At 39.8% G+C, this 126,892-nt stretch overlaps 1 protein-coding gene and 3 long non-coding RNA genes across 19 annotated transcripts; 2 read left to right on the forward strand and 2 right to left on the reverse strand.

Annotated features, from left to right (window-relative positions):
- Positions 1–2,752: 2,752 nt before the first annotated feature.
- Positions 2,753–16,771, reverse strand: LOC146754117 (uncharacterized). Its single transcript, XR_014939752.1, has 3 exons — positions 16,561–16,771; positions 15,457–15,603; positions 2,753–3,473 (listed from the first exon to the last, which is right to left on the reverse strand). It is a non-coding gene; the product is annotated as an uncharacterized LOC146754117 (long non-coding RNA).
- Positions 16,772–16,905: 134 nt separating this feature from the next.
- On the forward strand, positions 16,906–74,997 carry PIK3R1 (phosphoinositide-3-kinase regulatory subunit 1). Of its 6 annotated transcripts, none has more exons than XM_085529900.1 (17): positions 16,906–17,013; positions 17,781–17,866; positions 21,364–22,119; positions 49,404–49,496; positions 51,094–51,168; positions 53,830–53,961; positions 54,844–55,045; positions 55,238–55,317; positions 64,748–64,850; positions 65,538–65,636; positions 65,752–65,932; positions 66,382–66,507; positions 67,543–67,685; positions 67,957–68,133; positions 68,242–68,310; positions 69,825–69,995; positions 70,391–74,997. In XM_085529900.1, exons 3-17 carry the CDS (start codon positions 21,786–21,788, stop codon positions 70,578–70,580), a joined length of 2,175 nt encoding a protein of 724 aa, XP_085386026.1. In that variant the 5' UTR covers positions 16,906–17,013; positions 17,781–17,866; positions 21,364–21,785; the 3' UTR covers positions 70,581–74,997. The 6 variants fall into 6 exon arrangements, with proteins under 6 accessions (XP_085386026.1, XP_085386027.1, XP_015704079.1 ...); XM_085529901.1 differs by having other exon boundaries at positions 17,781–17,848; XM_015848593.3 differs by lacking the exon at positions 17,781–17,866.
- On the reverse strand, positions 74,187–86,193 carry LOC146754118 (uncharacterized). 8 transcript variants are annotated; one of them, XR_014939745.1, is made up of 6 exons: positions 86,094–86,193; positions 85,038–85,151; positions 83,483–83,674; positions 83,055–83,199; positions 78,003–78,193; positions 77,197–77,535 (listed from the first exon to the last, which is right to left on the reverse strand). It is a non-coding gene; the product is annotated as an uncharacterized LOC146754118 (long non-coding RNA). The 8 variants fall into 8 exon arrangements; XR_014939742.1 differs by lacking the exons at positions 83,055–83,199; positions 83,483–83,674; positions 85,038–85,151; positions 86,094–86,193 and adding an exon at positions 74,187–75,832 and having other exon boundaries at positions 77,257–77,535; positions 78,003–78,439; XR_014939746.1 differs by lacking the exons at positions 83,055–83,199; positions 83,483–83,674; positions 86,094–86,193 and having other exon boundaries at positions 85,038–85,150.
- LOC107305939 (uncharacterized) lies at positions 78,972–100,390 on the forward strand. 4 transcript variants are annotated; one of them, XR_014939749.1, is made up of 3 exons: positions 78,972–79,111; positions 79,391–99,524; positions 100,151–100,390. It is a non-coding gene; the product is annotated as an uncharacterized LOC107305939 (long non-coding RNA). The 4 variants fall into 4 exon arrangements; XR_014939750.1 differs by having other exon boundaries at positions 79,391–90,404; positions 90,806–100,390; XR_001551935.3 differs by having other exon boundaries at positions 79,391–85,316; positions 90,806–100,390.
- Positions 100,391–126,892: the final 26,502 nt, after the last annotated feature.

Raw genomic sequence — 126,892 nt, forward strand, 5'->3', positions numbered from 1 at the left:
CTTCTCAAGGGCAAAAGTCTTTTCCAGATAAATTATTGGGACAAATTGTCAAATAGATTCCTTTACATTAAGATCAAGGTAAAGGTAGCTGCTCACAGCCAGTGCTCTGTTTTCAATGAAATATGCTGCCTCTCAATCAGTGGTGTGGGTGGACGAAGCGTGCGGTGGGAGAGGCATGAAGGCCAGGGCCTCAAATGATGAGAACCACATGTGGAATCTATGGGTCATGCACTGTGCGAAATGCTCAGTATGTTAAATCTATCAGGAGACTCTGCAGCGTGCCTAGTTGCAGATATTAAATACGCATGTTGCATGTTAGATTACATCTGACTCAAATAACCTAGGCACAGGTGATAGCCAATGACAGAACCCATCACAGAGTCATGGAAACAACAGTGTGGCAGTTTTCCAAGATATGCTGAAACTGCACACATGCTAGGACAGGTGTTCTCTCCTTCCACACTATGCCTGAAAAATTAATTAGGTAAGTGGAAGAACAACCTTTATGTGCCTTGTGTTAATCTTTGCAAATACTCGTTCCATTTTCTCTTTCTCAGTACTTCAGTATTTTGAATGAGACTGAGGTCATGTGTGCCCGCATGCACACAGATCAGAATTACTGTCAATTTTATATTTTCTTTCAATTTCTTCTGGGAAGAGAAAAAAAAAAAAGAAAAAAAAAAAAAAAAGAAAAAGAAAAAGAAAGAGAAAAAGAAAAAAGAAGGGGAAGGGGTGGGGGTGAGAACCTGTTTCAATATATCTATGTATTTAGGACAAATTTTGCTTGCACTCATATGAGAGCAAAATTGGCATCCATTGAATCAAACAGAATTTTAACCACAAAACTGAATAAAAATTAAAAAAAAAACCACAACAATTCTCCCAAAAAATGTCACTGCAAGACAACATCCTGTCCTCACTTGTAAAGCCTCCGGAGACCCAAGGTGCCCGACAACGTTTATCCTCCTCCTATGAGGAGATATTTTAAAATTGCCTTTTTTTTTTCCCCCAGTGTCCTCTTCTATACAAGAACACTTAATGCAGGACTAAAGTCATCTTGCCTCAGTTTGGTAGTGCTTTATCTTCCCATCCAGTTGTCATAGCATTTTACACTTACATATGCTACAAACAGTGCATTGTTGCATAGGACAAAAGGCAATGACAAACTGTGGTCTACAAGCCAATGGACTTGGGATTTTGTTTTGGATTTGTTTGAAAAATGAATTTCGATGCCCAGAATTCCACGAACAATTGAAACCAGTTAGCAGCACTTTGTTGTTGCTACCAGAAACCTTTCTGAATCACAGAAAAAAAATACATTAGGTAGTTGACGGCTTTTATGAAGTACTTAAAATCATTTCCCTCTCTCACTACTGACGTCCATTTCCATAGAAACAGAGGTGGAAATGGACCATTAACATCCATGAGTCAATTTAAGCTACTAGCAGTCAATTTCTATCACTGAAAAAGATGCTGAATTAGTGAAAATGGAGTTCTAAAATGACCCCTAAAACAATCTTTTCAAGTATTTTTCTGTACTAACCAGGCTCAGACTTCATGGAACAGAGCAACAAAAGCACCTGTAGCCAGCAGGGAAGCAGAGGATGAGGATGAGTATTCCACACCACACGAAACAGACGGAAGAAAAAGGCAGCTGACATTTTGGGGTTCTGAAGCCCCTGAATTGAAGTGGGGATTTTAATTCATTGAAAACTGCTTTTTTTTTTTTTTTTTTTTCCTTTTTTCTCTCTTTTTTTCTTTTTTAAATAGTGGCTGTTTCATAATTTTGTTTATTAAAACAAATTATTGAGTTGTTTTAGCAAGTGCAACAAGTCTCTCCTTCAGGAAGCCACTGTCGTTGGAAGGATGCAGTTTTCGGAGAGAAAATACAGGTCGTGGGGATGTCTTTTTATAATCATCTATACTCTAATATGTTGTTTTACCAGTGCAAGCTATCCCTGATTACATATAAGAAGCAATACCAAAGCATCTCTTGGTATATATGTAATTGCAGAATGCAGAGCTATGAGAATGTTGGACTTGCAGTCTGGAGATTAAGGCTTGCCAGCCTGGTACAGATACTGAACATCAATGCTTTTATTCTTTCTTTTTTTTTTCCTTTTTTTTTTTTTTGGTGCAGCTCCATTGCAATTAATTAACGACATTGCTCCTGCTTTCTAAGCATGAGAAGCTTCCTTTGTGGGAAATCAAAGCAATCAAAACCAGTTTTGCAGTGGTTGCTTTCAAGCCTAAGTGTGCATGTGTTGTGCTCTATTTGCACATTACATCAACCACAACATTCAACTGCCATTTTTGCTCTTCTGTCTCTGTATGCAGTTAACAGTTTATGTGTTCTTCCTAGAGCTGAAAGCCACCTCACAAGGCTTTAAAAGCGTCAACTACGAGTCTCTGCTGTAAAATTATGCTTCTACCTGAAGATAGAACAGCAGCATTTCAGCATAGCAGTTTGGATGCCTGGAGCTTAGTAGCTTTGATCTCTTTCGATGAGTTTCACTCCTCCCCCCCCTCACAGATGGTTAAAGGACGAAAATTACATGCTTAGTTTTTTTCTTCAGGAATTCTGTCTGATTTCTACAGTGCATTGATATAAAGGTCAAATTCCATCAGCTTCTGCCAGAGAATTCTCTGAATTTTGTTTTTTTTTCCCAAGACACATAATAAAGTAGAACACTTGCCTTAAAAATGTTTCAACTTTGGGGGGATCTGACAAACTTTTTTTTTTTTTTTTTTTCCTTACAAAAGAAATTGTCTCTGCATACTACTTGTTAATTTCAGTATTTAGCTCCATTATTTCAGCATTTAGTCTTCAGCATTGGGCCGAGTCCTTTTTTTCTGTCTCCATAGCTCTCAGAAGTGAAAAAGAACATCGTGTTCCTGTGGATTGCCCAGGACACATGCTTCACAGCTGTGCCAAGTTTGCAGCTGACCAATTGGCCTACGTTGCAAGAAGACTCATTTTCAAAATTTACAATCGTTTTTTTTAATGTGTGCCAGATAGGCCAATTCATTCTGAGACTTCTTTGATTTTATTGACGTTTAGAGCCTCATCCAGTTCCCAGTGAAGTCAATGATGTCTTTCCAGTCCTTATAGCATGACTTGGATGAATCCCTAAGTGGGCAGAACCGTTTCCTGTCACCTATTTTGCCCACTGAGACATTCAAAAGATCACTGACCACCCCATTCTGTAAGACTGGATAAAAGCATCTATCCTGGAATTCAAAGGAAATGCGTGGTCATCAAAGGTAACCACCAAATTAAAGGTTGCAAGTCACTTAAACTAGCGCTTTCACCAACATTAGGCTTTCACAGAAGTGGCAATACTTACGGCATTACTTTATTTGATCTGTTAAAAATAATATGTACCTTTTAGAGTTCCAAGGCCTGTCTGCTGGAAATGGAAGCTTGTCCAGGTGAAGGAAATGCATGAACAAGCAAACTTCAGGCATCCAGTCTAAAATTATATTAGTATTTCATCAGTAGAAATTTTATAACAGTGGAAGCAGGCATAATTCAACCATAAAATGTTTTGATTAGAGTTTAATGTCTGAAAGTATTTCAGACTGAACATTTCAGTTTACAGAGCATATAAACAGACTTCTGAAACTCAGCATTTGCAAAGATGAAATCATAAGCTGGAAGACTCCAAACCCAGATGACATTTGAGTTTGTAGCCAACAATAGCATCCACTCTGCAAAGTAAAACCAACAGGGGAGCAGCGATGCTAGTATAGGTACCTTAAGCACAAGAAACTTGTGCACTACACATGCCCTGATGTGACTTCCCTGCTAAGTGCAAAAAGAAACAGAAAAAGTACAAAAAGAACCATGCAGTTTAAGGCTTTCCATTGCATTCACCAAAGTACTGGGAGGAAATGAAAGAAAATGAAGCTGATTAATTCCTTTCCCCATTTGCTGCAAAAATTCTTTCAAGCAGCCTCAAGCATCACCTTATCAGTACAGTGTAAACAGGAAGGGAAGAGAGAGGCAAGATAGTTCACTTGCTAGAAGAATAGGATATTTCTAGCATCCTTTTCTCTCACCTCCTGGATCTCATCTTCTTTTCCCTGTACAGCCATCATAAGGAAACACAAAGAGTCATAAACTGAAAAGATCAATTCTTACAAGAAATGACAAGAATATTTGTCCTTTAAAGAGTTAGTGTATAAAACTGCTGAAAGATCATAAAGCAAAGATGAAGTTATCACTTAGTGGTGTCTGAATTCAGGGCTGCTACAGGCCCTAGATTCCTTAAAATTCAAGATCTTCATGCATGCCAATTTGGCACTGCAGAAGATTTTAAAGAAGCACTGCTGAAGAAAATAACCAAAATCAGAAAGTGGACTATGGTAGGCACAAAGGGACATGAAATTGAGCTAAATGATAGGGTGAGATATTAAGAAACATTCTCAGTAGTATTATCTAAAGGAACATGAAATGCTACTCCCTGTGTAGAGAGAACAAGAAACACAGAATCATGGAATCATAGATTGATTTGGGCTGGAAGGGACATTTAAAGCTATCTAGTTCCAATCCCCTGCTATATGGTGGGACACCTCCCTCTAGACCAGGTTGCTCAAAGCCCCTCCCAGCCTGGTCTTGAGCACCTCCAGGGAGGAGGCATTCACAAGGGCAATCTGTCCCAGTGTTTCACCACCGTCACAGTAAAGAATTTCTTCCTAATATTTAGTCTAAATCTACCCTCTTCCAGTTTAATACCATTTCCCCTCATCCTGTTGCTACATGTCCTTATAAAATGTCCCTCCTTAACTTTCCTGTAGGCCCCCTTCAGGTACTCACAATGCTATTGCTCAAGAGAACATGTCACAGGGAATCATTTTTGAATGGAAAGCATAAATTTATTTCTCATCCATACTTTCTCTACAGTCTAACATAATTGAGAGTATACTGATAGAATGTCTGGCAGGAGGTACAGAAATTATTTTCTACTCTTCAGTAGAAAGAAACTGCTATGGAGTCAATTAAGAGAAGAACTGAAACTAAAAACAAGCAATTAAAGAAGAGAGGAGATTTTGAAAGCAAGACGAAATCTTCCCCCAAAAGACAAGCATAGACAGGATAAAAATCTACGTCACTGCAATTGTTAACATTTTCACTCTAAAATAGTTTTCATTTCCAACTGTATTATTTCCTAAAGAAAACAAAGAGGTCAGTCATAGAAAATTGATGAGAACATGCTGTCTCTAATAAAATGTCAAGTCCAAAGTAAGGGAAAGCAAAAGCCTAAGATACCTGGACATGTTTCTTCCGAGAAAGTTTAGAGTCATACAAGGACATTAAACCTGTTTTCCCCTTCCCATTGCCTTTGCTGTCATGGCTCTTAAGACACCTATCTCCATTCCCATCTTTGCCCTTATGTAGAAAAAGGAAGATGAATACAAAGAGAAGTATCGAGAAGTGACTTTTTGTGAGCCACTACATCTGGGGCTCTGCAGTCTGGATTTTGTCATTAACGCAAGAATGCAAAATATGAAAAGAAAGGAAATCTGCCTCAGCTACTGGAATTAGTCCAGTGGCTAGCTAAGGTAGCAGTCATTGTTTATTTATACTACAGTATCATTCAGCAGGCTTCTCCAGGCTGAAGTTTTGTAACTTAAGGTGCTATCTAAGCACAAAGAATGGCACCCTCTCCCAGGACAGGAACTGTAAGTCAAAATTAGTGCCCTGAGGATTTGGTAACCAGTGAAGTACAAGAGAAAAACGGGAAGGCAGCAGCTAAAACACATGCCAGAGAAAGGGGCTAGCAGGACTCAAGGCACTATTTCTGCCTAAGATAATAATAACTATTTCAGTTTGACAGCTGATACTGTCCATGAGTCTCACAGCATACTCGCATTCAGCCTCCTTGTCTGAACAAAAGAGACTTACACAATGGGTGAATCTGAGCACTAGAGCTGCAGAGTGAAAGCAATGCAGTGCTCAACCTGGGGAATAAGTCAGGTGACAGGAGAGGTTGCGTGTGCATGTGCATGCATGTAAATGTAGTGTGGGAGAAGCTTCTTGCGTTTATTTGCTTTTTCTTCCATTTCTTTACTAACTACTAGCTCATCAACAATTGTACCAGTTGTCTCTGAGGCACAGCACAGTAGTTTAAATTAAGAATAAGATGGGTTCATTGATCTTGTACCAACATGCTTTGCCTACTTTTTGGAAACACATAGGTGGCAGATTATTTCAGAGCTGCACACCTGGATAAGACAGCTAAGACTGCTGGAGCTGACCAGGGCTTCATAACTCTTTTCTTTCTCTTCATCTACAAAAAGGAAGGACACATTAAAATATCCTCAGAACACTGCACCAGGGAGTGCTACTGGTGAGGACAGAGCTTCCATTTGACTGTATAGACACCAGGTCTGCACTTATACCACTGATCTTTAAATGGAAGCATGAACTGCACTGCAGAACACAAGAAAATGTCTCTTTTTAGGAATATTTATGAAAAGACTAGACAAAGTTTCCCACTTAGCTTATTCATAGCAATGGACTTTTGAATACTATAAGCAGATACATGTACAAAGAATAAATAATCATATTTTGGAAATGATACTAGATTTCATAAGGGCGAACAGCTCTCTTGGAAAGTGGCTGATAAAACTCCTAGACACAGGAGAGGAAACTGTAACTAGTTCCATTCTCAATTATTTTTACTTTCAACACTGCCTCAGATAATATTCATACTCTGCCCACTGAACAGTTCCAGCTCTCTTTCTCAAAGATAAGCATACCCGCAGCCAAGATGTTCTCATAAAAGATTAAAATTCCTTCCCATATCAACAACAAATTAGTCATTCATTTTCACAGTATTGCACTCTGGAATCTGAAAAATAATATAAATTATTAAATAGTCTTGTGCTCCATTTACAAAAGCGACTATTTTAGTTAATTGCTAATTTGGGCATGGCTTAAAAACAAATGAGAAAATATATTGTAAATGTTAGCACTCAAGTATATAAAGTACGTTCTACCAGAATTCTGCCAGCTCTACTATCTAAGCTTAGCAAGGAGACCTGGTGGAACGGTCCTTCATAGGAATAATTGCTAATAGAAAAAAGAGAGATTTGCAGACAATGCTTGGTAGTATAAAAATGGATCAAGATACTTAAGATACTATTTAAGTTAAATATGTCTTTTAACAAAGATTGTGTTTTCTTTCCTCCTATAGCAAAGTTATTTTTATTGGCAGACACAGGAATATGGTTACATGCACTTGTGACTATTTCAGAAACCTGTGTTGTAACCCAATGATAAACTCCAGTGAAATCTTATCTATTGACAAGATGAATAATTATGACAAGACACTTGTCAAAGTAACACTTTAACTTCGTAACATTCCTGAAAGGGAATCCTTCAGATAGATCTATCTGCATCACACCCTTTTGCTAGCAATGAACCCACATACATAAATCACCTACTGGCATAAATAAAAGTACATGCTGGTTCACCTCAGGTGAGGACTGACAAGTAGGTTTCATCAGGATTTGAAATAAGGATATCATACAATGTGATTTGGTTCTTTTGTCCAACTCAGTTTTCCAAAGGAAAAAAATGTCTTTTCACACTGAGGATATGTCCTCAAATTGCAAGCAATGTTCAATGGAATGTATCCCATCCAGAGTTATCATCCAAAGCAGTGGACATGGAAAAAAAAACGAAATTAGGCAGCAACTTTGTGGTTTGACATGGGAGGCTCTTAAAACAATCTGTTCTATGAATTAAACAAACATATTCAAACATTAAAGCAATCCTGGACAGTGTGGGCTTTTTTTATGCTACTCTATGCAAACTTATGTTGTATTGAACTGGGCATCTGTCATGGTACCACTGCTCTCTTACAGATGAGAAGGCTCTGGTACACAGGCTATGACTGGGTAGGGTGGGAAGAACAGTCTGCAAGCACCATTCGTTGCACTCCTCCAGAAATATGGAGGCTTCAGAGTGAATACTGGCAAGGGAAGTGAAATCTATTTTCGAAAACCTCCAAAAATTGTCTCCCTTCAGCTTTTTCTTGCCAAGACTCACTGAGATTCCATGCAGTGCTGATACTGCATGAAATACAGCACTGTGCAGGAAATAGGCTTACTTGGTTTACGGGAATGACTTAATTACCACTTTAGCTGTGACATTATTATATGGGACTCAGATATACATACATCTATAGATCAGACATCTATCCAGCCCATTCTTGCTCCCACTACAAGTAATGGAAGAAAATCAACTTTGTATTATACAATCACAGTCCTTAAACAGAAATGACAGAATATGCAGTACTCTCCAGCTCACACTATGGTAGGTCTCCCAACCCACAGTGTGTCTGCGGGCTCCTTGATTTTTCTTTTAAATTTTTCTTCTCAGCTCAGTACTCAACAGTGCAAGAACTGAAACGTTACTTTAAATATTCCCTGAATCATTTTGTAAGCCAAGAGCAAACATGAGGAAAAGAAATAAAGAAGGAAAAATTTAAGAACATGGGGAAAACTTCCAGTGGTTGAAAAGTGGGACAGTGGGCTGTGAATTCCTGAGGCCGTGCCTTCCTGCAGCTCACCTGAGCACAGCAGCATGCACAACACAGCACAAAGCTCACCCATGCCTGCTCTGCCTTTCCTTGTTGAAAGCAGAAACATTAAGAACAACTGCTCGCAGCTTATCTCACAGGTGAATCTACCACACCTGCTACTATAACTATTTTTCCACGTTGCTTACATTAGCTACATTAGCTCTCCAGCTTCTTTCATTTAGCCACTACCAAAAGCAACCGATAGTCAGACGTGTCTATAGCAAGGTATCTAACTGAGGGAAGGCCTGTCCTGGGATCACCCAGCTTGGAGATTCTCTGGGCAACACTGAAGACATGAATATCTGAATTACTGTGGCATGTAAAAACATGTGCCAAGCATACAGATACTAAGAGCCACCCTTGCAGAGACACCATCTCTCTCTGGATCCCCATTTTCTGCCTTATCGCTTGAGGTTGGATGCGGAGACAGTTTTTAAGTGGGTGATCTGAGATGAGAGTTTGCTTCCCACAATCCATTCCCTTTGGCAGTTTTCAGTTACCACATGCAAGACAGATGTAGTTTCTGAATACCTCACAGTGCTCTGGAAGCACTTCCTCCCATGAGCTCCTAAGAAAAGGTTTGCTGTACCAGCAACTCTTATATTCTAATTCTTACCATGATGCCCATTACAGTGCACCTCACCCACACTCTGCTCCTACAGCCTATACGCTTTGGTTTTGATTTCCCATACTCAACCGATCAGCATCTTCTGTTTCTCCTACAATTTTACCTCTAGGAAGATCTGTTGAAGTCAAACAATTTCTTGTGTGTCACATTCATTACTTTTTTTTTAATGTTGACTGCTTTTTAATCCATTTTTGTACTGACTTCAGGCTATTTCATCTGCAAGGCTGTCACAAGATCCCTGTGAGATCTGACACAGCTCACAAACTTCAAGTTCCCCAAATTCCTTCACTTTAAAAAGTGACACTTCATGAAACAGGCCAGAGGGCAGTCCCATCTCTTATGATGCTGGTGACCCTACCACAAGCCACAGTTGCGTCATATCAAAGGATCCCTTTTCAGCAGCAAGTTACATGAATAAACTGCACTTTATAACACAGCTTCTGCTTTGGGGAACAAGCACAGGCAAACAAGGACTGTGATGGAGCAAACTTTATGCCAGACAACTTTATTTTGCCATTCCAACCCATGCCCATGCAACAAAAAAAAAACAACAACTCCAGCAATAAACATTCCCAGAAACTATACAGCTCTGTTATAGGTTCATTTCCCTCTCTCATAAATGTTATTAGCAAGTTCTCCTTTTCCAAAATGCACTGCATTGCCAAACTTGTGTAGAAGAGAAACACTTGCTCTCATACGAAATGTTCAAACACAAAGTGCAGATTGGTGAGTTCAGGGAAGAGACTACCACCCTTACTTTTGAACTTTCATTCTTTTCCTTAGACCCCAAAACTTTAAAACTGTAGCATTCTCTCTCCCCACCCCTTTTCTTTGTGGTTTAACAGATAAAGTCAGAAAGGGAGGAGGTTTTACCACTTTCACTACCTACAAAAACATAACATTATTCTGTTTTTCTGACAGTTGCTGATAGGATGAATATGACAACTGAACTCCAAGGATAGCATTTTTTTTGCACTACTAGTAAAAGAAAGAAAGAGTGCTTCTTTTGTCATGGGCTTTGTTTTTATTGCATTAGGTTTTTTGTTTGTTTGTTTGTTTGTTTGTTTGTTTCAGGTCAGCAAATACCTAATGCAATTTGATAGCAGTTCAATGAATTTTTAGCTCCTAACTTTTCCAAGAATAATATGTTTTCTATCATTTTTGCAAATAAAGTAATTTCTAAACCACTAAGTTTGTACTGAAATATACTAACTCAAGTGCACGTCAAATATTATTCTTATATTACAATGGTGTCTCAATAGCATATACCAAGTAAGTATTCTTATGGAAATATCACATATAGTACACTGACGACTACATTTCAGATGAAAATAAAACCAATTCACCTTTCAGAGAATCACAGACCTGTAGAAGCAACCAGATTGGAAAGGAACTCTGAGGATCCCTCTAGTCCACTCTTTCCAATTTCCTCCAAGCAGGGCTACTTAAGTTAGATCACATAAATAATAAAGAGTTCCAAACACTAACTTGTCAGTAATTGCTTATTGTATACTGACATTCAGTTAACCACAGTTAAAAAGAACCGCCAATTGCATGTGTATGTCTGTTAGTATGCATGCGCACTGGGGACCACCACAATGAATCGTTCTGTCCTGCAGCAGCAAGGTGGGACTCGCACTGTCAGTATCCTTCTGCCAATCCTACCACAGAAGAGATAGGAAGAACAGTAGCAGCAATTAGCCACCATGTATACTCACTTGAAAAAAAGTGAGAAGCAGATGTTCTCAGCCATCTCAATTTTTGGAGAATTAATGAAGCATCCCTTTCTAAGGTGCAACACAGTGTTTACACGATCATTTTGTGATTGCTAGAATGACAGTTGTCATGATCTGATGTTACAAGTGGAAGCTTTGTCACTGCGCAGTCAGTTGACCACAGAATACCATGAAACAACTAATTCATCATATTTCAATTTCACCCCAAAATATAAAAATAACTCTCAGCCATTAGATTAAACAACAAAGATTAATTTGTTCATTGCTGCAATAAAAAAATAAGTACTTTCCTAGCCCAGCAAGCATAAGAAAACTGAATATGCTTTTATTCTGGCCCTAAACTCCTGCTAGCATCACAGGATGAGACCTAGTTTTATATTTGCTTCCCAGTACTGTAATTGTTAGAGATGTCACTCAAGATGTATTTTATGTAGGAGCAACAGCACATGTTCCCGCCTGGCAGAATTTGGATTATTCATGCCCATATTGCAGTGAATTTTGCAGGCTCTACAGAAACACATTGAAATTGGCAAGCTTTTCAAGGCTTGGTCTTACATTTTTTGCTCTTTGCAAAGGAAGGGAAAGTACCCATATTGAGACTTATCGTGAACAGTGACTGTTATGAGTAATTGATGTAATGGTCCAAGATACATCAGATGATTGGTAATAAGAAGTTATCTCCTCTACTTTGATGTTACTGGAAGAAATTAGGACAACTCTTCCTCTATACAAACTGATGCAAAACTACTAGATGATCTCAGCCTAATTTAAACTTCTGCTTCTCAGACTGAGCTCACTACAGCAGGATGCAAATTTCCACGTGACGTCAGTACTGAAACCTGAAAATGGCTTCTTTAGGGAAGCAGTCTCAATAGAATACACATCTACAGATGGCCATGAAAACTGTGATTGATTATTACTCATGGGGGTCTTATTACTACTGTTGGTCATATTCAGATAGTGCTGATAAACACTGGGTGTGCAAACAATACAGCACACATGAAAACTTTCAAGATTTCTGTTCATTCTGCTTCACTCGTCTACACTGAAGACACGAGTCTTGCACGGCTGTCAAGCCTCGACTTTTCCATCACTTAGCATACAAGCACTGAGAGAGCAGAGGAGGAATTACTCATAGATTTCATAAAAAGCAGAATCTATGTTTATGTAATTTTATATGGTTGAAAGATAAACACAGATGTTGCATTTGCAGAAATGATATTTATAACACTATTTTTATCAATTACGCTGCGCTTCAAAGATAGAAAAACATTGCCTAATTATTTGTTTTAATAGCCTGTAGATCTGGGGGAAAAAATAAAAAATAAAAAAAAAAAATTCTTTCTAATTTACGAAGGATTCTCTGCAAATGTAAATTTTCATGGAAGCAAAAATGAAGAGACCAGAGAAAAGGATTACATAAAAAGTCAACTTTCAGATGATTAAAAATAGTTTGGCTTTAAGCAAAATATTTTGAAGACTTTTAATGAATACAAAATACTTTCAGGCTGTCATCTGCATGCAGAAATCTTGTTTTCCACTAGTTCTGTGTTTTGGATGTGTTCCAAAGCAAACCGGATAGACTCTTTGCTAATTGATTGCACTGCAATGGAATGACCCTCAGCTTTTTCACCTATAGTAATCTGTTTTTCTAGTATCATCTAAGGGGCAGAGGAATGATTTAGAACCCTCTTCAGTTGGTGATGAGAAAGCTTAACTCAGTGAAAGTAAGATTTGGTACAGTTTGTGTCTTCTTCAGAAAATTATTTTGTGCATGCACTTCCAGAACTATGGAGGACTCCAGCGATCATCTATTCCATCTCTCTGGCCAAGGCAGCTCAACCAGAATCTACGCCAGGCAGCTGCTTGACCAGCCTGTTCCTAAAAACCTTCAGAGATTCTATCATCTCCTTAGTTGCCCTATATGCTGAAAAATAAATTAAAGCCTTAGATGTTCACCACAGCATGAAGTGAATAACGAACTGGTAATAAATTGGAAATATATATAAATGGAAATTTGGCTGAGTAGCTCAGATATAGACATCTGTTGCTAGTGTTAGGTTTTGGCCAAACAGAACCCATTCTAACCTTCCCACAAAAATGAAACAAAACACAAATGAAATTGCGCTGCTATGCCTAGCATGACCAGCACACTGTTCATCTGTTTCCTTCCAGCTCTAAAATAAAGGTTGTCAGGTTGACTTATCTGATACTTAACTGATTCGAACTTTGCCTCCTTCTTTCCTGGATTCCTTTATTTTTAGCTTATTCTTCTACTTCATATGCTAGAATTCTTCTAGGCAGTGAAGTAACTTGTATTTCATGCTACTGTTTTGTCTTACAAAGCTGCAAAGCTTACAAACTGCACTTTGAAGCAGTAACATTTTATTTGTCCTGGCTGCAACAGAATGATATCACAATTCTCAAGCACTGGTATGTATGCCACCTGTGATCTATTTTGTATTTAATTAGATTCTACATCAACTATGGACTTTTTTTTCTTTTTTTTTCTGTTGTTTCCTGACTTCCCACTATGGTGAGTCCTTTGGGAATGAGTAGTTCAGCAATGTGTGCTAATAGAACTTAATTCCTGTGAATTCATTTTCATCTTTAGGAATACTAAATACTCCTAATATGAAATACAACTAAAGATGAAGAAAGAAACACTAATTCTCAGCTGGCTGAAACTGCACTACTGCAAGACATTACGATATTATGGCAAGAGTGACAGGAATGCTCTGACTCACTCTGTGACATAAGTCATTAGCATTCAGCACACCTAAGGTATATTCCAACAAAGATCTCTGTACTGCCTCATCTACCTTTGCACACAGTACCACAGGAGATCAGATTCTGCGCTGAGAAAATCCACTAATCTAGGTTTCTTATTTTTCACGTGGGTTTGCCTTGATGTATCTTCGAAGAAACAGAAGGAAATCTCCCAGCTTAACATGTCAGTAAAGAAGAAATATGGGGTTTGCCAGTTACAGTAACACAAATCCAAAGTTCTGGGAACTCTCCTTTCCCCGTAGATTCCCTTTGATGACTGTTTGCATTTTTTTCCTCTCTATTCAACTTCTGTATTTTAACATTTCCTAAAATCAAGCTGAACATTTTTGGTAGAGGAAAGAGAACTTTCAGGATATTTTATTTCCAGTGCTGCATGGCCTTTACTACAGGAAGTCTGCCCAGAGGTAATATGCAAAAGCTCAAATCACCTAACCTCTACTCAACAAAAGACCTGCTCATTTTTATACTGCATTCTCTGTTTCAGCCTCTGTTGGAAATGTTCCTCAAGTTCCTGATGGATAGACACAAAAGTTGTTTTCCTAAGCAAGCACAAGAATCTGTCTTGTAGCCCAATAGTTCCACACTCTACCTGTGTTTCACCTGTTTTTATTTCTCCCCACAGATTTACAATCAGTCCTGTTTACATGTTTCCATAGTGACTTCCAGTTGGCCCAAAACCAGCATTTCAAGAAACCTGTATCTAAATCAGGCATATGTACGTGTCTTACTCCAACTGTAAGCTTTATATAGAAAAGCTGTATTCAGCCCTATGGCTTTTGCAAAAGTAGCTGATTAAAAAAGAACGCTTTTGAAGATGTGCATCTTCCTCTTCTGCCTAATGATATTTACACTATAGTACTGGTTCATAACATTGCCAGAGCAAACCTCATTGCACAGCCTTTACCCACCAAGATTAAACTTGGGAAATGACCCCTGAAGACACTGGTGTAATGATGAGGTCTGTGGGAAAATGAAAGTGAGGGAGCTGGAGTCACCTTTAGGAGAGGAATCACAGTAGACCTAGTATTACAGCCAGCAAGCAGCATAACAAAGCAGACTACTGCTACCACCTGCTTTCTTGGGTTCCTTTCTCTCCCTGGTCAACAGAGAAAGAAGCAAAGCAGGTGCTTGTGGTGAACTGAAAAGTTCAGGGAGGTAATATGGCAAAGAAAGCAGATTCCAAGAAGCTCCATTGCTGCAGAAAGGAAGCAGGCAGGAGGTCTATCTGACCCTGCTCTGGGGAGGGAGTGTAGCCATCAGCTCCAGCTCTGCACTTCACCTGTGAGAGACATCTAGTTGCACCACTCAGAGACCATTATTCCAGAGGTTTTTAGTTCCCTTAAATACCCACTGTCAGGCCAGTGCCCAGGACTGGCATTCCAACCAGCCAGTCTGTCTAATCCTCTTCAAAATCCATGCTGTTTTTGCCCTCAGCAACAGCAAATGCCAGAGACAGTAGTCTGGACAGAAGAAATGGAACACTTTCTCAACTTTGCTTCTGCCTGCACTTTAAATCCCACCAAAAAAAAAAAAAAAAGAAAAAAAAAAGATGGTATTTCCCTCAACCTTCCATTTTACTATACAGTAATTAAATCACAGCAATACTTTTGCTTACATAAAAACACCAGTCTGTATTCTAAAAGGAGTGTTTAGTTTAAGTTACTCTGTGCGCTTGGATTGTAAGACCATGACATGAGAGCATTTTTACCGTTTTCCAGGGACTGGATTCTGCAACCCCATGGCTACAGCCTTGCCCTGCTGTCACACCCTTTTGTGGTCAGATCCGTGTTCCTGCTCCAAGAGGCTTCAGGAACTGTCATCTTCTCTCATTGGCAGCTCTGAAGGGAAGCAAGTCCTAATGAATCAAAGCAGAAAGGGTTAGTTGGTGTCAGGAAGCATGCCAGTGCATCACAGAAGCTTGCAAAGTCATGAACTCAAAGGGGGGGGGGGGGGGGGGGAATTGTCTCCAAAGTAAAAGCTGTGGAGGAGTATTCTTTAAAGAAATTATGACTGACAAGAGATTTCAACTTCTTCCTAAAACTCCAAATTTCTCATTTTAGAGCATTTTTTAGCAAAAATTTCTGAAGCTTCCAGAAACATGCCTATTACTCCTGCCACACTTCATCAAAACCTGTTAACACTATGTTGCAGTAGATCTGCCTCACTTTTTTTTTTTTCATAGCGGTCGGTTACCAGACCATAATCTAACTTGCTGTCTAAGAACACCCAGCCACCAATTAAGGCCAGACAGACTCTGCCCTTCCCCCCAGCCAACTTGCGCTTCTTTTTCTACTCTAAGGCTCTCTTAAGACTTCACCAGTCTCATCCTCCCACATGGTATTTAAGGGCCTGATACTTGCATCCTGCCTCCACAATTAGAACCAATTTTATTCTCAACTCTCTAACACACAAAGTGTCCTCCTAAAACTCGCTCTAAGCACAGCTGAGAAAGACAACTCCACAGTGCAACAGAAGGTCTGACCCCATCTTGTATGGACACTCCACCACAGCTGCACCCAGATGTGTAGGCCCACCTTACTTTTCAAGGCCTACCCATCTCTCATCCTTATTTATCTACTGTTAATTAGGGCACACCTGGCACTTGTATTCACTATCCCATGGCACTGGTCTGGATGGCTCCTTATCTCTCTCCTGGCACTCACCTTCTATTCCTGTGTGCTTTGTACTTGTGCCTAGCGTGCTTTTTCCTCTTCCACAGCAATACCTACAAGAACTGACTCACAGTAACATATGTATCAGTATTTATTACCTAAAGATAAATAGGAGACCTGTCCAGACACAGTACACACACCTCAAAAGCATGATTCTGTTGCTGCAGCCTCGTGGTGTCATGTCACACCCTGGTGTTGTCAGATCCACCTCGGGTTGTGAGTTCCTTGGGGCAGGGAATATGTCACTCCACACTGCACAGAACCGAGCAGACTGACACTCTGAGATGGTACTTAATAGCGTCAACTCAACATCGTGGCTACCTCAGACAGCCTTCAGCGGGTCGGGCGGCGGCTGGCACCGCCCCTGCTCTGTCAGCGGGCGGGGCTCGGAGACAGGGAAGAGGGCGGCCGCCGACAGGGTTGGAGCCCGCGCCGGGGGCGGGGCGGAGGCAGCGCCGGCAGTGGGCACCGTACCGCCTAGCGCTGGGTCGGCGAGCGCAGCCGGGGGAAGCGGAGCTCGGTTGCTTGGTGGAGAGCGGAGAGACTCGGCGGCGTGGCACGGCGCGGCGGGAGGTGGCAGTGCCGCCGCTGAGGTAAAGCGGGTGCTGCTGCGGCCGCCTCGCTTGGAACTGCCCTGCGGGAGCGCGGCGGAGGGCAGGGCGGTGCGGAGCCGTGTGCGGGCCGGGCGCCGGCGGGGAACGAGCCGAGCGGGTGTCTGCCCCGCAACTTTTTCCCCCGTCCGAAGCGCCGTGCTGCCGCCGAGCCCCTCGGCACCGCGGGCCCAGGGCAGGGCGAGCGAACGGCGCCGAGCCGAGCTCCGGCGGCGGTGCTTCTCCCCCCGCGGCCCCGCGCTTCCTGGTTGGGCTCCGCCGGCGGTGTCGGGGCGCGGGGTGAGGCCGGGCCCTCCCGCGGCTCCGGGTGCCGGCAGGAAGCGACCGGGCGGTCAAGCCGGCGGCGCCGAGCTCAGCGCCAGCCCCGTGTTCGGCGCCCGTCTCAGCGCCGGGGGTAGGCGGCCCCTGCGGACGGCCGTCCTGCGGCGGGCTGCCCCGCGGCTGCACGAACCGCGGCGGCGTTGTCCTTCTGCACGGCGTTGCTGCTGCTGTGAGTGGGTTTCATGAAGCCGTCTTAACGCTGCCCGCTTTCTCGCACAGCTTTGCAGCCCCTTTAGCGGCACTGAGACGCTTGAGAGTAGGACATGCTGTGTAGGAACCTCTGTTAAGTTAATGCGTTACTTGTCTGCACGCTGTAGGGTCTCCACGGGCTTTAGGGCTGTATTTGGAAGGCTGGAAATTGCTTACGGAGTTCTGTGTGTGTTTTTCCTATTACTTCACTGACCGTCTCGGACATCGTTTTCTTGCAGAGAATGCTGCTCGCTGTGGCATTGCCGTGGTTACCTCCTTTTGGAGAGTGGCAGCCTCGCGCTTAGAGGTAACCGCGGTGTTACAGGTGTGTAGACACCTAGTGGGGAGAGCTGGAGGGCTCTGAGCGCAGTGGCTGCTCCACTGCCTCCGCTAGCACTCTAGTTGGGTAGCCTTAATTTGAACCGTGTAGTTGTGGAAGGAAAGTTACTGCTTCCCTGGAAGTATTTGGAGTAAGTATTAGAGGACCAATAGGCAAGAGGGAGAGAGGTGATAGTACAGCGAGGTGTGGATTATTAGATGTCGTTATTGAAGAGTGGAGTCCTTTCTGCCTTATTAGAGGTGCAAGGCTGGTGGTACACGCACCCCTCTGGCTGGGCAGCAGTGGTGTGGATCCATGGAGCAAAAGCTGTTTTTCTTCTCCATCCACAAAAGAATGGTAGTGTGGGGAAATGCTCGGGTACCAGCCAGGTGGGGGCCAGACATTATCTTAACAGGGGGAGAACCTTTTGCATCTCATTGCTTTTCTACTTCAGTTTACACAAACCTCTCACAACTTTCTGGTGAATGTTGAAGTCTCTAGCTGTCAGTGTGCATGACATAAATCATTTCATTGAGACCAGAATTCTGCCTGAAGTTGGGAATCTTTCACTGAGATCAAGCTCTTAGTAAATAAAAACCAAATGAACGCTTGATTCTTTTACAATGCTTCCTCCTCCTTTTCCATTCCATCCGCCAACTGGAAATCCAGTAATACATCATCTCAACTATAACAATGTTTTTTGCCTAAAGTGTTTGGTTTGGGTTTTTTTTCGCTCTACTTAGGATGGTCTCCAAGCTATTTATTTTAAGAGTAATTAGCTTAAATCAGTTTGAGTCAAAATGTCTGAGGGCAAAGACCGTGTAAGTCCACTTGGAGTAAAGGGAGTCTGTTTATACAGAGTCTTAACAGAGCAGAAAAGAACACAAAGAACTTTCCAAGAGGGATTTTTGGAGACACTACAGCGTTACTGGGCTGGTGTGGAGAAATGCTCCTAATCCATCCACGTACCATAGGGCTGTCTGCAAGGTTCTCGGAGTCACCAAGCTTGACAGGTGCTGATAATATAAAAGTGTGCATGAGTGTTGGATCAGTCAGAGGATGGGACATGGGCACCCTGTACCTGGGATGGTGCTGAGCAGTGTGTATGGACCAGAGCTGCAGCTCTGAGTCCTTGGTTAGTTGGATTTAGGGAAGCTTTGCTGCCATCATTGTATGGAGTTGTTTTGCCGTGCAAGTACATCACACCTTTTGTTCTCACAGTATTCGAGTTTTTAAAAATGCTTTAAAAATATAAGCTCTTTCTTCTGTTACTACAGCATTTCAAATTCTGCATCATCAGACCAAATGCAAGACATACGAGTATCCATTTTAAATATCTGTCCATAAAGTTGCCATGATACATTTGCTAATAAAAGATCAGAGGAGTAGGTCAAGTCAGTTAAATTATGCAGTGTTTAGAAATTATGCAGTATTTGGTTAGCAGCCAAAACGCCTGTAGGCAGTAGGAGTAAAATGAGTACTTGTAGCAGGGCACTTGTTGAGCCTTTCTTAAAAGGAAAATATTTCAGAATTTTTAGCATAGTAGAAGAAGTAACTTTCTAGCAGGTCTTGCTGTGCGTTGTTGGTTTTGATTGGAAACATTTAGGTTAGCTCCAGCATTTAAATCTGAGGGGTAAAGGTGTGTTTTGTTTCTTTGCTTTATGGAAGGAATTCGTGCTTTTGAACAGATTTCTGTGTAAGTTAATTGATCCTTGTGCTGTCGATTTTTGTTCTTCCCCTTTCCACTCCCCCTTTTTTTTCTTCTTAATTCATGCCTATTCACTTTCTCCTGGTAGAAAAGCTAAAATTAAACATCACTGAAACTCTCCTCATGTTAATTTCAGAGTCTGTGATGTTTGGTGGTGTGTGCTAAGGCACATACTTTGGGTTTTCAGAAGTGGCTACAGAAATTTCTCATTAAAATTTTGGTGGGGACTGGAGGCCTGATTCATGTGACTAGATTTGCAGAATTTTAAAACAAGTTCTTGTGTGTAGGCTTTTAAAATGAGAAGTCTAATTGAGGCTCAGTTAATTCCTCCCTACAGCAAAACTGGTTGCAGTGGATGATAAGGAAGTTCTTCAAGAACTTGCAAGAGTTTCTTATGTGTTCTGTTACAAGAGATGTTGTGCAATAAGCTGCATGGAATTATATTTAGAGTCAATAGACTGAAGAGGAGCCACAGACAAGCTAGGGATCAGACCATACACTGAAAAAGGAAGCCCGTGTGCATTCATATAAACACTTCTTAGCTTTTTCAGACTGTTCTTAGGATCTGCTGACTGAGACTTTAGACAAAATGGTGTGGAAAAGAGAGGTCAGAGGTTCCCTTTTCCATTCCTGTCTGTTGTTGTCCACGTGCAATGTGGAGTGCTACACAAAAAACTCCAGCTTTCTGTAGCATTAAGTGTACAGAAAGCAGTTAATATTTTACCTACTGGTATTGCATAGCCCCCTCAGGTCTTGTATTCAGCTGTAGTTCAGGAGTTTCGATGCAGTTTTGGATAGGTGTGGCCCTTTCTGGTTCCCAGTGCAGCATTTCAATTTACAAGTGGGCTTGACTTTTTAAGAAGATGAAAATGAGTCAAAATAATGTTTAGAAAACTTTCACTGTATGTTTTTTCTGTATGCCTTTAAGTTACTGTTTCCTAAATTTTATATTTTTAGTCAGATTTTTCCTCTAGTCAGGCAAACTTAAGACAAACTGTAGTCTCTTGCCTGTAGTGTAATTTAAGCATACGCCCTGGTACCTTTCTCCTGTAGTGCTGCTTAGGTGGTCTGGGTGTGTCTGTTTCAGTTGCTGGTTATTTTTCCAATATTATACTATAAACACATTAAAGAACATCTGGATGATGGGGGAGTGGTAAAGCCTGTCTTTTGTAAGAAAACAGAAGCATTGTAATCCATCAAGTAAAATCACTTCAGGCGTGTTGTTGCTCCTGTATATTAGAGAAAGGTGCTTCCCTCCAAGAGCTTTTGGGGATACAGCTTTTGGGTTGTGAGATGATACTTGCTTTCCACATAAACAGTGGGAGGTTGAACAGCCCAGCACTGAGTGCTGAGTGTATCAGCGCTAATTACAGTGAGCTCCACCTCTATCCTCGAAGACCTTTTGGCAAGGAGTTGTGGCTATGTGTCTTCAGGGAGATAACTAGTAAAATATTGCCAGGTTAGATGCTACATTGACAGGAATGCCTTGTGGGCTTAGACCTCTCTCTGTCAGAGCCATAAGCCACAGGGAAGAAAGACAGTATGTACATCCAGCTTGCCTTACATGGCAGGGATGGAAATTTGGTTTAATACATTGGACATATCCTTCACAAAAGTGCAGATTCATTTATATATACATAGATATTATATATTTGTTTTTTTTATGTATGTATGTTAGTTTGCTTTCTTTTGTGGGATACACTGTCACTTTAAAATCAGTGTCTTAATCAGCTTAAATCATAAGCGGAATCCCAAGTTTGCAATTGGCTGTAACGTTTTTCTCTTTTCTTTCCAGGAAGAGCATGCATGTAGTGTTCAGCAACAGAGTATTTAAGGCACATGAACGTCTATGGCAAGTTCATCAGATGGTGTGACTGGCTATGAGCATCAGCTGAAGTTGAGCATGGAGATTGGGAAGTTCCAGCAAGCTGAGAAAAGGAACTGTTTGGAAGAGTTCTGCTAGACATAGAAGAAGTGGAACACATTCTTCTGCAGCAGTCATTGACTCAGAATAAATACACGAATTAAAAATCATTTCACTGCTGATGATAGACCGTGGTGCTTTTTGATTCTCTGGTGGATTTTATTACTTAGGCATTGCCGTTGACATTTATCCCATTTAGTACGTCTTGAATCTATCTGTAAATTAGAAAATAACTGGACAGTTGCATTTTCATACTGTTTAATAACACTTTGAATGTTAAATCATTTGCCAAGATGAGTGCTGAAGGATATCAATACAGAGCTTTGTATGACTACAAAAAAGAGAGAGAAGAAGACATTGACTTGCACTTAGGAGATATATTAACTGTGAATAAAGGTACCTTACTGGCACTTGGATTCAGTGAAGGGGAAGAAGCAAAGCCTGATGAAATTGGTTGGTTGAATGGCTTTAATGAAACCACAGGAGAGAGGGGGGATTTTCCAGGAACTTATGTAGAATACATTGGAAGAAAAAAAATATCCCCCCCAACCCCGAAGCCTCGTCCTCCTCGACCCCTTCCTGTAGCACCAAGTCCTGCAAAAGCTGAAGCAGAGAGTGAGCAACAAGGTTAGTACTGACCTCAGAAGGTGTGTGTGTTTTTGTATGTGTTTGTGTCATATTTTTTAGATATTCTTGTTTCATTATATGACTGTGTGTTTCTATGTCTAGCGCATACTGGTCAGTCTTTTTAGTGCCTCCATCAGTTCGGATGATTAAGAATTATGTGTGCTGAAGATATTTAGCTCATATAATTTGTGGTCTTGTGCTTTGTCTCAGTTGCTGGATGCTGCGGTGCCTTACTGTGAAGTAGATCTTATGGGTTGTAAAGGTATACTTGAAATTGACAACCACGAAGGCTAAAAGGGAGAACGAATGAGCAGGATAGTGTTTATTTAAGGTTTTTGAAGACACTGAAGTGCTTTCTTCAGTTGTTCATCAAACTCACTGTTAAAATTTTTCTTGGTCAATCTCTGATGGTACGTACTGCATGTAGACATCACATTTGTATCTTATTATCTGTTGTTAGCAAGGGACTCGTGAACTTTGTCACAGAGTTTTCATTTGGCATTAAAGTAAGAGCAGGTGTTTAAAAATGAGCTACAGGGTGATAAGGATAATTTAGGAATTAATTTCTATTTCAGGGTAGGGCACGCAGTAGAAAAAATATCACTTATATAAACAAGGGAAATAACTTACTTTGTTTAAACTTAATTTGCTTTCTGACCTACATTTGCAACAGTATGTTGGGCAGAGCTCTGGCAGGATTTGATTGGAATTCTTTTGTTAGTAGAAGAAAGTCTTAAGAGATGCAAAAGTGGTAGATTTAGAAACAAAATGAAGAAGGCTTCATGAAACTGTTTCTGTCTACTTATGTTCAGATATTAGAATTTTGCATAGAATCAAGCCACATCTGAGGATGAGTTGAAGATTGGTCTCTTACTTTCCAGAACTCTAGAATGTTTTGTATTGCTTCTGCCCCTAATACTTTTAATTCTCAGCGTTTCTAGCCTCTGAAGATAGGAGTTGTATGTGATTCTGACTCTCAGAGTCCTGAATGGTATCGTTGCTCTCTGCCTTCTTCAAAAACAATTGCAACATTTTGCAAAGCTCTGTTGTCAGTTGATCAGCTTCTATCCCACTTCACATGCTGTGGTGTTGTATTCAGCTGTGCTGGTAATCAGTGAAGATAAAAGTAGAAAATTAAGAAATTGCATGCGGCAACCAAGTGGAAGCTTGGTTCTAGGCATTTCTAGGTTGGTGAGGTCTTAATAATGAGCAAGCTTGAACTGTTCTCCATAGCAATAGCCTTAAGTACTGAAGAAGTGCTAGTTAGTGTATAGTATCCACATATACATCATCCTTAGAGCTAAGGGAGGGGTCACATGGGTGTGTGGCTATATCTTAGGTCGCACCACCCTGAGCACTCAGCCTCTGGTCAGACAAGTCTCATGGTTTCTTATTCTGTTATTTCTGAATGTGAGGTCTTTGCACTGGAATGAAATTATTTTCTTCTTTGATAATTTTTTTTTTTTAAAATTATTATTATTATTTAGCTGCTAGTTTTAGATATTTACTTTCTTAAGCCACTGGGATAGATGCTGAGATAGTCATCTTCATCAGATACAACTGCAGAATAACCATTGCTCTGTGTGTAGACACCTTGGTGTTAACAGGTTATTCTGAGAGAGTGTGGATGGAAAATCTGGTAGTTCACACGAGTGCTCTGTGGTGAAGTAACCATCACCCACGGCTTTGATGCACTTAATGCTCTAAACTTCATTGGTGCTTTAAAACTGGTTTGGTCTCTGTGCTCAGGCTTGCTTGATGCTCATGAGCCACAGCGCTGTGTTGAGAAGTCTTGGCGTTAATCTTGCAGTTTCTGAGCTGCTGAGGGTTGCATTTGTAACAGGTGGATGTGGAGGCTCTGGCTGCTGAAGTCTGAAATCCTGGTACAGGTTTGGGGGGGGGTAGGGGGCTGTGCTGAAATGCTCTTCTGATTCCTTGAGTTTAGATCACATCCCTAGTCTTAGGGATTAGGTCTCTCCTAACATGAAGTTTACTCCTCCAGAACAGAGTACTATTTTCATGCAATATGTTCATTTTTAATAGTTTGGGTCTACAGAGTTTTGAAACAAGAAATTGTTCTAATTTACCTGGAATTTTTATCTTAGATAAAGTCAGTCTAGAGACATCATTGTTATGCACTGACACTTTAAGGATGAGCTTACAGTCCAGACACGCATTTTTCTGATTTAAAAAAAAAAAAAAAGTTCCCATAATAATTTTTAATTGACGATTCTAAGCTCCTATGTAAATGGCCAGGCATGCTCAGCATGAGGAATTAGACCCCTCTCAGCAAGGAGAAACATTGAAATATGAGCTCCAAATGGCTGAAGTGATGGGGTACATTATTTTTAAAATCATGTGTAGATCAAAGAAATCGGGAAAACTTATTTTTTCCTGTGTTTTTTCACAGTTCTTTTCACAGGAAAGAACCAAGGCAAGAAGTGCTCCAAATACTAGAAACAAATGTGGGAAGTACAAGGAAATAATACAATGAAAAAAATAAATGAAAGCAGAATCTTTAAGTGAGCAGAATAGTAATTTAAAATAAAAGTAAAAACAAACAAACAAAAACTATGGTACCAGAAATGCGGAGGAAATACAGTTCAGTTAAAGATGAGAATAATACAGCAAGGTACGTCTTGACTTTCAAAGAGCTTTGCTGTTTCTGCATTTGAAACTTGGTGCAGGGATTAGCACAGTTAATATTGTCTGGCAGCCAATGTCATGGGCAGTGAGCCAGGAGATTCTTCCCAGGATGATGCTTGTCTCTACACCCCAAAAGTGTATTTCAAGTGAATTAATGAGTAGTATGAAACTTGCTTGACCAAATACAGTCAAGTTTACATTTTCAGCACATAATGATTTGAAACTGCTGTGTATCAAAATGACAAATTAATGGGAAACTGGAAACAGACTCTTTAAATGTATCTCAGTTATTTGTAATCCATATACTTTTTTCCTTTGTAAAAAAAAAACAAAACAGTATTGTATGTACCTATGTGTGCATGTTTTGAATAAGAACATTAGGATGTGAATTGGGGATTTTAAAGAATTTGTATACAATTCTGTGAGCTTTTTTTAGTTTTACCCTGTGCATAGATTTTTTTTTTTTTTAAAAGAAATTACTCTCTAATCGCTTCAGTAATCTCCAGGACTTTGATTATTCTGAATGTTTCTTCCCAGCCTTGTTAATTGTGGTCAATTTCTCATCAGTATTCAGATTCTTTACTGTTAGATCAAACTTGCAGTATTTATTACCATGCAGCCATGTGCTGCAGGTACTGGGATATGAATAGGCACCTAAACACCAGTGGGGCTGGTAATGCTGGCAGAGCTGTCCATCAGGTTAGTGTCCTGTGTAGTCACAGTCCTACTTACAAATTGGAGTGTCTTTTAAACACTGAAAGCTAATTTGAAAACAAATGAAACTGCTAGTGGTGTCAAGTTATGTTAAAGCATTTGTTTCCTTATTAAAGCACTTACGTCAAATCTTTGTCCACACTTTTATTTTATCAGTGGTCCAGTTAAATTGATAGAACCACTGATTGAGACCAGAACAGAGGACAGTTGAATGATATTCAAGAGCTGTTGCATTTTGTTCATTTTCCCTTACTTTCCTAAGTGAAGAAGTAGAGATCATCTGAGTTTGTTTTGGTTTTGCTTGCTGCTTTGTGTCTTAATTGCATCTGAAAATACATGGACAAGCAGGGGTTTCAGTTTCAGACATGGCACAGGGCAGAGCTAACTAGAAGCTGATTTAAACCATAGGATTGGTGTGAGGCCATTGGCACCTGGCCTGCTGTTTCTTCCCAGACTGCTGCCTGCACAGATTGACACCCAGCACAGGGTTATCTCTGCATCTCTTCCAAGACCCTCGAGTTTACATAAAGCAGAACTCAGACTTGATGTGAAAACCTCTCTGTCTCTTCTTTCTTTCTTTGTTTTCCTTTTTCTTTTTCCCACACTGTAGCTACGTAGTGCTGATTCTTGTTTTCTCTGAGTTCACCTGAGTCTTCTGAACTTTGTTTAAGCTGATCTGGTACAACTGTGTACTTTGGTTTATACAGTGGTGTTTCTCTACCGGGTTTGAGTGAGCAGGTTTTAACCAGACTTCAGTGTATAAAGCTTTGATTGACAGAAATATTTTCCTTCGTTGGAAATGCTAAAATCCCACTTGTAAGCGAAGGTCGTTTTTGCAGGAGGCAGACCAGAAATTTATGGGTAATTTGTGTGTTCTGATGTTTTGGAGCTTCCTGCTACTTCCTGTGTAACTTAAGATGATTGTGTATGGTTTAGAGCCTAAAAATAATCAGAAGTTCTTCCTTCTTATGATGAAAAAATTAATTTCTAAAGAAAGAAATCAAGAAAACCACCAAGAAACTGCAGCTTTCTTTACTTTTCTCCTCGAACAGATACGGATCAGCGACTTAGACAAAGATAATGACAGAACATTTGGAAACTCTTTTCTATCAAAGACCAGGTTGTGCAATGTCTGACATGGATCCAGACTGACAGAGAGCAGAAAACCGTTTGTGCATGCTTGAAGTGAATGCACTGTAGAATTTGTTTCTGCATTTAATTTTCCTATAAAACCAGTAGAGGGATGGAGTTTATGAGAAGTATTTAGATTTGTAAAGTAGGGGATATAATAGTGAAGTGGGATATAAATGAAGCAAGCTGGGAGGTTTAGCTGGGAATGGAATAGTCATCATCTCCCCCAGTTCAGGCAAATGGAAAAAGGAAATTATGGGGTGAAGTGATGAGTCACTATCTCGTTTGTTATATGTACTTGCCACTCAATGCAGTGTCTAGGACTTGTTCTGAAAGCCCCATTTGAGAGCGAGTCTTCATTTGGCTGGTGTCATCAGAATGCCCTGCAGTCACTAACTCCCAAGGCTGGTTGATTTTTGCTTGCAGTGAGAAAAAAGGGGCAGGTTAGTGCCAGAAAACCTCACTAGCTACTTCATGGTAATGTTTTTCAGAGTATGAGGCAAATTCATAACTGCCAAATTACCACATTTCTGAAAACAAAGCTCTCACCTCCTGCTTTTACCACTAATGAAAACAAAGATTTTGCAAGCTGTATTGAAGTGAGAAAGAGCTCATTTATTTATTTATTTATTTTTGCAATGGTAAGTGGCAATTAAAATATTTCTTTGTGAATGCTATGCAGAGCATAGGGCGATGCATACAAATGCGAGTTTGTGCAAGTTCATGGATAATGCTTGTCCCCATCTGCTGGTGGAGGAGGGAGGAAGCATGAGGAAGGAAGGAGCTTTACAGCCTTTGTCTTCCATATTGTAATTGTGATGGGATACCATGTGAGAGAGAGCTTTTAGGAAAAATGTTTTATTTTACTTGGCCGGTTGTTATTTCTGAGGAAAAATGTACCATTTGGGGTGCAGAGAAGCTCCGGCTGATCCTTGATGATGACCAGATCTGGAAGGGCTTTGTGTGGTTGATGTCCTTTTTTTCTTCAGTTATATCAGTTATTCTCAAAGGAAAAAAATAAGAACAACCCACCTTTCTCTGCACGCTTTAAGAAACTGGAAGCAATACACTGTGTGATTTTGTTGCTATAAGAAATGCCTGTCTGTTTTGTATTACATTCATTTTGATGCACTTTTCTATAGTTACATCAGGAGTGTTGTGTTGAGAGATTTCGTTGGAGCTGCTTTAGCTTTCTGTAATACAGAAGAAGTATTTTAATATACCTTACTGACATGAATGATCCTGGGGCAAGATTCAAAACAAGGCAAAGGTAAAATAGCCTGCTCCTCTCAATTGGATTTATCTTGATCATTCTTGCTGTGATCCAGGAACATCTGAAAAAAAGTAACTGGCTAGCTAGTGGTTCTTACTTAGATTTGCATATGATAACATCAGTTTGTGAGTTTCAGTAACACATGGTGCTTTGTGTTTGCCAAGGATGGATCACTCTGCACCCTGAGCAAACAGCCATGCCCACTTAAATAGTTGTGTGATGCCATATAAACATACAGATTTTCTTGTGTGAAAGAACACAGGTGTTGTAACTACAGCTGGCTGTGTGCTCTTTCACATCTGTGTCTCACTGCAAGGCTGCTTTCCATGATGAACATCCATGAAATCAATCTGAAGGCTCCAATACAAAGAACTGCTTTATTTTAATAGCTAAGAATGATGAGGGGAATTACAGGACTTTAAAAAAGAATTCAACTGGAAAAGGATGTTAAGTCCTGAGAACAATTTGGTGAGACTCTTGATACTTATGAGAATTTAAAGAAAGAATATTTGGCTGTGTAAAAAAATGACTGTGGTTAAAGCTTAACTTCTTCTCAAGCTTTCAGCAAAATACATGCCTAAAACCAATCCTATTCTGCCTTTCCGTCCACAAAAGTACTGTTTTTTTTCTTTTATGTTATTTATGCATTTATTATTTACACTTTGTTGTAGGAATTGTCACATTCTTGAGCATCACCTGGAGTGCTGGCAGGTTTTTGTGCTAGTGTAACTGCTTTTTTTCATTTGTGTTTTAATACTGTATGAAATGGTCTAGAAGATAGCACTCAAACAATATTCTTTGTATTCTGTTTTACAAACAGCTTGCAAGGTTTACCTGTAAGACAACATCTGATAATAGTAAGTAGGTTCACACCTATTTAGGTAATAAAGATCTACAAATCAAAAGTCCTCAGGACAGAGTTTTCAAAACACACTACTGCTCTGAGCCAGGGAAAGATGTGACTGCATATAGTTTGTACTCTTAAATATTCTCTAGGACTATCTTGTGTGTCAAAACTACTGTGTAAACTGTAGCACGAATGATGAAAAAGGTCTTTAATAGTTCAGCTAGCTGTCAGGCAGCATGCTTTTATAATTTTCTGCATTCATTCATATGTTCTTGGTGTTATTTGAAGCTGGCGGACCCAGAGGGCATCTGCTAGTTCTATGCTCTGTGATCCAGTTCAGGATCCTTTCTACTCCACCCATTGTCCAGTAATTCTTAAGCAGCTAAGTAGGTTTCAGTAAATAAGCAAGGCCTAACCTAGGCTGATATTTCTACAATTTTTATTGTATATAGGGTGTGACATTACAATGGAAGATTAGATGTAAAATTAACTCTTACTACCTTAGATTTCTTTCTTTTAAAAAAAAAAAAAAAAAAATGTTGCTCAGTTTCACCAGTTTCACCAATTTCAACTTAGCACGTGCTGTTTGGTAGTTCAGGAATTTATTCATTGCTCTCTTGGAGTTGCCTGATGGTGCACTGGAAAGGAAAGAGAGCAGTGCAAGGTGAGATCTGTAGTGCAAGGAGTGAATACACCTTCCAGGAGTCTTGACTACTTGTAAGTCTTGTTAGCACCTATAAAAACTATTTTATGGGGTAGGAGAGAAAAGTTTAGCATCTTCACTGATTTCATCCTAGTTCTCTTCATCCTACTAAGATGAGCATGGAGGATTAGTCTTGTTGAAGGGCTTATAAATGGTATTGAACAATGTAGATCTGTGTTTCAGAGTGTATTGTGCTTGTTTCTCAAGCAGACTATGTCAGAGGTGGGACTTTTAGTTTGTGTGGTTGCCTTTTAATTTCCAAGCCTTCTTCCTAAGCTGCTTCAAGGTAGACCAGAGCACTTAAGTTATAAAATTAATGAAAGAAACCACTAACTATGCACAGTGGTAGATAAGGTTTCACAGCTGTGAGGTTTCATTATCTCTCTATGTAGAACCATTCCAGAAATATGCAGTGAAAGGCAAAGATTTGCAGTAATTTTCCTACTTTCACATGGTTTTTACCACTTTGAGGACACATTCCAGTCCTCTTTTGCTTATTTTTTAAATTTTTTAATAAGCTGTGCTTGGATGGAGAAGTGAAAATGTCTGTTGTGTTTATGAACAGAGCAGTGAATTGTTTCCTGGCTGCTACACAGCTGTTTGGCACAGGTGAGGGCTGACAGAGGTGACTGCAAAGCCTGCTGTGGTTTCCTGCTTCCCTCCACATTGGCTGCTAAGCAGTTGAGGGGTGTCTAACCTGTCTTACTCTTAGAGCTGTAAGACACCAGGGTGGGATGCAGCAAGGTGTATTCTGTGCACTGTTGTGCTGCATCTGCCAAGCACAGGTCCCAGAGCTGCCTACGTTTGGTGATGCATGGATCTTCTGTGATGACTTGGTGCCATCTGGGAGCTCCTCTGCAGCACAAATTCTTGGCTGACCAGGCTTAATTGCTTTGTACCTCTTAGTAGTAGTCCAGTCTTTTGTTCTGTGCCTTGTATTTATTTCATTGTTTGCAGTATATTCTTCCTCTGGAGCGAAATGTCAGAAAATGTTATCCCTTGACATGCTGAAATGACTTATTTAGAGTGTGTTGGAGTTGAATCTATACAGATGTTTGAGTATAATAAAGAGTGTATTTTTGCCAGTCCAAATCTATTTAGTTGTTCTGAAGCCAGAATAATGTAGTTGCTCAATAGCCTACATAAGCAATTTTCTTACACAGGGAAAATTCCACTGTAAGGTAGTTCTGAGACCAGAAGGGTTTTTATAGCAGATCTCAGAGTCTGGCTTCTTCAATAAAGAAAGTGTTAAGGAACTTGTACTCAAAACAGTAAGTGGCAAAATCTTCATATCAAATATCTGGATATAAAGGACTTCTGTTTACTTAGTTAGGGGTCCTCAAGAGCACAGCAGGATGAATGTTTGAATTCTCCTTGCTCTGCTGAATTTGTAATTTATTGCTGTTGGTTGAAAGATCAGTGTGCATTCCCCACTGCTTTCAACTGCTTTTTCTAACTTCCTCTTAAGTTCAGATTTAGCGTGGACAACTTCAAGACCCTTTTGTTAGATGTGTAAGCTGCAACCTTATCTCTAAAACAAGAGATTTATACAATCCAGTATTAACAAAACACTTTTTTTTTTTTTTGGTTGTTACAGTAAATCACCTAGAGTGACTAGCGTGAAGTCCTTCTGGCTTTTGGGAGAATACTGTCTGTCTGCTAGAGGAACATTTGGCACTCATCTGTTGCATGTAATGCTAATAATTGCTTCAGACTGGACTGGTCTCTGTGCTAGTGAAACGTCTTTTATATCCCTGATGTTCAAACTTGCACTGACAAGGATAGTGGTCTGGGGGTTCTGTCCCCAGTGATTTAAGATTCAGGACTATTGAAGTTCAGCAGTTTAGCAAAAAAAAGGGGAAGACAGTTACCAACTGTTGTGCTTTTTTTTTTTCTTCTCCAGATGTTTCCTCTAAGACAAATATCTAGGGTTTTATTATGACACAGAAAAAACGCACCAGTAAGATGAGAATGGCTTGGGTTGTTTTGTTTTTTTTTTTTCCTGTTCATTGTTTGATCTAACAGCTAGTCAATCAAATACTGTGGTAGATCATCTGTTAGTTCAGATAGGATATGCCTGCGCTTGTTAATGTGAGCTGCTCTCTTCTAAGCAGAGTTTTAAAGAGTTTTATTCAAAATCCTTTTGGATGCAAAGTAAAAATAAGATTATTTTAAAGTAATCTTGTAAAGTAGTCTTCTTGTAAATGCTATACATGGGGTTTTTGTTTACTTAAAAGGCTTGTTCATGCAAGAAGCAGCAGGCTTTTCTTCTGCTTTCCCTAAAATTGAAGGCAAAACACATTCTGAATTGAGAAGGAACAGGATCAGACCTATAGTCAGGATTTAGCAGCAGTGGGACAAATCCCACAGCTGTTACTCTCATTTCTCTCAGGCAAAATTCCCATTGCCCTCAGGGTCTGGAGCACAAATGTTATAATTACCCTAGCTCTGCTCTGAAAAGAATCTCTCTTTACAGTTTTTTCAGTATACCAAATTGCATTTAATATAAATGTGCATAAAATGCCACACATTAAAGACTGATGCAAAGAAGGACAGTCTCTGTTTCTTTTATGGATTTTGAAGATGTTGAAGTGAAACACTGGTAAGCTCATCTTGTCTGAGTGCAATCGCAGGGCATGGAATTTCACTCCATAATTCCTGGATTAAGCTCATAACATCTAGATGATTTTAAGCATGTTTCTAATTTGCGCAGACTTCTCTCTTTACTATGTACTTAGTGGAGACAACTTAAATTTTACCCACTTATGTATGTTATAAAATAAGACTTGCAAATCTCGTAGAAGAAACGTCTTAATTGGGGGTGGAGGGACAGACATTTTGTAGTATTTGGTTATGACAGTGTCGCAATTATTTTCACCAGGTTATTTCTTGACATTATATTCAGTCATCGTCCCTAGTGCAAATGAAAGATCAGTTCCATGCTGCTTTGGCAAAGCTGTTTATTGTTTCGTTGTTTGTTTTTTTTTCAGAACTGCCAGTTTGGGTATCTAGTGTGATGATAAATAGCATCTTATGAGTGAGAAAATGATATGGTGACAATTTTAATCTGATACTCTGTTATTGTAACAAATTACTACATTTAAGATAAATACAGAGTTTAATAGCCTTGATGTATGGTCATGTATCTACACTTCAGTAGCTGATCATTAAGATTACAAAGCTATGCATTTAGAATTTATGTTTGTAGACAGTATTTCACCTCCTCACAGGGTACAAAGTTAGATTCAGTTGACCTGTTTTCCATCGCATGCTTGTTTGCTCATTTTAGAGTTCTGTGTTGTTTAGTTTGAGGGCTTAGACCACCTCACTGCATTCAGACTCACCTCTGGAAGTAGAGTTCCTCATTGCCTCTTGTGCTTGCTCTAGTGGCACTGCTGATGGCATCTTCAAAGGGCCTCACAATTATTGTCATGGTCAAGACACTGACTGAGCATTGTAATTCCTTTGAGGAATGAGTTGGCCCAAAAACACAATGGCAAAGCAATTAAAATCTTAAGATAGTTTAAGCTTGGTCTCTTTGTAATAGGGAGATTATATGGAAAGCGATCGCAGAAAGCTGAATCTGAAGACAGAACTCAAGATTTTAGTTACCTATGTGAACATTTTACTGAAAACAAGAACCAGAACTGCTTTAGGTTTGATGGCACAAGGCTTTATTTGTCACAAGCAGTGAGTACCATCTGCTCTCTCTACTGCTGGCTTCAGCTGCTGAGTAGTGGGAGTCCAAGAGGATTCCGTGCAGAGCAGGCACATTTTACTGTCATACCTCTGCCTGCATCATCCAGCTTCACCAGCTGGAATCCAGCTATAAGCATCAAAAGCAAAATAATTATTAGAATGTGAGTGCATACATTGAACAGATGTGGTAATATTTAATCTTTTTTTTTTTCCCCGATACTGAGAATTTATAGTTTCAGACTATCCTTTGATGTCAGTGTAAAGCATGTCTTGTAATAGAAAAGTGTGTATTAGAGAGATGCATGCTTTAAGTAGCTTTTTCCTTAAAATTTTATAATGCACCTCTAACAGTTTCTTTCATTGTGTTGTAGTTGTGATTTGCAGAGGAATACAGGGAGTTCTCTAAATTATGGGAAATTATGTAGGGAATTACAGTACTTGAAACTTGATAGTAATTTTCTAATACCAATTAGTAACTTGCTTACTTGAAAGACACTAAAGACACTTTTGTTACCATCTGTATTCTGCCATGCTGAATCTGAAACTGTATCTTTATTTCACTCAGAGGTGTGGCAGTGCAATTTCATTCCAGTGTGGCAGATGAGAGGTTTTTTGTGTTTGTTTTTTTTTTCTGGGTTACTCTACTGCAAGATTTCTGTCTAGGAAAAAAATATTTTAAGAGTTTGAATTTAAGAAGTCATCAATATGGATGATAGATAGTGGGGGAGGTAGGAAAAAGACTCTCGACACCTGGAATGGTTATTTATTAACTTACCAGACACACAAGGAACATGGGAAGACTGTTCTGCTGTGGAGGAATATGTGCTGTCTTGTACCAGGCCTTTATGCCACATTGAAAAAATCAAAATATGCTTATTCCATCTGAAGTTGTCTGTTCACCTCTTGTATTCTTTTTCTTTTTTTCTTTTTTCTTAAGTCTCTCATGTGTCTTCTATACAGTAATATGTAAACTGTGGGACCATTACTGTCTTAAGTACAAGCAAGTCACAGGACTCTGAAGAACCATGGCATTTGATCTTTGAAAACCCAGGATATATGAATGCATGCTGCTATGAAAATCTTGAATTGCAAAAATCATTTGTAGTGGGCTATAGAAGCATTTGACAGATTACGTGCAAGTATATACATGTGTGTTTCATTATTTGATTGCCTTAGGAGACTGGTGTTTAAGTTGGCAGATCTTCTTATTAAAAGCAAAGCTCGTCAGTTGGCAGGATTACAGAATGCCAGAAGGAAAGAGAGAACAAATGCTGAGAGTAAGAGAATACGTAATGAACATAAAGCATTGAGGAGCTATAAATACGGAAAAAAGTGGGCTTCGGTATGGTTCTGATTTGTTCTGTTGGGCTCAAGTTGATAGTATGAAGTAAGAGCATGAAGTTATTTCAAGACAAACTCATTATTTTGGAAAATCTAGAGTTGTCTGTCATTGTAAGTACGGTTTGGTCACCTGTTTAAAGCCTGTCAGAAATCTTTCATCCTTGCTTCGTTTCCTGTCTTAAATGAAAGAAGGGCAGCTTCCTCTGAAACTTTGCAGAGTGCTGTCAGATGTCGGTGTAAGTGGACATCTTAAAGCTTGGAAACTGCTCTTAGTGTTGATTAGCTTGATTCACAATTGCAGTATTGACTCCCAGTATATGTTAAGCTTCTGCATGTCATTTGATTATACGTAATTTGTAGCTGTTCTGCAAGGGAAAAAAAAAAAACCAAAAAAAACCAAAAAAACAATGATAAACAAACACCACCACAGTCTTCTTACATAGCAGGTTAGAATATTGCAGGGTTTTGGAGACCAAACAAGCTACAAGCTGAGTGTGTACATCTTTGGGGAGTTCTATACCTGTGGCTTACTACTTGCTCTTTCCAGTCACATCCCTTCACATCCACCTGCAGTACAGATCAGAATATTCACTTTGTGCTTTGCGTTTTTTGTTCCTGACTGGATGCTGTTAGAATAACCAGTAGCTTTGCTCTGTCTCCTAAGACTTCTCAGTTTGAGAGTGATGTTTGGAATGTGGGAAGCTGACTGGTGGAAAATTGACTTGACTGATGGAGCAAAACACAACAAAAAGAGAAGCAGAAGGGATGTCTCCCCTGAGAAAGTAAGGAAAAAAAGAAAGTGTTTCCCTTTGAACAGGATCTAGGTTTAGATGATTGCTCAAATTGATCTATCTAGAAGAGGCAATTAGTGGTGCATGTGTGGCAGGTTTGCTGTGAAATATTACGGCCCTTTGTGAGGCTTCTATGTAGGGATTCTGAGTCTTGCAGAAATTACGTACATAGTGGGAATAATACTTAGGTGACTTAGACCAGTTGTCAGCTGCATCTGCTGTTCTTAAGTAGTTTTGCATTGTCTCAGTAAAATTCAGTGAATGTGGCTGAGCTAATTAGGACACAAGTCTTCACAGATGTATGCATTAGTTTGGAAGGGTAAAGCTAGAAGGAAGAATAAGTAGAAAGGTGCTGATTCTGATGTATCCGGCAAGTCATGTGAAGTACCCTCAAAAAGAGGGAGTCATAAGGCTGTTAGAAAAATCAGGTCAGTTTAAAATTTATACATTCCTCTTCCTTCTGTTCTCAACAGGGAGCTAGCTTCTGGAAGGATTCTCCATCTGGGAATCAAGTGAGCCTTCCTTACGCTTTTTGGCATGGCCCACATTAATAAAAAAAAAAGAAAGAAGAAAAAAAGAAAAGAAAGACATTCTTCTAAAATGCTGAATAAAAAAGGAAAGAAGTCTTTTTTTTTTTTTTTTTTTGGGGGGGTGGGGGTGTCAAATAAAGGTTCTTTCTTTTGGCAAGATGATGATGGAGGGATTCCTCTGGAACAGGAAAATAGAGCAGGCATGTAGGAGTTCTTTTATTTAATTTTATTTTAATTTTATTCTGTCTACCCTGGCAGCATAGCAGGAAAACAGCCAGTATGATACACCTGGCCCTTTGACAGAGTAGCAACCACCCATTCCTTACTGAGTCATAGCTGGAAGACTGGTTTTTTTTTGGTTTTTTTTTTTTTAATTTGATCACATCTTGTGCAACTTAGGCATGTATCTTCTTTATTGTGTCCCATAACTAATATACGGGAACAGCAGAGAGATTATGGCTTTAAGCTTTCTCTGTGACTATGTAGAAAAACAGATTTATTGGAAGTGTTGTCATATTTTCAGATGCAGATAGCTTGTCTTCTAACTAAGCTGACCTCTTGTCAGGAGCAGAATGGCAGACAAACTGTTTTGTTGGTGTTTTTTTGGAGGAGGATGCCTTTAGAAATGCATTACACTTGCAGTGCTTAAATGCACAGAATGTCAGTGGTATGTTCATTTATTCATCCAGTACTGCCCCATGTTTGGAGGGTCAGCTTGAGGCCTGATCCTTCAAATTTCTTCAATGAAGTTGGACTATACCCACATCAATTCCATGGTTTCCCTTATTACAGAAAAGGCTAGCACTGGATGGCTGCAGGGAAGGGAAGGGAAGCAGCTGCTCAGAGTGAAGCTAGCTCACCTCTATGTCTTTGCAGAAGATATAATAAAATGATCTTCTGCCTCCCTGGCACAGCTTTGATTTGATCACCTTAGATAAAAATCAGTGGGAACATGACTGGTCTCAATCAGATGCTTTTTTTTTTTTTCTATACACAGCTCTTCTCCAGCTTAGGTTTTCCAAGATCTTGTACAGAATATTTTTGCAGTTAATTCAGACTCTCCTATTCATCCTCACTCCTTCATACCATACTTATTTTCAAGAGGGATACATTACTTATTTATTTTTTAAACCTTAAGAAATGCCTTAATGCTGGAGGGTTGCATAGAATTTGCAATTTGATTTATCTGATTGAAGTGCTTTATTAATTCTACAGGTTTTCTTACAGAGAGGCTTTGCCTGTTTCTTCTAGTTTATTTGAAAATGAAAACTACCAGTGCAAAATAAAATCCTGCACCATACCTCCTTACCCTTGACTGAAGTTAGTCTTTGGCTTGCAGATGAAAATGTAAAACCATAGAAAGGTTTTCATGCTACCTTTTCATTTATACCATCTTTGCTGTTCTTTGCAGGTTTGTTGTTTCCTAAAAGCATTTTTTACACTGTATGAATTTCTGCAGCACAGTGTGCTAGACAGTACAAAAATAAAGTTCTTTGTCCCACTGCAGCCAGTTGAGTCTGACTGCTTTGTAAAGGTCCAGGAGATTAGTTCACCACTTTAACTGCTAGGATCTAAGTTACAGTTACTTTAGCAGTGCAGTGTGAATAAAGTTTGATTTATAGAAAAGAGCCCTGCAAGTTCATGCATAAAGTGCCCATTCTGCATATTCCATAACATCTTTTTTTGTGTTGCATCTTGATAGTGTGAATTAATGGAATAAGAAATCAACACCAGCTTCACTATGTAGAGAAGTATAGACAGGTGTATGACATGGGTCAGAAAATCTGTTATGAACAGACTGAGAGTTTTCTTCTTTATATGAAATTAAAGATGATGGTGGGATTAACTCTCTGTAGCTCCAGTTCAGGAATTTCCAAGTAACGTTGTTGTTTCTGTATCTGTGTCAGATCAGTGAATGGTTTAATGGCAGTAAGGATTAACCCAGTTTTACTTTCTTAAAAGATTACATTTCATCTAGATCCCTAAATTTTTATTTTATTTTTTTTTAAATGGAGGGAAAAATACTTGATTTGAAATACATTAGTTTCCAGAACTAAAAGAATTTCTTTTGATGCTGGATTACTGTGACCATTGTTTGCTTTTATTTTTTTTCTTTCCCCTGGGTGACTGCTATGCTCTCATTATTTTTAACTTTGTGTACTTATAAATGTTTCCCATAATTCCCAAAAGATGAAGGAACTGTTTTGGCTTTTATCTGTCAGCAGCTTCTGCCAGTACTTTTATGTAAATCTTCCAGATCTAAACAACTTGACTTCTCAAGCACAGTAATACATATTATCTTTTTCTTGCCCTAATGAAGAGCTTATTCTTTCCCTCTAGACAGCTTTCCAGCAGATAGTTTGAGAGCATTCTGTATCTCTACCACCTTAGTTTCTCCGTAGCAAAAATAAAGTAGCAAAATAATATACTGTTTCAAAGCAAAACAAGTTTAATGTATTCTGATTGCTGTATAAAAAGAAAAAGTTTTAAAAGGTGCTTCTCGGAGACATTATTACAAACCAGTGGCAGCCTTGCATAAGAAAAAAAAAAAAGTTTTTTTGGGGGATTTTTTTGTTTGTTTGTTTGTTTTGTTTGTTTTTGTTTTTTTTTTTTTTTTAAGTAGGAAAAAGTAAGGGACAAGGATCCAGTAAGGGTGGGAATTCTCTCACTTCGGAGAGAATTCCAGCTTCCCCACAGAATGTCCATCCAGCGGCTGTATTTCTGATACAAGGAGTAGGTGCTGCAGGAGTGCCGATACTATCCATCACTGTGATTATGTGGAAAGGGAACTGAGGTAGTAATCGTGGTAGGTTTGTACTCAGCTGCTCAGAAGAGATTAAGGAAATCACAGAATCACAGAGTTATCAAAGTTGGAAAAGACCTAGAAGATCATCTAGTCCAACCATTACCAATACTTCCCAGCTAAATCATATTCATCAACACCACATCCAAACGTTCCTTGAACACTCCCATGGTCAGTGACTCCTCCACCTCCCTGGGCAGTGCGTTCCAATGCCTGACCACCCTTTCCGAGAAGTAATACTTCCTAATGCTCAGCCTGAGTCTCCCCTGGTGCAGCTTAAAACCATTCCCTCTAGTTCTGTCACTGATTACACGAGAGAAGAGGCCAACCCCCAGCTCACTACAACCTCCCTTCAGGAAGGGAGAAAATGCTTTTTAGGTTAAGAGGATGAAATATCTAAAAACAAGGGAGCTTGGTGTTATCACTGAAGCTTTCCCTGTGGAGGCGTTTGATGCCATCTCACTGTTACATTCTACACCATCTTGCCCAGAAGGGGTCTAAGATGGTACTGGCTGGACAGAACATTTTCAAGTGCTTCTTGAGATGGACCTCAGCATTCCTTCCCTTTAAAGATAGGCAGCTGTTTCTTGTGAGTGGAGATGGTTTCCAGGAACAGATGAGTACCTATTTCCTTTTCCACTTGCTACTAAGAGCTAGAAAACCGGGTGTGGAACTAAGTGCTCTTACATGATGTTGAACATGAAATAATAGAGGACTCAGGTTTGAAGAGGGAAGTAAACAGGAGGAGCTACCTAAGAGACTTAATATTATCAATTTGATGCTCAAGACAGAAAATACCTCAGTTATTCAACTGTGTTCTATCCCTTGAGAGCTCTGGACACTGCATGGTTAAGCAAGCAGAATACTTCCATGAGAAAAATGCTCAGTCTTGATGTGGAAAAAAGAAATTTCACATGCAACTTCACTTCATAGCTGTCATAAGTTTTGAATTATTGACATTGTGATATTGATGCTTCTTTCATGTAATTTTCTTTCTGCCTGTGTGGTATAAAAGACAGAAGACAGGAAGTTCTCTTGTGGAGTGACTGTAGTGAAATACTGTGTAAATCTATGAACTTACATATTGTCTGTTTAAAACACTTCTACTACAGTCTGACTTTTTACAAATAGGAAATGCAGAAGTTACTAGAATATTACAGCTTTGTGAAGGTTTGTAGAAGGTCAGTAGAGCAGCTGGTATGAATTCTCAGGGATTTCTTAGTTAATCATCAGACCAGAAAGGGAGGCAGATCTATCACAAGTTTGTTCTCATTTTGATAAGGGCTTCCAGGCACTACCAGTACAGTAGTATACCAGTTTTTCAATCTAGGTGCTTATTGACAGTAATAAACCAGAAAGTTGTATGAGAAACCTGTTAAGTAGGCTCCAGATGCAGAAGTCAGCAGAACATGCTATTTCCCCTCACACCTGTGCTATCCACAGTACACCTGAGTATTCAATGCTTTTTTTTTTTTTTCCTTCTTGATGTCTTGTACGGTTTCATATGAAACCATCGCCTTAAGCTGGAATGCCAGGTTGTGCATTGCCAGTTAGTATCTATGAGAAGAATTTGGCGGAACTACTCAAATTCTTCTGGAGCTCAGCTGTGTTCTAGCTATGGAGCTGCTATCCTGAAGGAGGAAGGAATGTACACAACCTTCCCTTGACAAGAAAGGCGGTGTTTGGCACTTTGCTGCGTCTGAATTCTTGGCTGTCCCTGTACCGTTCTCTCCTTGCTGTCCCATCCATGATCTTACCCTGCCTTTTGAGGGTGCAATAACTGGGTACTGTGTATTCTTTAACTGCAGACTGCTGGCCAGGACCCTGAAGATACCCACAGGATGCAAACTGCACATGTTGTCCTATTAAATTGTTTTCCGTCCGTCTTCAGGGTTGTGCTGTAAAGACTGTTCGCCTGTCCTGTTCAGAGACATTAACAGCTCCTAAACTCACTTATACATGTGATTCTTAGGATCTGTGAGAACTGTGCTACATGGTCACCTAGGGGTGGTCTGTGAGAAAGAAGGGTAAAATGGAAATATGCCTCATCCTGTGGGAAGTATCTCATGCCCTGTGCTCTGCTCTGCTCTGTTGCAGTGTAGCCAATGCCTCTCAGGCTGGCAGTAAAGAAGCCCCAATGCCTGCCCACAACTGCCATAGTGCTTGAGCAGGCCTTCCTGGGTGCTGTCTGCTTAGAAGCAGGAAAAGCAGCTTGTTTTACTGCATTCTTATTAAGTTCATGTATTACTGTTTCTGTTTATCTGATAACACTTAAAAAGGCAGTTTAATAAACAGCTGCTTCTCCCTTCTTGTCCTTCAGTTCCTACAGTGTTTGCTTTTGCAGAGCACTTCAAACATTATGTGTGGCATTACAGTGCAGTGTTCTGCATGCCAGGAGATACCGCATTTAGTATTTTTTTCATAAGCTGTGTGGTTTTTCCTCAACACAGGGCTGCCTGTTTCTCTAATTTTGCTAATACGAATTGGAAGTAGTTGCCGCCATTTCAAATATTGAATGCAGTTTGAAAAGAAGAACTGCAAAAGCTCACCAGTAGAGGGAAGCAAAATACTGTCTTATAGAACAGTGCTAACTACTGGCTTTTTAAAAATTATCTGTGCTTCAGTTGAAGCCAACAAAGAACATCTGTTGCCTTATTTATAGCTCCTGTTTCTAAGAAGTATATTCTGTGGCAGATGAGAAAAGTGCTTGACAGCTCATAATTCACAAAGTTACTGAGGTTTAATCTGATAGAATATTATGTACAGAATTCCTGCCCAGTACAAGCAGTATCACTTCCCTTTCAACAGATGATAGAAATAGGGATTTCTGAAGCATTAAGTTAATGGGTGTGAAACATGATTAGCAGTCAGTGTTAGATGTATAAACTGTTGTGAAGGAGTGAAGTATTCTGTACTGCTGTTGCTTGGTGGTTTTATATTTTCCACATATTTATGCAGCTGAACTAGTCAGATACAGCTTTTTTACTTTCCTTTCTTTCTTTCTGAGCTTTCATTTTACCTTATATGATTTTTTAATTATTATTATTAGGGCAGTGAATATTTATTTTCTTGTATCAGACAAAGGTAAGGAGACCTCAGATTTCTCTTGGGTGATTAGTTAAAGTATGAATTTTTATGTCAGATCAAAATTTGTGCTGTCTAGTTCTGCCATCTACTGTTTACAGAGAACTTTATTATACTCATCCGAAAGTGCCTTTGGCTATTTCCCCTTTGTTCCAATAGTTTCCCCTTGTTCTCCTTACTCCGGAGAGTGCAGTTGGTTTGACCTTATTAAAAGGGATGAGGTGAGGAATTCTTCCAGCTCCCCACACTTCTTGCATAATTACCATGCACATGGTATTTTTATCAGTCAGGTCATTGCTTGTACGTACGTGCTGATAAACCTAGAAAGTATCTAGGTATGCGACTTGTCTCAGTTAATGCACTGATTTATGCCAATGACTATGTATTTTTCCACATACTGTGTGGAGCCAGGATAAAGTGAAGTAACATTCAGTTTTTATTGCAGCGTTTGTAGCTACAGCAGCTTGAATTCTAAGCGGCCCTATCTCAGTATACTTACCTTTTTCTTCCTGGAGAAAGGACTGCTTCATTCTGTTAAGTGCTAAGTATTTTGTAACAAATTAGACACATTTTTCTACAAGAATTGGTTTGAAACATCCTTTTCTAGGCTTATAAATGGCGTTGTCAGTACCTGCCTGACACAGATGATTCTGCAGATGCTTTTGTGTTTTGAACAGGATTGACTGAAGTCCAGAGTCATGTTAAGAAGAATTTCTGCTGTTACCTTTTGGAATTAAACCCTTCAAAAAAAGTTTTGTCCCCATGCATTACTCATGTAGGACCACAGAGGACATAGGAATGTTTCTAAAGCGATTTAAGGTCCAGAAGCATATTAACGAATATTGTTTCTCCATAAGAGCTTATTGTTATCATTGAGATGCCCAAAAAACATACTCTGCTTTTTCAGGTGTTTCATCTCCTTTGCAGATGAAAGAAAAAGAGGACTGACCACAGATAGGGTAAACTGTTTTTCCAGTACCAATCTGTATTTTCTACTGTGGCTAATATCTTCAGTATGCCATTAGTAGAGAACATCTGAATTAAGTTGTCACTTATCTTCTGGTGCATGATGAATGCTTGCTGACCAGTGGAAGAAGAAAACTGGGCAGGCAACATATTATAGAAGAATCTTCTGACAAGGTTTTAGAATCAGTATTTTTATCACTTTTCCTAGTCGTACTCCAGTCATGTAAGGTCAACAGCAGACACTTTCTCCCCTTGTTTTCATAGCTTATGATCATTTTTACAGTAATAAATCTCGACTGGCAGACATTTTTCTGTCTGTGTAAAAAATGGGCTTCTTGTGAGCCTGTGGGCTGATAGTGCTTCTGGGTCAGAGCTTTTCTTTTTCTAGTGACTGGATAGTGTTCATCTCTCCGCGTTTCTCCTGGATCTAGTCTCCTCTAGCAGTGTTGGCTTCTGTGGTATTCTGAGTCCACAGAGCCTGCCTGATTGATGGCATCTGATAAAAATAAAAGACATGTAATAGTAGGCAGGCTTAGTAAGCTACTCATAATGACATGTCAAATTCACTGAAGCCTAAGACTTTATTTCATAATTTCCTATGAGTATTTTAATAATAAAAAGTTTATATTTTTTAACAATAGATCTGATCATATAAGTAGCGGAAGAGATGGCTGAGCACTCCTGCCATTTTCAGTCGTGTTCAGCACTTAAAGGATTTTAATTGTGTCAAACTTGAATTATCCCAGGTCACATGGAGCATTTAATTTGTAATGCCAGACTTCTTCTTTTTTCTGTGTTGGTTGAACCCAAAGCTCAGATCCCCATGAAAACTTTCTCTGTAGCATCTAGTCTGGTAGTTCTTTTCTCATACATGTTCTACCAAAAAATTCCTATCAAATAATTTCTGTTTTCTAAGATTGAAACCAAACATACAGGGGGGACTGTGGGATGCTGCCACGCTAAACGTTAAGTGTTTTATATCCCTGAGGTTTGTTTCACTCCCTGTTGGGGGGGTGCGGGGGCTCACATATCAGTGCTTCCTGTGCTGGTGAAGGCAGGTGCTGAGGAGGGCATAGAATGTACCATGGGCCTGTGCTGGGACATCTGTGAGGGTCATCGAGCTGCCTGATCATCCTTTCAGAGGCAGCTCCTGGTGCTTCCCAAAACTACAAGATCCTCTTGATTGCTTCTCAAAATAATGGGTTTTCAGCCAAGAAAGTAAGCTCATACTTACCCCAGAGTCTTCAATAGTAGTGAGTATGGGTGCTGACTCTGTCCTCATCTTGCTGTATGTTATACCATAGACAGTGCCACAAGAAAAAGTATTTCATGTTTTTGATAAGCCGTTTTTTCCTCATTGTTTGCTAACTGGCCTCATTGAAGGACACGGTCACAACTTGCCTGATGATGGCCATTACTTCTGCATTTCTTATTCTGTGTTAGTTATGCAGTTCTTCTTATTCCAGTTGATTGCAGTGCTGGTCAAAGCATCCATGTCTGGACATATCCATGTTTGCGAATAATAGATAAGTGAAAAACTTAGGAATGCATACTTTAGTTTGTTAGCACATACAGTTGCGCACATAAAGAGTATCTCTGTGCACATACAAGCTGGTTATGATCATCTGAAGACCTGTGCTCTGAAATACTAGACTAATATGTACAGCTATGTTGTCATTGAATGCAGTGTGTACAAACAGCTTTAAATGCCATTTCTGAAAAAATAACATACATGGAGTAATCTTGAGTCAGCTCTAAATTCAAATGTGTTAGTATATATTTTCTGTAAAATATCCAGAAATTGAACTCCAGCTCATCTTCATGATATTTATATTGTTACATTTTAAGCTATCATTTTTACAGTGTTTGTGTTCTTGTGCTTAAACCATTTATATATTTTTAAATGTATTTGTTTTCATTCAGCAGTAATGAAAGATTTGGCTCAAAACTTCTGAAGCCAAATTCCAGCTTTAAATTTCCACTTGCCGTTGCCAGGTAGCAATGCTAAAATATCTCTTTTTACTGAGAACCCTTCCAAAAGGTGCAGCTGTGGGCTGGTTTCATCTTGCACTTTGTAGCTGCGTTGGCAACCCTTGAACGTTAGGTATGCTCTCATCTCCCACACATTGCGATAGCCTTAATGCTGTTCAAGCCTGTCTGTATCAGGGAGAGTGTAGAGTTCAGATTGGAGAGAGCCCTGGCTTGTGGTTTCTCTCATTGGTTCTCACTGTGGCAAGGTAAAAATAGAGCTAGTGGAAAATCCAGCTTTTATCATATGTCATCAGAAGCTTCCTTACTCTCTGGAGACATACTACTGGACTTGTGACTAGGAGGAAGACATGAAAAGTGTATGATAGCTTTTCAGAACCTTCATAATTTAAAGGAAAAAAATAAATAAAGTAGATAATTGTAGGTTTTGAGGAGGAAAAAAAAAAAATGATTACTTTAACTGAAAAGCTGATACTGGATTGTAATAAAGGGATCTCCAAAGTTGCTCAGATTCTTAAGAGTGGATTTGGTTCTCCAAACCTCTGCACTGTGCTACAGCATGCTTCAAAGCAGAAGATACTTTTGAAATCAGGTACTGAATGCAGGTAGCATGTTGGATTTTATTTCCTTCATTTTTACTATTAGTGACATGAAAAATTTCTTTTTCAGATGTTAATCTCTGAATATGTATACTGTATTTTCTTCACCTAGCCTACTTTAAGAGGATCTTGTATTCTGGCTACAAGATTCAAATTGTTTTTCCAAAACTACATAGTTTTCTTCACTTTAATATCTGCCATTTCCTGTTGCCGTTTTGAAAATGAAAGGCATTTCCCAAATTTGGGTATATTTTATGTAGATGTTATAAATTGGCTTCAGTTCTACCAATTGAAGGTCTTCTTTTTCCTAACAGATGTGTGTTTTGTGAGATCTCCCAACATGAACATCGCTTTTAATTTTCTGCAAAAGTTGTGGAGTTTAAAGTACAAGTCAGTGTGATGCAGTAATTTAATTATATGGGCAATGACACTAACGAGGAGGAAATCCTGGAATAGGCAGGAGGTTAAGTGGTATTCATTCATTAATAGCCTACATGCTTCCAAAGTGAAAGTTTATTTGTTGCTGTTGAGCAGTGTAACTGTATTTTTAGATGCATTGTTATGGCATTTACTATGCTGAAGGTGACTAGATTGAGGTTTGTTTGTGTGTATGTGTTTGTGTCCTTTTGTTACTGAACTTTTACTCATCAGTCTAGTAATTAATAGAGAGGTGAGTATCCTGAATTTTTAGTGAATTATATAAATATTTTATGCTTCATTTATTTATGGAATAGATTTTCTTTATTTTAAAGGCTTTCTTAATGTCTAAAATTTCAACAACATCCCTAATGGACAAGAATTTCCAGTTGCGGAGAAATTGAATGGGATATAGGAAAGAAATCAGAAATCTTGATTTCTATTTTTAATATTTTACTGATATTTGAATATTTTGATAAGTAACATATTTTAGGGTAGCAGAGGAGTGTAGGAAATGCTTAATTTTATCCAGTGTGTTTGCTTCATATACATGTCCTTGTAGACATAGCAGAGATTTTACATAAATTGAAAGGTAAATGTTTCAAGAAGCCTTTCATTGTCATCTAAGAATATTATTTAAGAATAATGTGCTACAGAGGGATTCAGTGGCAGATGATGTAGATGAAAACACAGGGATGCAGAAGCATGCAAGGATCTGTGTTCACCTCATTCTTCATATCCCATGGGGACAGACAGTGTTGTGTGGCATCTTCACTCTGCAGTGAATTCCTCCCATGAAGTCTCCACCTGCTATTAGATCCCAGTTTTTGTTTCCTTCGGTGATTAAGCTTCATTTATGAGTCACAGCCCACCCCTCAAGTAAGAAAACAGTGTAACTAGTGCCAAATGGAGTTATCTTTCTAAATACATCTTGTTTCTAGCTTCTTGCAGAGTATCCCTTGCCATTGTTTCAAGGAATGTTTTGCTGCATGTGAGAAAGCATAGTTCTCTCTGCTGCCTAAAAGGAAGGGTAGCAGCTGAGTACGCAGGACAGACTGTCCTTGAAATACTGTGCTGTCACCTGAAAGGTTTCAAGTGTCTGTCAGACTGACTTCCAGATGGTGCAAGTTGCTCTTTCTCCTTATTTTTCTCTCCTTTCTTTATGTGGTCTCAGTTTAGACTGAAACACTGCCTCCAGCTGGGACTATGATATGTGCATCTTTGCTCAGAGATGATGCAATTTCTTTGCTGTTACTTAAGAAGGAGTAGAGTACATACTGTAACTGGCTACCTGGGAGGGCAGAGAATTATTAAATGAAAGTATGAACACTATTCTTAAATCCTGTTCTTGGTTTGCTGCCATGTAAGGGATGTATTTTATGCCCTTAGCTTTCCGTGAGACTATGAATGTGTCATAGTTAAAGTATTTTCTTAGAATACCCTGTGACATGATTCTGATCTGATCTTCCAATATTCTTTCAGTAGATTTGCCTATACCATAAGGTAGGTTCATAGTTAAGGGTTGAGAAGAATTTTTTGATATGATCAAATGGTCTTTCTCTATTTCAGTATTCCTCAGCTGAGGCTGCTTGGACTGCAGTCTTGCGTTTGAGCCCAGCTTGTGTTTGATGAAGCAGATATGAAGCTAAGCCTAAAGGAAGTGTTCCAGAAGGCATCTAAAAGTGGTTTGAAGATGTGAAGAGATGTACACATCATCTCTTTCCCTGAGTAGTTTTATAAGAATTACATTTGGAGATCTTCTGGTCAGCTACACTTGTATAACGTGCTTTACTTATGTGTAGGTTTTAGTTGTAAGGTTGTACTAAATCAGCTATCTGACAGAGCTTGAGAGTTTGTCAGCACACTCGCATGTTTAAAATAATTGTTGCATCATAAGGAAGGAAGTAGTGTGGTTTTTAACAGAACATATCCTCTACAAGGTATGCAGACAATCCTTAGATGCAATGCTGCCTTTTACTGTTTTATGATAGGAATCTAATAGCAGTTTTTCCTTTATTTTGCTCAAGATTCTCAGTGTAACTAGTGTGTAGTCATCAGGGTCATTTTGCTTGTCTTTTCAGGCTACAAGCAGAGCAGTAGGACTCCTTTGGTCCCCAGGGTCTGCTCTGATTTTCTCTGAGTGATTGAAAAGTAACATCAGTGGACCAGGGATCTCCTTAGGCAACCCTTTTGAGACTCCTGAATGCTCATTTTCTGGGCCTTTTAAGTTAAAAATTTTATGATTAACAGATGTTTTTCCCATGTCCTTCTCAGTTATGAATGGACTGGAAAGTAATTCATGATCCTTATTCAGGCATTCTGCTGCATCTTGCAAAGGACACATTTTTTGTACCAGTATGCTGCCTTCTTCTACTGTGAATTTGTAAATAATTTATTATCTTTCATTCATCTCTTCAGTTTTCATCACTTCCAAAGTTCTTCAGTAATTTCAGTCTTTTCCACTTGCAATTCTTTCAAATTTTTAAAAAGAAATGTCATTACTGTTCCAAAACAGGGTAAATTCTCAGAGAAAATTGCCTGCTATTTCAGTTGTGCTAGGTTATTTTTTATTTATCTAAAAGATATTAACTTAAAGCCTTACATCCATAGTTTTATGTCATTTTTTTTTCTGTCCTACTTAGTTACCATAGTAGTAGTATCCAGTAATTTGCACACATGGAAATGGATGCGTGCATGTATGCATTTTAAAAGTGCTCTGTTTGTTTTAGATGAATTTAATTGAGCAGAGATGACCATTGTTTAGGCAACTGACAAATTTTACTTCAATGGTTAAGCTCCGTTTATCAGTCAAAACCCATCAAGGTGTGCCGGATGCTTCTGGCAGGTGTTTAACAGTATCTTTATGTAAATGTTCTTGTGTTCTAGGAATTCAACAAAATCTCTTTAAAATGTTTAAATAGTTTTGTTGGGTTTTTTTTTGTTGTTGTTTTTTTTTGTTTTGTTTGTTTTTTGTTTTTTTTTTTTAAAAAACCATTGCATTGAGAGATTGATCATCTCTCACATCACAGTGTTAGAACATTGTTCATATGGTATCTTCTCTCAGCAAGGAAACTACTGCATGAAAGCTGTATGGAGATGTTATGCAGGTTTATTTGGATATGCATAATGTTCCTTTGTGATTAGCTCACCATTCCTTCTTAACCAATAACTGAAGAAAGGAAAAATCTTGCTTCAAAAAAGCCTACACTGTTAATACTGCTAGGCTTGAAGAACAAAAATACCTATCGACCTATATAATTGATCTTCTTTGTGAGTATGAACATGTTTCTACTCCTGTTCCCAACTTTTTTACCTCGTGGATTCTCAGGTCCCATATGGCGATGTGTTTAGCTCCCTCAGCTGGTATACACTGGTTGTAAATACCATAGGAATAATTTTTATTTTTTTTCCATTCCTTTCTTGCATTGTATTTCTGTCCTCCCATAGGTGGCAGACTTTTATTGTATTTTTTCTTCCTGTGTAAAATAGGTGATTTTAGGGCTGATTGAATTCTCTGAGAGAAAATGCTGTAAAAATGCAATCCTTATAATTTTTTCCAGCTTTCTGGTAAGTTTTGGGGTGTTTGTACTTAGTTCTGACAAGTGGTGTGTTTGCACAGTCTTTCCCAGCTGATAAGATAAACTGTTTACTATTTAAAAATGAACTGGTTTCATTTTGTGTCATAATATTCATAAATGATGGTTGAATTCAAGTGTAGCTGGGCTTATTTTTATTTTTTTTTCTTTTACAGCTTTTTCGCTTCCAGATCTTACAGAGCAGTTTTCACCTCCTGATGTTGCTCCACCAATCCTCATAAAGATAATAGAGACAATTGAAAAGAAAGGTAAGCTGAAGAGTTATTTGCCATGAGCTTTTTATTAGTTGTGTGAGCCAAGACTGCAGAATTAGATCCAGAATTGACATCTCCATGTCCTAGAGCTGCTAGTGCATCACATTACTCAACTGATATGAAAATAATCTTGTTTAAGGTTTGTTGTGTTGGTTTATGCTGAGGTTATTCAGACCTGAGCAAAGATAAAGGAAGAAGGGATTAGATTCACCTTGTTGGTTTTTTTTTTCCTGTCACTCTAAACTCTTAAGTTGGTTGTGGAAGAGATATCATTACAGTTAGTTGTGCAAGGCCAAATAAGTAGTATATTTCTCCAAATCAGAAAAGAAAAAATGAACTGAATATTAAAAGGTTAGAAGAACTTGTTATGCTTCAGGAGGCAGATTTTTATTACTCTGGTGTGCTAAGACAGTCAGTGATAATTTTTATGATTAGCCTCTTAGAGGCCTTCACTTTTTTTCTCCGTCTTCTACTTCTTTCACCCTTTTTCTATTTTCTTGGCTTCTCTGTGGTTCCTCCTTTATAGTGCTGGTGAGATTAGGTTGCTTGCTCCTTCAGTGGCCTTGAAAACAAGGAGAATGTGGTATTCTTACAGATGTAGACTGCTGTCCTTGGGTAATGAGTTCTCACATAGTGCTGTGTTACTGGAAGACTGTGATCTTTTACTGAGTGAGAAGAGTTTGCTAATATCAGTGAGAAGGACCAGTGTTCAGCAGCAGTTTGAATAAACAATAACTGCTTCCAGGAAACACCAGTGATAATATTAGATTGCTGGTGTTCTGCTTCCTTGGGTACTGTCTCATTTCTTGTGTCTTCTGTCTTTTCCCTGAATTAACAAAATTGTAAACAGAATCTTTCACATGCAAGGATTGCATTAATGTCTTGTATTCAGGTGCATTCTGAGACATACTATATGATGCATACATCCTCTCTTACGGAAGTGATGTGACACACCCTGTTTACACACTGAGGTTTTAGGCTGTACAGATTGTCGGTGGTAACCCAAGACTTGCCTGTTCCTCAGAAGAGGCTGTATGTCTCTGTTAACTGCACAGAGTACCAAAGGGTGAGCTTGCTTGTACCTTAGTGTATTAATCTCAGTTAAGTCTATTCAGGCTTAACGCTAATTAGGACATGTCAGAATTTCTGTCCTGTCCCATTCCTGAGGTAGTATAGGTAGTATAGCTCAGGTAGTGTAACTCAGTAGAACTCAAGCTTCTTGCTTATTAAATAGGCCTGGTAAAGGAAGATCTGTCTCCAGTGTTGCTCCTGCAGGTTCTTCGCTTTACTGTGCTGCCAAATCCTGACCTTCTGTGGTCATGACATGGAGCACTGCACAGAGTATGGAGGTCTGATGGGATCTCGGATCTTCTGTGGCCAGCTCTATTTGCAAAACCAACTGTTAGCATGTACTGAGTAGTATATTACAGTTTTAAAAAGCAATTTTATTTAGTAGGAGGATGGTGGTTGGGTAATGTTGATAACGTTGCTAGTTTATTCTGCATGTACTTGCTTGAAGAATACAAAAGTGTGTTGTTACATGGCAGCAGTCACTGAAATACTAATACATCCCATCAATTTTGTTTTGAAGGTCTGGAGTGCTCAACTTTGTATGTAACACAAAGCTCAAGCAGCTCAGCAGAATTAAGACAAATTCTTGAGTGTGGTAAGTACAGCTCTTTCCTGAAAAACTAGATGGATTTCTGGGGTCACTCTGATCCCATTCTCTTTGCTCCCCTGCTCAGCTTAGGTATAACTTGATTCTAAATAATATAATAGGACAAATATGAGTATATATACAGCTGCACTATATATATATGTATATAGTGTTTGGGTTTTTTCTTTTGAAGCAAGAGAAGGATACATCATTCTTATAGTGCTATCAGTTACTTTGTTAACAAGTGGCCAATTATTTTCAGACAGTTCTGTGCATACGTATTTGTGGCTGAAGAGGCAATGGCTGAACGTTCCCTGTCTAATACAAAGATGATGACAGAAGGGAAAGAAAAAGATTTGAGCCAATGTTCCTGCAAAAGTTTGGGTTCTCAGGCTTTGGGCAATGAAAATGCTGTTACACCACTAATACCACGTACCCACTCAACTTCTCTGACATATAATTCCTTCTCCTCTGCTGTTATGGTTTTTATACTTTATCCCAGATTATATAGGTGTGGCAACACTTAGCTGCACTGTGAGAGATGAAGAGCTGTTGTAGCAGCAGTGCTTCACCATGCTTTTGCAATAGTGAGCAGTGTGAACTGCTTCTTGCATGAAGAAGCACAAAAATACATAGAGCTAGAAAATGAAACTGGTTACATGACGTGGTGCTAAATGAACTAAGCAAGCAACTCATACTCCTCTCTTCATTTTTAGTAATTACAAATATCAGCAAAATAAACATGAGGTGATGCTGTGAGTTGACCATTCCTTCAAATCAAAAGAGCATCTGCTCCTCTGTTGACTGTAATGGGAGAGAAGAAGTACATGCTTGAAAGCAGAGAGAGAGTATATGCATATGGTGCTAACAACCTAAGCCCTGTTTTTAGCATTGTAATTATATTTCAATCCATATAAATCCACATTTTTTACAGCACCAATATGAGCGTAGGTCTTAATTTATCAAAATCCCTTGTTAATTCTTTAAACTGGTGTATGCTTTTATGAAAGATTTGTCTATCTCCTAAGATCAAGAACTTGTGGTTTACATTTATTCTTACTTAAAATGTAATTAGGTTTGAGGAAAGGAAATCAGGACTTTACTTGTTGGTAACTGAGTCTCTTACTCTGTTCTCTTTAAGATATTTTCAGGGTCTTGCAGGACAGAGCCAGTGTGGTGGGTGTCCAGACACATGTGTGCAGAGAGATTGGATCTTTGCTGCCCACTCTCTTGATTTAGCAGCATGCAAGCTTTGTTCTCCAAGCTGTGAAGAGCATTAATGTGCTGTTCTGCTTGTGGTTAAAGTGCTCTGCATTTTAATTTGGATAACTGCCTATTAGGTTCAACACAGTGCTGTTTAGCTCCAAAATCAAAGCTGTCTTGCAGCTGGCCAGCTCAGTAGACAGAAGAGTTAAGGTCTGTTTTATGACTTTACACTCAAAAAGCTGCAGAGTAGCTCAAGTTAACTCTTACACACACATTTATGTGCAGGAATGGGTCAACACTGGAAGAATCAGGACTTAATTTATGAAATAAATATCCTGGGAGTGACAGAACTGTTGAAAACTATTATGAATTTGTAGTTGGTCAGATTTCCTGACACTTAATTGCTTTTGTAGAATTCATAGCCACAGTGCAAGTTTTTTTCATTATTTTTTCAGAAGGATTCTTTGGGATTAAAATCTACTAGAAGCTTTCCTTTGGGGAAAACAGGAAGGAGCAGGAGGAGCACTGGGTGTCTCACTAACCTCTCTTGACTTTTTTCACAAAATATGTAGGCACACCATATAGCTGAGTTCTCTACCACCCAGTAGAATTTGGTTCAAGCTGGACAAGTACATTATAGAGTTATTTTACAGGAGACTTGACTGGCCTAAAAAGTTATTCAGCGCTGGTATCTCTAGATTCTTCTCCCCGATGTGGCTTTAAACTTTTGGGACTATACTGCATAAGACTTTCATGTTTTAAGAGGAAAATCAAGCTTGCTTGCACTATTCCTGTGTTTTCCTATTTTTAATTTTGCTGCTGATATTCCTTGCTGCAGCACTAAGAAGTAGTGATACTCTCAGACCTTAGTTTGAGTCACAACAATACTGGAAGGATACCAGGTTTTACAAGATAAATCCCAACTGCTAGATAAAACAGTGAGCACCTAGTTCTGCGCATGTGTGTTTGTGTCCACTTACTCACATAAATATTTACAGACATGGGGCCCGAAGTTGTTAATTGAGCTTCCACTCATGATCGCACTAGCTGTCAGCAGAGACCCTGCATTTGAGTGAAGCCTTGATTAATACTTACTTCTTACACAAAATATTTATAGGCAAAACGGAGACCAGTTAAAAATATTCTGAGATTCCATAACATTACCAACATAAAGCAAATCTCTACCATGAGTTCAGTCTAGCACAGTGTATGACTGAAGGCCACACAGAAGTGAAAGTTATTTGTTTCATCAGATGTGAAAAGCCAGGGCACAGTGTTGAGTGCTATATATTCAAGCCTTAATGAAGTGTTTTGATGTTTTAGATTGATTATTTCTTCTGAGTTGTTCATCATAAACCAGATATTAATTAGCAGTTCTGGCTTGTTATGAGGAGGTAATATCATAAGTCTACATTTTTCTTCTAAATGCTCATGTCTTAGAAGCATGTTCTTCTTTCCTTCCAGATGCCTCTTCATTGGATTTAGAAACTTATGATGTGCACACTTTATCAGATGCTCTCAAGAGGTATCTCCTAGATCTGCCAAATCCCATAATTCCAGCAACTGTTTACAGTGACATAATCTCTGTTGCTCAAGGTATGAATACCAGATTGTTTCAAATGTCAAACAAAAAGCTTTTTTTTTAGGATTTTGAGTTCTCAGTGATCCAGCACATAACCCAGAGAACAAGAAAGATTCTGCACAACCTGGCAATATCTCAGAAAAAAATAGACATCTTTACTGTTTTTGATGGGAGCTGTTTCAGTTCAGATCTAGATCTGCATTATGTGCTTAGTTAAGCATAATAGAAAATATATGGGATAGCGTAATTCTCTGCATTTTAGTGGGTAGAATGACTATAGAAAAACTGGGGGGAAAAAATCAAGGACTTATCTGTGTGCGGAAAGCTAATTTTTAACTTTTTATCAGTGCTGACAAAGTAAATGTATTAGAGGTCATGGTGTTCTGCAGTATGTTGGGAGTTACAGATTATGAAGTGACAAATACATGCATGTAAGATTCATCATCTATGGTGCTCATTTCAAACAGACAGCTTACAGGCTTCCAGCTCATCAGCCAAGTATTCTGTTGTATGTCTCAGGACAGGATATTGTTACTGGTAACCTTCAAAGTTAGAACAGCACCTGTGAGGCTTATCTAGTGCATCTCAGAATTACCCAATCATGTGTGACGCTAAACACAAGACAGACTTCTACCAGTACACTCTGAACACATTGTGGTTTTTACCAAAATGCATATCTGTTTCCATTTGACTTCTGAATACTTGTTCTCTTTCTTTTCACCAAGCATTTCACTTCTTTTCCAAAGAAGAAACAAATCTTACAGCACTAAAGAAGGACTGAATTTTCATTATTCTTTTGCAAAGTTGATGCTTTCAAAGTAGTGACATATTTTTACATTTTACTTGCTGAATATTCCCATGCTGATATCGAGATCCTTTTATCTGTTTATTTGCAGATGTGCAGAGCTCGGAAGAATATGCACAGTTGCTGAAGAAACTCATTAGATCTCCAAATATACCTCACCAATACTGGCTCACACTCCAATATTTGCTCAAACATTTCCTCAGACTTTGTCAAGCCTCCAGCAAAAACCTCTTGAATGCGAGGTCTCTAGCTGAAATTTTCAGCCCTCTCCTTTTCAAATTCCAGATAGCAAGGTACGTGGGACATCTTTATTATATTCATAACTTGGGTTAACTGTATACAAAAGTAATTGTAATGAATCGATTCTGTGACGTGACTTACAGTGGGGAGAGTATTCTGGTAAATTTTTCCAATTCTTTTGAATAATACTAGGGTAAAACATTTGTATTTTTCCTGCTTCTTACTGTCTAATCCATCTCCTACAGCTCTGATAATACTGAACACCACATAAAGATTCTAGAGGTTTTAATTACAAGTGAATGGAATGAGAGGCAGCCTGTACCAGGTAAAAGTTATTTCTGATTTTATAAGTTATGCAGAGTCATTTTTTTTAATAGTAGAATTCAGCTTGAGGACAATAAATATTTGTTGCTTTTCTTTCTGTTCAAACAGTGTAAAATGCATAATTATAGAACTATGCTGTTTATATTTTTCATAGTGATGTGTAACATCTGTTTTATAAGAGATTATCTTTTTCGTTAAATCAGCCTAGTATCCATTGTTTCTATAGCCTTAGGATTTTCATTTCTTTTTCATTAAGGAAAGAACACAAGTTTTGTAATTTCAAGACCTGTAAACCAATAAAATGTGTATCATGCTGTAGAGGTGGGAGGAGTAAATTCTGGAGATTTTATTTAATTGTCACTCAACTCCTATAGCTTTCATAGAACTGCAGTAGCTCAGAGATCATCTGAAGAAGTCAAGGCTTTCTCTTTTTGTTTGTTATATATGTTTTTTAATCCAGAGACTCAAAAAATTCATTTATCAATAAACTGCAGAAAATATTAAAAACACATTCAAGAAAATTAGATGATAATCATTTTGGTGCTGTGAGTTAGCATATAGTTTAGTCGATATACTAAAAAACCTTTCTCGTTTATGCAGAAATCCCTCTTTTAAAATCAAATACTTGGTAGAAGCAAGGCAGAGTTGCGTACTGTGTACAAAGGAAATTATTAACATAGGGACACTGTATGTGTTAGATTGAAGTAATTCCTTTTACAGCCTGTTAACAAAGAGTACCTGAGCAAAGGATAGAGCACTGGGCATGGTATAGCAGTATTCACAGTACAAGGTGAAGTTCATGTCAGTAGGATTCATAGGGCTGCTTCAAGTTTCAAAGGGCTGGAACACAGCAGCAGAAAAACAGCAGCAAAAGCCTACCTTATTGCTAGTATTACATGTAGGCACATTCTGTAATCCCCTTCATCAAAAAATGATTAATTTAAAATGTCTAAAGCAAAGGTTTTTGTTCCCACTGCTTTGATTGGAAGGTTTTTCCAACCTTGCCAACTCTATTAATTTGGAATGTTTCCCTTACAGCTAGTGTAAGTGTATTTTCAGCTGATTTATAGTTCCTTGGTATTTTTCACTTGCCTCAAAATAGTTTAGCAGGCATTTCCAGAACCACTCTGCATTTCTGTTCCTAATGTTACATTAAAACCAGGAGAGTTTGAACTACTAATGACTACTTGTATTTCCTTATTAAAAATCTGTAAATAACTGCTTATTATTAGAGAATGAGTTTTTCTTTGCCACACATTTAAAGCATTAAGAAGGAAAACACATTATTGAATCCCTCTGTGCCTGACAGAGTTTGATAATAGCAGTTTGTGAGATTATGTGTTTGCAGGTACTTTAGGATATATAGATTTACGTTGCTTGAGATAGTGATGTGTGGGATAGAGTCAGTATTGTTTCTGAAGTTGCAAAGTGAGAGTTACAGAAGTTGCACTTAAGATCACTTATTTGCATATAGTCCCCAGTTGCTTCATATGAGGAATATACAAAAGTGAAAGGTGTTAATGTTAGAACTACTAATGAGGAAACAGTCATCCTGAGAGTAACATCAGAGCGCTGGAAGAAGTGTGGCTGTATTCATCAGATTCAGAGTTTGATGCTGTATTAACAATTAAGCATTAGTCATTAAAAACAAATATTTGTTTTGAATATTGCCTCTGAGTTAATTAATATTTTGTAATGCGGTTGTTTATTTTGAGGATCCTTCTGGGATTTCTCACAAGGCAAAAATAGATCTCTTTGTGTGTGACAGCTCATCCTGAACAATGCAGTATTTTTAGTAGAACATTTGCACATCTATTAATATGCTGAAAAAAGCTCAGGTATAAGTTTTCGAACTTTGCAGTCTGCATTTAGCTACTCTGCTCTTAGGCACATAAGCCACTTGAAAATGTTCTGAAAGTTTAATCTTTATTGAATGCTGAAGGAGTCTCCAGGATTTGGACACAAGCCTGTGCTCAGCACCAAAATCATTCCGGACCATTTGTAGTGCTGTGTTTTTATAGTTCTCATAGAACTCTGAAAGGTGCATTTTTCCAAATTAAGAACTTCAAGATAATTGATCGCAGTGGCTTGAATTTCCATAAAAATGTTTAGAGGCATTGTAATAAAGGAAAATGTTTATTAAAGGGAATTTATTTGTCACAAAAGTGTTCTGAGAATGACCGTCTATAATAGAACTTTTAAAATTTCAGAAGTTTTAAACAGAAGGAATCTTACTTGTTGAAAATAGTGCAGTGACAATTATGCAGTTATGAGTAAGCCAGTGCTGACAGTTTCTTTTCTTTTTCACAGGCTGAGGTGTTAGCTTCCTCCTTTCTTTTTTCTTTCTGTTATTCTGGATGAAAACATACCATCTAAAATGAGCTGTACATCAAATTCTAGTGGTATCTTAGGCAGTGAATAGATAGAGAAAATGCTTGCCTAGATCTGAATGATCAGAGTAGGGAAAAGACCTTCACAGAACTGTGGGTCTTTTCAATGCCCCTTCACCCACTAACTGTGGGTCTAAATTCAGCACAATAGAAAATATGCCAATTGGAATGCTATAATATATTGGACATCCTATAGCAGAAGTGATGCCTGCACAGTGTAGCACAAAAACAGGCATTTACTGCTAGGCCATTATTGGATTATTATTATTTCTTAGTCAAACAGAAACTATGGTCTGAATTTCTTTTTCCCTGTAACTGCAGCAAACTCTGTATTTTGTTGTTGTTTCAGTAACATTTAGCCCTTCACAAAGTTGAAATACCAAAGCTAGAATGCTTCTAGTGCCTGTGTTTGTAGTATGTATGTATGTAGAAGATGCAGAAGTGTTGCTGACGTGACAAGTAACTCTCTGTTTGACAAAGGTTAGGAATAGGTCTGGGTGGGGAATGTGGAGCAATCAGGGTCCTTCTGAAGTGGAAGAGTGTAGAGCGACACTGGGTGTGCAAGAAGATGTATTCTAGGGCAGGGAAGTGAAGGGGAAGGAGGAAGATGTGGACAGCAAGAGGAACATGGGGAGCCAATGGTGGCATTGTGGCAGGGGCTGGAAGGAGCTGCTGCATGGTACCCACCTTGAGACTGGCTGTCCCCTTTGTATGATAAGCACAGGGATATGGGTTTTACTATTCATGAGGTCATAGTTAAGAAGTGAGATAAGTGAGAGTGTCTTACATCTAACTGCTGGGGATTCAGTGAGAATCCTGGTAGTATCACCAAGGTGCAGGCATTTTTCTTTTAGCTGTACAAAAGATCAGCAAGATTAGCAGATGGTAATCAGTGGGGTAGGGGGGAAGGGGAGGTGTTATAGAGGCTCTTCCTTTTTTTCTGGAAATCTGTCTCAGTGGTGCCCTGAACTGTGCTGGTCAGGTTCAGCTCACAGTCCTGCCTTTGGTGCACAGGGAGGAAGGTATGAATGCTGCCCCTTGTCTGAACTTTTCATCAACATATCATAGGTTTTGCTGGGCTGTTGGCTGTGCAGAACGTGGTTTAGTGTGTGAGCAGGGGCAGTACCTCCCCTGGGAGAACTTCATATCAGCTGTTGTGCATTGGCTTCTCACCCAGCAGAGGGCTCCCCTTTTAAGCTAATGGAAGTCAGGCTTCATAACTGGTGTGGCGAAGAGCAAAATGTGCTGATGATGTCATCTCTAGCAATGCTGATTTCTTGCATTAGATCTTGACAGTAGGGCATACTTTTTATTTCTAAATACCAATTTGAATGTATTCAGTAAAACTGAAATATGTGGCATTGTAAGAATTGCTTACAGATTAATGTATGTTAATTTATATTTGTACATAAGTGTATGCAAACCAGATTTGATCAGTCCTTTTTTCTGCTTAATGCATCACTTTATAGAAATAAATCGGTTATTGATAGATGAGCACCGTGCTTAAGACTGCAAAAAGAAGTATGCCGTTGCTTTCTGTAAATGCAGATCTATTGATCCAGTGGGCACCACTCAGTGTGTTGAAATTTCAATTTGAATAAAAGTTAAGAAGAGGTGGTTGTGTGAAAATGCTGGAGCCTGCATGTAAGAATCTAGTCTTTGGGCAGTATGTGTGGTTCCTTCTGCAGGATGATGAGATGTTCAGTTTTGTACAAGGCAGAGGAATAAAAAAAAAAAGAAAAAAAAAGACTGGACTTAGGAACAGAGTCTTATATTTCATCTCTGCATGTGTACCCTTGCTTTTTAAAATGATAAGCAATGAAATGAACCAACTTTGAGTTGTCTTATCTTCTTTGAAAATGTGCATCTGTATCTTGGCCCTATTAAACAAAAAAATTGTTATCAAGCTCTTTCCTAATTTTTAGCAGTAAATAGGAGGCAAATCAGTTACCATCAGGTTCTACACTATTCCTCTGCTGCTGCTGTGCAGTGCCATGCACAAATGAGCATCTTCATATGCTGCATGCTGTCCATTTATGATGGCACTGCTTTAAATTTTATGTATAACCAATAATTGTTCCTGTAGGCAAAGGCTAAAATTTGGAAATCTGGGTGATTTTTATAGGTAAAGTTAATCTATCAGCTATAAAACATTAAAAATGTGCTGAAGATATTTGAGATTTAATAGTATAATAAGTATAAACAAACTTTGGTAGGTGCAGTATTTTGTAGCACAGATGGGTTTGGAAAGGGGGAATGTTTGTGGGGTTACAATTTCAGTGCTATTTGACTGCCAGAAAGAGCGCAAACACGGCTCACAGGACTCTGCTACCAGAAGTTCTCAATTGTTTCCAAAAAGCAGGAACAAAATACTCACCCTCATCTCCTTCCTCATTTCTCTGAACTGCACCCTGTGGTCTGCTGCTTCTCTTCTCATTTTGGATGTACTTCCTTGTAAAGGTATAGCTGGCAAAGAAGTTAAGTTTGGTGCACAAAACGGAGCAGGTTCTTCAATTGCTGCTCCATTCTTTAAGTCAGATCACCACCAAACAGTAAGACAAGGAAGATAGATTTGACCTGGACTGCTCCCTCTCTGGACAGTCCCTTTTCCCACCTGCCTGCATGAAGTGAGTAACCTTGGCGTGCTGGCAAAAAATATGGATACATAGAGGTGTTTTCTCTGCTATTTGCACTTTACAAGAACTGGGTAAAATGCCTCACAGCTTCAATCTGAGGGTTTTCATGCAACACCTGTATTTGTGATACAGAGAAGTAGGGGATGCTGTGGTTGCAAGCAGGCTGTTTTGCTCGCACAGGGCTGGCCTAAGAGATGCAGCTCTTTTCAAGGAAGATTTTGATTGTTTTATTTTTCTGCAGAAAGTGAGCCACTTCCTGTAGTTAGTTTGTTCTTAGCGTGTTTCTTCAGTACTGCACTCAGCAGCAAGTTACAGAGCCTATTTAGGGCCTCTTACAATGGTCTTCTCGCTTACTTAGCTAAAATGAGAAAGTTAGCCCTGCATTGACCACTTGTTGGCTGATGACAACTTTTACTTTGAATTTGGCTCCCCTCCCCCACCTGAAATCCCTGGCTCAGCAAATATTTGAACCTGCCCAAGTTAATCATGAAACTGAGATCTTTATCTCTGAGAGACATGCAAGCTACTGAGGGTGGTGGTTTTCTTTTTTTTTTTTTTTTTTTTTTTTTTTACAGTACTAAAGTCAGGTTCACTTTTTAATGATGAACCAGAGTTAAGTGGATACCTTCTGCAGAACACAGAGCTGTAAGCAGTTGAGAAGAGGCAGAAGGCTGGGATTTTCTCATTGCACGTTGCAGAGATTTTGGTGGAACAGTGGTTGGAAACCAGTCTTGTTTTTCAGAATTATCTTCTGCTTCAGAGAAGTTTTCCTCAAAGAAGTTCTTTGTTTTGCCTTTTTATTTTGTTAAGAAAGATTTTCATGAGAGGAAGCCAGTTTTTCAAGTTGCTGGATTATCTTTTCAGACTGCATTGCAAGGGCGAGCAGTTGTGATGCATAATTTACAAAGTAAGTGAATTCTGAATTTCTTTGTGTGTTTTTTCATCGCCTTGTGGAATTATTTTACTGTAACTGATTACCAAGTAGGGATTTTGTGGTCTTAAAATATGGGAGTGAAGGTCAGGTACCTGCAGGTTACGCAGGGAAACGCCTGTCTGCCTCCTGTCTTTCCCTGCCCGCGAGCGAGCCTGCCCTGGGCTGAGCAGCAGCCTGCTTGTGCAGCACGGCAGACTGAACTCAGCCACAGGAGAACTAAATTCTCCTGAAAGACTTCATTGACCAGAACAAAAAAGGTTGCTGAGCCCACATTTGACCTAAGTGCAGCGATGTAGTCTTTGCAGGCACTCTTTGTAACCTCATTTAAATAATTACCTTGGCAACTCAATGTTTAGGTAGCAGGTGGGCAAACGTTGGAGCGTGGTGTCAGGACTTGTGCATGGGATGAGTTCAAGTATCCTGTTTCGCTTTGAAAATGGAAGGAATCTTTGGAGCATGTCTACCTAAGCAGGGAGGGGAGTCTGCTGCTTCACAACAAATTTGAGCTCGTTAACATATAAAGCAAACCAGCGTGCATTTTTTGTAACTGTTAGTAATGCAGACATGTTCTGATGTGTTAACGCTTGCGTGAAGGCGGTGGGCTGGTGAGGGGAGCAGAGGGAGGGGGGGAGATATGTGTGAAATCCTTGGGAAGGGTAGAAATTGTCTTAATTTTTTAATGAGTATTTGTGAGATGATAGAGCATGTTTCAGCTGCAGCAGGATTCCTTATGATGAGGCACAGATAGTTGCTACAGTTACCCTTTGTTGTGGTTATTTTTGGCATCTGGTTTTCTGCTGCCATAGAGGATAGTGAGGGTGAAGCATTCGGATTGCTTTCAACAGCACTCTGCTTTGGAATCAATAGTCTGTTCTGTGTGTGTTTCCCAAAGAGGTCTGACAGAGCAGCAGCCCGTGGTGGGGGGTTGGAAGGAATATTTCTGAGCACCAGGAGTACATGGGAGGCATGAAGTCAAGTTTGGAAGAGGACATTAAAAAAGGACTCTTGCTTGTAAAAATAGTTAACTTGGCAAATATCTCAATGAGAACAGGGTAAAGACGCGGTGTGAAAAGGTAAACTAAATCCTGTTGTATCCTGACAGACTGGCGTTTCATATTCAGCAGAATGATTTTTCAGGATCTTAACTCAGTCTTTTTACTTTCTTCCATAGCGTAGGAGAACCTGGTGAACGTAAAGCTACAATATTTGATGTTTAGGTTTCAAAATGAGTTAGTCCAGATCAATTGGAATTGTATTTTATTATAAACTGATACCCAGGGGGAGGCATCTATTGCAGTGCAGCCACTTTATATAGTAATTCTAGGAGCATCAGATCTGTGTGCCCATTAAAATACAGAAATCTGTACAGTTTGAAAACCTAATCCATATTTCATTATGTGGACGCATACATGCCTAAGTACATGTGTGTGTAATGGGTGTATAACGGATACAGATGCACACAGACATGCACGCAGAGTCATGCTCTTATTCCCTTCCCCATCATTAGCATGTACAGAAACCCTCCAAAGCCTTTTTAACGATAAACTCCAGGCATCTGAGTAGGAAAATGGATCTGAGAAGTGACCTACCTATCCATAAAGGGAGCTGCGCTGTGTGTGAGCGTGCATGTGTTGTGTGCGCGTGTGTGTGAGAGCTACGTGCTGCAGCATATCAGCCTTTTGTCATCCTGCCAGCCTTGGACTGTACCATGCTGCAAAGTCAGGAGAACGAAATGGAAAGAAGGGTGTGCAAGGAGAGCCTGCTCACGTCTTTTTGCTCGTGATATCAGGTTTATATTGCGGTTCTGCTAAATGCCGGTTCTTTCTGAAACTGAAATTGTTTTAAGATTAATGTAGGACAAAATGATGAAACAGGAGTGGTCTGGTGACATTATTTTGACATGATTGGCTGAGGATTATGATGTAATAGGTTACAGTGCAGCCCCTTATAGGTTTTAAAATGAATTCCAAGACACCATTACAAAGAGAGCCTGACTCTTTCCTTCTATCTGAGCTTACTCAGTGAAACTCATACAAATGTACAATACTGTTTGGAATATGGAAGAACTGGATATAGAATATCCTAAGGCAGATATAAACTGTGGCACAGACTTGATGTTTTACATAGAAATGGATCCACCAGGTAAAGCTGCAGTCTTATTATGGAAGACTTAATTCCTTTTCATCTGTATGGTAGCTGCTGAAAAATTCGTAGTGGATATGTAGGATTTATTTACATTGTCATTGATACAAGTACTTTTTTTCCTTAATAAGAATTAAGTTGTGTTTTAGTGCATGGTTATAGTAACTAGAATCATAACCTGTAGAAATACCTGCCTGCTTACTTAATTGATTTTTTTCTGAATTGATCTGTTTCTGTTTTGATTTTTTTTTTTTCTGTCTGTTGTTCATTTATTTTATAATTATTCTTTGCTATATTTGTTCAACGCTGTGGCTAAAGAGAGATGCTGTAATAGCACTTATTTTCCAAAGCAATGATTATAAACTGTTGGTTTGGATTGTTTAGGAAGAACTAATTTTAAAATAAGTTAATTATTATTAATTGAATTCTTGATATCACATCATCTTTTCATATCATGTAAAATACTGTGCTCTCTTTATTTTCATTGCATCATCTTTTGCAGGCAGTATAATATACATACAGGGACATTCATAAGGAGTGTAGTACTTAGTGAGAAAGTAAAAGAGCTGGGATGATTTTTTATTCCTGACCCCAATATAGTCCCCCTTGCTAGTAAGTCAGGAGTGCTGCAGTGTCTTCCTCTGGCACCCACTGGTATACGTATGCATCTTTGACATTGAGGAAAGGGGATGTGGTTTTTAATCAGCTCTGGCATTTGAAATACAATTTATTCTGAAGAATTCTGAGATTAACACAAGTGATATTTGGGTCACAGATGGGTTTCTTAAAGTGATTTTTGGCAAATCATTGCACGGAATGCGGAGGATCATGGAAATCCAGTTTATAACATTAAAACGTACAGTACTGCTGTGGGTTTGCATCTCTTATTGCTCAGCTTCTTGGTGAGAAAACAGCATTACTGTAAGATCACTGAATAGGAGAAAAGAAGATTAATTTCTGCATGTTTTATTATTTATAGTTAACGGAGATAGTGGAAAAAGGTAAAATCAAACTTCAGAATCTTTTATTTTGTTTTTCAAATGCTTTTATCACAGTAGGAGGAGATAGGTGTTAAATTTTGCTGAAAATACACTGTTGCAAGACTAATGTAGTTTTTTGTTTGTTTGTTTGTTTGTTTTAAACACTACATGTATCTTCTTATATTGTTTTGAGAAAAATTCCTTTGGCTACTTTTGAATACTGCTGGAGGTGGAAAACTCCATCTCATAACTGTTTCTTTTCTCATTCATGTAATAATCTGTAATTTCAAGGGATATGTGGTCATGTTTTCAATGAGCTATAATGAACTTTTTCCCCCTTTATTTGTAGCGCTGCCTCCTAAGCCACCGAAACCTAATACTGTAACTAACAACGGCATGAATAACAACATGTCATTACAAGATGCTGAATGGTACTGGGGAGATATATCAAGGTAAATCAGTTCAAGCCATGTAGTTCTCATGTTTGACTTCATATTCTTGCTGCGTTATTCTTTGTGTATATACTATGCTTAGGTACAGAAAAAATTACAGTAATAAGAGCTATTTTTAGGATATTTTCCAACACAGTCGTATCACAGTTGGTTTTATTCCAGACATGACTAAAAAGTTACTGGCAGCCCATTAGAATGCAATACATGAAATGATTTGGTGATTGTTCTGTTGTTCTAAGATAGCTGTATGAAATACTAGAATGAAAAGAGAACGCTGAGAAATAAGTTTTTTTTTTTCTTGCTTTTCATCCAGAACCTCAACTGTAGGCACAATAGTTAACAAGCCAGACTAACAAGTGCTATGTATTAGCAACATTTTTAACTGTACTATATATAGGTACATTAGACCAGCACTGGCTGCTCCAATTGCGCAGGCTTGTATGAACAAGCAGAACTCTGCAAGAATATCATTTTGTTTCAGCAGTGAGAGGGCATAGAATATACCGTTTTTGTATCCCAGTTGTTCTCTAGTAGTAGTAAATAAGCTATTAAATAACTGTCTGTCTTTATATGGAGATCAAGGAGGCTTATTAAAAAGTTATTTTAAAGCAAGAATTTAGAGCACAGAGAGATGGTAAAGGAGTGAGAAGTAACTGAAATGATTAGTTACTTTTGCTTTCATTTTAGAGAAGAAGTGAATGAGAAACTTCGAGACACTGCTGATGGTACCTTTTTGGTACGAGATGCTTCAACCAAAATGCATGGGGACTACACACTTACTCTGAGGTAAGATAGTTATGCTAGATCTGTAATAACCTGACTGCAAAATGCAGTACTGCACTGATTCTTTGGGAAATAGTACTCCAACTATGCCTGACTTTTTAACTAACTTTATTTGCAGGAAAGGAGGAAATAACAAATTAATCAAAATATTTCACCGAGATGGGAAATACGGCTTTTCTGACCCACTGACTTTCAACTCTGTGGTTGAGCTAATAAACCACTACCGGAATGAATCTCTAGCTCAGTACAATCCCAAACTGGATGTAAAATTACTGTATCCAGTCTCCAAGTACCAGCAGGTAATTTAGTCTATTTCTTTTGTGTTCCACTTAAATACAGAGAAATTACTGTGGACTGGGGAATTGTTGGTTACAAAGAATTTCAGCCCTGTTAATATTTGAAAAAAATGAATATGAAAGTGGCTGTTTTTGTTTAAAACTAACTCCAGAAACTGCTTATAAATAATTTAAACCTTATGTACTGCAGATACATTAGTAAGAAATAAACTTTTGTTAATAAATAGCCCACTCATTGCAGATGAAATATATAATTTCTAGTATAAACTGCACACTTGTCATGCAAAACTGTTTGGTTTTTTTTATGCAGATTGTGCATATAGTACATCTTACCTCTATATTGATAGAAGAGGTGTCACATTTACCATGTAAATATTTGGATATTTTTAAGCAGTTCCAAAAATCTGTGCAGAGTATTGTTGATTTATGAAATATCTTTTCTTTACTCCCAGGATCAAGTTGTAAAAGAGGATAGCATTGAAGCCGTGGGTAAGAAATTACATGAGTACAACACACAGTTCCAAGAAAAAAGCCGAGAATATGACAGACTCTATGAAGACTACACAAGAACATCTCAGGTAGGACAGATCTGAAACCGAGAGACTAATGTGTGTTGAGAAAAATGTTACTGTGAATTCATAGTGCCATCTTCTTCCTTCCTCCTCTCTACCACTGCCTTTACTGTTGTCCAAAACCAGGAAAATAACATACTTGATGTGCTAGCATCAGTGCACATTTCCAGTGCAGTGGAATTGCTTACTTGTGTTTGAACAGTCACCGCCTGCAACCTAACACTATGCTCAAGACTAACACATGTGTCCAAAAAAGCAGCCACAAATCTACTTTGACTTACTAGCAGTTTTGTATACTGTCCTATTCTGTCCAAATTAAGGTTTTCAAGACAGATGTGTAAGGAAGCATTCTGTTTTAACACCAGTTTTTAAAAGATCTGCTTTCAACTAAGCAGGCTGGAGGGATGGCATGTAGATACAATGACTGAATGAAAAGCTGCCTCTATCCTTTCATTTTAATCGATTATTAGCCAAGTCTTGAAGCACTGGTGAACTAGCAGTTTTACACCACTGGAATCCAGACTGCTCCTTAAACTTAGCAGAAAATAAGACTGAAAGTAAGTAATAGAAGAAAGATGGGGGTGTGCAGGCAACTTTTCATTTCATTACTTCAAAGACTTAGCTACTGACTAGCTATGTAGAGGCAGGAGGATGGACTAGATGACTTCTGGAGACCTGTCTGTTCCACTGGCTTTTAATGTTTTATTTGAGAAAGTCAGCTGTACTTCTAAGGACTTTGTCTTGATACAGAGGGAAAAATAGATTACCAGAGAGCTTTAATCCTCAGAAATGAAACTTATTTATACAAAACAGAGGCTGCATCTAACACTGTCTAGCCATTTTTCTTTCTTGGAAAGCTTCATCATGATAGCCTTTTGCACAGGTCTGATTTCTCTATTTTGTACTGCAGACAGAATGCATTCTGGTAATTGGATATTGAAGTCATTGTTAAAACATGCTCAAGTGTTTCCATGATACAGGCCAATAAATTATCCCTCTGTTTGATAACCACTATAATTGAAACAACTATTTTATTTTCAGGAAATTCAAATGAAAAGAACAGCTATTGAAGCGTTTAATGAAACAATAAAAATATTTGAAGAGCAGTGCCAGACGCAAGAGAGATACAGTAAGGAATACATTGAAAAATTTAAACGAGAAGGAAATGAAAAAGAAATACAAAGGTCAGTATTTGCATTCTAATTTTTTTTTACTTTTATAGAAAGAAGTGGTGTCAAGTATAGCTCTGCCTGAAACTAAAGTAACATCGCAAAGTTGAAGTAGTTCAGTTGTAAGGAAAGAAGACTTCAGATGGGGTAGATGTAAAACTGCAAAGCGTGAAGCTACATTTAAAGAAATGATCTGTTCTGTTAGTTGTCCTGATGAGAAAACAGCAGATGTAAAGATCAAAATAAAACTCAATGAGAAAATAACCTACCACATTATTCTATTCAGGATTATGCACAACTATGAAAAACTCAAGTCTCGAATAAGTGAAATTGTGGACAGCAGGCGTAGATTAGAAGAGGACTTAAAAAAGCAAGCAGCTGAATATAGAGAGATAGACAAGCGAATGAACAGCATTAAGCCAGACCTCATACAGCTGAGGAAGACAAGAGACCAGTACTTGATGTAAGTATCATTATGAATTAACAAATTCTTTCTTTGATTTTTTTTTTATTTTTACTGGTATCCAACTTCTGTAACTAATAATTAATTTTATTTGCAATTACTGTCCAGGTGGCTGACTCAGAAAGGCGTTCGGCAAAAGAAGCTAAATGAATGGCTTGGAAATGAAAATACAGAAGAGTGAGTATTCTGAGATTTAAATATTCCTGGTGTTTCAGATCATCTTGCACAGAAATGAGGTTGAATATATTTGATTCCAGGACCACAAAAAGGGAATCTTGTAACAGTGTTAGCAGTTAACGCATGACAGCAGACCTACTGCAAGTGTTCAAAAGGACTCTCTGTCAGACCCTACTTGGCCATTATTCGGGGGAGTGTGTAATCAGGTTACCATAGCAAAGCACAAGAACTTAACCTGTGTCTTTATTCATATGAATGAAGTGAAGATTATAAGGTGTTAGTATCTTGGAGAGCTGTCATGTGGATGGATAAACTGTTCAGAAGGTCTTTTAGGTGCAGGCGGACTGTTTCCAAATTGCAGTTGCTGGTACTATGGTGTTATCCTATGTTAGATAACATCAATATAGTAAGTGAAATTGTTTAAAGAAAATCTTCACTTCCTTTGTCTCTGAGGCTGTCTTTGTCAGTGGATCTTAGATTTCTGCTAAGAAATAAAAGTTTTAGTACTTGGCTTTTTTTCTGGAGCTGCAAAGCAGAGAAAATGAGAGTAATAAGCAGCAGTAAAAGCAGGAGTCTTTCTAGGTGCTGAAAATAGAGCCACCACTGGATGCATTAGAATATCTTTCTCGACTAAGGAGTATGAAAGCTGTACAGAGAGTCAACAAAGAAACTCTTCTTTCTCAAAGAATTATATTCTTGTGAGATTGCTGATCTTGGTGGACTACTTGGAGATTCTTGAGAAGGACTGCTTGTAAACTTGGGAGAGGCAGCACCCACCACTGCAGGCTGCTGGCAAATAGGCAGCTCTTGGACTGTAGAACATCAAAGTGGTGGTGTCCACGTAGCTGAATCAGGCATCTTCTTTCATGATGGGTTTGGCTCAGAGGATTCTTTAGAAGTCTGAATCGGTTTTGTAAGGGTGACTGTTTTGGTAGAGAAGGTCCTGTTATACATTATTACATGTTTTCTCCATAGTCTGGTTATAGGAAAAGAGAACCCTCTACTATTTAACCCTTTCCATGAAGCAGTCTTTCATATGAATAGTTTATCTACCTGCACTACTGCTTGTAGCTTTCACAAGCAGCAAATGCAGTCAATGTATTGCATGATTTTACACTGCTGACCAAGTGTTCTGATCTTCAGAAATAAAGCTGACTCAGTGGGTGCTGATTTCACTGGGCTTGCTGTTTACCAAAACATGGGGCAGTGGTAAAGGTACTGAAGCATTCGCAGCATGTTCAGAAAGATAAAACAGCATCCTTCTTAAGTTTTTCTTCAGATCCGTATGAGTATTTTTAAAAGAAACAAGGACCACACAAGTTTTATTTTTGTTTAGCAAGTGAAATGTTTTAACATGATCTTCACTCCTAGTTCTGTCTGGGAGGCAACCTACTAACCAGCAATTTAGTGTTTTCCCAAGTAATAGCATGAAAGGAGGTCTACCTTATTCCTGCAGCACGTTGCATGTAGCTCTACAACCTGTTTCACAAATGTATTTTGTCATATTTTGACAGCCAATACTCTATGGTGGATGATGACGAAGACTTGCCACATCATGATGAGAGAACATGGAATGTGGGAAATATCAATAGAAGCCAAGCTGAAAATCTCCTGCGGGGAAAGCGAGATGGAACATTCCTTGTTCGAGAGAGCAGCAAACAAGGCTGCTATGCCTGCTCTGTTGTGTATGTACTCTAACCTGTGAATGATGTGAACAACCTTTGAGGCAGTTCAAATGCTGAGCCTTGAGCAAAGGGTGGGATATATATTTGCATATGCATGGTTTCCAGTGGATCCTTAGGCTTAGGAACAGGTCAGCAAGTCTTGAGGCCATGAAGAAAGGAACATAGGGCACAGAATTACTGATTTGTCTGCAACTACTAAATCCTGCCCAACTCCTGTCCCTGAAGTAGCACAGAACCTGGGAATGTGGGTTGAACCTAATCTACTATTATCCTACCACAGAAGATGAGTGCTATGTAGTGATGAGCATTTTAAGGTTTCTTGTCAACATCTTACTTTTTAGCTTAGTTTTACTGTATTGGGAAACTAAAAACTGGTTGTTTCTCTTCCTCTTCAGGGTGGATGGAGAAGTGAAGCACTGTGTGATAAACAAAACACCAACTGGGTATGGATTTGCAGAGCCATATAACTTGTACAACTCTCTCAAAGAACTGGTGCTACATTATCAACACACATCACTCGTGCAGCACAATGACTCTCTCAATGTCACACTAGCCTACCCAGTATATGCACAGCAGAGGCGATGAAGATCTTAATACTCTGGGTTGTTTGGTTTTTTTCTAAGGAAGAGATTTGACAACATTGAGGCCTCCGGAGAGAGAAGGCTCCTTTCAACCTTACTCAAGAATTTGAGCTGCAGTGTCAAAGCTGTCTGTCTTCAGATGGGACTAGAGCTTTCCTTCACAACTGCAGTGGGAGAGATCACAGTACTAAGCTGTGAATATATGTTTCTAATCTGAAGTGCTTGGTTTTTTTTTGTTGTTTTTTTTTTTTTTTCCTTCCCAATTGAGAAACGGAAAACACAAGAATGAGAAATCCTAACCTGATCTCCCTGCAGGGACATAGAGGCCTTTAACCATGGTGCTTGTTTACGACCACTTTTGAAGCTTTACCAGCTAGAACATTGGATTCTGCAGACACGAGATTTAAGAGGTCTTTTCATTCAGTTATTGGAATTTCTTGGTCACGACCTGGCTTGGATTTGTTGTTGCTGCACTCAGTGGATCCAGACACACAGCATTGTGGATTTTTTGGTTTCTGGTGAATGACATGTAGCAGAATGGCACTTTCATTTATAAGGGACACTTTAAAGGACTTCAGTTACAGTATGCTGTTAGGAGAAATCGTGATAGTGAAGTGCCAGAAAGTGTTTTGCTTAGACGTATAAAAATCCTGTTTTATGAAAACAGGACTTTCAATGGCATACAGTCTATAATAGTGTACATAGTATTGGATGGCTAGCTATCATTGATGGAAACTATCAATACCAAACTGCTTCTCTTCTCCCCTTTCTGTTCGCTGAAAGCTGAATTCTTAGACCATGCTATGCAATACTGAATTTCCTTTAGGCTGTAGTCTTCTCTGGAGCATGTCTACAGGTTAAGCTTGTTTTTCTTTCTTCTTTCCTTGCCATCTTTTTACTTTTTTTTTTTTTTTTTTCCCCTGATGTTATGCTGTTGTTTTTTTTTTAATGTACAGGAAGCCACCAAGAGTTGGCTTCATAATTAAAACTATGAAATATTTTACAGTTTTCTTTGTACAGAATATTGAGCTACTAGCTCCAAGTTTTAAAAGTTCGGGGGTTTTTTTGTTTGTTTGTTTCATTTTGTTTTGTTTTTGTTTTTTTGTTTTTTTGTGGGTTTTTTTGACTAAATATTTTGTTGGGCAGTGCCTGATAAGCTTCAAAGCTGCTTTATTCAATAAAAAATATATGAACCTTACAGAATATCATGGACTCCAACAATATTGTTTCAGAGATATCTTCAGAATACGGTACCACGCTTCTTTTGCTTTTTGAAGCATTTTGAACTTCTGTCTTGATTGTCTTTGTATTTAGGAGATGAAAAATATTGCATATCCTTCTCTGATAATGACTGCAGAAAAAACAGGAAGATTTGGCTGCTGGGTTAGATAGGTTGGATTTCAGAATGAAATCACGCTTGGTAGTAAATAAAGGACATCTTGATCTACTGTGGCAGAATTTTTTGTTAGCATGTCAAGTTATTTTCATTTCATATGAAGGAAGTTTCTCTAAACTGTTGCCGAAGTTTGTTTTTCGTGTTAGTATTCTGAAAAAAAAAAAGTTCCCATTTTGGGTAGAACAGTTGGATGCAACATAGAGAGAATTACAACTGGAAAACCTGTGTCTTGAAAACCATAAGGCTTTCCTAATTAACACTTTGGATTTGTTTTCCTAACTTTGTAGACTGAGGGAATATCAAAGTGAACACTTAAATAATTTCAGGCTCCAGAGATTTTCAGAGTTGTAGTTCAGTTAAAGGAAACAAACAAGTAAATTCCACTGAAGTAAACTTATTAGTCAGTAATTCTGGGGCAGTTCACTGAGGATGGTTTGCAGTGGCCATGTTTCTCCATCAAGTTGTCTCATAATAGCTCTGCTTTAGAGATACATGTGGTTTGATTCCAAGTATGCAGTGCTTCTTAGGTTATTGATAATAATAACAAATTTGCAGGTCTCCAGTAGTTTTTACATTGTCTTCTGTTTTTTACATTATCCCTTCATTTAAGAGGCTGTAAATCTTTTATTTTTATTTGGTTTTTGTGCTTTTTTTGGTAGGTTGTCTTTGCTTTCCTATAGATGTATTTTCTTGCTAGAATCTATATCAGGAAACAAGATTCAACCAACGCTGATGTGTCAGGATTGTTACCACTTGCAAAATTATAATGATTTTTTTATTATTTTTTATTTTTTTAATTTTTTCTGAATAGAATTTTTTGTCTTCATGCCTTCCCTTCTGCATTCCACTCTCTTTTCAAGCCTCTCAGAATAGAACCATTTAGATCTGGTATTCTAATAACTGTTTTTTACTACAAAAAACAACAATTGCTCTAGCACGATGGTCATATTGCTGGGCTTGAAGTTACAAATTAGCTCAATATACAACTTAACACTTGTAGCAATCCAAGGTATTCTTCAGACATATATTAATTTTTGAATGTTAAATATTTTACGAGTAAAATTGTATTTTTTTTTTTCTCTATAAGCAAAATATATGTAATCTGAATGGATGTTTCACTTTGTATTTCTCAAGAAATTTCATGGTAGTTAAGGCATTTGGATCTAATTTTCCTCATATTAAGTAAACCTCTGCTGTGTCAGTGGGCCATATCCTTAGCATGCCCAGCCCAGTAAGGGATGTCATTTGTTCCTGTCGTGCTGTACTACTTCACTTCATCTGTGGTTCTAGCAGAGAAAAAAATAGTGTGCGTGCAAATTTGGCACTTGCTTTTATTGCACAAGCAACAATGAGAAATAAGCACTATGTTGTGGGGATAAATGCTTAGGGCTTCGTTAAGGGAAGTTCTGCCTACACAGGGTCTGTGCAATTCACAAGGATCACTTGTGCCCTTAAAGTTGGGCATGAGTGGGTTTCTTTGGTACCTAGGTATTGTGTGGCCTCTGTATTTCCCTCCCTCCTTAAAGCACGGAGCTGCATCCTGCCAAAGGCCCTATTCACTGCAGAGTTTGTCCTTAATGTACCATACTGTTCACTCCAGTCTTGATTTGATCTCAGACTAATAAACAAAAAAAAAAAAAAAAAGAAAAAAAAAAAAAAAAGAAAAGAAAAAAAGAAAGAAAAAAAAACAAAAAAAAAGGAAAAACAAAAAAAAAACCAAAAAAAAGCATGTGGATATAACCGAAGAAACACGTTGCTTCTGTGTTTCTATTGATGTGTATTTTTTCCACCTGATGTGATTGAAAGGTGGGAATTGTTTGGGTTCCTTTTTTCTTTTCCTGTTGTTTGGGGAATTCTTACTTTCATTGTAAATCCCGGAGTTATGCTGCGCTGCAGCAGCGGTTGTGCAAGGGTTTGGAAAGGTATGAAACATGGAGAACCAACACCCACAAAGCAAGCAAAATTAGGAGTTTCTGTTTGGGGATATTGCATGTGTGCATCTCGTGCATATATGCGCACACACTTGCTGTGTTTATATATGAATAGATCTCAGTATAGGTGCATTTTCACCAAATGTGATCATTTTGCTGAATTCAGTAAGTGATATCATTACTTTTGTGTAAGACACAAACGCACTAGGCCTTCGTGGGTGCAGCATGTTTCCAAATGCAGTTTCTGTGTTGTTGGGGGTTGTTTTTTTGTTTTATTTTCTAAAAAAAAAAAAAAGAAAAAAGAAAGGAAAAAAGAAAAAAGAAAAGAAAAAGAAAAAAAAAAGCTTGTCTGTATAGTTCAGTTATCTTAAATAATAATAATAATAATAAAATCTTGTCACACAATCTGTAAAACCAAATCTTCAAATTTTTTCTATTTGGTGTCAACTGTTCTGTAGTAAAGAAATGGCTTTGTCTTGTAATTGGCAATGAAATAATAATGCTTGGGGAAAACATGCAGATGCTTCTAATGGGGAAAACTTAACGCCGATTTTCACACAGTGCTTTTGCTATGCATGGTATATTCAGTTGGGAAAGTGAATCCTGGTAGTATTTCTTTTTTCAGGGTCACTTTTAGAAACGGGCAGCTCAGAAACACAATGCCTCCCATAGGATGCAGTTCCAGAATGGAACATGTTGTGTAGAATCATGATGTATTTGCTGAGCGGAAGGCTGAACTGGACTGGGGCGGAGGGGGGTGTCGGTAACGTTACATTGCGCTTGTCCTAATGAGACTGCATTAGCTGCCCGAGATGCTGCTATTTTTATTTTTATTTTTTATTCCTGTTTTCAAAAAATAAAGCTCTGTTCTGTTAAATGTCTTTAAAACTTTTAAGATTACTTTGTTTTATAATGGTCTTCAAGGAGGTGGAGGGTAAAGTGGGTTGTAAATTGCCTTCACAAGGCAACAGTGAAAACATGCCTCCTTGGAATTCTGTTCAAGCTATAGATTGATGGAGCTGTGTCTTGTTTTTAAGTTGCTTTAAAAATTGTAATAAGTCTTCAAGCAGAATAAAAGTTGTTTTGAAAAAGCATTTCAGTTGTTGAGGCTTCAGTAAGGACTGAGGTGTCTGTTTACCAGAACTGAATGAAGCAGCTGACTAGCTCCAAAGTAGCCTTATGCCAAAATGATAGTTCTGCTGGTTTCATGCTCTTCCAAGAGCAGCACATCTGCCTTTTACACTGCAAGTAAAGTTCTGTTCCTTTTGAAATTCGGATAGTGGTTATTGATATGCATCAAGTTAGTCTAAGAACCCATTAGCTAGTGGTAACTCACCACTTTGTGCCTTCCCCTGGCTGTGAAGTCTTAGGTGACAGTGAAGAAAAGGGAGAAGAAGACAGAGGGTGAAATACAGTGTTAGAATTGTTGAAGCACACCCACATCTTGCCTTTAAAAGTTCCATTCCAAAATCTGCCCACATGTTGCTCACTGTTGTCACAGTAATACCTGATGTACTCAGGTACCATAGGTGGAAATTAGTAGTTTTCACAATGTAATCACTGGCCCTTACAGTTTCCTATAAGAAACAGATTGAAGGCCATACTGTGTTTTCAATGTACTTAATAGGAAGTGGTGTTAGATCTCTGATGAACGCATGCATCGCAGTTTTGGTCAATTAGTAAGCTGATTCTTTTAAATACACACCACGCTTATCTTCTTTCCTGCTCACAAAGCATATATTAAGCAACACAAGCTCTTCTGCAACCTAGAGAGATCCACATCTAAAAATAAGGCTATGGTCGTGAATCACACGTCTCCCATCAGCTCCTCAGAGACGTTATGATTGGTTGATCGTAATCTGCAGAAATCTACAGCCCAGTGGCTTTCTGGCCTCTGTCATATGCTGTATAGAAATCACACTTGGCAGACTGAAAAAAAAAAAATAATTAAAAAAAAAAAAATTAAGGAATGTGGAAAAACTGCTTAAATTTATCTGTCTATCTATCTATGCAGATACAAGTTGGTATAATATTTTAAAAACATTGGGAATACTTGCCGACCTCTGTATGTCCCCAAGACACTTGACTCACATCAAGTCCCAGGCACGGTAACTTCCCTTTGGGTCCCTTTGAAGACCCTCATAGCTGTCTGTGGGGATTCAGGCACAAAAACCTGCATTTACAGCCTTCCTTTACATCTCCACAGGGAAGGACACCTCTGTTTTGCAGGGGTGCTCAGAGGGACCTTGACACCTCTGGAGTGTATGATCCTGTGGGGTATTACATGGAGGAGACAGCTAAAACTCACAAAGCCTATGATATCCTGCATAAGTTCGAACAGGGCTGTATCTGTTTCTGCTTGGGAAACACGTTGACCCCCTTCACCTTCCTCTCCTCCATGTCTTGCGTGCTCAAGGCTGAGACTGGCACCAGCTACCATGGGGGCTATGACAGACCCATGGAGATTGCCCTCAGTTAGAGAATGGAAGCTAAGGAAACTATAGATGCTGAGGTCCTTCCAGCATCCCTGGCTGGAAATGAGGAAGAAAATTACTAGTTACACTTCGCCTTCTGGGGCGTAGTGTCAGACATGCTTCCAGCCAGAGCCAGGTTGTACAAAAGTCACTGGGCCCTTCTTTAATGCAGCTGGAAAAAAGAGCACTGACTATGGGAGCTCAGCAGAGGATGTGGCTCTGACCTGTCTTCCTTTCTTCCTTTCTTTCTTTCATTTTCTTTCTTCTTTTTTTTTCCTCCCTCCTCTCTCTCTCTCTCTCTCTGTATCTCTCTCTTTCAGACCTCCCTTGGAGGACCTATGTCCTCAAATATACAGACTGCCAAAAATAGAAACTCCGTAGGGGCTTTTTGGGTAAACAAGTATCAGTCAATCAGCAGCTATTCAAACGCTGATAATCTTTGTGGAGACCAGCACTTTAACCTCTGTACAGCAATCAGATGACCAGAAACGTCCTGATAATTCTTTGAAAAAACAGGGTTTGATCCATGGCTCGGTCAGTCTCTGCCAGAACACTATTGCACAAACACGTCTCATCACTCCACTCTTTCTTGCATGTTAAGAAAGGAGGAGTTCAGGCCATCAATTTAGATATGTGCAAATATTGACAGAAGAAAAATTCAGCAGGTAGCACACAAAAGGATCTGAAATTTGCTGTTCTCAGGTCCTTAAGCAAACAACGCTGACAACACCAGACACGAATATAGTTGTCACATAATGATTTCACTTTCATGCATCTGGTTTACCTAAACCCTTATAAGACTGTAGGTTCAGAAGAAAATGAATTCACACAAGAGAAGATTTATTCCTTTATGAATGTTAATTTCCTTGCACAGTTTACCTTATTTTCCCACAAATTTTGTGCGTGTTGTAAAACAGATGTTTTGTGAAGGTTGCTGGATTAATCCTTATTTCACCTGTCAAGAAATCTGGATGCTTCAGCGGGGTTCCCCACAGGGCGCTGGGTAGAAGAACAACAGTAGAAGTCCATATTAAGTGACCCATGTGAAGGGAAATGTGTCTGGTTTGCACGGCAGAAGGGGACACCACTCCAGCCTGTCCAGCACCCATAGCAGCTCTTTTACACTGTTGTTGGCTTTGGGTCTCCTACTTTACTGATCTGAAAGACAGGTAAAGTATGTTTGAGCAGCTTTTATGTTGCAAGGCTGAATGGAAGACCAGAGAGACCATGAGATGAAAATATGACAGGAATGCAACTCCAGCAGCTGTGGCCAGACAAAGGGAATGGCCTTGTTCCTCTCGTTGTGTCCTCTGGACAGGATGCTGGCTGCACTGTGCTGGGATCGGGGCACACATGCTTTTCACCTTCCCTGTCTATGCAGGGTTATTTTTCCATTGGGTAAAGGCTGCCATTTAAACACGTTGGCAGTCTGCATGCTCATGCAGTTTGCAGCACTCACTCTGGCTCTTCCCTGTTTCAGGAAAGCAGCGAGACTGAATATTTTGAGGTGTAATCCATCTCTAATTTTAAGCACCTGAAAGAAAGGCTTGTCATCAAAGTCATCTGGCAAAGCTCTCATCACAGGGAGAGACAGGCAATTCCCCAGGGTGATTCACCCCACCTACCTCCGGCTCTATTCTTAGGAGATGGTGAATCATGCTCTGGAGTCACTCCATTGACTGGAGGGGGAGCCCAGGAAATGGTTGATGGGAGACCTGCAACTTGAAGGCAGCTGAAGTTAGATGAACAGTCTCTTCCCCTCTGATACGAGGTTCAGTTTGCATCTTTCCAGTGCCATCTGTGGCATCTTCTGCTCCTAGGCACGATGATAAGGCATAATCAGGGGTAGGAAGATCAGTTGGTTTCTAGAATTTTGATCTTTTACAATAACTGTGAAAGTGACAAATTCAAAAACACATCAGGTCGTATCCTCTCTGGACCTGTAATGCTGAGGTCCATGCAGAGGAAGGATACTGCCCTGATGACTTCTCTGCCATCTCCAAAGCAAGCCCTGACACTGCCTCAGGCCTGGCTTATCAGCGCCTGCCACTGGCATCCTAGTGCCTACCAACAGCCTGTGTGTGACAGCTGCAGACCCATCTCCTGGTGAATCATTTGATCTCTTGCCAGCCGTCTGATCAGCTGAAAAGGCATGGGTGAAGATACTGCAGGTATTTCCAAGTGAGATCAGTTTGTTAGTCACTGTGGATGCATTTCCTTTCTTATCCGGGGGAAACTTACGGAACTTTCTTTCCTCCCAGTAGATCCATAGCCGGGGTCATGAGCTCTGATATTTTGATGAAAAAACTAAAAGAGGAATGACTTCAGTCAGATTGCTTCTACGACATCGACAGGCCAGGAGAGCTGGGTGAGATTCTCCATTCTCCAGCTATATGGAAAACTCAAGGAGGTGGCAGACCCTGTGGGGTTTTTTTGAGTGCAGTTTGCATACCCCATTTAAACCAAGCCTTTCAGTAGAGAAAATCCTGGCATAGAGAGTCTCCCTGTTCAGTGAAACAGAAGACCTGACTCTGCCGAGCTCCAGTGGTTTCAGCAGGTGCAGTGATGTGTAGGGTCAATGCCAGGAACAAGATTTTGAGGAGAAGCTTCAGGAAACTTGAGATGGAAGAGGAGAAGCTGTTATGCAAACTGCTGTAGCTGTACTGATAACAGGCAATGTAAACAAGAAATCCCCAGACCGTTAAACAACCTATGAGCACCAGGAGTCCTCAAGGTATGTGAATAAGACCCACAGAATGGGTTCACAGTATTGTATGTATTTATGGTAATTACTGGAGGCTTCTGAACAATAGAACTGTCCTCCTAGGTGAGGATGGACTGGGGATGGCAGGTGAATATGTGTGCACAACCACAGGGTTGTATTTTGGAGGGGAAAAGAGGATAAACCACTGGTACACAAAGACACACAACTAAAAGATGATGCAGCTTCTAAATGTTTCTTACTAATAACAGTATTTCTAAAACTGAAACCTTGTCATATTCTCTTTCCTAGGGTATGCTTGGCTGGCACAGTTCAGCAAGGCCTCTTCTTGGAGAAAATACCTCTTATCTGGGTGGGCCACATGGGCTTCCAGCAGGGTGCGGCCATGGCCTGGGCTCACCTCATCATTTGACAGGACAAGTCACTGTGATGCATGCGTGCTGTGTTGTTCAGCTCTGTGTGATAGCTCCAGGGCAATGGCGATTCAAAACAGCTGATCACATAGGAGGGGAGGGGGTTCCTATTAATGCCTTGCTCAGAACTTGTTTTCACAAGGATTTTCCTTTTGCTGTCATATGTGGAAGAGCACATCCTCAGACAAGGCCCTTCTAGCAAGCTCCCTAGTAATGGTTTTTCTTAGATAAGACAGTGAGTTGTGGCAATCCAAAAACTGTTATTCCCCCTTGCTTTCATAATATTTACAGCAGTGTGAGCGTGCACACTCCCTCAGCATGCACTGCAGACACTGAGACCGTGGATCTGTGGCACACCTAGGCTCACCTGCCATCATTTAGCTGGATCTGTAATGTGGCCTCAGCTCTTAGGATAAGCTGACTACTGAGCCAGGCTACACCAGTGATAGTCCTTGTTTCTAAACACTCCCTCCCTCCCCACATTTTAAACATTTTCTTAGGAAGCCTGGGAAGTCCATGTGAATGATTCAGTAAAGAAGTAACAATCTGCATAAGTGACACAGACTGACGTAGGAGTTTCCCAGAAAAGAGGTACTGGAGCTTAGAAAGTGAATCTATCCGAACATTATCACTGCGTCCCATCATTATTGCACGTATCTGGAATTCCCAGATTAGGTTTCCTTGGTTCATCTCCAGTCAGAATCAAAGAGTGAAGCCTTTCTGACTGTATTCAAATCTTCATATCCCAGTTGCTCACAGGGGAGCTAGCTGAAGCTGGCCAAAGCTTCAGCTCATACACCCAACTTGTCCTGTGGTAATGAGCTTGCAAGGGGAGGTGGTGTTATGCCCTGAAACAGAATCAGGACACACTTGAGGAACATGCCGGAACTCAGAATCTCAAAGAATGTTCTCCCATACTTGGTAATACATACCTTGGTTTATGTGCGTCTAAGTCCATGAAAATGCATGTTCTTTTCTTTGAACTGCCATCTTCAAAGATTCCCAGCTCACAAAAATCATTATCAGAAGTTAGGCAGCTGGTCTTTTCTGGTCTCTTTAAATATCAGCTCTACTCTGTAGAGTCTTCAGATTGGACTGGCTGACTCTAGGCTCCTCACCAAAAAAGTATGGGTGCCCATATCTATCAGTGCCTGTATGTTTGTGTCTGACATCTGTCTGCAAGCTTTTACCTGAGTAACTTCTGAACCAAACCTGGCTCTGAAGCTTTGAGAACTGGTTCCCACTGAAAGATACTGGAATTATTTATCTTTTTAAATTTTTATCTAGAGAGCACTAAGAACCTAATTTCCTAGCCCAGCATCTTTATCAGTTTAAAGTTATTGACATATTTGTTAGTACTGATGCATCTGATATTACATAGCTACATTCCCATGTCAGATAAATAGCCCACTGTGCAATGGGATACTGTCATTTTCCATCCATTCTCAGCAAATAATCTAATCATGAACCTTGAAAGAGGCCAGGAATGTAAGGCTCAGCATACACAAGGTATGGCTGATCAAGGATAGTTCTCCAAGGACAATTCTCCTTAAAAAACCCTGACCTGTTTGATATGAAACTTCTGCAGGGAGCTACAGTTTCAGCAGACATTTTTCCATTTTTGAAATGCAAAACAGGACTCCATTTTCCATCTAATACAGCCTGTTAGCCAACAGTGGTAACACTGGTTGTCACTTAGGGCATGTGAGTTGCAGAAGAGTCGCCCATGAGCAGTGGCTGAAGTCAGACATCAGGCATCCTAGGTGAATTCTTTCCCTGCCTGGCTAAAGGATTAGTTTCAATCCATTGGTGGTTTGATTCTCTATGAATAGAAGTAATCACTGAGATAAAGAAAATTAATTAAAGTGCCCAGTTGTTCTGGCAGTCATCAGAGTCAAAAGAAGACTGAATTCACATCCTTACTTTAATGGTTAAGCTTCCTGAGAACCAAACAGACTTAGGCTGAGATAGGTGGTTGTGGAGCCATAAAGGTGTTGTTGTTTGCTCTCAGCAGTTTGATTTCCTGGCTCTCCACTGAGTATTACAGCTTAAGGATTGACATCTAGGTCAAAACTACATTTTGGTTAATATTCACATTTCAAGGCCTAGTTGGGCTGTGATGTGAATCTGGCTTTGGATTCTAACAGACCAAAGTCTCGTACATTTGCGGATATCACAGATGTTCTGCTTAGAACAGATATAACTTAAAAACAGAACAGGAAACCAAACCCAGCCAGATCTGACTGCAACACAGAAAACAGACTGGACTGGTGTTTTCATAACTGTACTTTGTACACCCAGAAATCAAAGGCATTTTAGATCTTCATTTTTTTGGTTTGGCTCATTGTTAATGAAAAGCTCAATAGTACCTATCCTTTTGGATCAGAAACATGAGCACATGACAGCAGCAGTGAAAATGCCAGTGAACACGTTAGAAGTTTTATGGCTCTAAAAAGGTACCACAGCTTAACCAACTGCTAACTGATCAGAAGCTGAAAAGTGGGAAAGATCCTGGGTCACCCATTTCAAACTCCCTCCCTCCAGACCTCTCCAACTGCAGAACAAATTCTTGTGAAGTAAAAATGGACACTCAGGGTCTGTGTGTGCTTAAAATCTCTCTAGGTTCACTGACTCCATTTAATCCCAGCACAGGAATCTCCCCAGACTTATCTCCAGTTCCTATAGATAGGTTTGGCTGCCATTCAGGTTTGCCACTCAGTGATTATCTCTGCTTACTTGCTAAGCTAAACTATTTAAAAATAGTTTCTGCTTTGTTTACCAAAATTTTTAAATGTGAATAAACAGAAAATGCTGTTCTGAACTCCTAGACTTGAAGACATACATGGCTCAGTTAAGGAGTTTTCTCCTATCATTTACAAGGGAGCAGAATTAAAGCACAGAAAACCTGTCACAGAGTGACAGAATTACACCAAGGGTATTCATTGAAGAATGTTTGGTGGAAGAGGAGTCACATTAATGCTTGTTTCAAACAATCACTTCAGAGAGCACCAAAGGAACAGCTGTTCAAATGCTGTTCAACTAGCAAAATGGTGATCATACCTACAAGGCAACTTATTTGACAATAACAATAACAAAAACTTTTTCAATAATTTATCTAGCACTGATGATATTGTAAGTGAAAGAGTGTAAATTATCAGTTTCAATTAATTTTGCTGCCACGAGCTTCCATGAAGAACCTTTGTGTTGGTGTCATGGAAACCTGTTCCCCTTGTGTACCTGACTGCAAGTACCCAGTATATCTACTGCAGTGAAAAAATAGAACTTTCCTCTGATGGTCGGAGAACTTGACAATTCTTACAGATGCCTGAGTTTCTGGATCTCTTTGTAGGCTGAATCTGAGCTACAAACTTGGAATATTGTTCCCATCATGACGTCCTCGGCCTCTGGGTTTAAGGACATTTTAATTTAATTTTATTTTTTTAATTTAAAAGTTCTTCTGCATGTTCACCTCCCTGCCTAAGTATTCTCTAAAGGAGGGAGGCCTGGTGCAAACTGTCAGTCTGATCAGCTGCTTGGCTTACCTTGCTGTCAGTGCTCACTTTCAGGTTGAGACAAACTGTTGATAGGAGAGCAGATTTACAGAGTCTGGTGAAAAGATATTCTTGTGATGGTTACCTGCCTCAGGAACTTTTCTCTATTTCTGTCTCTGTTTTGCTGCAGAGACATCTGGAAAGTGATGAGAAGGAGGCAGCTTCTTTGTTAGTAGTAAGGGCAAAAGGAAGGGCACATTTCCTTTTGTTAAAGTGAAGTATATAAAGGCTATTACTATTAGTATTATTATTAATAGCAACAATATTATAAATATTACATTTATTACATTTGTTTTAATACAATACAATATAAATACTAGCACTATTATGTAGAAAGGCATAGAGAACAAGCCACTAAGTTATTGTCACTGCTGCAGCACAAGTTTTCACAAGCACAATGACAGAAGTCCTGTACCTACCTATTTTTCTCATGCTGGCAGTGGAAATTCACAGCTCAGTCTGTTGCTTTATCACACAATAATCTGTGAGAAAGCCCTATGGTATATATAGTACCCAACCCAAAGGAGATCAGTTCAGAGATTGGTAAGTAACTCAGCTGTTTCAAAGGTAGTGGGAATCTGAGGCTATGTTTAGTTGTGGTTTCCTCTCACCTAGAAAAGCAGATAATAGAACTAGTAAAGGAAACAAATAAGATGGCAAAGGTGGCTGAAGACTTGGTCTGGCTCCACTAAGCAGGGAGACAGGCTTCTGGGATGCTCTAGTTTAGAAAAGAGGTTGTTGAGGAAGTGTGGCAGAAGTACTTCTGCTTCTGAAGGACAGAGAAGGCAAACAGAACATTTTGTTATTGCTTCTCAAAACTCAAGGTCTGTGGACGTCAAACCAACTTAACAGGTGGCTCTGTCAAAACACGTGAATCCAAATGATACATATCTGAGTTGTGAAATTCTAACTACCAATTCATGGCAGTCAAATCCATGAGGACTACTGAGCACAAAAGCGCTGCCAGACAGAGAAATTCTTACACTGAGGGAAGGCAGAATAAAATACAGACAAGTGTTAGTGTACACGATATTTGTACTCATTATTTCAAGTAGTGTGCTACTTGTCATGGTTGCAGATATTAAGACACATTGACCACTGATTCAGTCATATACATCTCTGTTTTTATGTTGCGTTTCCCTGTGGTTTTTTGAAAACAAAAGCAAAGCTTTATCAAGAAAGATATTGTTAAGAGAACTAGAAGAACATCTGAAAAGAAAAAAAAGAAAAATGGAAATAATGAAGATCTGGATTCCATTTGTTGAGGATTTGGGGGTTAGGTTCACTACAGCTTCAGCTGGAAGGTTTAGCTCCACTTGTTTACTTGGATTCCTACCTTCAAAATTATGAGGGCGAGGGGAGAGTGCATGGGGAGGAGGGAGAGGTTCTCCTGCTTTTTTCCAGAAGTTTGATTCTAACTCTTATTTCATGTATGTAACACTGGTTTTTTGAAGTCTACAGGAGCTTGTGACTGGTCTAGTAAAAGTTCTGGATGATCTGGCAGATTTTCATCTCCACAGGAGGACGTGAGACCCCATTTAAATTCTGGAGCAAACAGCACCATAGTTACATGTACTAAAATTACACCAAGTAGTTGTCAACACAAATCTTTTTTGATCTTTTGCTTCAGAGGTAAATGGAAGCTTAATTTCTAGTATTTCTCAGCTTTTGCAGAGGCATTCTAGGAGGCTCAGTTTTAAACAAGATTAAACATGTTCACAGCTGAAATCTAAATGGGTTCTGCATCCCTGTTGAAATGTTCTGCTTAAATGTTTGATCCTTAATACAGTCTACACTCTGCCCACAGCAAATGTTCCTCCCAGCTGCTGTTCTTCCCATTAACAGAAAGGGGAAGAAGAATGAAGGTACTGTTCTATCCAAACATGTTGAAGCCAAGAGTTCTGTAGCTGCCATCCAATATGCAGTGGCCTATAATAGATTGGGTAATTGCCTGCCCATATATTCAGAACTCACGTTGCATGAAAATAACATCCACATTTTTAGAAATATTTTCCTGATCATTGAGTGCTTCTAATTTCCAGTCGCTTAAATAAGATTTCTCCTGCTTTCCATTCTGGAGAATTCACTCTGAAAAGGGTGAAAAAAAAAAAAAAAGAGGATTTTTCCATCACTGTCCATTGTTGTGGACCATGTTATCAACCATAAGGATGAGTTTCATCTTGAAGTGAAACAAGGAATGCAAAGCCCCAGTATCAAGCCGTATTCAGCCTGTTCATCCCCAAATTACCATAGGTAGGTCCTTACATTTTCATCTGATGCATTTCAAAATTCACATTGTGTCTTACCATTTGCCTATTTCATTGTTCTGCATTACTTGAACAATTAAGAGTAGGAAAAACAAACAAACAAAAAAAAAAACAACTCTGGGTGTTAACAAGAACATTGCTATAGGCTCTATAATCACCAAGCATCTACTTTTAGTATCTGGGAGAAATGATCAAGGACGTTTCTGAAATAATATTCTAACATTGTTACGATACTATTAGTTCAGCAAACCAGTATTACCACCAGACTCATCAATACCAATCTATTTGCCTTTATAGAAGTAATTAAACATTCACAGGCCCAAAGCAAGCACAGGCAATTAGGAAAGATATGATGGTCCAGTGGCTAGAACTCTCACTGGGTATAAAGGAAAACGAGGTTCAAGGTGCAACTCAGTCACCATTTGATTATTTAGATACCCTAACAGGCACTATTAACCTACTTCAATAGCACTAACAAGAATCTCACTTGAAAAAAGTCCTGTTCCAACTATCTATTAGCATCATGGTAAGAGTATACTGCAGCACTGTTAAAAGATGCTTTTTATTCTTAAACTGACTTGGTGAAAAAAGATCATTAGCAATTAGATTTTCTACTGGCAGAAGACTGGTCTCCCTTCCCCTCAGGTTTTCTCCTATCAAAAAACAGGAACACTGTTTATATTTTGTTTACTTTCATGAAAGAAGAAAGAGGCTGCTTGCCCCTGATGTGGCAAAACAAGCTGCATCCCAGCTGGGAAGTTACCTTGACTCCATGCATGCCTCTCCAGTGATCTCTGGGATGTAAAGAAGCCAAAAACTGTTGCATGTGAATCTGAAGTCATATGAAGTACGCAACATTTGGGGAACTATTCAGCAGTGTGGCACCACCCTGTCTTATCTAACCAAGGCAAAAAAAAACCCAAGACAAAATGTTTATGATTTTAAAAGCTCAGGGTCAGGGTGGGAGAACAAAGAGTTCTGGCCCCAGAATTGAGCCTGTGAAGGAGAATTTGTTACAAATCAGCTTAGCTAAGTAATAATTTTGTGAGGATTACTGATGGAACAGCTAACAGCAGGATAATTTGATTAGAGACATGGAATTAGATCAAGGGGCAGCTTAAAATAAACTGCTTAGATATTTTAAAGCTATGAGGAAGAGGAAAGACTGGGAGAGTCTTTGCTCTGTAAATTTTTTGTTAGATTTTTAAAGAAAGATTTGAAGAAGATTCTCCAGCAGTAGAAGCTGTGTGGAGGAGGAATTCACATGAGCGAGCGTGAAAGTAAAGATTGGAGCAGAGGTAACAGACCTCAAAGACTGGTGAAGAAAAATCTGTTCTATGGAAGAGGGTGTTTCATGAGATGTGGTTGGGGAAATGCCCTGTGCACGTGTGGTGTTCTTCAAGAAATTGCTTTCTTAGTATTAATACTGTGTTACTGATGCTGATTACTTCAAACTGAACCACTGCAGCAAAAAACAGAAGGCTGTGGCTGCAGTGTCAGTACCTCAGTCCACCTGTATGTTTAGAAACCCTGAGTCTGAATCAGTAACAGTCCACTATGCCACCATATCTTTCTTGAACTGAATCTAAACACATGAAAAAAATGAGGCTTAGTTTTCAGTCTGAGTTTGAAATGATCACCCAGGAAGCAAAAGCTGCATTCATTTATCTGTATCAAGATGCCATGAGCATTAGGAATGATAGGAAAATGTATTTCTTGTACGAATTTATTCAAGTAAGACAGAAATATTATCCCTATTCAGTTTGACTACTCAGATAAATCTCATTCACTGCAAGTCGGAGATTCAGAAAGGATGTCTTTGATCATGTGTTTCTGATCCTTGTTTAGGAGCATAAAAGGTGCAACTAAGGTAACTGAAGATGACTGAAAAGCACAGTACAGTAAATACATAGCTAACAACTTACAAAATTTTTAGTAGTTGTCAACTAGGCCTTTATTTCACTTCTGTGAATGCCACTGCAAACCTTCTTGAGAAACTAGATAGTGAAGCTGTATGAATATCTATCTGCATACATATCGGTGGTGGATATGTCTGTTAGGAATCCAATTATGCCTGTGTGGTTTCCTGTCATTGATAATAGTATGTGAAGAGCAAAACAAAGTTTGAAGGTGTATTATTGGTTTGCAGCCTAAAATTCTCTGGCCTACCTATGGGCAGCCAACAAGTTTTGGAGTGTGTTAGTCTGAAGATTAACATAGTTTTTTGAACTGTGTGAAGTTCACTGCTTGAGCAAACAGCGAGAAATGATGCTTTTTAACTTACTGAGACAAGATCTCTAAGGAAGCAAGAACTGAGTTCAAAATGAAAGGAGAAGTTTATGCTGAACATTGTTTTTTTCTGCCCAGTAATACAATCAAGCATGCTCCTGAATGGCTGTGAGTGCTGCCATAGCTGTGGTGTAAGCATGGTGCAAAATCTGCTTACTCTTTGCTCTCCCAAGCCAAGGTTCTAGCCCAGTACTCAGCTATAATCATAAACAACCACTGAAGCACAACAGACTTTGTAATAGAAATAGCATAGAAACCTGCTGGGATGGTGTTCTCCATGTTGTAGACCTTTCAGCCTCTGCCCAACAGCAGATATTCACTTCTCTACCTGCACTGTTCTGGGACTCAGTCTGCAATGAACCTATTGGCTTTAGCCTCCCCAGATGAGACATGCTCAGCACCTTCTGATCCTGCTGAGTTCTTGAGATTCAAAACCATTTATCACCACTGGGAACTATAAACATTTGCCAAGCCCTATAAGACAAAATATTGAATGGATGTATTTCTATTACATCTCTGCTAATAGCTATGCATAATATCAGGCCAAAATTTGCTGTACAATTAGTGACTGAAAACCACAGCTAGTTTTTAGAAACCTTCCTGTACACAGTTGTCAGCTCTCTGCTCCCTGTCTGCACTCAGAATTCATCATCCACAATACAGACAATGCTTCCACTTAACATTTCATCTTGAAGGAGGAAAAGTTTCACATTTCAAACTGCCTGACTAAAAAAATTTTATTAGATACTTCAGAGCAGTGCCTCTTTGAGGTTTCTTCCCATTACATCTAGAATAATGTAGGTAAAAAAAGAGGTGAAGAAAGTTGCTCCTCTGTTATGGCCAATCTGTTTGGTAGGCCTCATTAGTCCTTGGGTACTGATACTCATCACAACATCAAGTCTAAATGCTTGAAATATTTCCTGAATATGGGCCATTACTTTACAACCGTGGAGACAACATTTTCTTGTACTCTCAAATTTCTCTGCACCCACTCATACTCCACCTCAGCTACAGAATGACAGAACATATCTGCATAGAAAAGAAAGACAGAGAGAAAAAATTGCTACTGTTCATTAAAATACTTAACTCTCCTCCTTAGTTCTGTGGAATATCAAATGCCTGATAGCATGATTAATCTCCTAAAAATCCAGGGACAACAAACAATGCCTTCTTGGACAATGTGGACTTTCTTAAATGCAACTCTCAGACCATAGAATCATATAATCCTTTGAGTTGGAAGGCACTTTTAAAGGCCATCTAGTCCAACTCCCCTGCAATTAACAGGGAAATCCACAGCTAAATCAGGTTGCCCAGGGCGTAATCCAGCCTAACCTTGAAATTCTCCAGTCACATCTCTGGGCAGCCTCTTCCAGTGTCTCGCCACTTGCACTGTAGAACACTTATACTGTCTTGGTCTTTCTGGATGGCATCCAATCCCTCTGGTGTATTGACCACACTTCACAAATTGGAGTCACCCACAAACATGCTGAGGGTGCACTTGACCCAGCTGTCAGTGCCATTGATGAAGATATTGAAGAGTATTGGTCCCAGCACTGACCCCATGGGATACCACTCGTCACTCATCTCCATTCAGGAATGTCCAGCAGAATTATAAGTAAAGTAGTAATCCTTTCCTCTGTCTCCTGCAATAGCCTCATAAGCAGTAAGAGTCTTAGTTATCTCCTCAGTAAAACCAGTGTTGTAACTACAGCTCTTATCCAAGGCACCAGTCTGCTGTCACCTACTTCTATTTCACTCTGGATCTCACCATGTAAGGAAATGTCCAGAAGGACTGAGACACGTTTTGGGAGCATCAGCTCACTGAAGATGATATTTGAGTCTTCAGATTTGGAGGAGAAAAGCCTATAAAAGCTTTGAAGAATATTTCTACGCATGTGTTTTCATGACTATGCTTATCTTTTTGACCACTTTCTGTTTTTTCTTCTTACAAGGTGTGTACCTTGCCAGTTTGCTCTATCTCACAACTTTAGCAGATTTGGAGGGCTTAGTTACTTTTGATTGTGTAACTCAATGCCATTTCAGAACTGTGTTCTTATTTCATTCCTCTTAGGACCTCACCTCTAGCAGCTCCTTTGGAGAGTAATTGATATTCCTTAGGGATTTGTTTACCTTCAGTAGACACAGGGCTGTACCATGGGCTCATAGTGAAGATGTTCCTTATAGCTTAGGTTCACTATGGAAGAGGGGCCAGCAGATGCGGGCCCTCCCAGAGCTGCTTGGACCAGCAGAACATGATCTTTTGAGCTGTTGAATTTTGAAATTAGGAAACTAGTCTGCTGAGGTTAAATTAACCCAAACTTAGAAAGATCAGGTTTAATTTATTTAGGAAGATAGATATACTCATAAGATAGGTCTTTCTATACTCATTTGGCTTCATTAATCTGCAGGAAGGTTAGTCCATTGCATTTTCATTAATACTTCCTTTATGGCATAAATCAGAGAAAATGTAGAACAGGACTAAATATATTAATTAATTAAGGTTCTGCTCTTTGAGACGTTTTATTTATATGGCTTACTAAAAGCAATGAATTCTACTGAATTTAAGTATTTGTAAAGATCAGATGTAGATCTGTAAAATTATAGTCTAATTTATGTTCTGTAGTATACACATTGTCACTGACATTACTAATCTCTCTTAGGTAATTTCACCAGAGTGCAATGTGACAGAATGTGGGCTTCTCCTTTAAGGATCCAAGAGAGAGTTAGAAATCTCTAGGATGGAGTTAATTTCCAGAAGGACCATCTATGCCGTATAATGTCCTGTGTAAGCAGGTTATCCTACTGGTCTCTTCTCCCTTACTTTGCTGACATCAACACCTCTGTTTCCCAAAGCTTTCCAGGGATTCAGATCTTTCTAAACCTGTCTGGAGAATATAGGTGTTTGATTAACTTTTGCTTGTTCTGCTGAAGATAATGCACAACTCAAAAAGAAGCTGGTTCTACATTTATTTGAGGAGTAGGCCATCCCTAAGATGGACTAAGTTGGCACATCCCTAGGATTTCTTACTTTCCAGGTCCATGTTTCTTGTGTTGATTTTGGTTTTGTTGTTGTTGTTTTTTATCTTGCAGCTGTAACATATTTGGAGACAGGAATAATGGTTGTGCACTTCAGTGCCATTTCAGAACTGTACTCCTAAATCCCTCAAATCTCCACATCTCTTGCAGCTCGTACAGACAGTACACTGTGCCCAGTGCCAGGACAAGAGGCAGCAGGCACAAACTGGAACATGGGATGTTCCCTCTGAACATCAGACAACACTTCTGTGACATGTGGGTGACAGAGCACTGGCACAGGCTTTCCAGAGGCTGTGGAGTCTCCTCCCTGGAGATCTTCCTCAAAATGGGCCTGGGCACCCTGCTCTGGGTGTCCTTGATGGTATTGGGCCACGTGGACTCAGAAGTCCTTTCCCACCTCAGCCATTCTGGGATTCAGTTCCATCATTGTCCGGGGGTCAATTATTGCACATTCCTACACCATAACACCACTTCACACATTGATTTCATGTTCATTTGTTTGTGAATCGTGGAGCAGAGACTGAGGCAAGCCTAATAGATGCGACACACAGATATTCAAAAGAATCATCTTCATTTGTCCTGCCTACTACAAGAGCAGAAATGCTGCAGACAGAGCCTAAAACATCCCTAAAGTCAGTGTGCTGATTAATTCCATGAACCCTAATAAAATACCTTACTCCTTCTCATGTGCTTTTCCTCATCAGCCCAGTTAAGCAGTCTGCCAAAATAACCTCATAAAAACTTTGTTACTTGTTCTTCTGCTCTAAAAACGTAGTAGTTATCCACCTCCAAAGTCTTAGCTTTGGAGTTTTTTGGTCCCCACCCTGACTCTTCAAGTGCAGTTTCAGTAGCAAAGTTCCAGGTATAGCATAGGCCACATTATTCAATTGATGGTCTTCATCACTGATTTTCCCAAACAGCTTTTACAGTAACTGGTTTTACTTGCATACTAAAAGCTAAAATAAAAGGCTGCATTTATAGCTCATTGCATCACCAGCCACTGCAGCAGGCCCCATTAACAGCCACCTAGCTCAGGGAGAGCTGCAGTCCCGAATGCAAATCAGTTAAATAAGAAGGACTGCATCTAATGGTAGATAAAATTATTTGACATTGTCGAGGTCACAACTGCCTGTCTGTTTTTGAAAGATATTGCTATCACATTTAAAAGACTTAAAAGGTCAACTGTATCTTTTTAGGAAATACAAGGTTGGGGGAGAACAAGAGAAGGTGATTTAGCTGTGTGCTCCTTAGATTATGATTTTCATATATTATTCTAGCAGTAACTCACAGAACAGGCAAGAAATAACAATGCCTGTTTGTTTTCCACTTATACCTGGTTTTCTCTACTGCACGCACTCTGCAGTCTATAATCAAGCTTCAGGAAAACAAGCCTGGCATACTGCTGATGGGACCAAAATTTTATAGGCCTCTATGGTGAAGGGGAGCAAAGTTTAGAAGGTTCTCACTAGGAATGAGTCAGCCGTGAAAATCTTTTTCCCTAGACATGAAAAGCTTTGTTTGAACCATTATCAGAGAACAATGCCAATGCCATATTTCAAGTGCAGAATAGCAGTTAATCCCTTATCAAGGAATTATAGCAGTTGCAAAAACAAGGAGCCACCAAGTGAGACTGGAGTGCTTCTTACGAGTAGGGAATGAGAAGATTAATCTCTTACATAGTACACTTTTCAGTATGAAACAAGAGGCTGAGAGCCTGTCTGAAGATATATTTCCTTTGAATTAGCTCAGAAATGAGCTGCCTTCCAGAGAAACACACAACATGCTTTCTGAGGCAGGGCTTTGTGTTCTTTTATTTTAGGGATTAATTCGAACTCATCCATGCAGTAACTTCATGTTTGCTTTATTTTGGGAGAAAATAATGGCATGAACAACAGAATGTTAGCTGCACCTGTGGATTAATTAGACTATTGGAGGAAAAATAAATAAATAAATAAATAAATAAATAAATAAATAAATAGTTTCCTTTTTAGAAATGTGACAGGGACAGACTGATTAGCTGACTCCTATCTGTAGCAACACAACTTAAAAATTCTTCCTCTGTCTTTGAGTTTGCTAGTATGTTTTTGTAGCTATCTGTCTCAATCTCTGCTGACATACAGACTGCTGAAGATCAAGCCTTCTGAACTGCCCCAGTACCTTCCAGTATGGCTAAGGCTGTTGAGGCTCAGTTAGCTTCTAGCAAAATAGAGTCCAGGCCTAATCTTCAACAGCATCTTGAAACCATTCCCACTAGTGACAGAGCTGTGATCTTTATGCTTTGAGGGCTGTTTTCAGCATGCTGATCACAGTGCCTATACAGACGTGTTTGAGGTATGTTGAGTGCTTGCATTTGAGTGGGAACAAACTGCCAGAGCACATTAGGCATGAAAACTGGTAGGATGTAGTTCATGTGCTTTCAAAAGACCCTACCCTAAATTATGTGCTCCTCCTATCTTACTAGCATATTTCAAGCAAGCCAGCTAAGCAATAATAATAACAATAAATATGAAAAAGCCGCACATACAGATGCAGTTAAAACACTTAAAAGAAAAGTCATTTTTAAAAAAAATCATACAAAAGACAAAGCAAACAGAATTTTACCCACAAGAGTGAAAAGTATCCGGGTGCTGCAAGATTTCACTATTACCATTCATTTTACCCGATGGCCTTTCAGGTACTCTGTTAATAGATGGATACAGAAAATCCCAAGACAAAGGTAAATGTATCTGTCAGTGAAGGAACTGCTTTTTCCTCTTGCACTGTTACTCCATATCACCACTTCAGAGTGTGAAATTACCAAACCTGTAGATATCTGTATATCACATAAACTGGGCCCAGCTTTTTTATGGAGTGCTGCCTTGAATCAGAAACGCTGTAGTATGAAGTGCACAAAGAGCTTGAGGTGGCAGATCAGATCTTTCTTTTCCCTTTAAAAAATCCAGAAAGTCTTTTACATAACAAATGCTTCCATTTCACCCAGTAAAGCAATCCATGATGTACTGACTTCTATTTATTCTGCTTAAATAACCAAAACAGCTACATGAGGCAAAAGAAAGAACTGTTCTGGTTTTCTCTTGCTCAAAACAGATACAAAAAAAATCCCAATGAAAATCATCCCTCAGTGGCTGATAAAAATAGAACTGCAATTTATGCTCCCAAATACTACCTTTATCTTAAGGCTCTTAAGGAGCATTTTCAGTAATGATGGCTGATTTAGATGGATTCCCAGGGTGCTGGATCATTGCCGATGACATTAATGGTTTAAGGCTCCCTGAATTTTGATTGATTGCTGTAATCTGCAGAAACTATTTCAGGACATAGATTTATTATTATTAAGCCTATAAAATGGTGTCAGGGTCAAGGCAAGCTGATGATTTGTGTTGTGATGCAAACATTACGCAGGAGAAGATGAAATCTTTTAATAAACATGAAATTCAAGAACGAATAGTGTTCCATCTTCTTTGAAAAATCTGTAGCCAACTAATACAGATTACAGCAGCACGGTCTAGGTTGAGCTGAAAAAAAACAACCTTCAGTGTCATGCTGAGTCCATTAAGTGTTATTCTACCCAGTGTTTCACTACATCAAACCAAACTTACCCCTCTTCCTTCATAATCTATCAGTATAATCTCATTTGATAATCTTGATTTGATGAAACACTGTGGGCCAAAATCCATCTAATGACATGCAGAATTTTAAACAAGACTTTCTTAGAGATTATTCTCCCACTGGGCTCCTTCTGAGAGAGAAGGGAGGCTGAACTATTTTCTAACTGCATTAGAACATAATCAGAGAGGCCATAATTGGATGTGGAGACCACTTGCTTGCTTTTCTACTTGTCATTGGATTGGGGAAAAAAAAAAAATAGATGTGGGAATCGAAGTACAGCCAAGAAGAATGGAAGAAAGACATGCCCTCAGTAATTAGGAGTCACATGGATATTTCACCTTGGCCCAGTCTGCATGCTTGATGGGATAACAGGTTATTTATGCAACTGAATACCTTCAGGCAAATATATTTTTTCTGCAAGTGACAGGACGTCTACTGAAGCACCAAAAACTGCACAAAATTTAATAATACATTTATTCTGATGGCTCTCATCAATTAAAGACTAGAGTAGGAGGCTACCGTGAAGTTTTAGAAATCATTATGCTTATTTCATGGCTTATCTTTTTTGTGCCCTGTTATGTCAATAAACATTGCCATGTCATTGTTACTAGTTGTTATTAAAATACAGAAGGAAAAAACCGCCTCAATCCCTATAAGCTCACAGAAGGAATTTAAGAAGTAGAGAGAACTAAAGAAACTCACTATAGGAAAAAAAAGTACTTGCACTTTGCAGTGGCCATACTGTTTTATTTCCACTATAGATTGTGCTTTCTTGTGAATATTTATATCTGCTGTGTTCTATGTCATTAGAACAGCGTTCTCCAAAGCTGAGGCGAGCTAGTGGAGGAGAAGGATGAGAGAGAAATAGGCAGGGCAGGAAGTACAAAGGTTAGTACAGGATATGGTGGTGACCAGCAGCCTTCATAGCATGTGAACAGCCTTCTGGAGGAAAACAATGCTGGAGCACAGGGTTTAGAAAATGGTGAGCTAAGGATATATCTCTTCTATTCCTGGAGACTGGGGATGAGCGTGTAGACAACTACAACTGTTTGTTTGACAGTGAGTCTCATGGAAGTGGAAAGTAGACTTGGAAGGAAAGGGTTGGTTGCCTGGGTAGGTTGCATCTTCACTGGTTGGTTTTGTTCAGAAGTTATGAGAAAAGGAAACCTGTTAAAAATGGCTATTTGTGCCTTCAACTCTTAGTCAAAACCTCTAAAACATTATACAAAACTTAAATGATAGAGAGAAAAGCCCATGTGAGGAGTATGTAAACTTTCAGGAGGCTGTTTAAATGATATTGTTCTTCTGGATCATTAGTATCAGCTGCACTATCTTCAGGAGTCTGTTTAGAGCACTCAAAGTTAACCAGTCCATCCAAATGCAAAGTCTTCTTGGTTCCTTGGGCCAAGTCCTGTGTATTTTGCCCTTCATTCCTTCTGTTTCCTGTAACATTGCTGGAGTCAGGCTGGAGCACTGGAAGGATAATGCTCAGAGATATCTGAGGTTCACAAGCAGCTTGTTTGTAGGAGAGTCCAGCACCTCTGGACTCCCACATTTGAGAGTCTTGTCTGTATGATCTTCTACAGAGGGAAGAATTACAATGCTGAAACTGCCTGGATAGGATTTGCCAGCAGTTTGAGGTCGGATAGGTGAGAAAACAGCTCTGATTCTCTTCACAGAGAATCTGAGAAAAACTTAGGAGAAGCTTCTGTAGAGAAAATGAACATGTCTACATTCTTCAGAACAAACTTCATGTCCCACATAGATGATAATACAGAATAGCTATGTTATAATGCCTAATGAGAAAGAATAAGCACTCTAGGTCAAAAATAAAGAGTGAGCATTATCAGCAGTTGATGGTATTGCCAGGCTCTCTAGTAATCAGATGACTTCTGAGGTAAAGAGAGGAAAGGAAAAAAGGTATTTGTATTGATGGAAGGATAACTGAGGAGGTGTCTATTTAAAACAGAGTCCTGTGTCAGCCAATCTTACCAAAACTGAAATGCCAGTTTTGGTGTAATGCTGTACAGGCTGAATGCAACAACAGCCCAGGTTCTCAGGACACAGATATGAATACTCCAGATGGCTAGATACTCAGGAATTGAGTATGGATGCAACTACAGCACAGTCTCAGAACATAGCCAGGCTCTGAAACAATAGAAAAAAATGTGAAGTCACTTTGAAACCAGACATCATAAGCTAGCAATCAGCAACCAGCCAGTTGGAGAGTGCTAATATGAAATGATGAAGTTGATTAGTAGTGTAAAGCTGACTCGAGCTACTGCTAACCAGAGTCTGGGACTATGCAGGCTTCCGTAGCAATAGAATGAGGGGAAAGTGTTTTAACCTGGAAGGGAGTAGATTTAGACTAGAAACTAGAAAGAAATTATTTACTGTGAGGGTGCTGAGACACTGGAACAGGTTGCCCAGGGAGGCTGTGGATGCCCCCTCCCTGAAAGCATTCAAGGCCAGACTGGATGCGGCTTTGAGCAACCTGGTCTAGAGGGAGGTGTCCCTGCCTAAAGCAGGGGGTTGGAACTAGGTGATCTTAAAGGTCCCTTCTAAACCAAAGCATTCCATGATTCTATGATTCTATAAAGTTAAGCCTCCTATTTATTTCCATGGAAAGTACTATGCTACCCCACTGTGCTCACATCCACTGTTTGGTCTCCATCAGCATTCAGATAGAGTCAATGAATGTTACGGGGTGCCATTTTTTCTGCATGGAAGAATTCATATGCACTTCTATGCACTTCTATGTCAGACACCATTTTGTCAGACTGCCCTTTTGCTGCCATCTGTCACACAGCAACAGGATGTAATGTAATAATTAATCTATGTAACTGTCACCCACATATGAAATTATAACCATATATAGCCCATTATAACTGTGTAGCTAAATATGCCAATACATACACATACACTTGATTATTTTTGTATAAACTCTACTATTAGCCTAATTAACTGCTCTAACCTGATAAATACAGAAGTGTTTCCAGAGTCTTCAGGTGGTTGCAGGTCTGGCTTGAACTTTTTAGAAGCTAACTTCTTCCTTTTCAAAGCTCTTGGGTGTTATGTTGAGTCTGTGCAGACCTGACTGTAGAGCCAGTGTTTTCCACTGGCTCCTTTTCTTCTCAGAATGCTCAGGGATTATGGTAACTTCCACATCTGAACAAGCATAGCATTACTTAATAAAAACCCACACTTCACTGTTTGTTCACCCCTCTGCATTACAGCCAGAAAAAGGAATCTTCTCATGCCTGCAGATGGACTTAGTAGCAGAGCATTGAACAGATGCCAGATCTTTTGAGTCACAACCCAACTAAATTGCTACTTTGGCAATTTAGCTCAATGCAAAAACCATTCAGCACTGCTGATAAGTTTGTTGAAGAACGTTTGGAAGCAAAAGGTAATATTTGCAAAAATTAAGTGTATTTCCAAGGTTACATTCCCCACCACATCAGCAGGAAAGGCAAAGCAAGCATGTTACTGTTATCTCTTTAAGAAGCCAGATACCCCACACCTCCCTAGCTTCTGATAGCAGGTCATAACCAGTGGTTCCTGGGTGCTATATCCCAGCAATAGCACACCACATGCACCACAGCATCTTGGAGGCACTGAGATACAGTGAAGTTAGCTGCAGCACATGACAGAGAGACAACTCTAGAAGTAGCGCCAGGGAGATCTCATTGCAGCCTTCCAGTATTTAAAGGGAGCTTACAGATAGGAGGGAGAGTGGCTTTTTCCGTGGTCTGGTAGCGATAGGACAAGCAGGAATTACTCTAAACTAAAAGAGGGGAGTTTAGTTTAGAGTAAACTCAGTTTAGCTGTTAAGAAGAGATTCTTTACTCAGAGGTGGTGCGATACTGGAACAGGGTGCCCAGAGAAGCTGTGGATGCCCCATCACTGGAAGCACTCCAGAACAGACTGGATGGGGCCCTGGGCCTGTGTCAGTGGGTAGACACCCCGAGCATGGCAGGATGCTGGACCTGGGTGTTCTTCTGTGTTCGTTCCAACCTAAGCTATTCTGTGATTCCATGATTCTTGGATTCTATGGACAGAGCAAAGAATAGTTAGGCTCGGAAGAAAGAGAAGCTAATAGCAGTTACCTACCTTCATCCATCATATACGAAGAATTCTTGGTTCCAGACTGAAATTATACTGAACAGCAAATTAAAAGTCTTGTTGCTGTTGATGATAGGATTTACATACAGCAGAGATGTGCTATGTGAGTTACAAGGACAAAGGAAACACACCTAGAGCAGAGCAGTGTTGAGATCTGCAAGCATGCCATGGACCACAAGGCAAGGTTCCACAAGTCACACCTTCAGTGAGGCAGTAGTGGTCCAGCAGGCCCAGAGCAGGTGCTCTGGCTTGTGGGGTCTATTTCCATCAGACAAGGAAAAAGTCTGCCAGGATTGCTGTGATCTCGCTAACTACTGAAAAATCAGATGGGGCAGAAAGCAGAACTTTTTAAAATACTTCAAACAGGAACTGACCTTATTCCTATTGGGCTTGCCCCAACTGTTCTGTAGTGCCATTAAGGTGGGGTTCTCCCAGAACAGCAGTTCTCTTTCCATGCAATATCTGCAGGTAAATTAGGCAATGTGTAAGGTAGTTCCTGAATTCCTTGGTTGTAGTATAAGAACAACATCATTTCACAGGTTTTTTTTTGCAGTCTGCCAAAGCATTTTAGCCCTATGGATAAAGGTACTTTGCTCTAGCCCAAACTCAGACTTCTCGAAGTTCAAGGAGACTATACTGGTTCTACTAATGACAAAGTGAAGTAGAGATTTTTCAATTGCACATGTAAACAATTAACAAGGTTTCTAATAAAGGTTCAGTGGGAGTCATGTGGTTGTTTTAGAGTCACATCTGAATTATGTCTTTGTGTAACGTAATCTGTCAAGTGCCCTTGGGCAGGAAGCCATTGTAAGCAAGCTGACTAGTTGTTTACCTTGTTCCTTTATCAAAATGCCTTACCTAAGTAACCAATTCTTCATTTACCTGCAAGATCTGTAAAGAAATACAAAATTGGCTACAGGAATAAATAGACTTGTTAATCATCCAGGTGGAATGAATAAATTCCCAGTTAATAACTTTCCCAATTAAATCAGCCTATGTGTCTGCTTCCAGACTATCCATAAGCAGACCACAATTACCTCTCATTTACCCTTTATTTGCATTTTCCCACTGAGTGTGTTGCAATGTTCTGTATATATACCTGCTCCCCTGGCACCATCCTGCAAACAGCACTCCTGTAAGTACTTCTTTCTCCTGAAGTCTCTCCCCCTCTCCTGTCAGCAGCACTCCCCTTTGCACCCTGAAGTCCTTCAGTCTCCCTTTCTGTGCTACTTCAGCTATTTTAAAAGGAGCTTACAGAAGCGAGCTGCTGCTGGCTGCAGGGCATTTTTCCCTCCTCTGACTCTCTGGTCCATAGTGAGAGCACATAAGAGTCTGAAGTAGCTCTGAAGCAGCTGCAATGAAGAATTATAGCACTGTAGAAAGTTTCTGCACAGGCTTCTTGCTCAAGGAAACTTATCTATTAGTGAGCTCTGTTCCAGCAGGTGAGGCCCTAGTAGTCAGCATCCCCCTTTTCCTTCTGTATATACTCAGATGCTTGTCTGGAGGATACACCTCATTTAGAAGGATGCCATTTGAATTTTCCTGACTGATTTGCCCTACAATATGATATCCACAGGCAAATACCCAGTCCCAGACAGACCTCTACAACTGTCAGTCTGTGCAGCTGTGTCCCCTCATGCACATAGATCTGCAGGGCCACCACCATGCTATATGGCAGCAAATACTTCTGGAAGCATTTTTCCTTCATTTTCCCCAAGTTTTAGTTGAATCCATTAAAAATTTTCCATCTGCATGTTACAGATTGCTCTGGAATTTTCTGTCATCACTCCTGTCATCGACTCAAAACATTTGGCTGAGTGTGTGTGTGTGAACATGACATTACTACTTTGTATCATCTCTCTGTCAAAGAAGAGGGGAAGACATTGAGCCATTGACCACCACTCTCTGGACTCAGTCCTGCAGCCAGTTCTTCTTCCACTGAACAGCCCACAGATAATATCCATTTATTTCCAAATTGGAGATGATTTCAGTGGCTCTTCTCTTGTCCACTAATGCAGTGACACCATCACAGAAGGCCACTAAGTTGGTTAAGCAAGATTTGCCCTTGGTGAAACCATGATGGTTCTCCAGCATCACCTTGCTGTCTTCCATGTGCATTAGCATAGTGTCCAGAAGTTTCTGAGGGGTATCACTGAGGGTAAGTATAACAAGTACCCACAGGAAAAAATGCTATTCAGCTGTGATACTACTGAGAATGAATGCTGTGGTTCAATACAATGCTTGCATCACTCTAGAAAGCAAAGAAAATCATATGGCAACAGGCATAAGAAATGAGTGCAACATGCTTGGTCCATTGCAAATAGAGAACTGCATATATATGCAGAGGTGGATGGAGAGTGTGCCTGAGACTTCTTTTAAAACTTTGGTGCTTGTAAGCACCAGTTCCATTTGTTCCATAGAGGCTCAGGCTGTGACCAAGAACTTAGCTGAGGAAACCTATGAATGGATAAAGTTTATTGCGATATGGTTGTTGTGAGATGTGACTAGCTGGTGAAGATTCTGACTGGGGAGAGATCCACATTCAGATATTTATCTGGTTTCAGATTTCCATGCCAAAAATGCCCCCAGCCTGAAGTTGGAGTCTATTAATGAGACTAATATTCTTGCCTAACTATCATCTATCTCATTCTACTGTATTTTTTATTACTATTATTATTTTTTGTACTGTTTCCATGGAAATGGGAGGGAGATTAAATATATGGTAGGGACAATTGTTTTTGAAGGCGCCTGAAAGGCTTTGCTATTCCCTGATCTCATTTTTCTGAAATTGGAAGTGGGAACAAAAGCCAGATACTCAATTTTTGTTATTTTTTGTGATATTCAATTTAAATTGGTAATTTCAGGAGGCCAAGACAAGTCCTCTTGATTCCTTCTACATCTAGAAAGAACGTGGCTCTTGAAGGAAAGCTATGTGACATGAAGCCCTAGGGTCCGTTCTTAAACAAGTTATGGTCCTGTCACATTGCATACATCACAACTGTGCAGGGAGTGAAAATCCCAGTCTAGGACAAAGACTCTGTATGTACCTGGGAAAGGAGATTCAAGCCCAAGAAGTCTATTTGCCCAGTGAAAATTGGTAGTAATATTTATCTGACAATTTTTTAAGATAAAACTGCAGTTACACTTGGAAATCACTTTGAGGCCCACCAACTGAAAATAGCTCTGAACAGAAATCATTTGCCTTTTGCTAATAATAAGCAGAAGATAAAAGTACTATACTGCCTTTTATTATTATTTTTTCTTATTTTACGGTCACGCTTCTAGCTTCCATTTCCATGGAAACAGGGCTGGAGAGGCATTTTGTAGCAACGTGCAAGCTGTATTTGAGAATGACACATGCAGATTTTAGCTGCTGGATGTCAGCTGATAGCTATAAAAATCAAGACACAGTGCAAGAGGAATGGAAACAGGGAAAGGAATGGACAAAGGGAAGGAGACCCAGAGACTTCAAAGCAGTTGAAAACTCCTCCTTCCTAGTGTAGGCCACTAGCACTTTGTGTTTTCCTTCTCCATTGCAACCTTTATTTTACAGGCCTTTCAAAAAGGAGTGCAAGCCTGTTCTTGGACCTAACCTGGCTTCTATTATTTCTGTTATAACTAGGCAATAGTTTGTTGCCATGGTGCTCCAAGGCCCCAGAAAACCAGAGACTCTTCCATGCAAGGAACCATGCAAACCTGGAGCATGAAATATTTCCATAATGTAAAGCAGAAAAAAACACAGGTAAGGTTAAATAATTTGTCTGTAGTCACATACACAGGCTAGTGTCAAAGTCAAAATCAGCTTAGTTAAACCCAGTGCAAATGAGCCATACTTTCCCCAATATATGTAGGTCACTCTGAATTTGATGCCCCCTATTTATTTCCATGGAAACTACAACAGAGACAAGGAGCACAATAACACTACTTGAATGAGAAGATTCTCAGATAATTATTTTTTCAACATAATCATTAACCAGTTTACACAGATGAGCTGATTGAGACACTCTTCATTTCATGGTATGGCAGCTGTCCAGAACATGGTTTGTCTTTTTCATTTCTATGACCACTGCTGAAACACACCACTGTCCACCTCACTGTGCTCACATCCACTGTTTGGTCCCCATCAACATTCAACAAGCATCAGTGAATGACAGGGGATAGCATTTTTTCCACACTATACACACTTCCATGTCAGACATTTTGTCAGACAATGCCTCTGCAGCCATCTGTCTGTCACACAACAACATGTAATGAGATATTGGTGTTCAGCTTCCACTGCCATACCAACAACAGCCACCTCTGACATCATGGGCTGACGTAATAAAATAGGAGGCAGTACTTTTTGAATAGTCCTCATCTGCTAAACCCTCACCTGTCTGCCCAGTAACTCTTTAAAGATACATTGCTCCTTCTAATTTAATTTTCTTGGAAGTTCATGATCAAGCTGTTTCTTCCCTTAAAAACAATGAGGCTTACTGAAAACAGGGTAATTATATAATCTCTGACTAAACTTTATGGATATTTCATCTTTAAATCTCTGCCAGATAACACTCAGTCCACTCCACCTTTCCACTGAATCACTCACCTTCTTTGCCATCAGAGATGTCTGAATTTTCTTTGTTGTCTCACAGCCTGGTTAGAAGCTACATGTCTTCTAACCACACAGCTATTTCTGAATGTGTGACTTGAATCATTACAATTTAATGAGTAAAAATTATAAATATTGTCTTCCATGTAAAATATATATGTTCAACACAACAGAACTTTTTGCAGTTCACAAGGCAGCAGTACAAGTTGTAGACGCACGCAACACTTCATTGGCAGTTATTCATTACATTGAGGAAGGCATTTAGTCCTAGTTCTGCTGGGTCCCTGAGATTTGGCACCTTTAACTTATCTTCACTATGGTAAGAAAAGAGCAGTTGCAGGAGAGAAGATATACGATGACATCCCAAAGACAAGTCTGCTAAAGGAGAACTGAGCTAATCTTTCTGATCATATGAGAGAGGATTATATTTGGGCAACTAGAAAGTAGGAATAGCTTTTTGGAGGTTCTAGTTATATGTCGAAGGCTAGATCAGACTCAGGAGAAACAAACTACAAATTACAGCATTGCAATGTCTGTCCAGAGCCTCCACTACAAGAGAACAGGAATAGCAGGATGAGAAGCATTACTGTGAAAGCTGCTCTTTAGTGGGATGTGTAATAAAGGCTGCATTTATGGGGAGAAACACAAACTCATTAATTGCAATCAATGTGTTTGTTCAGCTTTTCTGTTTGGGTACTCTCAAACCTAAGTAAGCTCCAAATTTCATTTATGTCTCTCTCACACACATACACTTTACCCTTCCATTAAACTCTTGTGGTCTATGTATGGACTTTTTCAGGCTACAAATGGAAACCTGAAGCACCCTAAATGTCCAGCCAAAGCCATAATCTTGTTATTCTGTGGATAGTTGAAGAAGTGGATACCCAGCATTCCTCTGTGTGCACAGAAAAGACTGATATTTGTAATACTGTGGCAGGCATTAAATCAAAGCAAATAAGGTAAGAACCTTACTTATCAATACACCACAGTAAACAATTATTTGTTTTCTTATAAAAAATTCTAACAAGTGCTATATATGTGTGTGTGTTTATATGTATGGTTATTTATTTAGTGTACCGGGGCTCTTAGAATCATTTGCTGGTCTTTATATACTTGCCAATAAGAAGAGAAGCACAGAGACATTTAGGGAATTTTATACTACAGGAAGAATGATTGAAGGGATGTAAATCCATTTTATGATATAGTACTATTACTTTTGTTGCCCTAAAACTAAGCAGAGCAACGTACCTTTTCCATATCAACCACTTCATCCTTCTTCATCCTACCACAAATGCCTTCACCATTGCACAGATGAAGTGCAAACTTCAGGAATACCACGCTCCTCTTTGGACCATAGCACCTGAAAGTTGATAAGGAATTATAGACAAACGCCAACCAGGACTGCTATCACTGGAGAGCTATTCTGAAACCATTCTTGTAGAAAGAAAAATCAGGCTAAATCACAAAACAAGGAAAACAGAAGAGAAGGCATGGAAAAGATAAGCAGAATCAAACTTCCTCCAGATGTTCTCAAATCCTTCCTGGTAGATGTGTTGAATGAAAGATGTCTCTGTTCTCCCTTTGCAGCAGTTGAATTAATTCCTACACTCCAGACTATCAAGACCTCCTCATTCATTACATAGCCCTCCCAGTTCTTTCTGGAAATCAGCTTTGCACTGTTAGGGACTATTAAGTAAATACAACAGGCATCCCTGGCATCACAGAAGCCCACTCCATATAGCAGCAACCACCCAGAAAGCAAACCAGAGGTGTTTTTCCTTCTCCCAGACTTCAGTACATTAACAGAGAACAGCATCATAGAAGTGATGAAAGAAAGTAGAGTCACCACACTTAAATCAAACCATAGCTGATGAAAAATACCTACAAGCACCATTACTGACAGAATTTGTCAACACTGCCATGAGGTAGTTCTCAACAGAAGCTTGGCACCTCCTGGAAGTACTTTTTGGGCCTGACTGATTCTATAAATTATGCTTGGATCCAAAGCACTTCTGAGTAACGTGATTATGAAGTAACCAGAGAAACACTTTATTCAAAATCTTTTGACAACTAGACAGGCCCCTGAGGAGCAGTTCAGGAGCTGTTCAAAGGGTGGATGATGAAACTTTTGAAAGAACTAATGAGAAATGGGTGATCTGAGCAAAGGCAAAGTGGAAGTAGTAGAGAATACCTAAGTAACAAACACATAGAAAACAACCACACCACCTGCCTGTTCATCAACAGAGTTTGCTCCAGCAGCATCAGAATAGATTACAATTCAGCAGGATGTCTGGTTCCTCAAGGCCATTTTGCTTGCTCAAATGTTGAGCATTAGATAAAGAGTAGGTTCAGCCAAAGAGCTGCGAGCGCTGAGTGCTTAGCTTCTAATGGCAGCTCCAAAATGCATTTAACACCCCATGTCTGGAAGCAGGCAAAGGAAAATGAGCCTCCTAGATGAACAGAAATATTCCTACTGCAGCATAGCTGACACTTTTCTTCCAATGGTGCCAACTGTTCCTTGCTGTCTCACAGTGCAGTGGATGTTCCAAAGGGTGGTAAAGAAAATTGTTCAGGGAAGTACAGATGACTTCATCATTATACATATGTCTAATGTAGATGATTTCATCCCCCAAAATAACCAGCCATAGCAAATATTTTTAGCAAGTAAGGAATGTTCCTGAATACGGTGATTGCAAGACAAATGGCATTATATTTAACATATGGGTTATGTCATTTCTGCTTCCTTAAAATCCTTTCTCTTACAGCACAAAGTCTTACACAGGAGAACAGGCAAGGATAAGAACCGTTCTTCTAGGAAAGTTATGCTTTCTTGGGATGACTACACTGATGGTACAAAGATATGACATTGCACTCCTTTTACTAACTTGGGATCACATCTGATTTTCTCTTTCTTAAGTTGCAGAAATAAAATAAGTCTTTCAGAACACGTGTATGTGTGAAAAAAAGGTATTACTTGTTATCAAATGGTGTTCGTGTTTTCAGAATAAGAAATGAAAACAAAACACGAAGAGGTCAGCGTGCACAAAGTGGAAAGATCCTTTCCCCTTACTTCTTGTGCCAGTGAATCTTCAGAATATGACCTCTCATCATCAAAGTGGTCCCAACAGCTGCTGTTATGACCTCTTCTGCAAGGTGACTCCATCCTCTGGAGCATTTAATATACCCTGGCATGAAGTCCAGCTTGTGAATTCTTTCTGGAAGTCTCATCCTCTTGTTCCTTGCCTACTTCTTATCTGAACAGCTAAATGTGCAGAGGTTTCCACAGCACCCAGGGTATTGTCAGGTTATTATTACTTATTACATAAAGCCAGCTTCTGAGGTCATTATTCTGCTTCAGGATCTGTTCCCACTGTGTACATGGTAGCAGTTCTAATCTTCTCTTAGGAGTGTTTTTGGGAACTACAATGAGCTTTGAAGACTTAAGCCTCTAAAGAACACTGCCCACTTTATTCAAGGAGATAACAGAGAAGAGGAAGTTAAAACGATAAAATAAAATAAAATAAAATAAAATAAAATAAAATAAAATAAAATAAAATAAAATAAAATAAAATAAAATAAAATAAAATAAAATAAAATAAAATAAAATAAAATAAAATAAAATAAAATAAAATAAAGAAGCATGGGTCCCAGAAGTAGCAAGGAGCCTACTATGAATCCTTCACCATCATGGGTTTAAATCATTTCAACTTTCCACTGAACTCACAACTCTGGTAATGTTGTTTTTTTAATGGAATGAATTATCTGAAATGTTTTCTACAGTAGATTTCCTAGTTTAAATATTTAAAAATCGATTAAGCTTCTTTCTGCTTGAAGAACTGGATCCCTGCATTATTAAAAACATTCCTTACACTCCTTGTCTTCACTTCCTTATTTAGGTCATTGGTTTGGGGTTCTTTTTCATCTCCCTCAGCCTTCTTTGTTTTAAATCTGACTCAAACTGAGCACTTAGGGATGAAAGATGACAGCAGATTCTATACAGTCTCTCAGATTTTATCAAAGAATTTGGTTAGCCAAATCTTGGTCTTCACGAGGAGAGCACGCCCCATCGTGCTGATTTATGGCAGGTTCTGTGGGCAGTCAGAAGCACACAGAGAAAGAGTAAGAGCTGATCGGTGCATTTATTCTTTACAACCCCTAAAAAATATTGTATTTAAAATAAGAAATCTACCTACAGAGCATACGGTAAAAATCCTTCATGACAGGAAGAAGGGAGAAAAATGTTGGAGTTTCAGAAAGGCACAGAGGATCACAGTGATGATGCCAATACCAAGAATGGAGACTGGAACAATCATTTCATGATGATAATTCACACACAGTTAGCCTCTTAAAAGGGCCTTCTTAATGGTTGATAAACACCAGTTACTAGCAGCCTTACAATCTACCCAGTGCTGGAGCAACAAGAAGCTACTGTTGAAGAAGCTGTACGTTTTCTTCATCACAAGGAACTGTCATCTGATGGCTCGAGCCAGGAAGATGAATCAGATGTTCCTGCAGTCTGTTTCTGTCTTTGCGTGACTGAGGGAAAACCACTCAGCCTCCCTGTGATGTGATTTTCTCAGCCGTGGAAAAGGCAGAACTCTGTGTGGAACCTGTTTGTGTGGAGGGACAGACAGTGGCAATGGCACATTTTGCAAAGTGCCAAGTAGCAGAATGGAGAGCTGCTTTCTTCAGTGCATTTCTGTAAAGATTCAGTCTGTTGCCTGATCACTAGCAACTTTATCTGCCAAACTCTGAAATCAATCACATAAAGCCCACTGTGACCATAAGCATGTCTTTATGAAGATAAGCTTGGGGCATGCTTCCAAAGGTAAGAGAAAGAAACTCCACCTTCAATTGCATGTCCTAGTTTTATCTTTTTTGTCTCTTACTAGCAATTTTAAATTGGGATTTTTTTCTAGAGAAAGGTAAAAGGTTCTTCCCTGCTAGGCTGCATATGCTGTAGCCTATATGGATGCACTGACCTCTACACCCCTCCTTTAGTAGTGCAACTACAAGTATCTGTGGCTCACTGTTTAGAAATGGCTATGAAATTAAAAGCTGGGGCTGGATGCTAGGAGGTTTTTTTGTTTGTATTTGTGATGGGCAATTATACTCACAGTTGTGTACGGCACATCCAACTTGCAGGCCACATGCAACCCAGCCCCTGCCCCACACCATCATGGCTATAGTTCTGCCCTGCCAAGCAGCCCAGCCTGGCCCCATTGCTCACAACAGCCAAACAGCAGCGCTTGATCAGCACTGCCTGGGCTCAAATCAAAGCATGTGAAAGGCACGGTGCAGTGCCAGCTCAAGTTATGGCAGATTATTCCACACACTGTGACACACTGAGCAGCAAATAATGTGCAGCCTTGGTTTCCATTCTGATAAAGGAATTTGAGAATAGGCTTCAAGATTGAAAAATAAATAAATAAAAATTTGAGAGTATATTTGTGACTGGCTTCTTTGTGCTTTTTTTTTTCAACATAAGCACATTACATGCATTCGACTCAAAACTATTATCTTATCTTTTTACCACATTTCTATAATCTCTCTTGCCAGAGAGGAATACCCTTCACTTCACAATCATGCTTCATTCACATCACCACTTTTTGGTAGTACATACATTTATAAAATACTGTTTTCAAGGACGAAGCACAGGAAGCGTAAAATTTCATCAAAAATCTCTGACCAACACTTTAAGACCTCATTAGGAGTTGCAGCCTACTGCAGTCATATTGTATCATACACTTCTGTGTGGCCCAACACAAATTCCTCTTCACTAAATGTGCCCTAGGCAAGACAAAAGGTTGGACACCCATGGTTTAAGCTTAGTAGTGGGACTCGGTTTCAAAAGGCTTCTCAGTGCATCAGTCACTCTTCGGGCAATGCTGACAGTTGTGGGTGACACAGTACTGAGCTGGAGGCTGTTTGCCTTTGACATGCAAAATGAAGGAAGTCAGTCTGGTGTAAAGTAAAAACAGGTGAGATTAACATCAATTATTGTTTATGTACTGAGGCCTGCCATAATATCTTCTCTTGGTTAAAGAGAATAGATACTCAAACAGATCAAGGCTTATCAGGCCGTGCAAGCAATCCCTCTAAGGCTTTGTGGTAGGAGGATGCACATCCAGGAGAGATGTATACCAGATGACCTGTTCTTCCCAAGTATGTCTGGCTCCCAGAGCAGCAGGGAGAGGACTGTGGGTTAAGCTGCTTCTCCCCCATTAGCACTGCAGTTTGCATCTAGCCCTATTGCCTGTGTCTTCTAACTGCCCATCAGCAACTGACTATTTTAACTGCTATTGCTAGGACCTCTTGAATCTGCAACTGCAATCCTGAAAAGAAATGCAGACACGAAAGAGCAGGTGAAGGTTTTCATGTGGAAAGGAAATGAATAATTGCTCTTGCATAAAAACAAAGCGAGCTATAAATCATACCTACAAGCCAAGCAAGAGAATTTGCAGAACAACAAAATACCCCCCAGAACAAACACACCAAAATCTTACAATCACCTGGAAGTACAGTCAAGTCAAAGTGTACCTCACCAAGCATATGAAAGAATTCTTCATATCATGACCATCAGCTGTCTAGCAAGAGGCACAAGTAAGAGGTAAACCTGATCAGCCCATAGAATTGTAGATAGTAGCAGAGGGTTGCAAAGCTACTTTAACCTTGAGTTGTTGCCCCTTTTCTCTGTGCACTGCAAGGACAGGAAGAACAAATTGTCTTTTATTGGCTTATCCAGCTGACTGGAAAACTTAAAGGATCATTGCTTCATTTTTCTACACATTATTCTAGCCACTGTAAAGCAAGTAGCATACACATACAGTCTCTACTACATGCCTCTTAGTTATATATGTAACGATGAACAAACATACTACATACAGCAACGTATCACTTCACTTCAGATTGCTTCATCTAAAATGGGATGTCTTTGTGAAAGTTTGTTGAGAGAACAAATCTGTTGTCTAGAAATAAGGGTAATGGGCACAAAATGGAAGACTGGAAATTCCATATGAACATGAGAGTAAACTACACTCGCAAGGTGACAAAGCACTGAAACAGGCTACCCAGAGTTTCATTCTCAAAACCCACTCAAAACCCACCCTGATGATCTCCCTACCATAGGGAACCTGTGTTAGCAGGAGTTAGACAAGAAGATCCTCAGAAAACCCTTCCAAACTCTATGATCCTGTGATTCTGTGAGAGACAAGGGTCATAGTGCCTGGAAATGTGCCTCATTCAACTCTGCCATGGAAAACCTATCCAGTTACACACAACTCTGGCAATGCTATATCAGATGTTTCCCCTTCACTTGTCCTTTCTCTCTCTTTATTTTTCTCGTGATTTCATCTGACTGTGGTTACCTTACAGACACTGGCTAATCGCTTACTCCTTTGTGTCCACTATTCACTTTCACTGAACCACATTTATTGCTGTTCTCTCTGTAAGGACATCACAGTCCTACCATTTGTGCTTATATTTTGTTTCAAATTATTATTAATTTGAAAAATATATATATATATTTTACTTTCTGGGTTATGGATCAGTTGTGTACAGTTCTTGTCTTGGGATAAAAGGATGTTCAGTGAAAACTGCACTGCCTCTTCTCACACAGAAAAGGATGGAGCCTGTAATTGCATGTGACACTATATGCTTCTGTGATTCCCCAGTGACCACAAAAGTAAATCTAAGTAGATATAGATATTGATAATATTGCAGCCTATCTATTCTCAGTCTTATTGAAACAAATCATTCTCCATCCACAAGATCCTCTTTCTCACCAGCATTTCTGGAGAGGCAATTCTGTGCAGCATAGCCACATGCTTTCACTTCATATGGAACTGACTGGCAGCTAAAATGGGTGATCTTGTTACCACTGGGTTCATGGGAATTCTTCTCCCACAGATGGATCATTATATAATGGCTTTACTGCAGAGTAATGTATGATTACTATTCTTGAGACACTAAAAAAAAAAAATCAGATAATACTGCTTAGTCCTAACCAGTTATCAGACTTTGCTTCAGTATGTTGGAAATCCTTTACATAGCAGATGTGTAGGTCACATGTATATATAACATAGATTGTGTCTGACATCAAAAATGGTAAAAGAAATCTGCTGATGATGGCAGTGAGTCACAGAGGATTTAGAAGCAAAGCTGTAGGCACTTTCTCAGGAGGAAACTGTCTCCTCTTAAAGGAGGACTAAGGGATCCCAGAAAGAAGCAGATCCACTCAGTGGGATGACAGGGGTTGTAGACAGGATTTCTGAAAGTCTGCAAGGGAAGGATGCTGAGATGTTGCAGGGGCATGCCAGGAGGGACCTTGAAGGTACTGGGTATCGCTGCGATTGCCTCAGCACAAGCAGCACAATGAGGACCACAGCTGAGAAGCCACAGGGCTCTGTGCTGGGAGACCTAGCCCACTGAGCTAGGACTGTGGCTGGAAAGGGGAGCAAGACCTGAAGCCCTGCCAGCAGCTTGCTGCTATCAGTGGCTGCAGCACATGCTGCACCTCAGCATCACAGTGTGCACGCAAAGGATGTGGAGAGAACAGGAGGCTTCTGCGTCACTGCTATCTTATGCAGGGCTTGAATTCACATCCCTAGGCAAGCACTGTGGTTGCTGAGAGCTGGTGGAGAGCCCATCCTGGCCGCAGATGTTATGCAACCAGAAAATACTATCTTTTTTTTGTTCCAAGCCAAAGCTAATGCAATCACTAGTACTGCATTTTTAATGTGGAGAGAGGTTTGACCCTGTCCTCCACTGCTATCCCTTACTTGTTTAGTTTCAAAAACATGCTTGATTGGAGCTCTGTAACTGGAAAAATAAATGTAATCCCTGAGGTGATGATTTTACATTCACAGGACCTCCACAAAAACCTTTCTGCCAGAAACCACATGTAAGAAGAGCTTGTTTACCTATGAGCTTGAAAGCAGCCAGTGAGAGACCACAAGGCAACACAGTTATCACCCTAAGCTCTCACCTCTTCTGAGTCTAAAAAACATTCAATTTTTGAGATGAAAATTTTCATCTCTGCTTTCTAGCCACAAATAAATTTCTTTGGTGAGCTTTATCTCTTCCATTGTTATTGAATTATGGAAAAGCAAAAAAAATATATCTTTTGTTATAAAGTAAGTTCTTGCAATGCTATTGGTGGGGGTTTTAGGGTTTAGTTTTGTTTTATGTTTTTTGTGTGTGTGTGTTTATTTACCTAAACAACAACAAAAATTAGCTGAACTCCCAGAAATAAAAGCTGGTAACCCCCCAGTTCAACTCACAATTTATCCTTCTGCCAATCCTTGTTTGGGAAAATAACTTAGTGTGGACTGCAAGTTGAGTCTGTGCCCACAGCATAGTTATGGTTAAGTATGTAATGTAGTGTGTGGGATAGGGGCGGCTTACTGAATTGTGGCACAGCTATTTTTCTCATCTAGAAGCAAACTGGCCACGAGAAGTTGAGGAAAGGCATTTCTAAGCTGGGTTCCCAGAACACCAAAGAAGTAGGCAAACTCTGCAGCAGCACACTTTAACGCAGAGGCTTAGAGTCCCGGTACTTGCAATATCATTAGTAGAGAGACTGCCCCAAGTTTTGGCTGCAGATTTTGGGAGGGGAAGATGGGACAGTGACCCTGTCACCTGCGGGTCAGCACTGACCAAGAACTTTATTAGATAGTTTTCAGTCTTCAGGCTTCTTTCTCACCCCATGCTGATGACCAGGGTCTGTAACAGAGCAGGGAGCCAGGGAGCTGCTCTGCAGGGACATTTCACAACCTTGCACCTGGCATTGGAGCAGCCAGCTCCACACCACATCAGTGCAGCATGACCAAGAAATCACAGGACAATCCTAAACTGCTGAAAAAGGAGTTTGATATTTTCTACACAAATCTAGCATATCAGGTGCTACTGTGCCTCCTATCTCTATTTCATTTTTAATATTTAGTACCGGTGAATGACAACATTGAGCTAATGTCTTTTTCTTAGTCACATCTGTAAAAACAGACTACATTAACATACTACCTAGAAAAGCTACAGTGTATAATGTCTAGTATCCCGTTTGATTATTTTATAGAAGAAGGCTGCTAGTGAGGGCTTGTAGGTACACTGATGACACTCTGTTTTCCCAGGCAAGCTACCTGTTTCACTCTTTCTTCATTCCTGTATAGGAAATTGGAAATACTTTTTTCGATCTCATACATATTTCAGAATTTCCTCAGCCTGTTAAATTCTAATTCCAGTATGATCCTCTTCATTTGGAAACCACAAGTCGTGCTTAACAAGCTAAACATCAGACCTGACATGAACTCATTAACTAATGTGACCTAAGTGGGGGTGGCATCGTGTTCCCTCCAGAGCTGGCAGCAGGAGGTCACATTGAGTCTGCGGAGGTCTATGGAGCCCAAAAGCGACGTGAGCAAAGCTTTCCTGTAAAACAGAGATACATTAACTCAAGGTTCAGAGTACAGAGCAGCCGTATGAATGGAAACCTCTGATTAGGGATTGCAAAAAAAGGAGGTTAATATTTAGCCAGCTTATCTGCTGAGAAAACATTGCCAAAGATCTTCTTTAGGCTGTGATTTCTACATGGTACATAGCACGCGTTGGGTATCTCAGGACAATTTTGGCCAGGCCTTTCTGAGCTGAGCAAGGGTGGGACAGATACACTGTCAAGTATACTTTGTGCTGCTCTAACTTGGCTGATTTCAATTCTATCCCCGTCTTTGGTGTTCAATAATGCATATGAGATATCTCTTCTTTCAACCTCAAGATGAAACATGGAGATGGAAATGGTTTAAAACTGCTGAAACCTCATGTGTGTAAGTTTAAAAAAAAAAAAAAAAAAAAAAAAAAAAGTAGATAAATAGTTCTGAGCAAACAAAATAAAACTCTGCTGAGGTGGGAGGTGAGTGTCTTAGGAGACATGTGCTGCTGCAGGTAGCCTGGGCTGCAAGACCAAGTGCTTTCCCACCCCGGCTACTAAGCCACAGCATGTAGCCAAGGCATCAGCAGCACTGCATAAAGCCATTTTGGTTCTAACAGGATTTCACTGCATCTCCATCTCTAGTTACTGTCATTTTATTTGCTGGATTAAAACTTGCCCATGACAATTCACAAAAATAATTTCTTGCTTCTGGATCAGCTGTTTGGGCATGTTGCGCTGGACTGAACCAGGCCATGGGAAGTGGATAAATCTATCTGCAGTTATTCTACATTGCAATAGCGTGTGAGATCCTGTACCAAGGCTGAGCACAGTTCCCAATGACAAGCTGCCCAGAGCTTCACGGTGCTCAGCATGCCTATGCTCAATTGCTCCCATCTCTTCATTTGTAAATAGAGGTTCTTGCCTAGATATATTTGGAGAAGCCTCTTTACATGGCACAGACTTGTCATTCCATTTTATTTATTTATTTATTTATTTATTTTAATTTAAAGAATTAACTATTTGGTATGTCATGCTGGGTGGGTGTTATGGTAGTAGTTAGAGGTAAGGTGCTGAGGGGCCCACAGCAGCTAGGCACTAGCTAGGTTCACTGGGAGGTGGCAAAAAGACCCATTCTGAGCTGCAAGCATTTACTGACAAGGGGATGCTTCTGCAGGACAGTGGGGAGGAGAGGGCAGGTCAAAAATGGCATGTGAGTGAGATGGGATTTCTTTTCAAAGAGTCACAGAAAAAAGTAAGAGGAAAAACGCACTGAAGATTGAAAATCACTCAGGAAACTTGGTCTAGAAAGAAGTGAAATAGCTTTTGGTTAGGCTTTCAATATTTCATCCTCCTGCCTTGGTATGAAATAGAGAAAAACTGAAGACTTAGAAATTCCCACAGATCGGGAGGAGAATGTGGTTTTCATTATCACTGTGTCATGAACTCAGACCAGTGCTACCTATCTATGATGACAGCTGGTTCTGGTATCTTAAGTTTTTGAGTCAGACCTTATCCCTTGGCGAAATCTGATCCCAAAGCCCTTGGGCCTGGCCTTTGAGGTGTCAGGAGGAATGTGCCCTACTGTCAGGAATGGGGCATCACTTCCTCCTGTAGAGCAGTGAGGGAAGGATTTGGTCTCCCTTGAGGCAAACTTAGGAAGGGTTCACATGCCAATGTGTGGTGAGTGGGGGCAGCCTAAACAGGCATTTACATACCTGATAGCGTTCCAGGCTGAACAACCCCAGCTCTCTCAGCCTGTCCTCAAAGGGGAGGTGTTCCATCCCTTGGATCACTTTTGTGGCTCTCCTCTGTATGTGCTCCAACAGGTCCATGTCTCCACGTACCGAAGACTCTACATTTCGATGTGATATTCCAGCTGATGTCACATCAGCACAGAGTAAAGGAAGACGATCGCCTCCCTCCACCACCATCTGTTTTTGGCTAGCTGCAAGGGCGCATTGCTGGCTAATGTCCAGCTTCCTATCCTCCAGTACTCCAAGGTCCTTTTCAGCAGGGCTGTGCTCCATCCTTACATTTCCAGCTTGTATTGATAGTGGGAGTTGCCTCAGCCCAGGTGAAAGGTTTGGATTTGTTCAACATCATGAGATTCTCCTGGGCCCACTGCTCAAGCCTAGCTAGGTCTCCCTGGATGGCATCCTGTTCTTCCTCAGCTGTGTCAACTTCACCACACAGCTTGGTGTCACTGGCAAACTTGCTGGAGGCACACATGTTCCTACTGTCAGTGTCACTGGTGAAGATGCTGAAGAGCACCAGTCCTAGTACTGACCCTTGAGGGACACCAATCACCACTGATTTCCACCTAAACATTGATCCACTGACCACCACTGTCTGGGTATGATGTCACAACCAGCTCCTTATCCATCAGACAGTCCAGTCATCAAATCCATATCTTTCTAGTTTAGTGTGTATGATGTTGTGGAGGACAGCATCAGGGGTCTTACAGGAATCCAGATAGGTGACATCAGTGGCTTTTCCCTTATCCACTAGTGCATTGGTCTGTTGGTATATCATCATAAGCAGCCACTGGATTGACCAGGAGGGACTTACCCATGGTGAAGTCTTGCTGATTGTCTACTATCACCTCCCTCTCTTCCATGTTCTTTAGCATAGCTTCCAGGAGGACCTGGTCCATGATCTTCCTTGACGCAGAGGTGAGGCTGACAGGTCAGTCAGCTTCCTCAGGTGGAAGCTCTCCATACTCCTCCCACAGTGCCTGTCCTTACTTCCTCCGCCTGTGCATTTCCTTCTTGCCCTCTAGTTAGACCCACATGTGTCCTTGAGATGACTTTTGCAGTGATACAGCTGCTCTTATCTGTGATGTTGTCATGGTCCACTCATGTCATATCACCAGCCTTCAGATGCAGACTGTGCCTCATTCTGAGCCTTCACTTTCCAACAGAATGACTGACACAAGCACTGGCAATTAGTTGTTTTATGTAACTTATTCCAAGACTCTTTCTAACCTCTGTCTTGAAATTGCCTCATAGCTATTTTGATAGATGTTTTCTATGTCATTCAGTTGCCTGTGTTTCTTCTAGTTTTATGATGTCATATTTTTGGTGAGTTGCCATGCTTCCTGTTATAATGTTCCTTAGGAAAAGAAGCCAGCTATGTGCATGTCAGTTTTCTGAAGTATATATTTAAATGCCAGCCTTTCAACACCAATATCATGTGCTGAATTCTCTCAAAATCTGATAATAATGGCTTTTAAAAAATCTAGTGAATCGTTTTTGGTCACCTCCTTGTAGGCTTCCCGTGCTTAAACAAACTGGAGATACTTGTCAAGTAACTTCCACACAAAGGCATTCCAGTTTGATCTCTGACATAGAAGCCACTTACTGTCACTTCTGCAGCATCTGTCACATATTTCTGTACACACAACAGTAATTTGAGGTGGGTAAACCACATCTGAAGTATGAGTTAGCTATATCATGTGGAGGTTACCATACATCAAAACTAAATAACAGTATGAAAGATCTCTTACACAGTTTTGAGGAAGGGGGAGGTGAATGTAGCTAATTTACAAATGCTAAGCCCAAAACTACCAAACCCCTTTCATGTGGATATTTGTTTTAATACCCCTGTCTTCCCAACTTAAGGTCACAGACCATGCATAATCAGAAAACTTCTGCATGTGAGACCACTCCAAACTGCAGTTCTGCTGCCCCAGATGGTCTCTCACCGCAGCTTTCACCAAACTGTTATTGCATCTGTGCCCCCTGAATATCATCCACTATGATGCAACTTCTTAAGAATCCTGTTTGTGCCTCTTTCTGGTAACACTGAAAGTCTTATCCCCAGTTTTTAGCCCAAATGTCATTCTTGGCCATTTCCATTAAACTGATGACATCCCGAATATGGTGAAGTAGCTCCTATGACATTTATTGTTGTGGTTGACATGTTTTGTTGATGTCAAGTCAGTTTATATTTCTCCTTTTGCAGGCCTTTGATGCTGAGCTCATTTTAGTGCTTTGTTTGAAGCAACTGAGTCTCTTGTAAATAGCTTGCCTAGTTTCTCAGTTCCATGCTACTCGTCCAGATCTTGGCTTCTTTGACAGTACTGTCTCCTTTTCCATTCTCTTTGTGTCTCCCATTGTTAACTGCTTTGCTCATGTCAGGAAATTGATTTTCTGGGAGTCAGACTCTACAACAGCCAAATTGTTTTATCTATTATTGCATGTAGCAAGTCTGGAAGATATATCAGTCCATCTAAAAATAAAAATAAAAATAAAAATAAAAATAAAAATAAAAATAAAAATAAAAATAAAAATAAAAATAAAAATAAAAATATCATGATAATTTACTATCCTTTTTGCTCCTTGGTTGGAACAGAAGATTTAGTTCCTTCTGCTGCACCTTCAGTTTTTCAGTAGTCTACAAGAGAAGCATTTCTTTCAGTTTCAGAGGTTGCTAGGGCAATACATTTTAATAAAAGCAGAGGCTTCTTTCTTCTTCTTGTTCTTGACCTGAAATTTCAGCTTGTCTCTTTCCATTCAGTATTCTGCTTTTTAGTTACATTTGGTTTCTGGTTTTGTGAGCATCCCATCATACGATTTTGATTTGTTTTGTCTTGCTGCAATTTCACTTTCTTTCCTTGCAAAAGGCATAGAATGCCTCTGTGACATAACAGACTGAACCACGTCCCAGTGTCTGGTTTTTGGCTTCAAGTGTATTCATGAGTCTTACCCTTCTTTTGTATCTGGCACTCCAGCAATTTTTACAGACATCTTCTTTTCATTTGATTATTTTCTGGTTGAGGGTTTCCTTCTTCATTTTCATAGAATTACAGAATCATAGAATGGCTTGGGTTGAAAAGGACCACAGTGATCATCTAGTTTCAGCCCCCTGCTGTGGGTAGGGTCACCAACCACCAGACCAGGCTGCCCAGAGCCACATCCAGCCTGGCACTGAATGCCTCCAGGGATGGGGCATCCACAACCTCCTTGGGCAACCTGTTCCAGTGCGTCACCACCCTCTGTGTGAAAAACTTCCTCCTATTATCTAACCCACACATCCTCTGTCATAGTTTAAAACCATTCCCCCTTGTCTTATCACTGTCAATCTGCTTAAGCAGCCATTCCCCCTCCTGTTCATATGCTCCCTTCAGGTACTGGAAGGCCATAACAAGGTCTCCCTGGAGCCTTCTCTTTTCCAAGCTAAACAAGCCCAATTTCCCAGATCCAAACCTCTGATCATCTTAGTGGCTCTTCTCTGAACCTGTTCCAAGAGCTCTCCATCTTTCTTGTACTCAGGACAAGGCTGTCTGCAAACCTGCTGAGGGTGCACTCAATTCCACTGTCTGTGTCACTGATAAAGATGCTGAAGAGTACCAGTCTCAAGATCAACTAATGAAGGACACCATTTGTGACTGGTCTCCATCCTTACACAGAATCATTGATCACAACCCTTTGGCTGCTTCCAGGCAGCCAGTTCCTAATCCTTTAGACAGTTCATCCTTCAAATCCACACCTCTCCAATTTAGAGAGAAGGATGTGGTGAGGGACCATGTCAAAGGCTTTGCAGAAGTCCAGGTAGATGACATTCGTCACCCTTCCCCTGTCCACTGAAGCCATCATTCCATTATTGAAGGCCACCGGATTCATCTTTTATGTTCCTTAACATGGTAATCAAGAGGATCCGCTCTGTGATCTTCCCAAGTACAAGCTTACCAGCCTGTACTTCCCTGGGTCATCCTCTCCCTTTCTTATGAATTGGAGTAATGTTTCTCTTCTTCCAGTCATCAGGGACTTCACCAAACAGCCATTATTTTTTCAGATATGATGGAGGGCAGCTCTGCAAGCACATCCACCATCTCTCTCAAAACCCTGGGAAGGATGTCACCTGTCCCTATGGACATATATATATTCAGTTTTGTGAAGTCTCAGACTTGTTCCACTGTTCCAGTGGGATGGAATCTGCTTCTCTCACCCACATCTAGACGTTCAGGGTCCTGGCAGACATGGGGAGTCTGACAGCCAGTAAAGATGAGGGAAAGCCCAAACTCCTTCACCCTTTGTGAGCTGCTTATTGCTCAGATCAGACATTTTGATGCTCTATCATTTGATGAGTCCTTTGTTACCTCTCTTTGTGAATGCTGCATTTGAAAAGATAGATATTTGCTTTCTGTCTTTGGAGAGTATGCTTCTTGAGCATTTCTAGGGTTTAGGATGGAACCTTCTTGACTGCCACTCCTGTGTGGTACTGATATGGATGACAGCCTTTTCCATCACACTAATATTAGAACTGGTTCTTTATTTTCCTTTTATTTTACTCATTCTCTGGCAATCATTATTTGGTTGTCCCAGTACAATTGAAAGAAAATAATTTTACTGACAGAACTTCACTGTCAGAGTGAATTCATCCCTTTTCACCTGTTTGTGAACAGGAGATTGGTCATTACCACAGTAAATGTTTTCTTTGCTTGAAGCAGACTACTTGCACTGTTGGGAAGTTTCTTCTTTCTTTTTTTCTTCCTTTCTCTCTTTCTCTCTTTCTCTCTTTCTCTCTTTCTCTCTTTCTTTCTCTCCTTCTCTCTTTCTCTCTTTCTATCTTTTTTTTTTTTTTTTGCTATATCTTCTCAGTCCCTGATTTGTTTCCTCTACTGGGATGTCTTCTTTCTTTGTCAGCTGTATTTTCTTGAAAAATGACTATGCTTGAATAAAGACCCAGTCCCCTTCTTCTCCCTCAATTGAGCGACCGAGTGCCAAATTGCTATATCTTTATAAAGCAATTGAATAATTGCAATTATAGTGATGTAGATGTATTCACAGAATGCACAGAATTCCTCCTACATTTCTACTGGGTAGAAAAAAATTAAAGGGCCAGGGTGCCAAATGTATTCAGTGTCACGCTCCTGAAGAATAGGACATGGACTGATATTCAGTAATATACAATTCCTAGTGTTTAAACCCTGAATTTGTTTAATGTGCTGCTATGCTATTGAAGTCAGCAGGCTCAGGGGTCCAACGAAATCAGCCACGCTGTAAGGAACACAGCAGAACATCTCAAAGAAACACTCTCTTTTTTGCCTATATGAAACTCTAAATACCATCAATCTCTTCTGAGTTCTGAAAGCAAGTGTTTTCTTGCTGGGATGAACTCCTCAGCTTCTTACAGAAGCCCTGACCTTTTTGCTAAACGTGACTGTAACCCGGTGCAGTCTCACTGGCTGCTCATGCATCATCCCACCATACAGGCTCTCTACATACCACCTAGTGACCCAGTGAGAAGACAAGCACATTTGTGTGAGACTGCAGTGCGTGGTCACCTAGTGCAGCAGAGAGGTTTCCTTGGCTGGTTCATGTTTGGTTTACGTTAATGTTATTTTGATTATTTATGTCATGACGCTGTTGCTTCAGCTGCACAGGAAGGAGAAGCTGAGACAACATCTTCCCACCAACATCCAGAATCCTTGTCAGAGCAGTAGTTCGTGGTGGAACAAACCTTACTCTGCCTTCTGAGACTATCCCCCTCATACTGGAGACTGTCAACAATCACCTTCTGCTTAACAGCAGGAAAGAAAAACGTTGGGGTATTCAGGGTATGCACTTCTACGCCTGTAAAATTTGTTCTCAACAGTCCACAGTCTGGATTACAAATGCCAAATAATAATAATATCTCTACTACTTTCAGATATTGATCCCTTAATCTACCCTGTAAAGAAAATAACAATTACTGTAAAGAATATTGGAGATTACAGCTAAACCTCAGGAGCCTTCTAGATACAGCAGCCGATTGGGAGACTGGCTTATCTTCTGACTCATAACCCAAACAAGCTCCTGAATGTGCATAGTACATGGGAATAGATGAGAATGCTCTGGAGGAACAGAGCCAGGAAGAACAGTACTGAAGGTAGATAAGGTCAGACCAATTCTGGTAATATAGGCTAATTAGTAAATCAGCAATGGAGTAGGCTGCATTGCATCAAAAAAAGGAGAGACAGAGTGTACCACATGTCTTAGGGGATGGAAAAACCCCAAAGGGATGAAGTCAGCACTACTGAAGAATTATCTTTACTTAACTGTTGAAGGGCCGGGAATGTGACCATCTCAGACAGTTTTATTCACTCAGCACTTTTTCACTGTGGAGACCCAAAAGATTCAGAGTGGAGTTTACCTGGAGAAAGAGGAGCTGAATGATGTTCTGTGTTAAAAGGACATAGCTGATCTTGGACACAAGATTAGCCAGGAAGCGAACATCATAGCTAAAGCTCTGGGCTCACTTAGAAGAGATTTTTCAAGTCTAAAGAAGGAAAGAGGACATTTAAGCATCTGTAAATGCAAGCTGATGTGTTCTATTGCAATGAAGGAGATAAATATTAATGTCATTGTCTGAAGAAAGATAAATTATACAAGTTATATCATGAATCCATATCAGATATGGAACCAAACATTTTAAGAGTAAAAATATACTACTAAAAGGGGATTTCCAACAAAAGTTAAATTAAATAAAACAGTAATTAACAAGTCATTTGTCTTTGCCTTGCATGTCAACAGGCTTGACTTTGCAGAGAATAGCAAAATTTCCTTTGCTTTAGATTGCAGTGGCATTTTTGCAGAGCCCTCACATGTGAATGATCCTTGTCACACAGCTGCTCAGACCCATGTCTGTAAAACGTAAGAAGGACGGTAAAAAGGCTTTCATTAAGAGGTGATTTTTGCATACGCATGCAGTTATTGGGAGAGGCTGATTTCACTATGATACCACCTGCTATGAGTTCTTGCAGCACCACAGACATGTAACGGTACTCATCCTTCACATCACTGCCACCGGGGTGAGAGCTGCATGTCGTGTTTCTAGGGCAAGAATCCCAGTAGCTGTGCAAAGCTCTGTGCTAAGGAACAGTAAAATGTCTGTCTCTTCTAGAAATTCATCTTTCTCTCTCATCAGAAAGACAGGCTAGAAAGCCCTGGAGACAAGGAAGACTACGAAGAGTGAAGAGCTAATGGAATGGTGAGATTACAAAGGGCAGAAGGAGCTCAGTAGTAACAGGTGGGAGTGACAGGCTTTTAGTATGGTTTGTTCAAAGCTCTTTGGTTTTGGGGGGGGGGGGGAGGGGTGTTCTTGGTTGTTTGTTGGTTTGTTGGTTGTTTTATTTTGTTTTGTTTTTTGCTTTTAGTAGTACCTATGTAACATCAATTATCAATAAACATGTGAAATAAGGAAATTTATTCATAAAGACCCACAGCCTTCATTCATTCTCAAACCACTAAATATTCCAGAGACCTCTCCTTCTGTTCCAACTAACCCAGAAAGTCAGAACACAGTTCCCAGTGTTTTTAGTACAGTAAATCTGTAGACCCTTTTTAAGCTACCCCCTAACTTTTCTCCTTCTCTTCTTGCCTATACCAATGCTACATGGCCCTTAAAATTTATAGACAGTTTAGACCTATATAAATCACATAGATGCTATCTAACGCAGCCTTGGTTTGGATTTTTTTATTGGGAAATGGAAACAGGCTGGACCCGTATTTAATACAGAAACGTGAATTGAAAGAATTGTTTTACAGTATTGACCTAATGTTGATCTATATTAGAGTTGGCAGAGAGGGTTTCTTGATTAGCTTTTTGAGGGAAATTGATGATTTATTGTCTCATGGACACTGTCCTGAGCTTAGTAGACTATTCATTCAAATAACAAGTGTGGAGAAAATGTGTCATTCCCGTTTTGCAAGAAGGCAATAAAAGATATCAGTGGAAAAGCCTTTTTTTTTCAGAGCATCAAAGGATGACAGCATTTGGGCAGCAGCTAATCTAACCAGCTACAAGTTCTTGACTGTGATGGGTGCTCCAAACTGGACCCTGGGGTTTTCCTTCTTAAAGAATGCCTCTTTCATAATCCTTTTTGAGGAATTACTCACCAGCAGGTGAAGGCAGATTATGTGACAACCAGCCTCTCTCCCTTTTCTCCACGCACATTTTGTGTTCAGGATGCTAAGAATAAACTTGTGACAAAAAGCTGCAATGAGGAATAAGTAGGAGGATGTAAATGTTGTAAATTCCAGGAAGACTGAGTCATAAGTTTCTCCCTGGGCAGCACTATCATTTGGATGTCTACCTGCCAGCAAAAAGAAAAGCACAGATTTAGAGCTGGAAAATGAGATTCAAAAGAACTAATCTTCTCAAATGATAAGTTGAGAGTAATAGCTGTTTCTGACAGTTGAGTTCTGATGCTTACAGCCACATTTTGGGTAGATCTGTAGAGCCTGTAAGGATTCATAAGGAGAGGCTGTGGCCTCTGATCAGCTGTTTGTGGAGTGACTCATGCCCACGCTCCTCAAGACCAGAACCCCTAGAGCAGACTGGCTGCAGCAGAACTTAAAACAAACCTTGTCTTAGTCTCAGTCCCAGAGCCCCCTGTATTTAGCCATCTTTGTGTCCCTGAAGCACCAGCTCCTCATCAGTACCACACTCTGCACAGAACCATGACAGAACTCTTAAAAAAAAATACTCCCTGTAGAACTGATCATCAGCCTGTTGTCATCTCATCTGTACCTGCAGCTCCTGACACAGAATGGTGGGAAACCTTCATGGGGATGACTTCATCCTGATGGTCCCCTGCTGCGACAGGACAGCCCTGGGTGAGAGTCAGCCCCTCACAGGGGGAAATTCAGGCTCCTAGATCACTCCAGCACATTTTGATTTGTTACAAACCCTGTTCTCTTACTGCAACCTTTGACAGTCCTTTCCTCAGATGATGGAGGTTTAAGGTTATGGACACTAGTGTCTGCCATTGTTGATAGTGAATATATGAACTAGCCAGCCTTGGAGGCAAAATTTAGAAGACTAGAAGGCCACCTCTGTGGTGCCTGGTTTGAAGCTTAGAGTCCCTTGGGTTTCACATCACCACATATCAAAGCCTCCCTTCTGGAGGTGTCAGACTTAATTAGGACATTGGTTTAAGAACTGAAAAGACTTGCAATAATTGTTATTTGCAACACCACTCTGCAGAGGCTGTGTGCTCACATAGACCATATTTGATAGACTATATCAAGGTTTTGAAGACCCTTCCGCACACTGATCATCTTCATGTCCATGCTCCAACCAGTCGGCCAGAGGAAGACAGCCCTGTCTGGTTGTGGCTTGTAACTCTTCCCTAACAACAAGCATAGCCTGACTCACACAGCCTGAGCTCCCACATACTCAAAGTTTTGTTCTCCCCCCGGAGCTCTGTCTCTGCGGGGCTGTGGGAAAATGAAGATCCATTGGTGAGGTGACTGTTTCCTCAGTTCCCACTCTTTAGCTTTAAAAGCTGAGGACACAGAGATAGCAGCTGGACTCCTTGGTCTACTGAGCTGAAGTCACAGGCCCACTCCCAGACCAGAGGAACACTGAAATTACTGTAGGACAGGTGAACCAGTGAAGACCTTCTCAACAAAGAAAGAATGCTGCTTGCACATTTATATGGAGATGCAACAGAATTTTTGGTATTCAGCTTCTGACAGGCAGTATGGCATAGCTCACTGCAGCACTTCCATACTGCGCCAAGCTGCTATGTTTTCTGGTGAAAGCCACCAGAAGAGTGCAAACTGGAGAGGATCTGAGATGTCTTTGGCTTCTTCATTCTTAACCCATCCTTCCGTACCACTGCAGAAGTGCTAGCTGTTCTTAGCGTATATACCAAAGAGAAAACATATTATTTAGCGAGAGAGGCCAGACAAGAACTCACAAACACAATAGTTTTAACTCAGGAAGGCAGAACTGTTTCAAGAACACACTGAATGTGGAGTAGCACAAGACTCCTAGAGATAATGCTGAGTATTGTTGGACAGAATGGTGAAACCTCGCACAGCCTACACCCACAAGTAAGATGGAAATATTCCTTTTAACAGTGACCCGAGGCTATGTACATATATGGTGTCCTTCTCCCGAAGAGCTAGTGGAAGTATTGCCCCCCTCCCTACAAAGCATTCAGCTGGGGATTTCCAGGAGAACTAAAACTTTTCCTTTCAGTCTCAGTTATGAGTCCACTCACTGAAGTCACAGTTTCCCCTTGATTCAGCTGCATTCCTGCCACTCTCCTGGCTGGACCTCATGGCTTTCATTTAGCCCCCTCTGCACCTCCTGGCACAGCTGCAGTGGCTCAGTATCAGTGCTCCTGAGCTAACTCACTGTTCCAGCAGTTGATGAAGCCCCAGAAGCCTAGATGGCTATCACAGACTGTGTGAAACACAGACCCTGACCAAGGCTGCTTCCAGTCCCCAGCTCCTAGCTTTCCTATTATTACATTTCCCATTTAATTTCTTACTGTTTCCACTGCAGCAGTAAGAGCTGCTCTAATGTCCAGTTCCTGTACCTGTAAACTCTCCAGCACTGCATGGTCAGGTGCTTTTCTCCCATGTCAGCTAAAGCCAGACCCTGCCCTTAATAAATTGTTTCCTGACAGTGTACACTCGGCTGTATTTGTTATGTTGGAGGCTATTATTCAGAACCACACACTGTGTATGCCAACCATTACATTTAAAACAAAGCGAGTACAAGGTATTCAAATGTAAGAACAATAACTTTTGTCAAAAAAGAAAGCCTAGCTGGATCTGTGCTTCCAATTAAAGGACTTGTAGTAAAACTCAGCTGCTGGTTGAGAAGTGCTGGTGGCATTTTCTGAGTCGTTATTAAGACAATTTCCCAGCAAGATGTGAAGGGGTCATTGCACTTTATCACACAGAAGAGAGATAAAACTGAGATTTTGATCACATGATGCTCATTAGTTTTGATGTATAAATGATAGTTATTTTCTTGGATGAACTCTGTAGATCTTTTAAGGACTTTTCCTTTGTTTCTAGTAGAAACTACATCTCAGCCTAAGTTGTAACTGATTTTAAACATACAAAGGTGAGGTAGTGTGGCCAGTGCTGCTGTTACCTACAGCATTCACCACTGAATGCACCACTTTAACCACAGGAAGTGGGGAATTCTGTTTGCTAGTGCACCAGAGGAGATACTACATTATTGTAATTACTGCGAAGTGGCAAATGTTATTTTAATGACACCCTAGTAGTTTCCTAAGGGTCAAATCAATATCTAGATGGTTAAAATGAAACTACTGCTATATTACTGAGAACACATATATGACCACATAGACAATATGAACACTGAGTTGAAAAAGTGAAATCTCCCTGATGAAATGCTACAGACTTCCAGATTCATCTGCAATACAGGAAAGGCACATTCATTTGGGTAATGCTAAAAAAGAGCAGTGAAATGGAGATAGCTAAATATTCATTATGCTCAAGGTTCCTTCTGCTGCTTTTTAGCATAAGCAGTAAAAGGTCACTCTGCCTCTAATTGAATTGTTCTGTTTTGTGCTAATCAACCTAATGTCCTGTTTGCAGATATAGCATCATCTTAGACACTTTGCACTATGTGAGCTAACATTCAAATTGTGTTCTCTATTGCACTTCAGCATTTTGTTATTAAGTAACTGTGATATCAGAAAACTGTTGTTCCATTTATAGCTTTACATTCCTATGAA

The sequence above is a fragment of the Coturnix japonica genome, chromosome Z (assembly GCF_054131305.1).
Source record: "Coturnix japonica strain WE chromosome Z, WE-NBRP24, whole genome shotgun sequence".
NCBI classification, from domain to species: Eukaryota; Metazoa; Chordata; class Aves; order Galliformes; family Phasianidae; genus Coturnix; species Coturnix japonica.

Bases quoted from the DNA above. Each gene is read 5' to 3' on its own strand.
- PIK3R1 (XM_085529900.1), top strand. From the start codon at position 21,786: ATGAGTGCTGAAGGATATCAATACAGAGCTTTGTATGACTACAAAAAA. The intron at 55,046-55,237 runs GTACGTGGGACA...CATCTCCTACAG, and splicing joins TTCAAATTCCAGATAGCAAG to CTCTGATAATACTGAACACC. The intron at 67,686-67,956 runs GTCAGTATTTGC...TATTCTATTCAG, and splicing joins AATGAAAAAGAAATACAAAG to GATTATGCACAACTATGAAA.